The sequence below is a fragment of the Ursus americanus genome, chromosome 32 (genome assembly GCF_024610735.1).
Source record: "Ursus americanus isolate L20-20 chromosome 32, mUrsAme1.1.p, whole genome shotgun sequence".
Taxonomy (NCBI): Eukaryota; Metazoa; Chordata; class Mammalia; order Carnivora; family Ursidae; genus Ursus; species Ursus americanus.
This window is the reverse complement of record NC_142158.1, coordinates 31,543,191-31,686,970: the sequence shown is the minus strand read 5'-3', so window position 1 is coordinate 31,686,970 and position 143,780 is coordinate 31,543,191. Positions and strand designations below refer to the sequence as shown.

Sequence of the window (143,780 nt, the reverse complement as noted above, 5' to 3'; positions counted from 1 at the left end):
GTTTTGAAACCAGAGGAGGTACTCTCATGAATCTGCAACAGCCTTGCCAGCCACGGAATCCTTCTGTGCTATTCCCCGTAAGACTCCATAAAAAAATGGGGGGAGGTGTTGTGCATTTTTCTCTAAATTCATAAAAAGCCTCCAAAGTTTACTGGTCCTTGTATAAAATGCCACACTCACCGATGTTGCTCTCCCATTCCTTGAGTTAAAACGAGGCTGACGTCAACACCAGGAGAATGGAGCAGCCACAGCAACTGGCCACGGTTTCAAAGCATGCTCACAAGGTTATCCACGAACAGAGTATCAACCTATCCACAACAGCACAGCTTTTCTTCCACTGGCAGTGACAACACTGGCCTTTGCCAAGAAATACCACACCTTACTGCTCGTGGTACCTGCCCGGATGATGGCATGGACTGTATTTAGTATATACACCTCAGATGGGCAGGTGCCAGAGGTGTAAAAAGGAAAAAGCTGGACACATGGTTAGCATTTCTAGCTGTATAAATAGTTGCTCATCACATAGTTTCCTAGAAGAAAACAAGTTACCTCTAAAAAGACTGGACATCATTTTCCAATGTATGTATGATTTACACCTTTTACCATGTTTTTTTCCCCAAAGATTTTGAAGGAGTGTGCATGTGAGTGCGTGCGCGAGCACAGTAGGGGGAGGGGGAAGAGGGAGAGGGACAAGCAGACTTCCCACTAAGTGGGTAGCCTGATGCAGGACTGGATCCCAGGACCCTGAGATCATGAGCTGAGCCGAAGGCAGCCGCTTATCCAACTGAGCCACCCAGGCGCCCCATGAGTACATTTTATAATTACAGGCCCCAGAGCGCCCCTGGCTGGCTCAGTCAGTAGCGCATGAGACTGAACTCAGGGCTGAGTTCAAGCCCCCACACTGGGCATGGAGACCTACCTTAAAAATAGATTAAAAAAAAAAAAAAAGAGTGCCCAAATCCCGATAATCACTTATTGGCAATGAAATGGCATCTTCTGAGTGGGCTGAGAAAGCTGCAGTATAATGGAACATAAACCAAGGCCTTCTGGAGTCAAGGCTGGCCTGGGTCATGAATACACTACTTGTTTATAGTAGGATGAGTAATGTGTAAGGAACTTCTGCCCTAAGTGTTTATTCACCTCTCAAGTGGTTAAACTTAAGAAAAAGGCCCTGCACAAGGGCTGGCAGAGTGGTACTCAAAGACAAAACTTCCTTTCCTGACCATTCCAACTGTCTTCACTGATGCTTCCAGCACTCTAAACAGCATCTACTTTCAAAGCTTCTGTTCCTAGCCCTCTCCAAATGATCAGCGTTCATCTACTCCTTACTACTTACAAAGAGGGCAGCTTCTACTCCCAACCTCGCTCCTGGGAGCCACTTTAATGTCAGATGGACAGTTATATACACTGCCAACTGAAGTCCAAGCAGGGCTGCCAGTTTGGTCCATTTCGTGTCCCCATCAAACCCGACAGCTGGTATGCACGAGCCAGCCACTGGTGCCTTCTGATACTCCAGCTTCTTGGCATCCTGCCAGAACTAATGCCGAACAAATTATCCCACACCTGTTTTATTTGGTAGTACACCTGAAGGAAAGTCAAAAATCGTGACTGGAACCACTTCCGATTCGTGGTTGTAGAATCCTGTTTTGCCTCCAAACCCTTAGTGCGGCTACACATTCAATTGCTCTTGCCCTCCCGAATTCTCTTTTATGATTAAGGTACTCATTTCTTCACCTCGGATTCTTTATAGCCTTTAGTCCCCCTGACACCTTACCATCAGATGCTGCCAGCTAAGGGACTTTTCGAAGGACCCCCAACTAAAGAATTGCCACCTCACTCCAGATTCAAAAACCTTACTCTCAGGGGATGCAAGTCCTACAACCAACACCTCTTAAATTGTTCTACCCTATAATGGGTGAAACAAAGTAGTGTAGTTTAGACCTCAATGTCCCGACCTTGAACTCAGGTCAAATATGTTTTCTAGATACCAAGCTGGTGGTGTACATGCCCCTGAACCCCATCCCACTCTAAGTCCCTGTGTCATTGACTATCTTGTGAGAAAGGTGTTAACAAATGACATTAAAATTTCAATTTGTATTTTTTTGTAAAGCACTCTTGCTCAAACTTAATATGGATTTTTATCTAAACCATAAAGAAATTTTGGTGACAGAGAGCCAGATGCTTAAGCTTAAAAGAACTTAGGGGCACCTGGGCGGCTCAGTCAGTTAAGGGTTGCCTTTGGCCCAGGTCATGATCCCAGGGCCCTGGGCTCGGATCGGGCTCCCTGCTGCTCTCTTCCCCTCCCTCCTGCTCTCAAAATTTTTTGTGCCTGGGTGGTTTGGTCGGTTGAGTGTCTGCCTTCAGCTCAGGGCATGATCCCAGGGTCCCTGCATGGGGCTTCCTGCTCAGTGGGTAGCCTGCTTCCCCCTCTGCCCCTTCCTCTCCTTCTGCTCATGCACCCTTCTCTCAAATAAATCTTTGAAAAATAATTTAAAAAAGAATTTAGAAATCCTTTTGAGGGAGTTCTTTCAAGAACTTTTAGCTGTCCTTGGTTTTTTGTAATACTCATTTCCATTTCCTTTTCCAAATGAACAGTTAACACCAAGAAAAGGGAAGCAGTAAGCAACTTTCCCCCTTGGCTTAATTTGTAGTTTTGGGGCAGGTCAGTAAAAACCACCCCTAAAGGATGCTAACATGCCCCATATGAAACCTGAATGAAGTACACACCGAAACAAAGGTGCTATTTACAAGTGAACAGGACTTGAAAAGCAGGGTAATCAGGGACACCTGGCTGGCTCAGTGGGCAAAGCAGGCCACTAGGCTCCAGGTGGTGAGTTTGAGTCCCCATGTTGGGTGTAGAGATTACTTAAAAAATAAAAGCAGGCAAAGTCACCTACAGACGATTTTTCTGGAAAGCTCAACTTTGCTCTAAGAAAGTGAAATATTCTCCGTAAGGATCTCTCCAAATGACTTCGAAGTCACAATGTTTCCAAAAGTTTCACTTCCTCAAGACTAAGTACATTCATGTATGTCACAGAGACTAGAGTTAAATGAGGCTATACACACATGTGTATCATGTTAGTCTGGGAAACATTTTGGCTGTTGTCATGTGTTCTAAGTAACAAAAAAACCCTGTAATACTAAAGGAGTCTAAATACTGTTATCCTAAATTTCTGCAATGCCAATAAAGGAACCAAAATCGAGCAGTTATGAGGTTTATGAAAAGACAAATTTTCAATGACCTCTTCTCAATCTCCCAAGTGTGCTATACAGCTGAATTCTTTGACATATTCCAAAGAATCTTTAAGAAAATGGAGCATTTGTGTGGGCACAGAAAACTCAATTCGACACTATCATATTGTTTTGATAAAAATATACTCCAACCCAGTTTTTCTTCAGCTACTTTAATTATAAAAATCTTTCATGTTCTCAAAAAAAAAAAAAAAACCCAGAAGGCAACAGTCTAGTACAAAAATATACAACTGGAAGACATTACCACCGACTAGATCTGACAACTAAAAATCATGTTCAGGACTCCAAAAATAAAAGCAAATTAAAAGTACTAAACCAGTGGTCTTAATCAGGGATGTTTATCACCTAGACCTCTTTCGAACAACACAGCACTTAATTACACACACACACACACAAAAAAAAAAAAAAAGAAAAAGAAAAAAAAGAGCTACCAGGTCTGGAATTGGATGTTATTTTGAAAAACAACTTTGATAACACCATTCCTGATAAAGAACAACTGTACAAACATGAACCATATTAACTCTAATAAAAAGCAACCAGGACTTCCCATCCATATATGGGTGAGTCTAACTAAAACGTAAGATGCCATCTACTGATCACAACTATGTAAGGAACTATGAGAGTATATGAACAGTAGATAAGAGATATCTACATCTGATAAAATTAAAATTTCTCTGGCTAATTCATCTTCACCTTTCTGCTTAAGACATGACGGTCAGAAGTACCCCCCAATTAGGTGAGAACCACAGATAATTTTTCTGGAAAAGCATGAAAACCAACTATAATGCTTGTTTTCTTAAATCATCACCCAGTATTAAGTGACCTCTAGTGAACACCTGTAGTCATTACACTAGAGCTCAGTTTTTATGACTAACCTCTTTCAGTATTGTACTTAACTCAAAAGGATGCAGGGACAAAAGTGGCTAATGAAACTTACAATTTTAGAAATTACAGTAACCAGAACTTTTAATAGCCAGAAGCCGAATGTGCAGTGATTTTACCAGCTTCTATCTTCCATATATATATATACACACACACACATACACTCACACACACGTACTTTTTACAAGCCATAAAAAACTGTGTTGGGGCTTCTGAAGTGATTGCAAATTTGGACAAATGTCAGGATAACTCCCTGAGATCAACTTTATCTTAGATTCTGTATAAAGCCACATTATACCCATAACCTACTATCCTTTTTATAAAAACCCTTCCAACTTAAGACTCTCCAAGTTGTATACTGCCCAAAACACCCATATGAATGTCCATTTATAAAAGCGGAGTGATTATCGATATACTGTATTACTTCCACGACCTCTTAGCTATCTTTCCTTGTTCTGAACAAGAATAGTTTTAGGCTATGAGAAAATGCCAAAATTCAAGGCCCCAAAAGCCAGAATTCCCAGTACATCAATATTCAAAGGTCTTCTCTAAGGTTCATACTGAATCTGACAATTCTAACCTCGTGACACCAATGACTCTCCTCCTCCGCTGGTACCTGCATGAAAGGTTACTAAGGACCACTAGAAACTATTTGTTTAGGGCCTACATCTTAGAAAATCTTTATAGACTGAACTCAATGCAATGACTCATCTTTCATATCAAAGAAAGTACAGCATAATCCAAAACTACCTTTAAGTAGCACATTTAAGGAAACTAAGCCACAAGACTGTTGCAGTATGATTTAATCTAATTGCACAAAAATTTGAAATTACAACTCCTCTGGATTTCTAAGAGGAAGGTTATGCATGCCTCCATATTCAATTCTGCACTGTTACATTTGAACCATATAGCGAATTTTACATCATGATGGATCAATTTAGAATTTCCATGCAACACCTCAAATTATATAAAATGGAAGCAATTTTTAAAGCTTTGTGGGAAAGTCTCATGCTAATGAAAGTCTTTTTTAATGGGTCACTTTGGGTTATAATGTACCAGGTTGCTACACTTTAAATGTTGGTCACAGAGTATCATGGTCTTTGAACTGGCTCCTACTCCTAAAAAATGGTTAAGTACGAACAATCACGTAGGTGACAACCAAAAATTCCCCTTCAGCCTCAACTGTGCCTCAGAATTCTAAGATTTGTGTAACCAACTGATTTCCATGGGACATGAACTATGGTAATAGTGGGTTCGACTATTACACAATTATGCTAATATTTTATTAATTCAAAAGCACTTTACAAGAAAATATAAGTATGGCTTCCAATAGGAATGTTATACCTGGACTTGATACCAAGCTCACAGATTTTAGTTTTGCAAGGAAAAACAGGCTTTCAGGTTAAACAACAATTTGTAACCAAAACTTTAATCCCAAGGATTCTCACAAACATATTACAAATGACAGCATGAAAAAAAAAATCTTGCACAGTAACTCAAAGTTCAGCTCTACAATGTACCCTTAAACTGGCAGGACACTGGTATCTTGAATAGTTTCAAACTACCAAATGGAGAATGCTATGAGAGCTGTGTGTTCATATACAGCCATCACATAAAGAACTTATGACCTAAAGCATAAACTAGCTTAAAACTTCCAATTCTACACCAACTGGACACCCCTGCCCAGTATGAAGACTAGTTGGATTCCTTTTTTTTTTTTTTTAAACCTCTCATCTAGTTTAACAATGCAGCTTAATTTTTACCTGCTGGCTTGTGTTCACACCAGCTTTTAAAGACTGCTTCTTCCACTACAACTGCATACTATTATCCCAGCTATGGAAAGACTTTGTTCAATTCGCCAGTTTTGTTTTCATAATATTAAATGTCAAGCTTTAGCTGGGCAGGAGTCAGAGGTTTATTATCAGTCTATGTGGACTAAACTTCAAAGCAAATTCAATTTTGCTTAAGGGAACATTGTAAAGTAACAATTCTTGATATTACATGCCTCATATGATCCATTCAAATCATAAGAGAATTACATCTTTATGTGTCACTGTTCCAAGAGACGAACAAATGTGAACAGCTAAAACATCTTAAAAATGCACCAAGCTTATGAAGTCTCAAACAAAACTTGAATTTTCTGTACATACTCCTGTCAAATGAAGTTATTTCCTGTACACCACTCCTCTTGCAAACTGGTCTTCTATTTCCTTTCATTTGACCTAGATCGGCTAAAAAAAAAAAAAAAAAAGAACGAAAGTTACATACATAACTGACACAACTATATCAAAGGCTTTCATGGAAAATAAAAATAATCAAAATGGCTTAAGATGACCAATTCCTGTTTTTACTACATTGTTCATAAACAGTCCAAGTCATTAAAGATCTTACCTACGAGACCTAGAGAAGGATCGGGACGGCTTGTGGTTTCTCTCCCGAGACAGTGATCTCTCTCTCCTCCTATCTCTAGAAAGGGACCTAAAACCGCAGGAAGAAAAACAGGACCATTTAGATTTATACACAACAAACATCTGTAAGAAATCATCAAAAACTAAAAGTTGGTTCATTCCTGCAACACTGGCTCTACAGACCACTTGATTCACTACTGAAGCCGAAGTCTTTTACCATTAACCATGTCATTTAGAAAACAGCTTAAGAACAGAAATGCTGTCATTTCTGAGAATGCGGCCAAAAAAAAAAAAAAGTTATTTACCTGCTCCGGCTGCGGGAGAAGCTTCTCCGTCTTGGAGATCTAAAAGCAGAAACAGGAAAATTAGGCTAATTGTCAATTAGTATTTATGGCGTGAGGCATTTCCCAACTTTTCAATCTCACTGTTGGGCCCAGTGAATGTGCCGAAGAACTGGCACCCATCGTCCAAAAATAAATAAATAAATAAATAAAACCAAAAAAATTAAAAAAACAAACAGGAAAAAAAACAGAAAAGAAAAAAAGGCACAGAAGGATTAAGGAACCAAAAGCTCAAGTGAAAAGCAGATATTCCAACCATGGATTCACTTTAACAAAGAATGCTTCACAGCAGATCTGTCCAATGCAAAACTTCATGTCAAACTAACTTCACTACCCAAACACCACACCAAAATATAGTCCCACAAGTAGTTCCAAAAACAGTACCATAAACCAGTATTTGGAACCCATGCAAACCTGTAAGTCCACGACAAGACTTAGGTACCAGGTGGATAGTGTAACTTTGTGAAAACGCGCTAGGTGTAAATACTGATGCCATTAAGTGCTACATTAGAACTGCATTTGTGATCGTCACATTTAAGAGTGTGTTTAGGCTTATAAAAATTACCTTAGCTTGGCCCCCTTCACCCCCAAAATTTAAATTTGAAAACTGTTAGTAAAACCATTTAAAGGTGATAGGATTCAACAAATTTTTGCTAGAAAGGAAAGCTAAATCTGTTAGAGTTATTAAAATTTTTAGTTTGGCATCTCACACATGCAAATAAGTTTCAGTTGAAGGTCTAGTTACATTATGAGTTCCCTATCACCCTTAAAAGTTTTATTCAAGCAATATATATGTACGTTACCATTCAATTATGCACAGCCAGCCTTTGATCCAGAAAAAAGAATTACTTTAAGCCGCTTACTCCTTATTTTAACCAGCAGTAAACTGTATAAGCAGGAAAAACTTACTAGTTTTGGGTTTCAACAAGCTAGAAATGGTGAGGTGAGGCTGCCGGACTGACGGCCAGGAAGAATTTGCTGAAAAGGTTTTGCCAGATGTTGCGTTGGATTTAGTTGGTTGGCGAAGGGGGTGTTGTGGATTTTTCCTGCTTTTTTGTTAGCCGAAGGCTGCTGCTGTAGTTGTTGTGAAGACATTTGGTAAATAAACAGCTGAGCTGATTGGCCAGGAATGTGTGGGCGGTCGAGGTGGCTGCTGCCGATTTGGTTAAGGTTGGAGAGAAGGCTGAGAGAAAACAGCATGCTCGGGAACCAAAGGGCGGTGCAACCTGACGACTGGCCATGCCTGGGTCATGTGAAACGACACCAGCCAAGCTGAATGGGGCGCGCTGGTCACATGACGCTGAAAGGGCTAGTTGACTGGCTAATGCAGACTCAGAGGGTGGTGAGAAGAGACATGATGGTGACTCTGTAACGGGGTTCATTTTTATTAATAGATGGACCAAAAAGCACAAAAAAAAAATGAAAAACAAGCCATCAGTACAACCATCTATTTAGCTAACAAATACTCTTTATTATGATGGGCAACAGTGTGTTGTTTTGTTTTTCAAAATAGCAAAAGGGGCAAGATTTTGAACTCCTATCTCCTAGAAGGACTTCACTCACCTGTAGGAGGTAAATTCAGTCCTATAGAAACTATTTTGGAGGTTTGAGGAGATGTGGAGTTAGCATCCAGACAATACTGCCTGGTCCAAGAATGATGCCATTTTCAATTATAAAAAAACGGAAATCTCACCTATTTGGGTTTGAAGAACAGATGATTGGGATTACTTTTTTAGCCCCCTTTATTGGTCAGTGACTTAAGTTAGTTTCAGAATGATTTCTACTTTACCAGTTGTAACATTACAACAGCTGCCTGGTTGATAAATACTACAATCGTGCTAATAGTAGAAAACACATTTTTGTGAAGAGCTAGAGTTGAATGTAATGTTTGTCATTATGGAGTCAAGAAATGGAAAAAGGCCTAAATTGAAGTATAAGGGAAGACTTGGAAAGATGCAACTAGAAGATGAACTAGAAGATAGATCCAAGATAGAAGTTACTGACTACCAACATGAACAGTGACCTAAAGACAAAAGCCAACACTCAGCACAACTCACATACCCCGAACTACACCCAGCAAATGTTTCATAAAAACCTCCAATTCTTCAAAGCTTAAAACCCACCAACAAACTTTAAGAGAAATACCTGCTCCTATTAGCTACTCCATTACACCAATACCTCTAAACACGCTCTCAAGTACCTGCGGCGAGGTGGAGGACTCCTTCTCCGATAATCATCTCGAGGGCGACGGCCCCAAGACGGAGGTGGGCCACGATTTCGACTTCTCTTTTCACCATTCGAGAGTTCCACTCTTACTCGGCAGCCACATAGTGTTCTAAGAAGGGAAGAAACATTATTAAATTTAAAAGAGCCAAACTTTCTAAGAGATGTGTATAAAAGCAAAAAGAAAGCACTCCTACTTAGTTTCTTTGCAAAGTACACACCTGAATGCCTGTAGAATCCTTAATAGCAAAAAAGTTTTTCTAATAAACAAAATCAGCTTCCTTACATTTTAGTTCTTTGTTCGAGTCCAATCTAAATAACTGGGCTCAATGTTAATTTGTTAGCATTACAAGTGTGAAAACCCTGGATTCATTCTCTAAGATCTCGTTCATCTATACATCCTGGTGGGACTTTGAGATCCCAGCACTTACTGATCTTTCTGTATTTGCTAGTCTTTTTCCTCCCTCCACAACCCCTCCATGCAAAAGCAGTGAACTGAAGCATTTTGGCCATTTCATCTCGCCATCTCCCCATAATGGTCACACAACTAACACTTGGGAAACTGCAGCTGAGCATAGTTGTGAAAAAATAATCCCCCAGCTCTTCACTGTTCCACATCTGTTTAGATAAACCACCATTATTTTGGACAGTGATTGGGAAGAGGTGGGGGTCCTGGAAAACGGTTTCTATCATCTGCTTGGATAAATGACCTGACCTCTTATACAGCTTTACAGCCAACCCTCAGACCCCTTAACTTTTGAACCTTAAGGATTAACCATTTCCCTTGGTTTCATGAAATCCAATGGTTTTCAAAGACCAGGAAGGTGGGGGAGAAGGGCAGTACCTATTCCCTCTAAGACTCCGGTACCTGTTACTTATCAGCCAGTAAGAGCACACCGTAAACACAAAAGGAAATAGCTACATATTCCACCCTTCCTAAATATCACAAACACGTAAACGATACTGGAAAAGTTTTTTTTTTTAAAGATTTTATTTATTTGACAGAGACAGACAGCCAGTGAGAGAGAGAACACAAGCAGGGGGAGTGGGAGAGGAAGAAGCAGGCTCCTAGCGGAGGCGCCTGATGTGGGGCTCGATGCCAGAATGCCAGGATCACGCCCTGAGCCGAAGGCAGACGCTTACCGACTATGCTACCCAGGAGCCCCAAGATACTGGTATAGTAAGCCCGGTGTACCATCATCCAACTACAACAATTGTCAGTTTGTGGCCATTCTTATTTGAAGAGAGTATTTGATTTCCAATTGTTTCAGAAACAATTCAAAAGTGACACCACAGGTGACACTTCGTGGAAGGTTTAAATTAAAACGCTTTAATCACATTTTGGATGCAAAAATCCACCCACCGAGAACTGACCCACTGAACTTAATTCTCTTCACTGGCCACCTGAATTAAAAGAATCTTCCTGTGTATCTCCTGTAAAACTGTTCAGTCCTTTTTCACTGTGGAAAAGACTTATTATGTAAGTCTCTAACAACATTAACTTCAGATAGCCAAAAAGCCATCTAAAAGCCACATATTCTAGGAATTTTAAGTATTAAAAACACAAGCAACATATTTATCATCAGTATAAATTAGTCATTTAATTACCTCCCATCTAGCTCTCGGACAGCATCGGCTGCATCTCGGGGGTCTTCAAATTCAACAAAAGCAAAGCCGGGAGGGTTTCTAGCAACCCACACACTTCGGAGTGGTCCATAATAGCCAAAAGCTCGTTCCAATTCAGTCTTGTTACCATTGTTTCCAAGATTACCTACATAAACCTTACAGTCCAATGGACAGGAATCACGATGCATTTCTGTAACAAAAAGAATACCCCAAACATTAATTATGCAATAATCTACATAGTGACAGATCCTTAAGAGAGAATGCTGAAATTTTAACTAAAAACCAAACAAGCAACAACCCATTTCTCTCTCATCTGTACTGATAACCACCAGGAAGCCAGCACGAATTGCATTAAGAAAAAAACGCCTGTGAAAAACTGAGAGGGGTAAATGAACACTGAAAAGAGCATTTACTACAATCTCGGCACCAAATTAAAAACTATTATTACAATTAATCTCAAAAATAAAGCAGTTAGAAAAGTAGGATAACTTGCTCAGAAGCAAATCCTGGAGACACAAAACCTAAAATAAAGAATTAAAACAAGACGAAGCTAAGGCTGAGCCATTTGAAAAGTGGTAATATGCCCTCAGGCAAAAACTTAACCAGCTTCACTCAAGCAGCTAAGGATTAGGTTTTTTTTTAAAAAAAGAAATGCACACCACAGCAGCACTAGTCTCAATAGCCAAAATCAAAAGATAAATGGATAAGCAAAATGTATTATCCATACAACGGAATATTCAGAATGAGGTACTGATGAATGCTTCAAAGATGAATACTGAAAACATGCTATTACAGATGCCAGACACAAAAGTGCACATACTAAGATTCTATGTATATGAAATATCCAACAGGTAAACCCAGAGACTGGGGCTGAGGAAGAGGGCAGGGGAAATGGGGAAAAGTTGCTTAATAGGTATAGATCTCCATTGGGGATAAAAAAAAAATCTTTTGGAACTAAACAGGATGGTTGCACAGCGTTGGGAATGTACTGAATACACTGAACTGCACACTATAAAATGAAATTTATGTTAATTTCACCGGGGAGGAGGATTTCTTAGTGCACATTATTTACTGCCCTTCGGGGGCTAATATTTGATAAATCTTCAAAAAAAGTCACTTCTACAATGAAATCGAATCAGCTTGTAAACCAGTTTCAACTGCAAAGAGTAGCCAACCCAGTAACTCAACCTAAAGGGTTTCTCACGAACACCATGTTCTTCTCACTCTGGGCTTATCCAATTAAAAAAAACGAGTCCAGACACATCCGATTTGTATGACCCCACCCTGTACCCAGGAGTTCTGAGGCCAAATCATTGCCGGAGGTTGGTTTTTAAAAACTTGGCCGTAAACCGTTTCAGAGTAACTATCAACGGGAAGCTACTACAAGAACAATGCTACCCAAGGAAGATCCTTCGGTTTAAAAAAAAGTGGTGAGAGTGTAGAAAGTCAAAATTAGACGAAAATACAGGTGAGTACAGAAACCACGTAATAGGGATCAAAAGGTCCAATCTCGATTGGTGACGTGAGAAAAAATTCCCGAGTAGCTTCCAAAGAAAACGTGGTTGGGGGGGGGGAGGAAAAAGGCGCCATAAATTGAAAGGCCGCGGCCCGGAGTACAATTCGGTTAGCGGCTCCCCCCCTTCACCTCAACTTTCGGGTAATCCCGCTTCTCAATTCACCCCTACGCCCCGTGAAAAATTATGAACACCTCCACTTCGAGGCCCAGGTACATTCTCTGATGGGTCAAGAGCCCCCGCCACCGCCCCATGCTGAACGTCACAAAATGGCGGCGGCGTCTCTTTGTCTCAACCTCGCGCCGCCATTGGCCCTGGTCCCTCCGCGCTACAATTAAGTGCCATTTCCCACTAAACTCCCTTTAGTCGCCGGTCACTTACCGAGATCTGGGGTTAGAAAGCGGACGCTCAAATCCACACACCCTCGGATAGGTCTTCCCGCTTCCCGCTCCCCTCCCCGCCCGGCTCCCGCAGATGCTCTCGCTGACCTGGCGTCCACGAAATGGCGGACCACCGCCTTCTCCTCGCCCCTATTTATACGCCACACTGAAGTCACATGATTAGACGGGCTCGCCCAATGAGAGGCGGAGGAGGTCGTGACGTTGCGGCCGCAGACGCAACGAGAATCGCGGTTGCTGGGAGCGCGCTCTGGCGGTGCCGCTGGGACCGCGGAGACGTGCGCCGCTGAGCCCCGGTTGCCTCAGGCTTGGGGCTTCCTCGGGTGTTTACGCGTGGCCGACCTCCAAGTTACCCTCAGTCCCCTCTCCCTCGTCTCCGGATAGACTGGGGTTTCATAACACCACTGTCGTCATTCCCAAACACCGATTGAGCCGTTTGCTCCAAATAGGATTTAGATAGTAGATGAATTCATTAATTACTTCATCCTAGAGAACGGCTACACGGGAATTAAGACCATCACGTTTACAAACGTGCTTTAGAGTTTCTCCCAAGGTCACTGAGCTGTGTGTGACCAAGCTGCCACCAGAATGTGCCCGCCCACTTCCCACACTATGGAAAAGACAGATCCTGGAAAGTCGGCCCGACTCTGGCCGGTTTCCCGCCTCTCACCCAAACCGCAGCATTTGGCAGAGAAGGGTGGCGTCATGAGCCCGGACTCAAAATGTTTAATAGAAACTCAAAGGCAAATGAGACTGGTCAGGCCATATGGACGCTCACCTTTAGCAAATAACATCAAGAAGAACTTCCTGGAGAAGAATTAGTTTAAATACTGGGTCCCCAAACGAATGCCAAGAAGGGCACTTCTGGCCTTTCTCAGTGAAGCTAGGTTGCTGTGTTGACTTGAGGGTGGGGCTCGGGTCCTTAGACCACTCACATCTTCCTCTGTTTTCCACCTCGCCCTAGAAAAACAGAGCCACAAGAATAGCTAGCTACGGGGAGAGAAATACCTCAATCATGCTCGAAAAACGGTTAAGATCTCTCTCTCTGGAATAGTGAGTTAAGCTGGGAAGTTTGTCCGGTGTCCTGAAGCCTCTCTCCTACCCTCTTTCAGTCCTGTCAGACTTATTGCTAAAATTTACATCTCTCAAGAAAAAGAAAAATCATAATATGTTGTATTTTCAGTCACAAGGTGAAAGATATGCCATTATTTACTTACTGCTCCCAGATATTCTCTTTTGAAGCATTATCTGCTACTGTGACTCTAAAAGGTTTATCCGTAGTGGGGGGAAAATACAGAAATTTAATGGCTCTGAGCCTTCGTTTTCTCACTGTAAACTAGGAATTTCATACTGCCGGGCAAGAGGGGGAATGGGAACTACAGTGATTGCACCAGGACCTGTGCTGGCCTAAGCTGGGATGTTTCCCAGGTGAGGGAGGATTTTAGCAAACCGTTTCTCTTTCTCACTTTTCTTTCCTTCTCTATATGTTTTTCTTTTCTGGCTCACTTATATTGCCTTGATTTGATTCCCTTCCTCTGCGTAAACTTTCCTCCTCTTTTAAATTTTATTTTCTTCTGCCAAAGCAAAGGCTTTAAAGGCAGACAGTCCTGGATCTGAACTACCAAAGTCCCCCTACTTATACTAAAGTATCTTGAGAAGAACCCCTTAACCTGTCTCAGAATTATTTTCTTCTGTAAAATGGGATAATAATACCAGCCTTGCAGGGCTGTTACGGGTTGTCTCTTCCCACAGGAACTTCAGCTTTTGTCTGTTGTAGTCACTCCTTCATCCCTGGGGCCGAGAAACAAATCTAGGGCACAGCACATAAACATATTTGTTTTCTGTTTTTTTTTTAAGTATATATATATTTTTTAAGATTTTATTTATTATTTGACAGAGAGAGAGCACAAGCAGGGAGAGCAGCAGGCAGCGGGAGAGGGAGAAGCAGGCTCCCCAATGAGCAGGAAGCCTGATGCAGGGCTCGATGCCAGGACCCTAGGATTATGACCTGAGCTGAAGGCAGCTGCTTAACCGACTGAACCACCCGGGCGCCCCTAAACATGTTTGTTTAATTATTTAATGACTTAAAGAAAGTATGTACGTAAATCACCTGACAATCTCTATTCAAAAAATGCTCTTTTCAAAGAGTATCCTATTCTTTCCCACCATTTTCCTGTTTTTTTGGTTTATGTATGTAATACTCGTCCAGCACTCGTCTTTCCGTGGAGCCCTCTTAATCCCTCCAACTGTATTCCAGAGTACATTTTGAACCTCCTATGGCCATCCACACACACTTTCCATCTTCTGGGAACAGCATACAAAGTGAATTATCCATTTAAATTATGGATGATTTTAATGTTACTTTCAATTTATTCAACCACCAAACCACTCTTGAACCGCACGAAGCTTCAAAGGGCCATATCAGTATTTCTTGGTAGAGACAGGGAATGGGGATCCTATGTCGTAGTAAACGTCTCTTGATTTCCTCTGGGGAACTACCTTTCTCACCATTGACCATGATATTTATTGATTCAGGTGTGGTTGGGTTGATTAAATCATTCCAGTTCTTAGCACCCCTCCCCCACCCCAATTAGTTCAGGAATGGATGAGCAATCCAATCAGACCAGTCAGCTGCCAGTTCGCTAATTCTAACCCTGCTGCTAGCCTCACAGGCACAGAGCAGGTCAGAGAAGACCAGAAAACTGATTCAGGGCTGTGTTGTCCAATACAGCAAACACTGGACACACATAGCTATTTGAGTCCCAATTAACATGTGCTGTAAATGTAAAATACATGCTAGATTCCAAACAGTATATTAAAAAAAATGTAAAATATCTCATTTTTATATTGATGATATGTTGAAATGATAATTTTTTTGATGTATTGGGTTAAATAAATGATATTGTTAAAATTAACTTCATCTCTTTCTTTATACTTTTTAACCGTGCCTACCAGCACATTTAAAATTACACGTTTAGGGGAGCCTGGGTGGCTCAGTCAGTTGGACGTCTGCCTTCTGCTCAGGTCATGATCTGAGAGTCCTGGAATCAAGCCCCACACTGGGCTCCCTGCTCAGCAGGGAGTCGCTTTTCCCTCTCCTCTGCCCCTCCCCACTGCTCCTACACTCTCTCTCTCAAATAAATAAATAAAATCTTTTAAAATTTTTTTTAAAAATAATAAAATAAAATTACATGTTTGGCTCACATTTTATTTCTGTTGGACAGTGTTGATCTATAGAGACAAATGAAAAATAACCACACACAATTATGATTAATAGACATTTAAAAACTCAATCATCCTGGACAATTATTTGAAAATAGTGTTTTTGAAACATATCATTTTAAGCTTCCTTTTTAAGCTAATTGCTTTGATAGCTTTTCTATGCCTTTTTATATGATTCCCTGAAATAGTTTTTGGGATCATATTACATATTTAACATTCATTCATTCAAAAAGCATTTATTAGGTACCTTCTATTTTCCAAACACTGAGATGGATTTGGAGGAAAAAATAATAAGCCCAAACACAGCCTCAGCCTGCTGCCATTGTGGAGCTAAGTTCTAATATAGGGGGAATTAGAGAAAGAATGACACAAGCAGTTGTGAAATTATTTATGTGGAAAATGGTCCAGAGAAGGAAATGGTGCTTAAAGAATATATCATAGGAGGGCTGCCTCGATGGCTGAGTTGGTTAAGCTCCCAACTCTTGATTTCGGCTCAGGTCATAATCTCAGGATTGTGAGATGGAGGCTCACATCAGGCTCCGTGGTCAGTGTGGAGTGTGCCTGAGATTCTCTCTCTCCCTCCCCTTGTACTTCTCCCTCTGCTTGCTCTCTCCCTCTCTCAAATAAATAAATACATACAATCTCTTAAAAAGAAAAAAGAACATATCATAGGAGAAAAAAAGTATATATATCATAGGAGAGATTGGCCTGAGAAGGCTTTCCAAAGGAAGTTATGATTAAGCAAAAGCGGGAGGGCAAAATTTGTGAGAGGAGTGAGAGAATGTTCCTGGAAGAGGGTACAGAATGCATAAAGTTCCTGTAGTTAAGTTAGAGGAGTTAAAAAAAAACAACCCAGTATGGCTGCAGCACAAAGTGAGAAATAGATTTGAAATTTTGTTAATATGTAAAATGTTCATGTTATGCACGTATTTATTAATATATCAACAAGTACTTACCAAGTGCCTACTAAGTGCATGCAGAGAAGCAAAGTGAATTAGTTATGAATATTACGCAGCCATAAAAAAAGGATGAGTTCGTGCCATTTTTGACAACATGGTTGGACCAGGAGGGTGTTATGCTAAGTGAAATAAGTCAGACTGACAAAGTCAAATAGCATATGATTTCACTCATATGTGGAATTTTTAAAAAATTCCGAATGAACAAACAAAAAGCAAAATCAGACCTGTAAATACAGAGAATGGACTGGTGGTTGCCAGGAAGGGGGGTGGTGAGGAGCTGGGCAAAATGGGTGAAGGGGAGTGGGAGATACAGGTTTCGAATTATGGAATGAATAAGTCACGGGAATAAAAAGCACAGCATAAGGAATATAGTCAATGATATTGTAATAGCATATGTGGCAGATGATAGATAGCTACACTTGGGGTGAACATAACATAATGCATAAGCTTGTCCAATCCCTATGTTGTATACATGAAACTAATGTAACATTGTGCGTCAACTATACTCAAAAAAATTGTTTCGAAGGCGCCTAGGTGGCTCAGTCGGCTAAGTGTCTGCCTTCATTCAACTCAGGTCATGATCTCAGGGATCAAGCCCCACATTGGGCTCCCTGCTCAGTGGGGAATCTGCTTCTCCCTCTACCCCTCCCTCCTGATCGTGCTCTCTCTCTCGCTCTCTTTCTCTCTCAAATAAATAAATAAAATCTTTTTAAAATTTTTTTTGCAAAGATCAATCAGTCACATTCATTCAATCAAATTAATTGAGTACTTATGTTTCTCTGTGGTAGGCTGAGAGCTGCTGCTGTAATGCTATGTTAGAAATATGTGCACCAAAAAAAAAAAAAAGAAAAAGAAAAAAAAAGAAAAAGTATATGTACCCAGTAGACTTTCCCCTCCTCCACACAGAATATTCCAGGTGACAACTGGACATTTTATTTTCAAAATGGGGCAGGAATAATGATTGATTCTGGTGAGGTTTTTTTGTTTTTTCATTTTTTAAAGATTTTATTTATTTATTTGAGAGAGGGAGAAAGAGTCAGTATGAGCAAGGGAAAGGGCAGAGAGAGAGGGAGAAGCAGACTCCCTGCTGAGTAGGGAGCCTGATGCGGGGCTTGATCCCAGGACCCCAAGATCATGACCCGAGCCAAAAGCAGATGCCCAGCCGACTGAGCCACCCAGGCGCCCCTAATTCTGGTGTTTTGATTAAATTAAATTAATCGATCTCAAATTCTTGAATTCAGTTCTTTTTGTACTATTAAGCTAAACTTCCAATCATCGTTTTATTTTCTAAAAATCTAATGTTTCTTAATAAGATCAATAATTCCTACTGTCTTTAGATAAATCTTTAATAGAATCAGAAATTCGGGGTGTCTGGCTGGCTCAGTCAGTATAGCATGCAACTTTTGATGTCGGGGTTGTGAGTTCAAGCCCCACCTTGAGTGTAGAGATTACTTAAAAATAAAATCTTAAAAAAAAAAAAAGAAGGTAATGGAATAAAAAATTAATTAGAATTTCCCTAAGCAAACTTTACATGCTTGACTGATTAATTCCTTTAAATATATCCAGCAACGTTTGTACATTTAATACACTTAATTTTCTGAAACATTGCAAACGTCTCTCACAGCAGACCGAGAATTCTCGCAAGCAAGATCTCTGGTGTGCATGGATTGGAAGGCTTAATATCATTAAGATGGCAATACTACCGAAAGCAATTTATGGATTCCGTGTAATCCCTATCAAAATTTCAAAGGCCTTTTTTTGCAGAAATGGAAAGTCAATCCTCAAATTCATATGAATTCACGAGAGGCCCCAGTAAACAAAAATAATATTAAAAAATAAGAACAAATTTGGAGGACTCACACTTCCTAACTCCAGAACTTACTACAAAGTTATAGTACTCAATAGATTGTAGTATTAGCACAAAGATAGACAGATAGACCAATGGAATAGAATTGAGAGTCTGGAAATAAACCCATACATCTACGGGCAACTGATTTTTGAGCAAGGGCCAAGACTATTCGAAGAGGAAAGAATAGTCTCTTCAACAAATGATGTGACAACCAGGTATCCAAGCAAAAAAAAAAAATTGAAGTTGAAGTCTGATCTCATAGGGGCGCCTGGGTGGCACAGTCATTAAGTGTCTGCCTTCGGCTCAGGGCGTGATCCCGGCGTTATGGGATCGAGTCCCACATCCGGCTCCTCGGCTAGGAGCCTGCTTCTTTCTCTCTCACTCCCCCTGCTGTGTTCCCTGTCTCGCTGGCTGTCTCTCTGTCACATAAATAAATAAAATCTTTAAAAAAAAAATAAATAAAACCCTTGGAATTTCCTTACAACCACGTGATTAGAGCGTTGGGACTTTGAGCCGGCCCTACTGCTGGGGAGCGGGGATCGGGGCTGGCAATGAAGTCAATCCCGTAGCCAGTGGTTTAATCAGTTAAACTTATACAATCAAACTCCCGTTAAAAACCCCATGGAGCTTCCTGGTTGGTAAATATATCCATGTGCTTGAAGGGTGATGCTCTCTGATTCTATGCGAAAGCACAGCTCTGTGTTGGGGACCCTCCCAGTCCTTCCCCTTTGTGTCTCCCTATTTGGCTCTTCCTAACCTATATCCTTTTTTTTTTTTTTAAGGCATCTCCAGATGTGCCTGGGTGGTTCAGTTGGTTAAACATCTGCCTTTGGTTCCGGTCACAATCCCCGGGTCCTGGGATCAAGCCCTGTGTGGGGTTCCCTGTTCAATGGGAGGCCTGCTTCTCCCTCTCCTCCCACTTGTGCTTTCTGTCACTCTCTTTGTCTCTCTCTCTCAAATAAATAAATAAATAAATAAATAAATAAATAAATAAATAAAATCTTAAAAAAAAAAAATAGAGGTGCCTGGGTGGCTCAGTCAGTTAAGCATCTGGCTTCAGCTCAGGTCATGATTCCAGAGTCCTGGGATCAAGTCCCACATCAGGCCCCCTGGTCAGCGGGGAGCCTGCTTCTCCCTCTCCCTCTGCTGCTGTCTCTCTCTGTCTGTCAAATAATAAATAAAATCTTTAAATAAATAAATAAATAAATAAATAAATAAATAAATAAATATAAAAAATAAAAAGCATCTCCACATCCCACTTGGGGCTTGAACTCAGGACCCTAAGATCAAGAGTCACATGCTCTACCGACTAAGCCAGCTGGGCGCCCCATGACCTATATTCTTTAAAAAAAATGGACCTGCAAACATAATGGTTTATTGCATTTTATGAGTCATTCTTGTGAATTATCAAACTAGGGGGGTGTGGAAACCCCTACATTTGTAGCCACATGTTCAAGAGTGCATGTGGCCTGGAGACCTCCAGATGCTGAAGCTGGTGTCTGAAGCGGAAGCAGTCTTGTCAGGAACCATGCCCTTAAACCTCTAGTTTCTGATGCTAACTCTGGGCGGCTAATATCAAACTGAATTGGAGTACACCAGTTGGTGTTGCAACAGGTGGAATTAAAACGGAGTAATAGCCTACAGAGCAGAAGAAAATATTTTGCAAGGGTGCCTGGTGGCTCAGTCCGTGAAGCATCTGTCTTCGGCTCAGGTCATGATCCCAGGGTCCTGGGATGAAGCCCCGTGTTGGGCTCCCTGCTCAGCAGGATCCTGCTTCTCCCTCTGCCTCTCCCCCTGCTTGTGCTCTCTCTCTCTCTCTCTCTGTCAAATATTAAATAAATCTTTTAAAAAAATGGTAATAATAAAAAATGTCCAATAGCAGATGAAAAGATGCTCAACCTCATTCGTCATTAAGAAAATGCAAATCAAGATCACAATGAGGTATGACTCCACACCCGTTTGGATAGCTATAATGTTGTTTGAAAGGAAACTAACAGGGGCGCCTGGGTGGCACAGCGGTTGAGCGTCTGCCTTCGGCTCAGGGCGTGATCCCGGCGTTCTGGGATCGAGCCCCACATCAGGCTCCTCCGCTATGAGCCTGCTTCTTCCTCTCCCACTCCCCCTGCTTGTGTTCCCTCTCTCGCTGGCCGTCTCTATCTCTGTCGAATAACTAAGTAAAATCTTAAAAAAAAAAAAAAGAAAGGAAAATAACAAATATCGGTGAGGGTGTGGAGAAATTAGAACCCTCATACACAGCTGGTGGGAATTAAAATAGTACAGCTGCTATGGAAAAGTTTTGCCATTCTTCACAAAGTTGAACATAGAATTACCTTGTGACCTAGTAATTCCTTACTAGGTATAGACCCCGAAGAATTAAAGACTGGTCCTCAAGCAAGTCCATGCACATGTATAACCACACAACTGCCAACAGGTAGGAACAGCCCAATGTCCATCAATGAATAAACAAATCGTAGTATATACATACCATGAAATATGATTCAGCTACAAGAAGGGATAAAGTACTGGTATATTCTACAAAATGATAAGCCTTGAAAACACGCTGAGTGAGAGAAGCCAAGCACAAAAGGTCACTTATTGTATGATCCCATTGATATGAAATATTCAGAATGAGTAAATTCACAGTTAGAATGCAGATTGTGAATTGTCACGGACGAGTGGGGAGCAGATTTTTATTTTTAAGATTTTATTTGAGAAGGAGAATGAGAGAGAGAGAGAGAGAGAGAGAGAGAGTGGGAGCATGCGTGCACAAGCAGGGGAGAAGCAGAGGGAGAGGGAGAAGCAGACTCTCCTGCCGAGCAGGGACCTCCGCCTGGGGCCCTATCCCAGGACCCCGGGATCATGACCTGAGCTGAAGGCAGACCCTTAACGAACTGAGCCACCCAGACGCCCCGGGGAGCAGATTCTTAATGGGTGCCAGGGTTCCTTTTGGGATGATGAAGATGTTTTGGGGTATTCTAAACCTCTAAGCAACCCTTATAAATGTAATACAATAGACTGAGTATTTGTGTTCCCCCCCACCACCAAATTCATATGTTGAAACGCTAATCCCAATGTGATTGTATTTAGAGGTGGGCCTTTAGGAGGTGATTAGGTCACGAGCGTGGAGTCCTCATGAACGGGATCAATGCCCTTATAAGAAGAGCCTAGAGTACTATCTAACCATGTGAAGACACAGAGAGAAGCAAGCACACGTAGAGACATACAGACACCCAGAGAATCCGAAGACGGCACTCACTAGAACCAGACCATGCTGGCCGGCAGCCTGATCTTGGACTTCCAGCCTCCAGAACTGTGAGAGATCAATGTATGTTGTCTATAAACCCCCCAGTCTACAGTACTTTGTTAGAGAGGCCCATGCTAGGACCTGTAATAAGTCAAGTCCATAGAAAATACAAAATAAAAAAATCAAATAAATCAAATCTATGGATACGATACGTCAGAGTGTTGACTCTGGACCAGCATGTGGGATCTGAACCCTGACTAAATATTTGATGACATTAAGGAATTACAATTAATCTTTAAAGAATTATAACAATACTATGCTTATAATTTTAAAGTCCCTATCTTTTAAAGATACATGTGGAGATACACAGGTAAACTAAGCTGAGAATGGCTGGCTGAAGCTGAGTAATCGGTAACGGGTTCATTATACTCTCCTGTCTACTTTTGTTGTATGTTTGAAATTTTCCATAATGAGAAAAAAGGAGAGAAGCAGAAAGAGGAGAGCAGGAAGAAAAAGAGAGAGGAAATAATTATCCTGCTGCTGATGTCATAATAGTGTAGAATTTTATAGATTGCGGCACATTTGGGGCACCTGGGTGGCTCAGTTGGTTAAGTGTCTGACTTCAGCTCGGGCCATGATCCTGTCAGGGTCCTGGGATCAAGCCCCGAGTTGGGGTCCCCGTTCAGCAGGGAGTCTGCTTGTCCCTCTACCCCTTCCCCAACATGCGCTCTCTCTCTCTCTCTCAAATAGGTAAATAATAAAAAAAAACTTTGAAAAAAAATCTTTGGATTACAGCACATTTACATGCAGTCATTCAGGAGAGACAGGTGAGCTCCTCGCTTCTTTTTAAACTCTTTCCCTGCCAGCCACAAAGCCCTGCCTGCGTTGGGACCAAGGCCAACCTGACACGTAGAAGACAATAAATGTTCATGAGAAGTGAGTATGAAAGCTCTCATTCCCAGCCCTGACCACACTTGCCCAGAGGCTCTGCAGCGATCAGTCCCCTCAGGCTGGGCCTTAGAGCAAAGACAGACTGTAAGATAGGGACCCCCTAACAATAGTACCTCTTGCTCCTGGTCTCTTTCCAGCCTATCCCAGCAGGCCTTGATTGCTTCCAACTGCTTGCCACATATTTTAGAATTTAAATTATAAGTATACCTAGCTGAAGCTTTGTTCTCCAGACAAAAATCTGTAGCTTGCTTCATGAGTTTTTGTTTGCTTTTATTTTAAAGTTTAAGGAGCAGGGCCAGCAGGTGAGGGCCACAGTCGATAGTTCTATTCAAAGTTATACTTCCTCTCTCTCATTCACCATGCTGTGTCTGGGGAAAGTGAAGTCCTCTCAAAGGGTGCCGCAGAATCAAAAACTTTGGGAAACACTGAGTTTCAGGCTTTCAAACTTTCATTTTAAGTTGGTCCCCTGTTTCCAATAATCATCAGTTAAGGATCTGATTTCTCCTAGCCTGGGGTGTCACATGACCGCGGATGTACAGGAGTGAGCTGAGAGCGATTCGAGTAATTCCATTTTCCTGACAGTGCCTACCCACCAAATACCTTTCTCCACGTGTAGCAAACCCCCGTCCTCCACCCAACACATGTACTCATCTTTCACCTTGGTTTTCTTGGATTTGTCTGACTTACAAAATGTCATTGTACGCTTGAAACAAGTGGAAACTGGGATACAGAAGGGTTAAGTAACTTGCCTGAGGCCACACAGCTTGCAAGGGACGCAGCCGGGATTCAAACCTCAGATCTGGCTCTGGAAACTGATGATGGTCTGAGGAATGCAACGTAGCTATTCTCAGAAATCGTCGCCCTTTGGAAAGGCTGCCTTTGACATATCTGGGTGTGTGTGTTTGTTTTTTCAGCTCCAAGGAACAACATGTTACATGAACACATGTCCTTCCTTTTGCTGTGCCAGCCCCCTCTGGCAGCTCAGCTCCTGAGCCTCCTTTTCCTGCTACAGCTCCACCCTCTACCCCCACCCTCCCCGGGTGAACGTCAACGCCTGCCTCAGTGTATTGCCTTATTTGGTTCTCAGACCCACAAAGAAGTCTGGAAAAGGTTCCAGGCCTGAGTAAAAGGATTGCTTATGCAGCTAGGGAATGAGAAATCTTTATTTCACGGACCCTGGCTGGCGCTGTGGAAATCATAAATACAGGGAAATGAGTTTGTTCAAAAGCAACTACAAGGGGCGCCTGGGTGGCTCAGTCGTTAAGTGCCTGCCTTCGGCTCAGGTCATGATCCCAGGATCCTGGGATCGAGCCCCGCATCAGGCTCCCTGCTAGGGGGGAAGCCTGCTTCTCCCTCTCCCACTCCTCCTGCTTGTGTTCCCTCTCTCACTGCCTTTCTCTCTGTCAAATAAATAAATAAATAAATAAATAAATAAATAAATAAATACTTTAAAAAAAGAATTTGAGTATTAAAAAAAAAAGCAACTGCAAGAAGCAACTGAGAGGGCCAACAGAGGTGTTGAGATGTCACAGGTTGTAATGTGTGCTTAATTCTGTGCTTGGAGAGATTTGTCTTTTTTTTCAGTCCCCCATGGCTGTCTTTCTTTTTTCCCTTCTTTTCTGAGTTTCTAGGGCCTACATACCAATTTCTAGTTTATAGCCAAGGAAACTCACAAGTCTGAAAAGTGCAAAAACTTTGAGGTAGCTGGTACCGTAACTGTTGTCACAACTTAGCAATGCTTGCGTGTAACACTTAGCCTTTTCAACTGGGTTTAGAGAGTCTCTCTCTCTCCTTCTCTTTCTCCCACTCATTTTTTTTTTTTTAAGATTTCATTTTTGGGGCATCTGGGTGGCTCAGTCGGTTGGGCACCTGACTCTTGGTTTCTGCTTAGGTCATGATCTTGGGGTTGTAAGATCAAGTACCACGTTGGGCTCCATGCTCACTGGGGAGACTACTTGGGATTCTCTCTCTCTCCCTCTGCTCCTCCCCACCTCTCTTTCAAATAAATATTTTTTTAAAAGATTTTATTTATTTATTTGAGAGAGACAGAGTGCACGCACCCACACACAAGCAGGGGAAGGGCAGAGGGAGAAGCAGGCTCCCCTTTGAACAGGGAACCCAGACCCGGGCTCAATCCCAGGGCACTGAGGTCATGACCTGAGCCAAAGGCAGACACTTCACTGACTGCACTGGCCAAGCACCCTCCCACTCTCATTTAATCCTTGATATTTGCTGAAGTAGATGTTCTCATTATCTCCATTTTATGGATGAAAAAACTGAGGCACAAAAAGTTTTATCCCTTAACCAAGATCCCAGAGCTCAGAACTACCAGAGCCAGATTTGACCCCTGGGTCAGGTTACTAGCCACAGGCCCACTCTTCTTCTGAGCCCTCCACGTATCTGGAATCCTTATTCTACCTGACCCATCACAGATTGATTCCCTTCCTCCTGCATCTCTGTCTTCTCCCTCTCAGTTTTATAAGTTTCCAACTATCTGGCTCCTCCTTCTCATTGCCCACTAATGCAGGGAACCCTCATGGTTTTGTCTCAAGTCTCTGGGGGGCGCTCCAATCAGATGGGAGGCCACCAAATGTGGGGCATCAAAACTGGGTGGGGGCTGGCAGCAGCAGCATGTGCAATGGAAGAATTTGCCCAAGGCAGAACGAAAGAGATAGACGTTTATTGAATACTCTGCAAGGGAGCAGTGGGAAGGATGGCAAAGGAGAGACTGTGATGAGGCGGTGGTGGTGGTGGGGCCACAGTTATAGGACTAAGGGAGTATGGGGACAAATGGAATTTTCCCTTTTTTGGTAATCTTAGGAACTGTGCCTGGTTATAATTGGTCAGTTAGGGCCTATGGCTGATTCGAGGTGGGTCACCTAATGAGCCTATTTGCATTCAGCAGGTGGGCACTGTGGGTCCTTTTAACTTATTCAGGTTTCCAGTGCTCAGATTTGTTGACTACAAGTGGCCTCTATAGTCCCTTCTGTGCTCCCTGTATGTCTCTTTCCAGGAGGGAGCTTGTCTAGTTTCAGGACCTAAGTTCTTTGCTTTATCTTTGGTGGGGTGCTTATTCCTTCATGCTTAAAACATACATCCAAGGGCGCCTGGCTGGCTCAGCCGGTGGAGTATGTGACTCTTGATCTCGGGGTCTTGCGTTTGAGCCCCATACTGGGCATAAAGTTTACTTAGAAATAAAATAAAAATTTAAAAACCCCATACATCCAAATATTACACATGCTCTTATGTCCCCAACATTCTTCAGACCTCCAATTCACTCTTTCCATTCTATGCCCCACGTTTGAGTCTCACTGCTTCCAGGCTACTTTTTCTTTTTTTTTTTTTTTTTAAGATTTTATTTACTTATTCGAGAGAGAGAGCACATGCACGAATGGGGGTGGGGGAAGGGCAGAGGAAGAGGGAGAAGCAGACTCCCAGGGAGCCCAGGGCTCAATCCTAGGACCCCGAGATCATGACCCGAGCTGAAGTCAGAGGCTTATCCAACTGAACCACCCAGGCGCCCCAACTTCCAGGCTACTCTTGACTGACCGGGAGCCTCGTGACTTGCCTACTCCCTAGTCATTGTGTCTTTCCATTCCAAAAACAAGCTGCATACCTCTATATTTGGTCCCCTTTGCCTGGAATGCCCTAGCCAGGGTTTTTCAAATTTTTGATCCCAACAGCAAAAAACACATGGGATGACACAACCCAGTGCCTGCAAGTACATGACCCGAGGGTGGGCACATCTCCGCAGTGGTTAACAACAACCATGTTCCTGTTCAAGTTAGAATATAGATGCCAGGTCACACCGGTTAGAATTCCAGTCCAGTTTGTGTCCTCACCCAGGGGAGTTATTCAAAATATTTAACCCTAGTTCAGCTTAGACCCGAGCTAATCAAAGCAGTCAGGAGAGGGTGGCAAGAAAAGAGAGTAGGGCTCAAGGTGGGTGGGAGATAGTCACTAGGATAGGGATGGGGTTCTCAGAGTAGCAGCTATTTACCAACAAACAAAAGTATTTGAATTTTTTTTTTAAAGATAGAGAGCATGCAAACAAAGAGAGAGCAGGGGTGGTAGGAGCAGGGGGAGAAGGAGAGAGAGAATCTTAAGCAGGCCCCATGCTCAGCATGGAACCTAACTCAGGGGCTCCACCCAAAACCCTGAGATTGTGACCTGAGCCGAAATCGAGAGTCGGACGCTTAGCTGACTAAGCCATCCAGGCGCCCCAGAATTTGAATATTTTAACAACTGTTACCTCTGTTCTAGAGTCTTCCAGGTGAAAGTCAGTCCTGTCTACCCCCTTAACTTCTGTGTCTAAACCTGCTTTCAGATTCCTGGCTTTTCTGCTTCTCTCTACTTTGTGTCTCATCCTTGCTTGGAGAACAGCCCAGGAGGTCACTCCCTCATTAATTCTAATTTCTGAAAGAAAAGCAGTCTGCTCAGACGGAAGTCCATGGAGGGGGCTTTAATGGCAAAGGAATGCATTCCAGGCCTGTTGGGCCACAGCGTGCAGCTTAGGCGCCGCCGCACCAGCAGTTGCTGGGAAGCGCGGCACGGCAGGCTGGGAGACACTGGGTAATAAGGACCCTGCTGCAAAGAGGGCGTTAATGGCAGGGAGATGAAATGTTTCTCAATAGACTCTGACCACGTTGCTAGGAAGCAGGCACCCAGTACGGGCATACTGCGACAAATCTTCAAAGTACCTTGGCAACCGAGACCTTTAATTCTAGAAGCAAACTCGTATCAGGATTCTTGACTGTCGGCTGACACCGAGACCTTGAGCAACTTTTCAGTCTCAAGCTCTTTTGAGTCTCACGACCATATCTTTCATTTTACAAAATAGGACAGGAAGAATGACTGACCTGGATCAAAAAGGCATGTGAGGGTTAAAACAACTCTTTGTTTTGCAAATTGGCGACCAAAGGGAAAGCTTAAACATGTAAGCTCCGTTCTAGTGGGAACTATATTTAGGGTAACTACGTAACCTCAGTTGATGAGAGAAAGCTCTATTTTACCAAGAATACCAGCTAATCAATGTAGAAGTAATGTTAGGAATATAAAACCAGGGGTGCCTGGGTGGCTCAGTGGGTTAAGCATCTGCCTTTGGCTTAGGTCATTCCGGGATGGAGTTCTGCATGGGCTCCCTGCTACTTGGGGAGCCTGCTTCTCCCTCACCCTCTGCCCCTTCCCCCTGCTCATGCACGTGTGCTCTCGCTCTCTCTCTCAAATAAATAAATAAAATCTTAAAAAAAAAAAACGAAATAAAACCAGGGATACGTGGGTGGCTCAGTCGGTTAAGCGTCTGCCTTTAGCTCAGGTCATGATACCAGGGTCCTGGGACCCGAGCCCCATTTGAGCCCCCCAGGCTCCCTGCTCCTCGGGGAGTCTGCTCCTCCCTCTTCATCCCCCCCCCAGCTCATTCTCTCTCTCTCAAATAAATAAAATCTTAAAAAAAAGCAATATAAAATCAGCATTTTGCAAGCTCTAATAAAATTAATGCAAGCAAGGATTGTCAACTGGTGTTAAAATTGAGAACGCTGATCACACTAAATGTTAGCGGGGATATGGAGGAATTGGACTCTCGTACAGTGCTGGGGAGAATGTAAAATGTACAAACACTTTGGAAAAGAGTTTGGCAATTTTTTAAAAAGTTAAACAAATATCCGCCATATGACTCAGCCATTCCACTCCTAGGTATTTACCCAAGAGAAATGGAAGCGCATGTCCACACAAAGACTTCCACGTGAATGTTTGCAGGGGATTTCTTTGTAAGAGCCCCAAAAACTCTTTGAAGAAATTAAGGGTATGACTCATAGATCCCCTCAGCCATCTCAATAAAAGAAAAAAAATAAAGATAGGATAATCCAGAAAAGATAAGTGGAAAGATCTCTCGTCTACTGAAATGAATCCCCACGCCATTCACAGGACACCCACAAGGCTCTTGAGAAGTTGATACTCAGTAGAACAGCTTGGACTGAAAGGGACGGAGAAGATAAAATGAAAGAAGGCTGCCGGACCCCCAAAATTCTACAGACAGGAAGCAGGCTGATAAAACTACTCAGCTTTGAATATAATCCTTTCATGAAAAAGGGAGGCTGACTCAGGATGAAGCCTTAAACCCAGAAAACAGAGTTAAGGGTCATAAAGGATTATACCCAAAGCCTTGAAACCTGATGGGAGTTTACCTGACTGAATTTTGGAATTTCTTGGGACCAGTGATTCCTTTTCCCCTTCTTAGAATAGGAATGTCTATAACTCTTGGCCTATGCCAGTTCCACCATGGCTTTTTGGGAGCAGAAAACTTTCCAGTTTCACAGGTCTGCAGATGGAGAGGAATTTTGCCCCAGGTCTATATCCAGAGTCTCACCCATATCTAATTTAAGTGATTTCAATGATGAGATTTTAGACTGAGTTCATGCTCTAATCGGTTGAGATTTTGGGGATCTTGGAATGGGGTAAATATATTTGGCATATGAGATGGACATAAATCTTTGGGGATCACAGAGCAGGTCGTGGTAGGCAGAATAATGGTCCCCCAAAGATGTCCGCATCCTAATCCCGAGAACCTATGAATGTGTATGTTACATGGCAAAATGGAATTAAGGTGGGAGATGGCATTAAATTTACCAATCAGATGACCTTAACATAGGAGATTATCCTGGATTATCTGGGTGGGCCGTTTACACCCAAAAAATTCCTTAAAAGTGGAAGAGAGAAAGAGAGGACTATGAAGAAAGGTCAAAGAGATGGAATGTTACTGGCTTTTCAGATGAACAAAGGGGAACCACCTGCCAAGGAATGTGGGCAGCCTTTAGGAGCTGGAAAAGGCAGGCAAACGGATTCTCTGCTCAAGCTTCTACGTAGGAATGCGGTCCTGCTGAGACCTTGATTTAAACCGGATGAGGCCCGTGTTGAAACTTGAACCCACAGAACTGTAAGAAAATACATTTTGTGCTGTTTTAACCTACTAAGTTTGTGATAATTTTCATAGCAGCAATAGAAAATCAACACAGTACCCTTTAAAAATGTGCCTTTCATTGCATGTCAGTTATACCTAAATGAAGCTGTTAAAAATTGGGTGGTTGAGGGGCACCTGGGTGGCTCAGTCGGTTAAGTGTCTGCCTTCCGCTCAGGTCCTGAGCAGTTGGGCTCCCTGCTCAGCCGGGGGCCTGTTTCTCCCTCTCCCTGCTGCTCCCCCAGCTTGTACTCTCTCCTGCTCTCTCTCTGTCAAATAAATAAATAAAATCATAAAAAAACACAATTAAATGGTTGATAGAAAACTGAATGTACAAATAGGGTCAGTTAATACCCTATTGGTTCATTTTCAGTCTCGGATTGGAGGTGGAGTAGATGTGATCATATTGTGGGAGAATCCGACTGTCATTCCCTGGAGACTGGTGAATTTTAGCATCCGTAGTGGGTCTAGATACTAGGTGTCTTCTGATGATGTGATATGAATACACAACACTACTTAAAGTGTAGTCTAGCCAAAATGTTTATTTTTTAATTTTTTAAAAAGATTTTATTTGTTTATTTGACAGAGAGAGAGACAGCGAGAGAGGGAACACAGCAGGGGGAGCAGGAGAGGGAGAAGCCGATGCAGGGCTTGATCCCACGACCTAGGCATCATAACCTGAGTCGGAGGCAGATGCTTAATGACTGAGCCACCCAGGCGCCCCTAGGCAAAATGTCTAAATTGAGTCTCTCACATCTTTAGATACAACTTTTTTTTGTTGTTTTAAAGTAAGCTCTATGCCCTACGTGGGGCTTGAACTCAATGACCCTGAGATCAAGAGTCACATGCTCGACTGACTGAGCCCGCCAGGTGCCCCTAGATACAACTTTTAGCTTACAGTCAGTTCAAGGTGCAAGCTAAACACTGGCACAAGGAAGGAAAGAGAGAAATCAGAAAGTGGAATGTTCTGCAGGACACTTGGCCTGTTCTCTCTGAAAGTCAATGTCATGATGAAAGGAGAAGCCACTGAGGATCATAACAACCAGGTCATCGAGCAGTACTGCACCCATACGGGTTTCCACAGATTTGCTGAGGGGCGCCTGGGTGGCTCAGTCGGTTAAGCGGCTGCCTTCGTTGGGCTCAGGTCATGACCCCAGAGTCCTGGGATCAAGTCCCACATCAGGCTCCTCGCTCAGTGGGGAGTCTTTTCCCTCTGCCTGTTCCTCTCTCCCCAACTCCCCACCCTCTGTCTGTGCTCTCGTTCTCTCGCTCTCAAAAAAGAAAATTGCTGATAAGGACATTTTAGGGGAAGTTTGAATATAGTTTGGATATTAGATAAAATAAAAGTTTGCAAGAGTGAAGAGGAAGAGGTTGGTGACTGAAAAAAAGGTTACAGAATAATATGAAGGAGATAATTTTAGTTAATTAAAAACTGTGTATATAGAAAAAGATACAGATTGATTTTTACTCAGATCTTAACAGTGGTGATCTCTGATGATGGGATGATGCTAGTCTCTTATTTTTGCCTACTTGGATTTTTTAACTTTCTCCCCTGCACATGCAGAATTTTATACGAACAGAACATTGCTTGTAAAGGAATATTAGGATTACACGAGACAACAGGAAGTACAGATAAAGCATTAGGGCTATTAAACACACCTATGGCTACTTCGCTGGGTCCACCACTATGGTAGTAACTAACACGGCCTGAGTGTTCACAAAGTGCTCTGTGTACTTCTAATCGCTTTGCCTGTATTAATCCAGGGGACTCACAAAAACATTTACAGAGCAATGCAGCACTCTCATGCATATCTATTTCGGACTATATGCAATGGAAACAAAAGCTTTCAGAAAACAGTCACCTACCCTGACTGTGTGTAATGCGTTCTGTTATCTTCTCTTAAAATGTATTCTGATTTTACTTCATTAAAAAAAATGCTGGTTCACTTATTCAATTGATTTCATGATCCACTAATGGGTCTTGACCTGCAGTTTGAAAAACCCTTTTAGCTCTTCTAGTACACACAGGCATGCGTAAATTCCTATGCGGTAGGAACTATTTTTGTACCTATTTTTCAGAAGAGGAAATTCTGACACAGAGAGGTTAAGTAACTTGCCAAAGCACACACAGCTAAGGATGAAGTGGAAGAACCAGAATTCTAACCCAGGGAGTCAGTCCCAAAGCCTGCCCTTTGAACCACTCTCTCACATGCCTCTCATCCCACCAGACACATGGTGAGAAATGAGTATCTGCTGATACCTGTCTCCGATTCTCCAAACAAGTGATTCCTGTAGCATTTGAACAGAGTGCTCTGTTAAGGGTATTGGTGTATTCAAGGTGATGCGGATTTAGGGAGCCTATTTTCTGACTTTTGCACTTCATGATGAATGAGAGTTGTGTGTGAAGGGCATAGACCTCAAAGTCAGATAATTCTAGGTTCAGACACTGGCTCCGCGGCATGGACAGAACCAGATTTGGTGGGGACTGAAGCTTATACAATATTGAAAGCCCCTTTTAAGAAGAAGAGTAAAGCTTATGGATACAGAATTAGATGCAGGGTCTGGAAAGAGACCCATGGAAGAGAGGATACCTTCAGTTTCCTTAGTTTCATTAGTTTCCTGTTTAATTTGCCTCTGTCTGCCCCTCACTGGCCCTTTCTTTCATGTTCAGATCTCTGAGATAGGGTTAACAATGCTTGCCTCTTAATGGATGCCAGGGGATCTGCTGGAGGGCCTAGCACAATGTTTATTGAGTAGATATGCAATAAGGGATTCTTAACAATAATATAATGATGATGGTGGAAAAAACAGAATACTCCAATTAGAAGCCAGGTTCTAACCAGGGTTTTGAAATGAAAAACATGATGTGGAGACAAGTAGTTCGTCAGTTCATTTAAAGCCTCAGCTCTGCAACTTAACTCTCCCCAGAGTCCAATTATTTTGGTTTTTCCAAAGGGAAGTCTAAGTAAGAATAAAAAAACAGAGCATCTAAAAACAAAGGCAGATAGAGTATCCCGGGAGAAAGTCATCTGCCTGGGGCCCCTAAAGGCCAGCTTTGCACTGTGTGGATGTCAACAAGAAGAAAAGAGATTTAACCATTTTTAAGTCTTTCTCCATGAGCCAAAGAGAGGCAGATTTCAAGGTGCATTCTGGTGGGGAGGGAGAAGGCAGCTGCATAGACCCCATCCTGGCCCATGTCGAGTTTTAGCCACCTTCAGGCAGACACTTTGTACTTCTTGTGTTGCCGTGTCCTGAAGGATTATCACAAAGCAAGAGGCTTCTGGAGTTGGCTTCCTGCCCCATCGAGAACCAGAAGTATTGGAAGGAAAGCATGAGGTCACTTTGCCTTCGACTCGCATCTTATATTCTCCTTCTAGGGTTTGAGATTTAAAAAAAAAAAAAAAAGAGCTGTGTTAATACAGAAATATAATGGGACTCTTTCTCAAACATGTGGCTTCTCTTGGTTAGCTGTGGATTGTTTTGTTTGGGGTGATGGTGCTGTTTCATTGAGGTAATACACAGTAAATAGGGATATGTGGGAAGAGAAAGGTCAAGAGATGGTAGGAGGTAATTAGATTAATTAGATGATGAAAGGGAGATATGTGGGTGATTATTTCTTGCTAGCTACATTTAGGCACAAGTACATGTTTTATTTTCCTTAATATTTACAAATGACTCATACCCTCTGCAATTCAACCACCACAGAATCTTCACATTTTCCTCCAGAAATATCTCTCTAATGCTGAAGATGAAATGGCTCTTCTTTTTCTACTCTCTGGCAAAATGATTTTTTTTCTGCTGCCGTATCTGTTCATTGACTACAGACATCAGGCAGTTCTGGAGTCATCTATTATCTCCAAACCGGTATTTCTTTGGATTCTCAATATCCACAGTACTGCGTCAGGGGGCTCCTTTGGAATATCCACTGATGGCTTTTGTCCCCAGGATTTTCTTTTCTCCATGGCCTTTTTGCCCATTTGGTGAACTAAATCTTTGTCGTCTCAATTCAAGGCAGGGTGGACCCAGCTGAAAGAGGAGTCTTTTCCTGGGGCTTTGGAGCCAGGACCCTGTGGGAAACAGAAAAGACTCTTGAAAAGACAACACTCAAGGTTTGACCTCTAGGGCAGATCAGGGTCCCCCGACTGAGGAGATCGTGACTGGAGAACTCAGAAGCTTGTATATTCCTGGTGCTGTGCTGTGTTCCCCACTGGACCAGGCCTTCTGGGGTGGGAGTTAGGAACGAGGATGAGGGGAATGACCCGATAACAGTTCTGGTGGCTTCAGCGGTTGCTGTGAGGTGAAATTTCATACCGAGAGGCTGTGTGGCCACCATCAGGCCGCTCTCAGGGACTGCTGCTTTAATCATCTCCAGTGATCGCTTTGGACAAAGTCTGGGAAAACATAGGAAAAGCAATTGCAATGTATCAGGAGTGTGAAGGAGGACATTCAGATGCTTTTAAACTAGTATTCATGAGGACTGTGAGCCCTTGGTACATTTTGTCTGGACAGCACAGCTGGTGATAGACGGGAGCAGAAAGGCGCCCTCCCCAGTGTCTTGCCACGACAGCAGTCCCTGGATATTAGATACAGCTCAGGGGGAAAGCTGGGAGTGTAGAATGACCCTAACATGTCTCATTGCAATCTGTGATAATTGCTACTCAGGCAGAACACAGGGAACTGTGCAGAAAGGTCTGGGGGAAAAGGGAAGGGTGCCTTGAGCTGAGGGTGAGTTTGAGATAACGAGGCGTTTGTGAAGGTAGAACGCAAATTCAGCCCCTGGGCTGGTATTGACCTGGTGAGCCACCCAGGACCATCTGTGAAATGTTGTCAAAAGGAAAAGAGCAATGAAACAAGGAGAAGGGACTGGCCGGTGGTGGCAAATCCTGCAGAGAGGTCAAGCGACGTGAAAACCACTGGATTTAAAGAATAGAGAAGACATTGGTGTTGATGTCAGCAGATGGAGGGGGGAAAAGCAAAATTGCAGGAGGCTGAGACATGTGGGAGGTGTAGAACTAAAGAGGGTAAACAGAGACAACTCTTTCATGAAATTTGGCTGTGAAAGGAATGGTAAAGGGCTGCAGGTGGGAGCCAGATATGGGGTCAAAGGAAGAGGCTTTTAAGTTGGGGAGCCTTTGAATATGCATAAACATTGCTAGGAGGCAGCAAGAAGAGTGGGGAGGAGTGAGGGGAGAGAGGGTAGACATTCAGTAGCAAAGGACCCCTGAGGAACTAGAAGTGACATAAACCAAAGCCCCTGTAGGAAATTGGCCCAAGTAGGAGGAGAAAAGGTTGAGAGTGTAGGTATCTGTAGGTTTGGTGGCAGAAGGTGAGGGAGCTGTCTGATGGTCTCTGGGAAGTGGGAAGTGATAGGATGTGCTAACTGCGATGGGGTGGTGGGTGGGAAGGCTGGAAAAAATAAAGAATTAAAGAAGATGGAAAAGATTTGAAATATCTAGTAGAGTGGGTACAAATTCTAGATGCGCACAGAACACCTTGTTATTTCAGTCCTTCTATTCCTATCGTGAGCTCTCGTTCCTCTAGGTGGCAGACGCTTCCTCTCAGTCCATTCAAGAAGGGCTGACAGAGAGGCAGGTGGGTTCATGGGTCTGGAGCTTAGAGAAAGGATATGGGCTGAAACCATCAATCTGGGGTTCATCAGAACTGGGTTTGCCCAGGAGTCATTGACGTGGCTCAGGGAGAGAGAAGAGGAGAAAGAGCCAAACCTGGAAAAAGTTCAACATCTAAAGGCCCAGCAGAGGAAGAAGAATCAGCCGAGGAGATGCCGAGGTAGGAAGCAGAGCAGAACATCGTATCACAGAACGAAGGGAAGCAAATATAATAAGTAAGTGAAATAAGAGGTCAACTAGGATTAGGATTATAACATACCTGTGGGTGTCATGTCTTCTTTCTTTGGGTTGGGGCACAAAAAAAAGTGAGAAGATATATAGTAATCATAATGCCCACTCTATATTGAGTTCCCAGGGCCCAATTAAATTATTCAACCAAGTAATCAATCATATTCACCAGATCACACCACGTGCCAAACCGTGCTAAGGACAGTGTTTCCTCTCGTGCTCATCAGGGCTCCTCGACCATTCTCATGGTCACACGCTAAAAAAAAACAATAATATTTGGGGTGCCTGAGTGGCTCAGTTGGTTAAGCATCTGCCTTTGGCTTTGGCTTAGGTCATGGTCTTGGGGTCCTGGGAACCCCGCCCTGTTGGGCTCCGCGCTCAGTGGGTAGTCTGCTTCTCCTTCTCCCTCTTCCCCCCCCACCATGCTCTCTCCCCCCCAAATAGATCTTTTTTTCAAATATAAATTTTTTTTAAAGATTTTATTTATTTATTTGACAGAGAGAGAGACAGGCAGCGAGAGAGGGAACACAAGCAGGTGGAGAGGGAGAGGAAGAAGCAGGCTTCCAGCGGAGCAGGGAGCCCGATGCGGGGCTCGATCGCAGGACCTGGGATCATGACCTGAGCCGAAGGCAGATGCTTAACGACTGAGCCACCCAGGCGCCCCTCAAATATAAATTTTAAAAATAAGTAAGTATATAAATAAATAAACTTTAAAAAAAGATTTGTTTATTTGAGAGAGAGAGAGCGACAGCAGGAGGAGGGGCAGAGAGAGGGAGGGGAGAGAATCCTAAGCAGACTCTGCACTGAGCACAGAGCCCAATGCAGGGCTCAATCCCATGACCCCAAGATCACGACCTGAGCCGAAACAAGAGTCAGACGCATAACTGACTGAGCCACCCAGGTGCCCCTAAATAAATAAAAATCTTAAAAAGAAAAACAATATTTGTACATCTCTTGTGGTGAATGGATGATGGTAAAGGCTGTCTGGGTCCCATGGCTACCCTGAGGGCGGGAGGGGGCTGTTATCATCATCGCCTGCCTCTGATCAAGGTTTTCTTATTCTTTTTTTTTTTTAAGATTTTTTAATTTATTCATTTGAGAAAGAGAGCGAGCGAGCAAGAGCATGAGCAGGGGGGAGGGTCAGAGGGAGAGGGAGTAGACTCCCTACTGAGCAGGGTGCCCAATGTGGGGCTCGATCCCAGAACCCCAGGATCATGATCTGAGCTGAAGGCAGAAACCCAACCAACTGAGCCACCCAGGTGCCCCAAGGTTTTCTTGTTCTTAGAGTGAGTATGACAGTAGAGGAGTTTTATTGTTGTGAGGGCAGAGCTGGGAACCACCCAGGGTAAGAGCTGCCAGTGGTCATTAGGGGGGTTAGTCAGAGCTTTGGAGAATGAGGGAAGTTTCAAAACCTAAGTGCTTAAAAAAAAAAAGCTACGTTAGATTGTTCAGCTTTCAGTAATGAGGAAAGGGTGCGGAGAGAAAGTGGGGGAGAGGGAGGGACGAAAAGGGAGAGAGGGAGATAAGCTTATTCTAAAAATTAGGCAGAGGGAAAATCTTATTTTTTTTTTTTTTAAGATTTTGTTTAGGGGCGCCTGGGTGGCTCAGGTGGTTAAGCATCTGCCTTTGGCTCAGGTCATGATCCAAGGGTCCTGGGATCGAGTCCTACATCGGGCTCCCTGCTCAGCTGGGAGCCTGCTTCTCCCTCTGCCTGCCTCTTTCCCTGCTCGTGCTCTCTTTCTCTGACAAATAAATAAATAAAATCTAAAAAAAAAAAGGAGAGGAGATTTTATTTATTTGAGAGAGAGTAGCAAGTGCGAGAGAGAGAGAGCACGAGCAGAGGGAGAAGGAGAAGCAGACTTCCCGTTGAGCCAGGAGCCTGACTCGGGGCTCGATCTGAGGACCCTGGGATCATGACCTGAGCCGGAAGCAGACACTTAACCGACAGAGCCACCCAGGTGCCCTAGGAGAATCTTATTCTAAAAATTAGGAAGATTAAGCTTTGAGAGTCTTGAAGCAATCTGAGATTCAAGCTTAGGAGTTCGGAGGTGAAAACACTAGTGCGTTTCTGCTTGGCACGCGTCGGCCCGTAGGCCTGGATGCCTCCTCGGATTGCACTTCCCGCACAAAACGAAGCGCCCTGAATTTCGTTCCTACAACACAGGGCAGCTGAACAGAGGACTTCAGGGATGAAATCAGATTGCCGGGGGACTGATAGAGTTCACCATTGAAAAGAACCCCTTTTAGATTAATTCGTTTGGTGTGTCAGTCATTGGAACATTATACAACCCTTAAAAAGGAGGCAGTTTTATTTGTCCTGAGACGAAAGGATTTCCGAGATGTTTTCTTTCAGTGAAAAAGTACAAGGTGCAAAACAGTGTGTTTAGCATGCTGGGTCCAAAAAAGGATATATGTGGATATGTTTGCAGATGCAGCAACTATGGAAAGATACGCAAGACACGGACAACAGAGGTGACCCGCGGGGAGGAGAGCTTGGTGACCGGGGAGGAAGGTGGGGCACTTCCATTGTGCACTCTTTTGTATTTTGTAGCAAGCATAAGTATTATTTGTTTAATGAATAAAATATATGTAAATACATAGAAGAAGCCTCTGGTGAATCACTTTGCAAGGTTCGTTTGTAATACAAACAGCCACTCCCTCATTTGCTTTGGAAATGTTGACATTTGCGTCCCGGATTTTCTTAAAGCATGAAATACCGGAGTCTATAAACCACACCCCGAGTGTTCTAAATTTGAGGTCAACTGACAGAACCAGCCATGCAAGTGTGACTTTCCAAAAGGCCAAATATTATCAAGAGGGGCAGAGTGAGTAGCAGGGGGCTTAATGCATGCCCAGCATGTGAGAATGTCAGAGGGCGGGTGGAGGGAGTTCGTACAGTATCCTTTCTTTATAAACGGGGGAACTAAGGCCCGAATGGGAAGAGACTTGCCTAATTAAGAGATCATGCCATTTGTGTAAATAAGGAGAAAAATGACTCTCTATCCATATGTGCGTAAAGAACTCTGGAAGGAGGGGCACCTGTCTGGCTCAGTCCAAGGAGTGCGAGGCTCTTGATCTCGGGTTGCCCCACGTTGGGTGCAGAGATTACTAAAAATAAATAAATACATACATAAATGAGCAAACTTAAAAAAAAAAGAAAAACCTCTTTGGGGTGCCTGGGTGGCTCAGTGGTTGACATCTGACTCTTGATTTCACCTCAGGTCCTGATCTCAGGGTGGTGAGTTCGAGTCCCACATTGGGCTCCACACTCCAAATCCTATTTTAAAACTTTATAAGGAGAGGGACGCCTGGGTGGCTGAGTTGATTAGGCATCTGCCTTCAGCTCAGGTCATGATTCCAGGGTCCTGGGATCAAGCCCTGCATTGGGCTCCCTGCTCAGTGGGGAGCCTGCTTCTCCCTTTCCCTCTCCCCTCCCCCTGCTTGTGCTCTCTCTCTCTCTCTGTCAAATAAATAAATAAATATTTTTTTAAAAATAAAACTTTATAAGGAGAGATGGGCATGACATCTACATGACTTAAAATTCAGTTTTCAAGGAAGACATCATGAAGCTGTGGCCTCAGAGATAAATGAAGAATCTGGTGTTGAAACCGCAGGTCAGATCCTGCTGCTTCAAATGCCAGGGATTGTGACTGTCTGAATTATTTTATCACATTGAGGTTTGTTAGAGATCGTGGGGGCCATCAGCTGGCTTAGATCTCATTTTTGATAATAGGCAGATTTGTCAGAATTGTGCCATGACAGCCCACTGCTAGTCTGTGGACTCAATCATATGGGGAGGCACCAGAGAGCAGGAGAAAGATCAGTGGACAGGAAGTCAGGAAACCTGGCTCTAGCAGAACTTTGCAATTTAATGTACCCATGACTTTGGGCGACCTAATTCTTTTTTTTTAATAATAATTTTTTATTATGTTATGTTAGTCACCACACAGTATATCCTTAGTTTTTGATGTAATGTTCCATGCATTCATTATTTGCTTACCCTAATTCTTGTCCATAGGCCTGTTTCACATCTGTAAAATGGAAGGATTAGTTGAAGTGATCTCTAGGTTCCCTTTTAGCTTGGACGTTGGATTCCAAAACAGTTGTTAGCAATTTAGAACTAAAGGGAAATTGATGAGATCATAGTTCAAAGCCAGGAGATGGTAACAGGCTGTTGGATGTCCTTTTGCTCCTTTGATCAGAAGCTACACAAGAACTAGCAGGTGATCTTGGCCCTCTCTCCTATAACCACACACACACACACACACACACACACACACACACACACACACACACCATGGTGGTTAACTATCTAGTTCTGTGTTCCTCAGAGCACTAGTTTAGGGAAATGTTAACTAGTGATCCATGAAACATCTCAAATACATCTATAGAATCTTGTATAATAAATGTCCCCGATGGGGAGTCACAATGTTATTAAAGGTCCTGAGAAGGTCTGCCATAAAGAAACTCACATAATTGTACTTAACCCAGCATGTTTCAAACTTACGGATATAGAACATTTTGGTGTGTCTTCTCTGTTATGGAGCAAATGGGATTAACTCTATTTGGAACAAAAGGGATTCACACGCCTCCATTTTTAGGGAATGTATGATATCAGCCATCAGTGGGCAGGACAGTTCTGGGGCCTCTGCGAACATGGGAAGATTTAGTACATACCTAAGGGAGCCTGAGAGTCTTGACTCTCGCAGTTCTCCACTCCACCAATGAAAAGAACAGCTTTCAACAGTGGAAACCTCAGGAACTCCCTTGTTTTACAGGAAGGTTCCCATCTAAGCACAGTGAGGTCAGTGACATCTTACCCCTTTCACTTCTGGTTTTGATTTATTTTCCTTTGGGGATCGCTTCTTGGCCTTTTGGCTAAGAACACGTGTATTTTTTTCTTTGGGGAGCTTGTTTTCATCACTCTTTTTGTTCGGCAAGTATTGTTCTCTTTCTTTCCCTTCTCCATAGGTTTGTATAATTTCTTCCCTCCTAATATTTTCGCTACCAAATGGTAGGCGAGAAAAGTTTATGCACCGTTTGGTTACTGAACCTGCCATGCTTCGCATCCTTCGTTTTTGAGATTCTTCACCCTCAGTTCCCAGAGAAGCATTGACTCATCATGACACACACCCACATGCACAAGGGTGTGCACAGTCATTTGGGAAAAATTAATTTAAAATCTATTTCTTAAGACTTCTCAATTATTTTGGCCCCATCATTAAGCAGTTTAAAGAAAATAAAAATCTCTAAGCAGGCAAAATCATATGATCAAAGCTATTATTGTTTTAGGCTTAGGCATACTTGTAAGTCTGCATCCAAGAAACCATATGAAAAGCTACGTTTGCCTTTAGTGCTTTCTTTACTTTGAGGTTTTCAGGTTTGAAGCCTAAGCATTGGGATAAAAAAGATCAGACAGCTGTGGCAGGCCCAGTCAATTATACGAATGCTTCCTGCAGGACTGCAGCTGCGAATAAATTCTCTTTCTCCTGGCTATGCATGGTTATTGGCAGTTATCTCATAGTATATGCTGTGTGAGCTCTGCACTGTCCCTTCTGCTCTCCTAGGACCATGGGAAAGAAATGGAGATGAGAAGGCAGCTGGATGGGGCTGGAGGAGGTGCCCACTACTCTCCCAATATTTAAATATTACAGTAGATTTTTAAAGGGGAAGGCCTATGAAATTGAGTGGGAGGGGAACACTAATGAGAAAACAAAACTATGGTAAGAGAGAGATCACTTAGGAGGATGGTTAATTTCATGGGTCACCTTGGCTAGGCTATGGTGTTCAAACTGGTCAAACACTAGTCTAAATGTTGCTGTCAAAGTATATTTTAGTTACAATTAACACTTAATAATCCTTTGACTTTAAATTAAGCAGGTTACCTTCTATAAGGTAGGTGGGTCTCATCCAGTCCATTGAAGGCCTTACATGCAAAGGCTGAGGTATCCAAAGGAAGAAGCAATTATTTTTTTTTTTTAAGGATTTTATTTATTCGACAGAGATAGAGATAGCCAGCGAGAGAGGGAACACAAGCAGGGGGAGTGGGAGAGGAAGAAGCAGGCTCATAGCGGAAGAGCCTGATGTGGGGCTCGATCCCACAACACTGGGATCACGCCCTGTGCCGAAGGCAGACGCTTAACCGCTGTGCCACCCAGGCGCCCCGGAAGAAGCAATTCTGCCTCAAGATGACAACATAGAAATCCTGCCTGAGTTTCCAGCCTGCTGGCCTACCCTGTGGACTTCAGACTCAAGACTGCAACGGCAACTCTTGCCTGGATTTCCTGCCTGCCAGCCTGCCCTACTGATTTAGGACTTGCCGGCCCCCATAATCGTGTGAGCCAGTTCCTTAAAACAAATCTCTCTCTTTCTATCCTATTCCTTCTGTTACTCTGGAGAACCCTGACTTACACAGAGAGCTCCAGGAAGGATAACCCTAGAGAAAAAACTGGGGCTGATAGACTGTGAGTTTAACCAGAATCCGAGAAAAATATTTTCCAGTGTTGACAGAGAGCCTGCAGATAAATCAGTCATAGATATTTTATTGTATTAGTTTTTATTTTTTGAGAGAGAGAGAATGAGTACAAGGTGGGGAGACGGAAAGGGCAGAGGGAGGGAGAGAATCTTAAGCAGGCTCCATGCCAAGAGTGGAGCTGGAGGCGGGGTTTGATCTCAAGATCCTGAGAATCATGACCAGAGCCAAAATCAAGAGTTGAACACTTAACCGACTGAGCCACCCAGGCGACCCAGTGAAAGATATATTTTTTTTAAAGAATTTATTTATTTATTTATTTGACAGAGAGAGAGAGAGCACATAAGCAGGGGGAGCAGCAGAGGGAGAGAGAGAAGCAGACTCCCCACTGAGCAAGGAGCCTGATGCAGGGCCCTGATCCCAGGACCCCAGGATTATGACCTGAGCTGAAGGCAGACACTTAACCGACTGAGTTGCCCAGGTGCCCCTCAATATTTATATTTTAAAACAAAACTGCAAGGGAAAAAAACTGAGGCAATTATTAACTTCAGGGAAAACAAAAAGTGGTACAAAAAGGCAGAGTAATTATTCTGCCTTTTTTGGGTCAGTTACAAACACTGAATATTGATTTAAGGAAAACAGCTGTGGTGGAAGTTGTGTTGAGTTCCATCCTCACCTTCACTGAGGAAATTAAAAAATATCAAAGACTGAAAATTTCAGAAACAGCACTGTTATTTAGAAGCAAGGAGATAAATAGCAGGAAAAAACTACGTGTTGAAAACAGCTGCTTTTCTTTTCTTTTTTTTTTTTTTAAGATTTATTTATTTGAGAGAGAGAGAGAGGAGGCGGAGAAAGAGAGAATCTCAAACAGACTCTGTGCTGAGCTCAGTGTCCAACCTGAGATCATGACCTGAGCCCGAATCAAGAGCTGGATGCTCGGGGCGCCTGGGTAGCGCAGTCGTTAAGCGTCTACCTGGGCGTGATCCTGGAGTTCCAGAATCGAGTTCCAGGATTGAGTCCCACATTGGGCTCCTCCGCTGGGAGCCTGCTTCTTCCTCTCCCACTCCCCTGCTGTGTTCCCTCTCTCGCTGGCTGTCTCTCTGTCGCATAAATAAATAAAATCTTAAAAAAAAAAAAAAAGAGCTGGATGCTCAACCGACTGTGCCACCCGAAAGCAGCTACTCCTGCTGAGTGAATCTGATAGGAGTGATGGGGCGAGGAACTGCTGCTTATCATTACAAGTCTTGCAGATTGCTTTTCTTTTTTTCCCCAAGTCTGTATGTGTAGTACTTTGATAAAAATAAATTAAAAGTTATGTGGGTACCATGTGGAAAATTTGGAAAGTAAAGTAAAAAGAAGAAAATAGTCATTCCCAATTCTTCCACTCGGAGAAAGCAACAATGTACATTTTAGAGGAACAGGATTATTAGATGAATTTGAAATAAAATTGTCAGAGCTCGAGGTTTTCAAAATATCACTTCGGTGTAAATGAACAACTAAGAACAGTAGTGTGTGGGTAATATCATAGGTATCACTACATATAGCATAATCATACACTGTGTGATCCCCATTTGTTTGTATGTGTATTAGAAAGTAGTCTGAGGGGCGCCTGGGTGGCTCAGTTGTTAAGTGCCTGCCTTCGGCTCAAGACATGATCCCAGAGTCCTGGGATCGAGCCCTGCATCGGGCTCCTCTGCCGGGAGCCTGCTTCTTCCTCTCCCACTCCCCCTGCTTGTGTTCCCTCTCTCACTGGCTGTCTCTCTCTGTGTCAAATAAATAAATAAAATCTTAAAAAAAAAAAAAGGAAAGTAGTCTGAAAGGATACCCATGAAAATGTGACGTGGTAGGGACTAGGGCAGGCAAACAAGGTGCCTTGTGTACACAATGTAAGGAGGTGCTGTCAGGGTCATGCAGTGCATTTGCTGCACCTGATTAAGAGCCTCCTTCAATGTTGAGCCCAGGTGCCTCAGTTGCCTCACCTGAGTCTGGCCATGGTAGGGCCGCTGGATCACGGGCACTTTCCCCTTCTTATTTTGCACCTGGATATACGCTCAAGTTCCTTCCTACCCCAAATGTGGTACATGGACCACCCGCATTTGCATTGCCTGGGAGCTTATTTGAAATGCAGACTCTCAGCTCTGCCCAGACCTTCTAAGTTAGAATCTGTATTTTAATTGGATCCTAGGGGATTCGTGTGCATGTTCAAGTTGGGGCAACGCTGGACTAGCAGGCACCAAGGACAGTTCCTATCTTCTTACAGAAGGTATATTCAGAGGCAACTGATGTCATCACCCCCACTGGGTGAAGGTTAAGATGCCTGTTCTTTGGAGGACTGTGGTCTTTGACAAGAGGGTGAGCTTCAGCCAATGAAGCAATTGCAGGTCAGCCTGATGGACGGGAAACAGGTGATTTCCTTGGAACAAAGAACAATTTGGGGCAACTTTTATTTTAAAGATTTATTTATCTTTTTAGAGATAGAGAAAGAGTGGGCTTGCTCTCACTCAGGGTGGGGAGGGGCAAAGGGAAAGGAGAGAGAGAATCTCAAGCAGACTCCCGGCTGAGTGCAGAGCCTGAGGCACGGCTCCTCTCCTGATCCTGAGATCCTGACCTGAGATCCTGACCTGAGCTGAAATCAAGAGTCACTCAACCGACTGAGCCACCCAGGTGCCCCTGAGGCAACATTTAAAGAGAAGGAAAAGGTTAGTGGGTCTGAAACTGGGGAAAAGAGCAAGATAAAAGTGTTAATATTTGCAGCGCCTGGCTGGCTCACTTGGCAGAACATGCAACTCTTGATCTTGGGGTTGTAAGTTTGAACCCCCACTTTGAGTATAGAGCTTACTTAAAAAAAAAAAAAGGGTGGGGCACCTAGGTGGCTCAGTCATTTCAGTGTCTGCCTTCCGCTTGGGTCATGATTTCAGGGTCCTGGGATTGAGCTCCCTGCTCAGCAGGGAGTCTACTTCTCCCTCTCCTGCTCTCCCAGCTTGTGCTCTCTCTCTCTTTCTCTCTCCCTCTCTCTCAAATAAATAAATAAATAAATAAATAAATGAATAAATAATCTTAGGGAAAAAAGTGCTAATATTCCGACCAAGTAACTCAAGTCCCATGGAGATGAAGAATAACAGTATACCCAAAGGTTGTTGGTTTTCCAATAGTTTTTGAAGATTATCTGTTATAAAACTGAGAATCTTGGGGGTCCCTGGTTGGCTCAGTTGGTGTAGCATGCAACTCTTGATCTGGGGGTTGTAAGTTCGAGCCCCCACTTTGGATGTTGTGATTACTTAAAAATAAAATCTCAGGGGTGCCTGGGTGGCTCAGATGGTTAAGCCATCTGCCTTCAGCTCAGGTCATGATCTCAGGGTCCTGGGATGGAGTACTTGCTCAGTGGGGAGTCTGCTTCTCCCTCTCCCTCTGCCTCTCCCCCAGCTCATGCTGTCTCTCTGTATCTCTCTGTCTCAAATGAATAAAATCTTTAAAAAAAATCTTAAAAAAACCCACCAAAACAGAGGTCTCTTGCTGTAGCAACAGAAGTGGGTGCACCAGGCACAGGGCTCAAAGGGGAACTCCACGGATGGCTTTAAGAAAATGGCAGACAAGCCGGGCATGGGGGAAATCCCTAGCTTCCATAACGCCAAGCTGAAGAGAACAGAGACCAGAATACCCTGTTGACCCAAGAAACCATTGAGCAGAAGTGGAGTGAAATTTCCTAAGAACTTGGAGGATTCCCCACCCCCGTCATCTTCGAGAACACTCTAGTCATAATGTGGACGAAGAAAAGCCACCTGCAAGATGGACGCGAGAGAGCGACAAGCTGTACTGTGAATCCCGGGCACTCTGTGCCAATGCTACTGGCCTGTGGGTCTCTCAGGAGACCTCCAGTCAGACTGCCAAATTCTCCACTTTGCCCTGGGATAGTGCAGCAAATTATTTGTATGATTAATGAAAAGAACACATAGTTTGTGGCAAAAAAAGACACAAAAAAACCAAAACCAAAAAAAACCCCAAAAAACCCCCCACCAAACTAAGAATCTTGATTAGGTGAATTATACTGTAGTTATAATTATATGAGGACAGAGATAATACAGAATAGAAAATATAAAGGGATTGAGTCTGTTCAGTGTTCCCATTAATCAGAAGTCAATTAATAAGGGTCCTATATGGGTACCTGGATGGCTCAGTTGGAGGAGCATGTGACTCTTGATCTCGGGGTCTTGAGTTCAAGCCCCATGTTGGGTGTAGAGATTACTAAAGAAAATAAGTAAACTTAAAAAAAAAAAAGCATCCTGCAATATGCCATTCTCCATTTAGATTAAGAAGTTAGATTAAGGCGCGCCTGGGTAGCGCAGTCGTCAAGCGTCTGCCTTCGGCTCAGGGCGTGATCCCGGCGATCTGGGATTGAGCCCCACATCAGGCTCTTCCGCTGGGAGCCTGCTTCCTCCTCTCCCACTCCCCCTGCTAGTGTTCCCTCTCTTGCTGGCTGTCTCTCTGTCAAATTAAAAAAAAAAAGTTAGATTAAAAGAGAGGAGCAAAGTAATATATACTCCATGGTAGATAGTATTGGCTGGATCACCCAATATACACTTTCACTCCCCCTTTAAAAAAAAAAAGATTTATTTGTTTATTTGAGAGAGACAGAGAGAACAGAGAGATGGGGAGAAGCAGACTCTCTGCTGAGCAAGGAGCCCAATACGGGCCAGATTCCAGGACCCTGAAATAATGACCTGAGCCAAAGGCAGCCGACTGAGCCACTGAGGCGCCCCTCACTCCCTCTCTTTTTTGTCTGCCTCCAATACAGAATATAAAAAACGCTGAATACTTGCTCTCCCAGGAAGGGTGTGGCCATGTGGCACAACCGTGGCCCGAGACCTCTATGAAGGTCTCTAGAAGCTGTATGGAGCACCTACACTCTAACCAGAATGGATTCAGAGTGATCTTTCCAGGGTCTGGAGTAGGGTGAGGTGAGCAAGACACTTATCTTAGTATAAGATTTATGAGGGTGGCCAAAGCCTCAGTAATCGAAATAATATTTTAATGCCATGTTTAAAAAAATAAAAATTAATGCAAAAGATGCATGATGAACAAAATATCAGCATGTAGAATAAAGGAAGGATCCCACCACATCAGTAGTAGAGGGAGGCAAATAAGGCCCAGTCCCATGGGTTTAGGGTCAGATCACATTCGCTTCTGTGTCCAACTCACGGTTTGGGGTGGGTACGTGACTGGTGGCATTTAAGTTTTGTACCTACTTCTCGGCCATGAGGGAGCCTACAAGAGACGAGCAGCATATTCTGGCTGAGCTATTTTGAGGAAAACCTTAGTGTTTATCAGAGTTAGGGTACAGATAAATTAATACAGAACTATAGAGAACAGAGGATGAAATTTCTCTTGTGAAACTGGGAAGGCTCCAAGGAAAAGATAAGGTTTCAGCTGGGGAAAGGGGAAAGCAGAAAGAACATTGGGTTTGCAATCAGAAAATGGGACTCCCCTCTTTGCTGCTTGCTTTACTAGCTGTGACAATTCAGGCAAGTCACTTTGCTTCTCGAGAGTTTGTTACTTTATGTGTAAAAACTCATTCTACCAAAGACCTGCCAAAGACTTGTGAGGATGAACTGAGATGAAATGAGTGAATGGGGTTTCTAAACTGAAAAGCACTATGCAAACATCTTGCACTGTTATTAAGTCATTAAGGACGGGTAGGACTTTGACAAAAGGCATTGGGGGAGAAGGGCCTTTGGGCAGAGAGAATGAAGGGTGAAGTGGTTTTTGTATGAAGCGAGACAAAACGAAACTGGGGCTTTGAAGTCTAGGAAGATGAAAGCAGTTAAGGAAAGCCTAGGTTTCTAAGACCATTAAGGAAATAAAGCCCTGGACCCCAAGCTTGAAGGGTAAAACCAAGCTCTATAGTCTTACAATTACTCAAGAGTGAGGCACCAAACTAGCACAAAATACCCTAATGAATGACTTGCACATTTTGCTTCCCACATGGTCTTTTTGAAGGCAGGCAGCCATCGTCATATCTTACTCATCTTTGTTTCCAGGGGCCTGACACTTTCTGGTCAAGAGCACTGTGTTCCGTTCTCAAGGAAAGAGTGAGTGTCCAAAGGCTTGGGACCTCTTTACCCGAGGTGGTACAGACTAAGCCGTTGCCTAGCCTTGAAAAGCCGTTTCTTCTGTGCACACTGGGCTGCCCTCCTGATGGCCTAATGCTATGAGAGCTCTCCAGATCCCAAGTATGGTGTGTTAGTCCTCACTTTAAGGAAGAGTAAGATGGGACCCAGGGCTCTAGCCGACTTATTGCTACGACAATCAAAAATTAGGGGAAGGTGGGGGATGACGACTACACAAGTGATACGATTTAGAAGAACTGCAGATGAAGGCGAGCACGCCAAGCACACACCGATGCACAAATGAGGGCACGGCAAACTGGTTAAATCCGAGGAAGGTCTAAATCCAGTCAATTGCATTGGTCGAGTGAGTTGTTTTGTGCCAATGTCAATTTCCTGGTTTTGATAATGTAGTGTAGTTATGTAAGATGGTGAGGGAGGCTGGGCGGGTGATGGGTTCCCGGGACTTCCTTGTATTAAGTTTGCAGCTTTTGTGAGTCTATAATTATTTCCAAATAAAGCAAACACACAAAGAAACCAGAAAACAATGGGCACCTTCCCCCGAGCCCAGCCTAGCCCACCCAGAAACCGCGCCACACCTCACACTGCTGCCCTCCACACGGCCTCTCCTGCTCAGGTAAGGCGGGGAGAGTGGGTGCGGCGCGGCCGCGCACGCGCAGTCCTGAAATCCCCGCCGCGTCGCTGGGAGTCACGCTTGCGCAGTCTTGGCCCTTGGCCGCCGCGCCAGCCCCTCTACGCGGCGGGGGACTCGGCTGCCTTGGCCCCTTCGCGCTGCCGTCTTTTCCGGCAGTTGGAGAGCTTCCTGTTGTCCTTACCCGCACCCGCCCCTCGGCCCCTGCCTCAGAGACCCCAACCTCTCCTCTGGTTGGCAGGGTGCTGCCGCTGGGGCTTCGCCTGTCCGCCCGTCGAGAGAGATCACTGGCCCGGCCGGCGTCTGCGGCTGTCCGGGGCTCTTCCTCCCCGGGGCTCTGGTGAGTGTCTTGCTGCCGCTGTCTTCAGTCCATCCCAGGCTGTCCCCCTTATCGCCGCCCGACTCTTTTTGGGGGTTCTCCCTTCCCGCCGGCGCCCTCTTACCAGCCCTGTCCTGACGGCCCCTCGGCCGCTCTCCTCACCTTACTGACAGCCCCCTTCTCCCGGTTTTCGGAGCCTCCCCTGTCGGTCCTCGCCACATTGTCCCAGTCTCAGGCTCCCCACCCCGTTCTTTCTTTCTTTTTGTACACTTGGGGCGGGGAGCCAGGCTCTCTTCTCTTTTCCATGTTGCCAGCTTTGTCTGCTGGCCGAAGCCGCTCAAGTCTCCTCTGGGATCTCAGTCGTTACCAGCTTCCACCTCTTTTCTTTTTTCGGGGGTCTGAGAACCTAAGAGCTGTTGTGTGAGGCAGAGATGTGGAAAGCCCGTCTTGGGGTGTGGTTCCTTTGAGTCGTCCCCTTCCCCATGGTTAGTCTTAGGGTACTGGGCTTCAGATAATCTTAGAATCACAGGGAAATTGACGATTTTTTTTTTTTAAAGAAAAGAGTGGAAAAGGAAAGTCGGTAAGGACTTAGAGGAAAGTCTGTGTCAGAAAGTGTGCAGAAACAGCTCGTAGAGAGATCAGATCTCCCCGTTTGCACTTTGAATTGACTAAAAGACACAAAGAGAAACTTGTTGTTTTTGAAATGTACAGAGGAAGGTTGAAGTGAGGTAAACCTTGCGCTTCCTCCCTTTCAGCTCACCTTGGCTGCGATTTAAAATTAGCCAGGCAGTAGATGTCGTTTCCCTAAAAAAACAAACACCACGATAACAGGCTCCACTCATAAAAGGACCAGTACTCTATCCTCCAACTTTGTATAGAAAACCATTTCACCTTCTGGCTCTATCCCCATCATACATACGTATTCTCAACTCCTAGTAATGGTCAGGAAAGATGAGTGCTTTCTTAGCAAATCTTTTATAAGGTGCTTACTAAGTGGATAGCATTGTGCATAAGATGGGAGAAGGATGTTAAAAGTAGTGAAAGACAGATGCTCGCTTTCCCGTGGCTTACACTTCAGGAGGAGAAATTAATAAGATATGTGATTCTTAAGGAATCGTATCTATGTTCACTTGCCCAAATGAAAGATACTGGATTGTCAGTCACAAAGAAATAAAGAATTGGTGAGGGAAGGGGCATCCATAGAGATAACAGTACCATTGTAAAGTCAGTCAACCAAGGATAACCATCTAGGTTGAATAAAACAATGGTTTTCATTTGATCTACTTTTATGTTTGCAGTATGTACCCCTAACTTTTGAAGATCACATCCTTTTGTTAAATTTTTTTAAAACTTTTAAGAATTTCTTACCTGTCTATTCCCTAATTCTGCAGAGGTGGAGAATGAAACAAATAGGGAAGAGGCCTCCAGTGGCCTGTAGGTCAGTATCAAAAGTGTGAGGGAAAGCTCTGTCTTATAAAAAGTACTTGGTTGACCCAGTAAAGCTATAAATTGCTATAGGGCAGTAGTAATTGTATCTTTTGATGAAAGGTTATTAGAATAGGCTAATCATTTTATGAGTGGAGGAAGGGGAGGAGGAGGAGGTTTTGAAGAAAGGTCAAAGGGAAGGATAGTGCAACCTTGCCATTACATTAGAGACTGTATGTGAAGGTTGAAAATCGTTCTGCTAGAAAATTTGTTGGCCTGCTACATGAGTGTCTTTGAGTACACTTAATCTCCTGTGAATCTTCTTCTTTTTTTTTTTTTAAGATTTTATTTATTTATTTGACAGAGATAGAGACAGCCAGCGAGAGAGGGAAACAAGCAGGGGGAGTGGGAGAGGAAGAAGCAGGCTCATAGCGGAGGAGCCTGATGCGGGGCTCGATCCCATAACGCCGGGATCACGCCCTGAGCCGAAGGCAGACGCCCAACCGCTGTGCCACCCAGGCGCCCCTCCTGTGAATCTTCTTAAAAGTTTGAAAGCCATGCCAGTGACTTAAATGAGTAAAAACTTTCTCCACCCCAGTATTTATATACTTATCAGTGTAAATGTAATTTTGTTCTTTTGTTGACAACTAAAAAATCATTAACTTGCTCAATTTACATTTATTAACCACCTATTATATGAAAGGCACTGTTTGTCTTAGGTTTAAATACTTCAGTTGCATTTTTATGTTGAATAATTTTAGTTGTTAAAATGTAACCACATATATGTGTACATAAAAAGGTCTCTAGAAATGTTCAGACAAGGGAGGAGTACAAAGCACTCACTCCCTTGCTTCAGACTTGTTTTTAAATCTGGTTTGAAAATTTCTTCACTAGACTTAGAGTGCATGTGGTTTTCATTGTGGGTGGAGGGGGTACAGGCTGACAAATAAGGAACCACACCCAAGCTTCATAAACCAGAGGTCTTTAAACAATTCTACTGATATCCTAAAAATATTTGGGTTTGCTTCGGTATTAGCAGAAACTTCCCCATAAAAAATAACATTGTAACAAATAACATAGTCAGGTAGAGCTGAGTTCACTTTCTTGCATTTGTTATTACTGATAATTTTGGCACTTGATGAATAAAAATGTTTGAAGTAGAGCCTTGATTTTGAATCTCTTTGCTCTGAAAGTATTATCCTTTTAGGTGATTTTCCCCTGAATATCTTTTAATAAAATTGCTTAATGTTAAGCCTTTTGTCTTAGTAATAATAAGTGTTTGCACACTCCTTAATAGCTTCAGTCTATGAGATAGGTTAAAAAGCTGCTAAGTATTAAGGGGAGAACCTTAAGGAAACTTTCATAAAGTGTACTATCTTTGAAAATGGCCTTTGGCCCCTCCTGATTTTTACTCAGCTTTATACTGGGATGAAAGGACAGACTTAGAGGCAAGTCATGTTGGAGGAAGGCATGATAAGGATAAAATATTGAGCATTATTGCCGATGCTGGAGCAAGTCCAGATTGGTGAATGGTCCGGCCAAGTGCCACAGGATGGGCTGGCAAAAATATCTGGGGGAAAATGAGATTTAAATTTAGGAAAAAAATGTTCTATAAGCTATTTAAACCTTGTTGGTATCAGTTTTCTCATATGTAAAACGAGGAAGTTAGGGTCTTTTGTTTTTAAGAAATCTTCCATCACTAAACTTATGATTCAGGTTTTTTCTTTGTAACATTGTTTTTATCACGGTTTTTTGTTTTAACTTGTAAATCCAAATGGCATGCATTTATCAGATACCGTAAGACATGTCAGAGTACATAATACCTGTAGGTGAGCATCTTAGTTATAGTTTTTTTTTAAACTGTAGAAATGATATAAATTTAAAAGTTATTGGTAATTTGGGGGCACCTAGCTGGCTCAGTCAGTAGTAGAGCATGCAGCTCTTGAGGTTGTAAGTTTGAGCCCCACACTGGGTGGAGAGATTACTTAAAAATAAAATCTTCAGAAGTTGTTGGTAATTTAACAGTAATAGTACATGCTCATCGAAGGGAGTATGTAAAATGTGGAAAAGCCCAAACAAGAGTAAAATGATCTATTGCATTCTTACTGCCTAGAGTTATGCTGTTAGTAACATTTTGATAAATATTGCAAATAATTCTGTGCACATCTAGTAAAATTGAGATCATGGTATATATTCTGTTTTGTAACCTACTTCTGTTTAGGTTGAAAACATTTCCCCTGACATTAAACATTCAAACACATTTTAATTTGTTCATTATTTAATTATAGGACTTTTCATTATTTAATCCATTCTGTTGTTGGATATTCAAGTTTTGTCATTACGGTGCTACATTGAACCCCCTCTGTATGAATCCTTATGGGCCTTTGATTTCTCCAAGGTAGATTATTGGGTGTCAAAGAATTATACTGTGTCTGTATTATATATTCTTTTTTTTTTTTTAAGATTTTATTTATTTGAGAGAGAATGAGAGAGTGAGAGAAAGTGAGAACATGGGGGGGGAGGGTCAGAGGGAGAAGCAGACTCCCCGCTGAGCAGGGAGCCTGACATGGCCTAGATCCTGGGACTCCAGGATCATGACCTGAGCCGAAGGCAGATGCCCAACCAACTGAGCCACCCAGGCGCCCTGTATTATATATTCTTTTTTTTTTTTTTAAGATTTTTATTTATTTATTTGACAGAGACAGCCAGCGAGAGAGGGAACAGAAGCAGGGGGAGTGGGAGAGGAAGAAGCAGGCTCCCACCGATGAAGCCTGATGTGGGGCTCGATCCCAGAACACCGGGATCATGCCCTGAGCCGAAGGCAGACGCTTAACGACTGCGCCACTCAGGCGCCCCTGTATTATATATTCTTAATTTACATTTATGGTATTGTGATCTTGTTCTCTTCCTTTTTAAAATTATATGTTTGAAAGATATATTCATGTCAATTTTAGGTATAGCTAGATTTGTTTCTGACTGCTGCATGTTATTTCTTTACGTGCACCCACAGTAAGGAAATTACTGAATTGGCTTCAACTTCCTATAACACAAATGATGGCATAATAAACATCTCCTGTAATGCACAAGTTTGTGCATTTCTTAAGGGCCTGTGAGATAATTTCTTTAGGCCTTATACCTAGAGTTGGTATTTCTGGGATAATCATAGGACATTAATATATACTTACTTTCACCAGGTATTCTGTTTGTCTGGCTTTTGTTGTATATTTTATGCTTGTCCTCCAGAAAACTTGTACCAATTTTCTTTCCTACCAGTAGGTTAGGAGAGTGTATAATTGGTGGATTCTAACTCCAAAACTAATACCTCTTCTTTTTTTGTTTCTAGCAGCCATGGCAATGACAGGCTCAACACCTTGTTCCTCCATGAGTAATCACACAAAGGAAAGGGTGACCATGACCAAAGTGACACTGGAGAATTTTTACAGCAACCTTATCGCTCAACACGAAGAACGAGAAATGAGGTAAAGAACCGTGTTTGAGAAAATTGTGTCATGGTTTTGGCATTCATGTCTAATATCATAAGACATATTCATAATGTTGAAAGGAGATAAGAATAGCAGCAGCCATGTAATAGCCTATCTCATTACAATGGAAGGACAGTGTCATTGATTTCCAAAGCCCTTGCTATTAACCCACTTATTTCTACTACTAGTCAATAGCACAGGGGCGCCTGGCTGGCTCAGTTGGTAGATCACCCACATTGGGTGCAGAGGCTATTTAAAAATAAACTCTTAGGGAAAAAAATAACACAGAATTCCATAGTAGTATAAAAAATTAATTGGGCCAAATCCTTGGATTCATTGTTAAGGCAGTATGATGTAACAGAAAGAGCAGCCCTTACGGAATCAGATCTGGGTTTAGAATCCTGCCTTTATCATTTAGTATCTGTCTGAGGCTAGAATAAGTTTCTTACTCTTTTTGTGTATCAGTTCCCTCTCTGGAAAATGGGGATACTTGTCTTGCCGGATGGCTGTGGGGATTTTGTATATATTATATATATAACATATGTGAGTAACCACCATAGTGCTTTTCACATAGTAATCACTTAATCACTTGGAACCTGTTGTTATTGATCCAGTGTACACTATTCATGTAGTAACTCGTAATTAAAATTTTATTCCCAACATTTTATTATGACAATTATCAAAAGTGCAGAAAAGTTGGAGGATTAATATGCTGAATACCCTTATATACATCATCTGGATTCTGTAATCGTCATTCATTGTTGTATGATGTATTCATCTGTCCATCCCTCTGTCCATTTATTAAGCCATCTTAATTTTTTGCTGTGCTTCAAAGTATGTTGGAGATTTCTGTATGTTTTACTTCTGAATATTTCTGATTGTATGAAAAATGAGTTCAATACTTATATTTAAGAGAGTGTAAATTTTGCATATGGTAAAATGCATAATCTTCCTCTAAGTGTGTTTTTTTCTTTCTTTTAAGTAATCTCTACACTCGGTGTGGGGTTCCACACTGAGTGAAATGCAGTCTGAAGGGTACCGTGCAATGAGTTTTGACATATGTGTATATATACCTGTAGAACTTAAACTCTTCTCAAGACATAGAACATTACCATCATCCCAGAAACTTCTTTGATTCCTGGAGATGTTCCTTCAAACCCAGGCAACCACTGTTGTAATTTTTTTTATGTCGTAGATTAGTCTTGCCTATTCCATACAAATGGAGCATGTAAACGTTTTCATATAGTAAGTACTCATTTGAGTAGGGCATCTTTCACTCAGCCTAATGTTTTCAAGGTTCATCCATGTTGCTGTTGTATCAATAGTTTGTTCCTTTACATTGCGGAGCACCGTTCTGCTTTCTGACTACACCTCTGTTTTTACATTCTTCTGTTGATAAACATCTGGGCTTTTTTCAGTTTGGGGCTATTTTGAGTAAGTTTCTATGAACATTTGTGTACAGATCTTTTTGTGAACATTTGTTTTCAATTCTTGGGTAAATATTTAGGAGTGGAATTGCTGGATCATAAATATACGTAAGTATACGTTTAGTTTCATAAGAAACTGCTAGACCTTTTTCCAGAATATTATCAATATTTTGTGAGAGTTCCAGTTGCTTTACATTTTTGCTAACAAAATGTCTCCGTGTCAGCCTTTTTTTTTTTTTTTTTAAGATTTTATTTATTTGAGAGAGAGAGAGAGAGAGAGCGAGGGAGGAGCAGAGGGAGAGGGAGGGGAAAGAATCTCTGGCAGACTCTGTGCTGAGCGCAGAGCCCAACACAGGGCTCGATCTCACAACCCTGAGATCATGACCTGAGCCGAAATCAGGAGTTGGAGGCTTAACCATTTGAGCCTGAGTCACCCAGGTGCCCCTCCTGTTCATTTTCTTTATAGTGTCTTTAGATGAGCAGAAGTTTTAAATTAAAAAAAAAAAAAAAAAGAAGTTTTAAATTTAGATGAAATCTAATTTGGCATTTTTTTTTTCTTTTATAGTAAAACTTTGCTGTCCCCAAGTCATAAAGATATTCTTCTTTTTTTTTTTTTTTTTAAGATTTTTATTTATTTATTTGACATAGAGACAGCCAGCGAGAGAGGGAACACAAGCAGGGGGAGTGGGAGAGGAAGAAGCAGGCTCATAGCGGAGGAGCCTGATGTGGGGCTCGATCCCAGAACGCTGGGATCACGCCCTGAGCCAAAGGCAGACGCTTAACGACTGTGCTACCCAGGCGCCCCATAAAGATATTCTTCTATATCTTCTTCGGGAAGTTTTATAATTTAGTTTTTACATTTAGTTCTGTGATCCATCTTGAATTAATAAGTGTATGAGATGGGAGTTGAGATTTATTTTTTTTCCTTATGGATATCCAGTTGTTTTAGCACCCTTTGTTATAGACATTTCCTTTTCCCCATTAGATTCTTGGCATTTTTGTCAAAAATCAAATACCATGCAGTGTGTGTGTATTTCTGGGTTTTCTTTTCTTCTTTCTTTCTTTTTTCTTTTTTTAAAGATTTTATTTTTAGGTAATCTCCACACCCAATGTGGGGCTCGAACCTACCACCCCTAGATCAAGAGTCACATGCTCTACCGACTAAACCAACCAGGTGCTCCAGTTTCTGGGTTTTCTATTCTCTTTCATTGATCTGTTTGTCCCTATGCCAGTATCACACTGACTTCTTTACTGTAGTATTGTTGTAAGTTTTGAAGTCATCTAGTTAGTGTAAGTCTTCAGTTTCATTGTTTTGTTTTGTTCCCCCCCGCCAAGATTATTTTGGATATTCTAGGTTCTTTGCATTTTTATATACATTTTATTTTATTTATTTATTTATTTATTTATTTTTAAAGATTTTGTTTATTTATTTTGACAGAGAGAGACAGCGAGAGAGGGAACACAAGCAGGGTGAGCAGGGAGGGAGAGGCAGGCTTTCCGCTGAGCAGGGCACCTGATGTGGGGCTCGATCCCAGGACCCTGGGACCACAACCCGAGCCGAAGGCAGACGCTTAACGACTGAGTCACTCAGGCGCCCCTTATATAAATTTTAGAATGAGCTTTTTAATTTCTAGAGGAAAGCTTGATGGAATTTTGATTATAATTGTATCGAATCTGTAGATCAGTTTGGGGGAGAATTGACATCTCAGCAGTATTGAATCTCTGATGCATGGACATGCTATGTCTCTCCATTCTCTTCGGTCTTTAATTTTTCTCGGCAGTGTTTTGTAGTGTTCAGTGTGGGGGTCTTACATGTTACTTTGTTCTTCTGTTACTAGTATTTTGGGGTTTTTTTTGATGCTGTTTTAAGTGGATATTTAAAATTGTTTCCTTATTGTTTGCTTCTAGCATATGGAAATATAACTGAATTTTGTATATTGACCTTATATCCTGCAATTTGCTAATTTATTTATTCTACTAGCTTTTTGTAGATTCCTTAGGATTTTCTGTGTAAACAATCACATCATATTCAAATAGAGAATTTTACTTCTTCTTTTCCAATCTATACACCTTTTCTTTTTTTTTCTTGCCTTATTGGATTGGCTGGGATAGCAGGAACAATGTTGAATATAAGTGGTGAGAGTAGACAGCTTCGTTTTCTTCCTGATTTAAGGGTGAAAGCACTCACTGTTTCACTGTTTGTTGTGATGTTACCTGTGGGTTTTTCAAGGATGCCCTTTGTAGGTTGAGGAGGTTGTATTTCTAGTTGGCTGAGAGTTTTTAACTAGAGTGGGTGTTGAATTTTGTTAAATAATTTTTCTGCATCTTCTACATCATTGTTTATTCTTTTAATATGATGAATTACATGGACTGATTTTTTGCATGTTAAACTAACCTTGCATTCCTGGGGTAAAACCCTCTTGATGGTAATGTATTATTCTTTTTGTATGTTGCTAGATTTGATATGCTAATATTTTGATAAGGGCTTTTGCAAGCACATGCTTCATGAGGGTGTAAATCATGATTAGACAAAATTGCAGATCTGTATGTGGAAATGCAAAATAGTTTATAGCTGGTGGCTTCTTGCTGCTGCTCATTGAAACAGGCAAGTGCCCTATGTTAGGACGATGGGGAATTCAAAGGTACATTTGCACAGTATATCTTGAGGCATGCTGTTGGAGACAGCTAGTTCTTTTTAATACAACCACTCTATCGAAATAGAGTTTCTGGTGTTGTAGTTACAAAACAAATACTATGAGTTCTGATTAAGTTACTAATTTTATTTATTTAAATATTTATTTATTTTTATGTTAGAAAGAGCACGTGTGTGAGCAGGGAGGGGGCAGAGAGAGAGGGCAAGAATCAGACTCTGCTTATTAGCATGGAGTCTGATGTGGGGCTTGATCTCAAGTATCTGAGATCATGACCTGAGTCGAAACCAAAGGTCAGACTCTTAACCAACTGAGCCACCCAGGCACCATGATTTATTTTTTTATTTTAAAAAGATTTTATTTATTTATTTGAGAGAGAGCAAGCAAGCATTCGAGCGAGCAGAAGGGAGAGGGAGAGGGAGAAATAATCTGAAGCAGATTCCGCACTGAGCACAGAGCCCGATGAGGGCTCAGTCCCATGACCGTGAGATCATGACCTGAGCTGAAACCCAGAGTTGGATGCTCAACTGACTGAACCTTGTTTTATTTAATAATAGTTGGTTTTTAATCCTATTGGCTCTGCCTTATGGTTCATTATTAATACATATCACATTCTCTAGGAACAGTATGACGTATGGTTTTGTTTATGTTATTAATAAGTATTACATTGTGGGGGTGCCTGGGTGGCTTGGTTGGTTAAGCATATGACTTTGGCTTAGGTAATGATCTCAGTCATCGGACTTTGGCTTAGGTAATGATCTCAGTCATCGGACTGAGCCCTATGTGGGACTCTGCAATCAGCTGGGAGTCGGCTTGTCCCTCTCTCTCTGTCTCTCCCCCCTGCTCATGCTCTTTCTCTCAAACAAATAAATAAAATCTTTATTTTTTTAAAAGATTTATTTATTTACTAATTTGCCAGAGAGAGCACGTGAGCACAAGCAGGGGGAGCAGCAGGCAGAGGGAGAAGTAGGCTCCCCGCTGAGCAAGGAGCCCAATGAGGGACTCATCCTATGACCCTGGGACTATGACCTGAGCTGAAGGCAGATGCCTGACGACTGAGCCACCCAGGTGTCCCAATAAATAAAATCTTTAAAAAAAAAATAAGTGTTACATTGTGATTTACACTAAAATTACACCCAAAAATGAGTTGAAATCAGTGCCTTTTTTGTTTTGGATTCTTAAGATGGAAACACCTTCCAAAAGCATTGGTGGTTTTGCTTTTCTTAAAGACCAAATTAATCAAAAGACAGTTGTAAGAAGAGAATGTTAAACATTTAAGAGGATTCGAATGTTTGTTTTTGGTAATTTTTGTTGTTATCAAATCATCATTTATCATTTAAAAAAAAAAGCAGTAGGGGTGCCTGGGTGGCTGGGTTGGTTAAGCGTCTGCCTTGGGCTCAGGTCATGATTCCAGAGTCCTAGAATCTCGAGTCCTGATTCGGGCTTCCTGATCATCTGGGGAGTCTGCTTCTCCCTCTCCCTCTGCCCCTCCCCCTGCTTGTGCTTGCTCACTCGCTCTCTGTCAAATAAATAAATAAAATCTTAAAAAAAAAAGCAGTAGATACTTTGAAGGTTTCAGATATTTCCTTGTTAATCTTTTTCATTTAGTGCCTTTTTTTGGGTGCCTTTTTTTTTTTTTTTTGAATATGAGTTGATACTTTGTTTTGGGTTTGTTGATACGAGTTGATAAGACTATTTTAGGTTTTATTATTTCTAGAAAATTTAAAAATTAAAAAAGGAAAACAGTGATTGGCAGAAGTTACTACCACAGTAGTAAGTAAACGACAATTAGAACTGTCGGGGGGCGCGTGGGGGCGCGTAGGCGCACGTGGGCGGCTCCGTCGGTTAAGCGTCTGCTTTTGGCTCAGGTCAGGATCCCAGGGTCCTGGGATGGAGCCCCGCATCGGCCTCTCTGCTCAGTGGGGAGCCTGCTTCTCCCTCTCCCTGCCACTCTGCCTATTTCTGCGTGTGTGCTCTGCCAAAAAAATAAATGAAATCTAAAAAAAAAAAAAAAAAAAAAAAAAAAGAACTGTTAGATGAGGCACCTGGGTGGCTCAGTTAAGTGTCTGACTCTTGATTTCAGCTCAGGTCTTGATCTCAGGATTCTGAGTTCGAGCCCCTCATTGGGCTCCACTACTTAAAAACAAAAACAAAAAACCCAAACCCGTCAGAAATGGATTTTCAGGCTTTTTCATGTTATGGGTGGAAATGTTATAGAACCTTGATAAATAGAGTTTAAATAATATGAGACAATCAATGATAAAGAAACATTTTATTATGAGTAATACTATCACTAGTATGTGATGAGTGGTTTGAAGTAAGTGTTGGGCTAGTGAATTGTGAGATCAGGTTGTAATAAAATTTCGTTGTATATGTCTTGTCTGGATGCCTTTAAAATCTCTGTATTTCTTCCCCATGTAGGCACTGCACCTTTTGCATTGCTCCATTTACAGTAGAGCACTAGGTTGTTGAAACAACGTACCTAACGACAGGGAAGATGAAACCAAAGCCTAGGGGTAGAAGAAAGAATAAAAATCATTTAGGAATGGTTTTCTGTATAGAAGTAGAATATGAGGACATTGGGTGGATTTAGAAACAGTGCACAGGTTCTACTGATCGATTTAAAAACAGTTGAAGCCTTGAGCCTCGTGTCTGATGGCCTCCTGTTAATGCCACTGGTAGGCTATAGTGAACCCCTCAGGAGTGCAAGTTCATCTTTGTTTAATCTTTGTTTTGCCTCAGATGGTAAAGTTATCTAGGAACAGCAATTCGCGTTCAGTTCTCTCTCTTATGTGATCCTAGGTACCCCGTAAATATTGATGATTGCCTAGTTATTCATACAAAAAATAATTTATAGCAGCCTGAAATCAAAACTTAGGAGGCCGACATTTTTTTTCTCATAAAATATTCTGTGTTGGTTCTGTTCTTCATGAAAACTATTTTGGTGGATGAATTAAAGCCACAAAAATCCAATTTCATAGGAAGTAATGGTATGCTTCCCTCCCCTCCTGCCCCCAAATCAAATAAGAACTTTCCTACATTTTACCCTTTGAAAACCAGCACTGTCTGCTACTCCTTTTAGGCATTCTTACCTCGGTTTTCCTGTTTCTGTGTTTGGTCTGATCTGATACTGAGCTGCAATATGTGATTATTATTAGTGAGCAAATGTTAGTTTTATTTAAGTCCCAGAGATGAGTAAGTCTTGACCTTTGAATGTTATTCACTGACTAGCCGTCTCAGTCAAACCAAAGTAATTTGTTGAGATTTTTTTTTTAAAGAGAGCAGTGGGGAGGGGCAAAGGAAGAGGAACAAGGGGACTCAGCTCCAGCCACGGAGCTGACCCGGGGCATGATCTCACGACCTTGAGATCATGACCTGAGCCAAAACCAACAGTCAGACACTTAACTGACTGTGCCACCCAGGCATCTCAATTTGTTGAGATTTTTAAAAAACCTGTGTAAAATTCATTTTTAGGGTATTTCTTGAGAATTTTCTCAATTTTGGTCATGGAAATAACAGCTAGTGCTTATTTCTGTACTATTTTTCCTGGTTTTAAATGTCTCATCAACAGAAATGAGAAGTACTGGCTAGTCAGCTCTTGCACAATGGACTAGCCCTTTTCTCCCATCCGTGCAACCTCTGAATCAAGCTGTGCTGTGAGGTGAACTTAAATTAAGATTAGCAAAGGGGGCTAATTACACATAGTCAGGAATGTGTCTGCACGGTGTTACACACTCTGATTTTCTTTTTCCCCCCATTTGGCAACGTGCATTTTATAAAGTTGCTGTGTACAAAGCACTATTCTTAGTGGAGAAGGAGGATTCAGATATGGGCCCTGCCTTCCAAAGATCTTATTGTGTTCTATGAGAAGTGGGCTCACAGGCAAATAAATAGAGCTCGTGGAAGGCCGTGATGGGGTGAGGTTGGGTGCAGCCTCTAAGTGTGAAAGTGGCCAGTCTCTGTCCCTGGCTTCTGCTCTGGAACATTGGGGTTGAGTGCAAGAATGGCTTCACCAAAGGCTGGAGTGTTAGCTAAACTGGGTCTTCGATCAGAGACATACCAGTGGAGGGGCCTGCTTTTCTTTTTCATTATGAACACTTTTAAACACACACACAGAAAGACAATACAGTGAACGCCCATATATTCCTCAGATTCAGTAATTATCAAGATTTTGTTAAATTTGTTCCATTTTATTTTTTCTTGCTGTTGTGTTTTAAAGCAAATTTCAGACATCTGTCATTTCAATCCTACGTACTTCAGTATACGTCTCTAAAAATATGGCCATTTAATTGTATAATTGTAATGCCACCATGAATCTAACAAAGTTAACAGTAATTTCTTGGTATCATCTCACTGAGGATGTCACTTGTAAGCCTCATTTTAGGCTATGCTTGCCATTTTGGGTGTCTTTAAGGTCTTCATTGGCTTGGACCCAATAAATCATTACCGTGGATAATTCTGCATGATAGGGTTTTTCTGGATACTTTTTCTAATGAAAGAATCTGATTGTGTTCACGGAGTTGGTTCTGATAACTTTACTCTCAGGTAGGTACAGAAACCGATTTGATTACACTTGCAGTCAGGCTATGAAAAACTTTTTAGTTTGAATTGAGGTTTAAAATATTGTCAGAAGCAGCCATCTCTGGGACACACATTGTATGACAGCACATTGGACTTCTTAGCCCTGGTGTGGTCATTCAAAAAAAATATAGTCAGAAAATGTGATGGTGTTTGATATTTGAGGCATGAAAAGTGCTGACCATGGTTGAGTTATAGTTCTTGCCAGGATGTTATCTTTGATTCTTTTTATTCTTCTCTACTTCAGCTAGTTAACATACACTCCTGAAAGTACCAACAGTATGGCCTTATCCCTCCAATAAACATGCAAAGATGCGTATCACAGAATATTCTGGGAACCCAGAGAAGTAGGCAGACTGGAAGCCACATAAGGCCTTTGTTTTTCCCTCAGGGTCAGAGTAGAGCTTTTCACCTTCTGAGAGCTTAGACACAACTTGTTATATATCACCTGATCCTGTGGATTTGTAATGTGATTTCTAACACGATATTAATTTTAACTAATTACTATTGTAATAAGTATTTATTGACCCAAATAAAACCCATTATCTTACTGAGGTCCTTTCTCTGTGTTTCCTATCTTGTTTAGTGGCATCATTATCCTCCCACACAAGCAAGTCTAAGATTTTTCCTTTGACTCCTACTGCCAGTTAGTCATCTTTGTCGTACCTCTGTTCACTTCGTTCTGGGTTTCCAGCCCTTGTTCCAGATCTGGACTCCAGATCTGAATCATTATGAGAGCTTTAGTTTGCCTCAGTCTTTGTCAGTTACTTTCCCTGCCAGTCCATCAGCTCCTTACTGCTGGCTGTCATTTTATTTTTATTTTATTTTTTTATTTTTAAAAGATTTTATTTATTTATTTGACACAGAGAGAGGGAGAGAGAAAGCACAAGCAGGGGGAACGGCAGGCAGGGGAGAAACAGGCTCATTCCTGAGCAAGGAGCCCGATGTGGGACCTGATCCCAGGACCCAGGATCATCACCTCAGCCTAAGGCAGCGGCTTAACCAACCGAGCCACCCGGGCACCCTGGCTGTCATTTTAAAATAGAAACCTCATCACATCACTCCTTCACACACAAGCCCCTGGCGCTCTTAGTTGTCTGCAGACTAAGAGCCAGCCCTTTTAGTGTGCATTTGAAGTGCTACAAGCCTCCGCACGTTAGACTACAAGCTGTTGCCTCCTGTACTCTCTTTCTTTCTTTCTTTCTTTTTTTTTTTTTAGATGTATTTATTTATTTTAGAGAGAGACGGAGTGCGTAGTGGGGAGAGTCAGAAGGAGAGGGAGAGCAAGTCTTAAACAGACTCTGCCCAGCGCAGAGCCTGGCTAGGGGTTTGATCCCCTGACTGAGATCATGACCCCAGCCGAAAACAAGAGTTGTGCCCTCAACTGACTGCAGCACCCAGGCGTCCTGTATTCCCTACTTTGATTCTTCCCTGTCCTGCTCATTGCCTGTTACCTGAGATGCTGATAAGGGATAGAGATCCCAGCCAATGTGCTTTCATTCATTCTGAATAAATGCAGGTTGTGTGGAATTGGCTTTAAGGAAATTTTTCTTCTTTTAATTTTATCAAATCAGTGTGAGACTGTAGGTCAAAAACGTTCTCGGATGTGCAGTTTCTAAGGTTTAATACTGCAGGGATTTAGAGTCTTAAGTTCTAATAGTGCTGACAGCCGCCTGTTTTGATCACTCCTGCCTCTCTCCTTGAATCTCTAAATTCTGTCTTTACTGTTGTTTATTGCTCTTTGCTTGTGGCAGGGAGGAGGAGGAAGATGTAAAAAAGGAAGTAGATTTCAGTGAGGGAGAGAGACACCCTGATAGAAGAGGTTATCAAACACCAGCTGTTTGTGGTTTGCTAAGGAGGAAATACTTTAAAAAAGAGAGAGAACTTCTCATTTTGAAATAGGATTCTTTGTTGCATTAACACCTTATACAGTTTTTGTCAAAATGCAGAACTAACAAAGGGTGGGAATCTTTTCACTTAGTAACTAATTTTTTAAAAAGATGTATTTATTTTTGAGAGAGAGCACGTGCGTGCACGAGTGATGGGGAGGGGGGAAGGGGGAGATGGAGAGGGGGAGAGAGAATCCTCAAGCCGACTCCACGCTGAGCGCAGAGCCTGACCTGGGGCTCCATCTCACAACCCTGAGATCATGACCTGAGCTGAAACCAAGAGTCAGTCGTCCAACTGACTGCACCACCCAGGCACCCCTATAATTTGTTGTTTTAATGAGGCATTTTGAGATTTACCTGTTTTTACCCTTAGAAAATACTGTGTTTATATAGACTTTTCAGAAAGGTATTCAATTGTTATTTTAAATATCTTTGTTTATTTTTAGACAAAAGAAGTTAGAAAAAGTGATGGAAGAAGAAGGCCTAAAAGATGAAGAGGTAATTCATATTGGGAAATTTTTCCTTGAACAGAGCATGGCAAATCTTGTCCAACAAGTTGTTAGCCTTGGTACATAGGGTGCTTGGCTTAGTAACAGAGGAACTTACGAGGGCTGGTATACTTCTGGATTTAGGTATTCATGCAAAGGGAGAAATTCATTACTAGGTGCTAGGAGAGGAAGATTTATCTAGGCACAGTTGTAATAAATTAACTAGATTTAGAATTCCAAGAAAAGAAAGAGATGAGATCACATTAAAATTTACAAAAGCAAATTATAGCATACTTAGGGAGATCACAGCAGAGTCTCTATAGAAGTGGAGCAGATTTCTGAGACCATCATCAAGGCAAATCTCTCTTCAAACCAGCCCTTCCCCCAATGCCTGCAGACGTGGTAGGAGAAAATAGAGTTAAGAAACTGTGCAAGGAACTGAAATGACAGTGGAAATGCCTTCAAAAATAGGAATGAATCATAGAATCCAGGAAAATGGTGAAAAATACTGAAAACTTGTAGGCAATATAGAGCATAAAATGAACCCCAGTGTGTAAAAAAAAACAAACAAACACCAAACCCAGAGGGAAATTAAGAAAAACCCACACCCTTTTATTTTATATACCAGAGTTGAAAGGAAAATATTGATTGTTATTCTTTCTTCATTAGAAAAGTTAGGATAGTTGATTGCCGAAGTAGATTGGTCAGAGTCCTCAGAGGAGGCAGCCATCTGTTCATCATGGTTTGGTTATTGTGTCCAAAGGCTGGGGAGGAGAGACGCGATCTCTTTAGGGTTCAGAAGGTTGTGCTTAGTCTGGTGTGGTCCTGCTTTCCAGTCACAAGCGAGACTGCCGTGGATCTGCGGTTTCAGCTCCTCCCCTTCCCACCTCTCTCCCCCTTTAACCATTAGAAGCGACTGAGGAGATCAGCGCATGCTCGGAAGGAAACAGAGTTTCTCCGTTTGAAGAGAACAAGACTTGGATTGGAAGATTTTGAGTCCTTAAAAGTAATAGGCAGAGGAGCATTCGGTGAGGTAAAAAACCACAGCTACGTATCAGATATAAAAACAGCACAGATCTTTGCAGCTGCTGACATACCCTGAGCCCATGATCGTTGATAGAACTGAAATATGGGGCAGGTGGGTCAGGCGTGCCAGCCCCACCTTGTAACTGCTCGCTCTGTCCTTTATTTCCCCTCCACTGTCCCAGATCTCTGGTTGTTCTTCCGTTTTTCCAGAGATGATGTTGATGCTCTAAGTATTGATCTAAGGGGACAGTTAAAAGGTACAGGGAAATCAGTATTTATTATTTACTGAGTGCTGCTCTCCTAGACTCGTGACACTAACTCATTTAATGGATAATGAAATTAAGACTCAGAGGGGCTATATAATGTTCCACTGTCACACAGCCAATGAGCAGCAGTATCAGATGTTGGGCCCAGGAGTTCCTAATTTTTTTTTTTTTTTAAGTTTGTAATCAGCCGGGGCTCATCACGACACGTGCACTCCGTAATCCCCATCACCTATTTCGCCCATCCCCCCACCCACCTCCCCTATGGTAACCATCAGATTGTTCTCTATAGTTAAGAGTCTGTTTCTTGGTTTGTCTCTCTCTCTTTTTCCCCCTTTGCCTGTTTGTTTCTTAAAGGAGTTCCTGGACTTAAAGCTCTTGCTTTTCTCAGCATCACACTGCCTCTCCAGGAGCAAACTAACAGCATATCTCCACCCTTTATTTCTTCCCACCAGATTGCTGTTGTTCGAAATGATGGCCCCAGGAGACAGAATTTATAGAAATGGGTTATACAGGTAGTGAGAGAGAGTTGAAAGCATTTGCAGCTTTGTCCCACCTGGTCCTGTAGATACATCCTGCTCGGTCACAAGGGCAGTCATTTGGGGAGGGTTTGAATGAGCCCGTGCCAGGTCATCTTCATTAATGGAATACACCCAAAGAGAACGACTTACTGATGCAATAGTTTCATTAACTTTGTATAAAAGGAGCAGCATATGATTAAAAACATACCCAGGGGAAATGTGAGTACGTACTTAGAAGCACAGGTGAAAGATTAAATTGATCCCTCAGTGTTCAGAATCCCTGTTGGTTTGTGGAGAGAGGGAAAGGTACGGTAACCACCTCTAAAAGGGCTTTCTGATTGATGAGGAAGGGACGTGGGACTCAGGAAAAACATGAAGAAAGGTGCAGAGAGAAGGAAGCATACATATCTGGGGGCGGGGGGAGGATGTACAGGGACTTGCCAAGAAGTTTATCTTTGGGTTTGCAGACCATTAGTTTTCTTTTCATCGTAAAGTTATCTGTTCTTTCTAAAAACATTGGAAGATAAAAAAAGAGAAAGGAAAACGCATAAAACCCCATTTCCCTAATTATACATTTTAGGTTTTTTTTTTTTTCTTTCTAGACATTTTTCCTACGCATGAGCTTTTGCTATTGTTTCAGACATTGTAGTCATCGCTTCCTTAGGGTTTCTGAGCTGACTGGATGACATGTGCCGCGGGTGTAATGAGTTCTTAAGTACTAAAGTGAGGGTTTTAAATTAGATTGATTTGTTCAGCTAGGGAGCCAAAGCTGTTCAGATGTGGAGATGTTTGAGAATGTTTCCAGGGCTGGCTTCACGGTGTATAATAAATATATCCATTTTGGAACATTAAAAAGCACTTTTTTCTGCTTGGTTATTGCTGGTTGCTTATATTAATATTGTAATACTTTTTCAGTCTGAATTATTTCCTGTAACACATGAAAGCACTAGCTTGACATTGTGAACTTTTGACTTGGCATTTCTTTTACGACTTTTAGGTGCGGCTTGTTCAGAAGAAAGATACAGGGCATGTGTATGCAATGAAAATACTCCGTAAAGCAGATATGCTTGAAAAAGAGCAGGTAAACCACAATTGTAGCAGTGATTTTAGTCAGCTTATAAATTTTTTTGTCACATAAAACTGTTCTTTTTGTTTATTTGAAATGTATTTTCTTATTACAGTTTCCTGTAGCACTGTCATATATGCATATACATGTAATATTACTTTTCTTTTCCCAACAAAGAAGCAGTCACATATATATTAAAAGGACAAATAATGCCTTATGCTGTGTGGTCTTTTAAAAGTGGAAAACCTATTAGCATCTGCTGTTTGTGTCTTCAAGTTGATCACAAGCTGTGCTTGTCACAAAGAGCCTGTTCTTGAGGTCACACTTGCTGTGGCAGCGTGTTCCTACTGAATGCTGAGAGAAATTGTATATGTATACCTTGGAACTGAGACTTAGAAACTTGAATTTGGAATTTGCAATCTAAAATGTGTCCTTATGTGCTTCATTCTGTACACTCAACCAAAGTTTGGTCTTCTGCGTAACTCGTTATTATCCAAGAGAGCAGTCTTCTTTCTGAATGAATTTGAAAAAATCTAATGCAAACGGCAGAAGCAGTGCAAATTCTCTTTTAAGGATTAAGAACGCTTTCTAAAATCCAAACCTACTTTGCATATAGATTTATAAGATGCAGAAGTACTTTATGCAAAATAAAATTTTAAATATTGGGCAGTATATTAAAAGCAAGAATGCTGCCTTTCTGTTAATCTAATTTCATTCAGTGGTTTGCTTAAGAACAGTAGTGGGTGATACCTGCATATGTCCTGTAATCAGATGCTCCAGGAGGGCAAAGAGAGCCCCTGTGGCAAGGAGAGCTCTGAGTACAGAGTGCAAGAGCAAGGATGGAGACCGGCCCACACCCAGTCCCTTCTGCCTCTTGAGAGGAGACATAATCGCTGAGGGTTTTCTGCCCTCCTTTTAAGTGCCAGTCACAATTTGGAGTTTTTATTTTCTCTTCAATTCTCATGTGCTACCCGTAAGCTTAGACTTGTAGGAATTTTGGTTCAGAGTATCAAATACCCTGGCACTGAACCTTCAGGCACCATAGCTTATGCTAATACCAACCTCGCTCAATGCTCAACAGCCCTATTTTATGTATTATCTAAAAATTAGTGTGTGGTATGGGTGTAGGCACTGAAAGAGTTTCAGTTAGTCTTGAAAAGGGACATGTTAAACTGTATTGATTAGTCAGTATATTTTGTATTTCATAAGTAAGTTTTATTTTTACAAGAACTATTTCCTGTAGTTTTAACCAAGGCTGAAAACATTCCTTTATCAAATAATTAGTGTTCAGAATCTCATTGTAGAAAGAAGCGTGCGAGACGACTTTCACTTACTGACCCTTCATAGCACGTGCCAGTTGCCCAGTGTGGTCACTGAGGACGATTCAAACACAGGGTGTAAACACGGTTTTTTGAATATTGTACCTTCTTCAAAATCATTTTCTAAAATTCTCCTACATGAGAATAGAGGGACTTTCTTTGAGAATTAGGATTTTTTTTTTTTTAAGATTTTATTTACTTATTTGACAGAGATAGAGACAGCCAGCGAGAGAGGGAACACAAACAGGGGGAGTGGGAGAGGAAGAAGCAGGCTCATAGCGGAGGAGCCTGATGTGGGGCTCGATCCCATCATGCCGGGATAACGCCCTGAGCCGAAGGCAGATGCTTAACCGCTGTGCCACCCAGGCGCCCCGAAAATTAGGATTTTAAACAGTGCATTAACTGAATTGTTAGCTCACCTTGCTGCTGGACTCTGCTCCCTGGGTTTGATCTCAGTGTGGTCCAGTTAAAGTTTCTGGCCACGCACGCTGCCTGGGTTGGGCGTCTTGAAGCGTAGTCTGTGCTAGGGTGTGAGAGGAAGCGGACCGGTGCAGACCCATCACTTTTCGGTAGGGCTGACAGAGTTTGGATTCAGAGCCTAATTTTTTGTAGGTAGAGGTGTCTTATCCATAGGAGAAGTTTTTTGTTTGCTTTTACTAAACTGAACAGGAATTAAAGCTATTTACTGAGAGTTCAGGTTGTTATTCTGATCCATAGGGTGGAAATTTTGCTCTTCGGAAAATAAATTTTAAAGGATAAGAGACCAGCGTTTAGCTAGTTTCTTCATGTGTCTCTTACATTGCAAAAGGACAACCACCAATGGTGATGCCAGTATCGTATTAGGATGGGACAAAAAACGGACTTTTATCTCTGCTTTTCTAGTGCTCAGGAGACAACTAGCATGTCATTCCCCACCCCATTAGATATGTGTAGAGCCGGGAAGGGGAGCCTGTGATGTGAGTTGCACCTCTGGTTCTTCCCTCCCTGACCCTATATTTGCCTGACCCCACTCCTAGATCTTGAGGTTCCCGGCTGCTGTTCAGTGCTAGGACAGAAGGGCAAGGTGTGCACAGGTGGCCTATAGCTTTCCCCTTGACAAGCAGAGAACGTGGCAGTCACCGTTCTGTCCTCCAGGGTGACTGACGAGTGGTAGTCGTAGTGCCTCCCCATTTCTTTGGCTCCCTGCAGCAAGTAGAGGCTTTCTCCACAGCCAGGAGAGGAGAGGCAGGTGGAGATTGACTCGCGCAGTCTTCCTGTCTGCTAATGCCCAGGGCCTGGCCCCAGCTGCAGTCGAGCGGGTGGCATGAGTGTTTCCCAAAATCTTTGCTTCTGTATGAAAGCTGAGGGAAAGCATCTGCCCTTACTCAGCTTCTTCATGATTTCCTAACATTGTCCCTTACCACCCTTCTCTTCCATTTTCCCACCCTCGTACCCTAAGTAGAGATGTACAAAACGGAAATTTTCTGCGACATCGAAGCTATTTAAAAAGTTCCCAAACAATTTTAGTAGAGCCTTGAAACCGAAATCTGTAGACTCAAGTGCCGTGAGGCCTGCGGGAAGAATGAGGCAGGTTGCATGTAAGACGGGAGAGGGGTGGGAGCTGCGTCCAGCTGGAAGAGCAAGTGCCTGACTTTGCTGAAGACATTCCAGTAAAACAAGCAAGCGTATAGAACGTCGTAGCAAACAAAACAACAACCATGGGCCGAGTTTGCCGCAGAAGTGCCAGTTCGTGAGCCTTGGTACACCTTCACCTCTGAACGTAGAGTAGAACTCAAGCCCCACAGTGTATGTTAAGAACAAAACCTCTATTCAAGGATTGGACTGGGTCTTAATAAACATAGACCTGATTAAACCCAGCTTTGCATCTGGTGACACTTATGTAAGGGGGGGATGGGATGTGATAACATGCAGCAGTGTTTTGATTACTATTACATGTTCAAGGTAAATAAGGTAAATTTGATAATAAAACATTATTTTAATGAATTCTGCTAGTTCTCCCAAACCTTTGGCAACTTGGTCTCTTTAGCTAGATAGTTTATAAGAGCAGAAAACTGGAAATATCAGAAATTTGAATCAGTAACTTTTCTTAGGTGTTCTTACATTTCAGTTCAGTAAGAACTGAGCGCTTACTCTGTGCACAGCAGTGAACTGAGTGCTGTGGAATAGTATTCTGGAACTGCCCACCAGGGCACTGTCATTGCAGATACCCCCGCAGGCCTGAGGTGGGACTTGTTTAAGAGGGGGCTCATCTTGGGGACTTAATTTTTGTCATAAAAGGTTATTGGAACAATGGTAGTTTTAATTAATCAGGTTTAATTTATAGCACTGCGAAAGTTGCCGTTTGCATTACAGCCGTTCATTGTGTTATTTTTTTAAGCCTTTCATCACTCAGGTGTATGACTGAATACCTTCAAGTCAAATGTTGTCCGTTTTGAGTTCATACGTTTGCCTGAGCAGAAGTTAGATCTTTTGCATCACAATTTAATACTCGAACAGTATTGAAATTGTTTAAACAAATATGCAGTCGAATGAAGCAGAGCAAGGCTTGTCATTAATCAAATGCGTGTACCTCCAGGTCGGCCACATTCGTGCGGAGCGCGACATTCTAGTGGAGGCAGACAGTTTGTGGGTTGTGAAAATGTTCTATAGTTTTCAGGATAAGCTAAACCTCTACCTAATCATGGAGTTCCTGCCTGGAGGTAATTACTTGACGATGAAAGGTCATTTTTCCTTTTTGTTCTGTGGTTTCTCTCTCACGTCAATTAACCCTCCTTCCTACTTTTAATCGTGCTCACAGAGTTGCTTTCTGTATCTTTTTTAGGTCTATAAAGGAGGTCAGTAACCTGTCTTGTGCTGGGGTGCCTTTCTACAATTCTTAGTGCCATTAAAGTAACCTTCTCATTCATTCTCATGACTTCAGATGGACATTTCTTTCTTTTCTTTTTCTTTTTCAATGTATAGGAATAAAATAGGGACTCTGCCTGCTCTCCTGTCAATGGGAATCATGTATAATCAGTTACCCCAGTGACCAAATTGAAGCTATTACATTCTTTGCTTCAACTTTTTTGTTTCTTTTTCTGTAACTTATATTAATAAGGAGTGACTTTCTCATTACCTGTATTAGTAGCCAGAAACAGTTTCTCATTTCTGAGATTTCAAGTTTTACATTCAGCATGTGTATGTCCTAAGACTGCTCCAAAGTAAACCCATGAGAGAACATACCATCTGTTCTGGGGAACACAGTCTGTGTGCCAGGGAGCAGATGAGCTGTGAGCAAACTGGTGGGGAAAAAAGAAAACTTTTTCTCTTTTTGGTTCTGTAGCAAAACAAATACAACTGTGGCATAATATTTTGATCCTGTGATAACCTTTATTTAGATCTAGGGTCATCAGTTGTTCATTAATAATTAATGAACTATTGACGAAAGTTAGGAAAGAGTCTGTGTGGTAGAACGAGGAGCAACTTTTGAACATTTAGATGCCATCAGAACCAGCTCGGTCCCCAGCCCCTTGACACGTGTCTCCTCAAGCCTCACATGCGCCATCTTCCATAGCTCCTCATGGCTCCTGACCCTGCCCTTTGCACCCGGTGGAGCTGGCCTGCAGAGCCATAGACCATCTGCCCTGAGCTCTCTGATCATCTGGGCAAACTCGCACAGGTGAGGCCGCTGGCTCCTCTCCTGGGCCACAGCGCTGAGGCCACACAGCTACCCTAGAGCTGGCCTGAGTGCACCGCTCCACGTCTCCGGTGTGCCTCCAGACTGAATACGTAGCTGCCGAGAGTGATTCGGGAATCCTGTTTTTCAAGTCTTGGGTCAAGAAAAGAGAGCATTTTAATAAATGGTTTGATTTTTGCCTCAGCGTAAAATATCCCCTTTTTTCCAAGAATACAAAAAATTCCCCCAAAGTTATAAATGAAATCTAGAAAGCAGCATGATGCTCTGTTAAAATCAGAGGCTTCTTTCTCTTTTCCCTGTTTTCTGACCATAAATGGCTTTATATGGAATCTAAACTGAATCTTTCCTGTTTCTCTTAGCTTTAAACTACTTATACATACTTTCTTTGCTTTGCTTTTGTCTAACCACTGAGTTAGGATCAGAGTCTTTTTTTTTTTTTCCGCCATTTTATGTTGCTGTTATTAAGCTGAAATAATTAAATTTTGACTTTGCGGAGAACTAGGGAGTTTACCTTTTAACTGCTAGACTACTGATACTGTGTTGTAAAAGTTGCATAAAGCATATCGGTGTATATTGAACTAAATAAAACACTGGAGAAAAAACTCCACTGATCTTGGGAGGTGTTCCCTTTGCACTTTGGGGAGGCAGCCGTTACATACCCCAGTAGACAGCATTTTCACTTCCTTTTTAACTTTTGTTGACTTACACTCTGCTACCTAAATCCCACCTTTTTATTTGTTTACGTTCAAGTGTTTTGTTAAGTAGAGACTGGAGACCTTGTTTTCAGCCTCTTCATATATTTAGTTTTTGTTTGGCGTTTCGGCCTCTATCTATTAACAGTGGCAATGTAACCTGTGTGGAAATGCCAGTTGGTTCTGGGTACAGAGAAGTGTGCAGGCAAAGTGAAAAGTAAAGTAATTTTTTCCCCCAGTCCAAATAATTACCCTAAGCAAATTGTGTGTGTGTGTCTGTGTGTGTGTGTGTGTGTGTGTGTGTGTGTGTGTGAGAGAGAAAGAGAGAGGGAGGGAGGGAGGGAGGGAGAGAACTTTCCTTTTGCTTTCCAAAGTACAGTGGAAATCACTGCTCAGTGGTCAGCATCAGATTCGGTTAAAAGCATTTTGCTCTCTGTGGCTGTGAATTTTACCTTTAAGTGTTAGAGACTACTTCCCAATTCCACCTATATTGGCAGTGTGGGGTCAGTTTCTGGAACACAAAAGAGCCTGTTTAGCACTGCCTTATGTAGGCAGATAGGGAAGAACTATCTGAAAACTGGCACTTACTCATGTATTGTTGTGTGTGTGTGTGTGTGTGTGTGTGTGTGTGTGTGTGTGTGTGTGTGGTGGCTTGTGTCTTCTTGTTTCCAGGGGACATGATGACCCTATTAATGAAAAAAGATACCCTGACGGAAGAGGAGACTCAGTTTTATATAGCAGAAACAGTGTTAGCCATAGACTCCATTCACCAGCTTGGATTCATCCACAGAGACATCAAGCCAGACAACCTTCTCCTGGACAGCAAGGTACTGTGCTAGGGGAGTGGCATGCCCGTGTGTGTTTCCTCACCTGGGCAGTCTCCGCTTTCACACCTGCGCCACTTGTGATAATCATGGTAAGGGAGCTGGGAACTGCCTTGTATATTTCTCTCTCTCTCTCTCTTTTTTTTTTACCGGTAAGTTTGCTGTTACTTCCCTTTTCTGAAAGGAGTATGATTCTATAATTCGATCGAACAGCCTTCTTAATAATGGACATTTTTGAAAATGATTAAGAAGAAAATTGATTTAGAAGCTTATTTTATAATAAAGCCAAAGATAGTCATCTTTTCCTAGCATGTAATTAACTCTACTAATGCTTTACCTGTTGGGAACCCCTCTGTTGGGCAACCTTATTAGTTGAGGAACCCAGCCAAGAACCAGGAAGTTAGGCAAACAAAAACAACAACAGTCTATCCCAAAGTTCAGGTTCCAGCTCATTTGCCCTCTGCTTAAAGAAGAGTCCTACTCAACCTCTGTACTGGCCTCTTTGTATTTTTCTTTAGATATGCAAATGAGTTCACTTGCTTGGTTCTTAAACTCATAGCAAATGAGAAGAGAATGCCTGTGCTGCTAGATTGCTGGCTGCTCCTTGGCAAGTTTCCCCACTGTCCAGACCTCATGTATCTATAAAGTGAATATATTGATCCAGAGAAGCTCCAGAGTCCCTTCCAGCTCTAAAATTTTTAGGATGTTATGCTCTGTTACACAGAATTGTTGTCTGGACTGAATTTTTCTTTTACGTAGGACAGTCAATTTAATTCTTAGGATATTTTTCTTTCTTGCCATTCTTTTTTAAAGTTGTATTTATTTAATCTCTATACCCAGTGTGGGGTTCGAACTCACAGCCCTGAGATCAAGCATGCTCCACTGCCTGAGTCAGCTAGGCACCCCTCTTGCTGTCTTTTGATAATTTTCTTGTGATCTTTGAAAAACCTGAACTTTTGGTATACTTTTTTTCTTCTTTCTTTCTTTCTTTCTTTCTTTCTTTCTTTCTTTCTTTCCTTCCTTCCTTCCTTCCTTCCTTCCTTCCTTCCTTCCTTCCTTTTTTTTTGGTATACTTTCTTTAAAAAACTTAGATAAAGTTTCAAGGTGGCAGGAGATTTACCAAATAATTTCTTCTGGTTAGTAGCTTTTTTCTTCATCATAAGAATAATGTGTATACATAGTAGAAAATTCGAACAGTACGAAGAGTTATAAAGAAGAAAAATACCTATAATCTCATCATTCAAAGATAGCTACTATTTTGGTACAATAGCTTCAGTACCTTTACTGCTTGTGTCTATAATTTATATATAGTTAATATCCTAAAAGTAGCTTGGTATTCTGCTTTTAAAATGTTAGTGTATATAAAATTATTCTTCTATGTCATTCTGTTCAGATATATTTTTAATAGTGCGCTGGCCCTACTTCATGTGGTTGGGTTCAGATGCCCTGGTCCTGGGCCCCGGGTATCTTAGCAGGCTTAGTTGCACCCTGTAGTCTCTGTGGAGGTCCAGCAAACATACTGAAAGCCAAGGACTTGGGGCCTCAATGTAGCTGAGGAGGAGTGCGGAACCCCTTTAGGTGCACATTTGCTCTCTACAGGATGCTAGCCCAGACTTGTAGAAAAATGTTCCCACGAGCAGGCTTATGTAGGTGTTCAGCCATACAGATTCTAGAAGTGCAGCTGCAGAAGTTCTGAGTTCCTGCTGCGTACGTAGAGTAGCCACAGAATTCCCTGAAAATGTAGCCTTGACTAGCACTTGCTTCACATACTGCTTTTTAAGACACGTTCCTTTCTTAGAGGTATCCAGGTAAAATGTAGTTTTGAGAACTAGTAGTTAAACTGTTCCTTGACTTGTGCAACAGGTTATTTGCAAATCTGAAAAAAAAAATGATACCAGGTTAGCAAGCTCAAACCTGTCTTCGTTTGGCAGTTTACTTTGTTGTGCGTGCGTGTGTACACACACACACACACCCACACACACAGAGATATGGCCAAACCGAATGGGATTTCTTCAGAACAAAACAATATAAAACCTGATCCATCTGAGCAGGGCTTCTGTAGCCTCCTTGTATCCTGAGAAGTTGGTATGTTAAGGCATAAGGATGTCCTGAAGGAAGGTGTACCACAGATGTTGAAGTCACTGGGGCTTAAACCTTGGCCACACCACTTCCAATCGTGAGACCTTGAGCAGTGTAGATCCCTGAGCATCAAGATTCCCTGCCCTGTTTTTGGCTTTACTTCCTTATCTACCTGAAATTTCACCACCCCAAGAACACCTGCCTCTTCCTCAGGACCTGTTACGTGCCAGGCACTAGGTTAGGAGCCTTCCATGCATTAATTCTCATCATTCCTGCCAGGAAGATACCATTATTTCCGTTTTCCAGGTGAGATCAGGGGGTTGGAGAGAGTAGGTAATCCTGGTCTGGAGAAAAGGAATATAGGTTGATTTCTGGCATTGGTTCTGCCATTTCACCAGCAAGCTACTTAACGAGTCTGAGTCATTGACGGTGGCGTAAGAGTTATAAATGAGATGGCATGTTTAAAGCATGGGGCCTGGCTCAGAGAAGTTGTGAGTTTTCCTTGAAGAGAATGATAAAGCCAGACACTTATGATTAAAATACAGTATAGTAACATTTGTCAGGAACTATGCAATAACATTAATTCTCTGTCTTTGGAATAATTTATTCCTTGGACTGTATCATAATGAAACAATTCAAGAGGAGAAGTTACATGAACAACGATTTGTTCATTTACTCATTATTTAACTAACAATCATTTATTTACACCATCCTCTGTACCATGCGTGGTTAGGGTTGGGAACAGAGACTCTATCACAGGGGTCCTTAGAATCCACATTACATGAGAGTGAAAAATCAGAAATGGAGTAAGCATCCAGAATTAGGAGGGTGGTTAGGTAAATAATGATGTACTAAGTCATTTGAATTTTTTTTTTAAGATTTTATTTATTTATTTGAGAGGGAAAGAGAGAGAGAGAGAACGTGTGTGAGCGCAAGAGCAGGAGAGGGAGAAGAAGACTTCCTGCCGAGCAGGGAGCCCGACGCAGGGCTCAATCCCAGAACACTGGGATCATGACCGGGGCCGAAGGCAGCTCCTAAGTCATTCGAATATTATGTAGACATTAAAAATGGTGATTTTGAAAACCATGTAGAAACACAGAGGAATATTTGAGTGAGTTTAAGAAGTAGTGAAAGAGGGGCGCCTGGGTGTTCAGTTGGTTAAGAGTCTGACTCTTGATCTCAGCTCAGGTCTTGATCAGGGAGTCTTGAGCACAAGGCCCACATTGAGCTCCACGCTGGTATGGAGTCTACTTAAAAAAAGGGGCGGGGGAGTCTGGGTGGCTCAGTCAGTTAAGCGTCTACCTTTGGCTCAAGTCACGATCCCAGGGTCCTGGAATTGAGCCCCGTGTCAGGCTCTCTGCTCAGCCGGGAGTCTGCTTCTCCCTCTCCCCCTCTGTCTGTCACTCTGCTTGCTTGTGCTCTCTCTCTATCTCTGTCAAATAAATAAATAAAATCTTTTTTTTTTTTTTTTTTAAAGAAGTGGTAAAAGTATCTTTAGATGCCATGGAGGGTTCAGCTGTGTTGGCAAGTTTATGTGTGGGCGAAAAGATAATATATAAAAATTGAAATTCTTTTATTAGTAGTATTTAGTATAATAGGATCTTTTAAAATTTTATTTTTTATTTATTTTTCCCTATACAAAAAAAGCATACTTTGTAGTGGAGCTGTAATGGATCTGCTAAGGAGCTGGAGGATATAACGTCTGTTCCACGTTCCTGAGTGTTCATCCGTACCTTGTTTCTTCTTCCCCTTAGGGCCATGTGAAGCTTTCTGACTTTGGCCTTTGCACAGGATTGAAAAAAGCACATAGGACAGAATTTTATAGGAATCTGAACCACAGCCTCCCCAGTGATTTCAGTAAGTGTAAACAGTGGTGTTAGCCATTTTATCCCTTTCCTGGGCCTAGAAGAGCTGTTCCCCTGGTAACTAATATATGCAGGACGGATTAGAAGATTTTCACAGCATGAGTCTAGAGAATGAAAATATCTTCCCAGGTGTGCCTGTGGTTTTTATTGTATGATGAGGCAAGATGAGTGCTACCAAATATATTAAGGCAGATGTTGAAAAGAACCTTCTTTGGAGCTCTGCTGAGAAGGTTACTGGGGATGAATAGAGGGCAGGCAAGCAAAAGCAGAGGAAAAAGTCCTGGGACCAACTCCAGATTAGCTTTATCCTGGGTGCTTCTTTCTGTCATGGCAGAAGGAAATTGATCTTTATAAGTGTTGTTTTCACCCCCGCACTGTTAAACCGTTGAAACTATGTAGTCAATTACAGTTCATCCTGGAGAAGCTTATGCCAAAAATGTATTCTAAATGCAGAAGTCTCTGAATATGTAGCAGTTATTACTCTTGGAAACTCGATGGTAATTTTGAGAAATTATCAGTGTCTTAGGTCCACTTTGGGACCTTTGCTGCTGCTGAAACTGTATTTCCCGTAATTCTGATGAAGGCCCGTATCCTCTCTGGCCGCATGACCCACGTGACTGTGTGCTTCTTTGAGCTGATGCCTCCGTGCCTTTGATTTGGGTTTACAGACTTGCTGGCAGTGTGTAGGGTCACTGCTGCTGGGTCTAGAGTTACATACGTACGTACTGATGTGTGGTCTCGTGTCTAGAGTTAGTGATGTGTGGGTGGAAAGGCAAGACTTGAAGGTCCCGTGTGGCTTGAACCAGAGCCTTCAAAAGCAGTAAACATCCCTGTCTGAACTTTGATGAGGACTTTTTCTCTCTGCTTTTAGCTTTCCAGAACATGAATTCCAAAAGGAAAGCAGAGACCTGGAAAAGAAATAGACGTCAGCTAGTAAGTAATATCTGTGGCTTCCTAAATGCTACAAACTGAGTATGAATAAATTTTAAAAATAAGTACATAAATTTGCATTCAGTAAATGTTTACAGCATATCTATTCCTTGCTTTTAAGATTACCTTAATAGAACACTGTCACACTGCCGGTGACACCAAAGGTAATCTTTTTAATGGAGGACTTCATTCCGACCCTTTACATTGGTGACAGCCCCTTTCCTTCCTGTTCCACCTGTTCCCTATTTTTATGGTGTTGTAAAGGGGATATATTTAAACTAGAGGTTTCTCAAGATAAAACTAATTTACAGATGCCTACCCAGAGCTTTAAGGCAGTGGTTCTCAAACTTCTAAAATTTTGATTCACTTAGGCAAGTCAAGACTTCAGTTCACCTGCCCCACCCTTTCCTACTTTGTGGTGGAAAGGAGAACTTAGTGATAAAAATTGGAGAGGAATTTAAGGAAAGTGTTTTTAACTTTATACGTATTTAAGTACACATAAAATTATACCTTACAAGCTTAAAAATAAGTAACATTACTGCATTTACCTTGATGATCTATTGGAAGTTATTTAAATAGTACAAATTCACCAGCAAAATATTGCTGTCCAGGCAGACTTTCATTCTGATTCATTGGTTTATATCTGAAGTATAATCTGTACGTCGCAGTGTCTAGTTATTGGAAAATTATAGACCAGAGATAATAGAAATGTGTATCACCACGTCCTTAGGCTTTGCCAGAAACCTCTAGTGGATGAAATGAATGATGGTAAGGCTAAGCTAACGGTTGTAGAAAGCAAGAACCTCGGCCGTGGGCAGCAGTGGCTAATTCGGAAGGATGGTCGTGCAGGTGTATCTCTTCTGCTTGGCAGCCTGTTCAGTGGCAACTTGGCGGGTTTGCCAAGTACTGTATTTCAGTCAGACTTCTTCGTAAAATACTGAATTAGAGTTCTCTGTAGTATCTTTAATAACTTGGTTAGTAGGTCACTGGTAAGTAGCTGTGCGTCCTAGTGAGAATGGATGCCTCTAAGGTTGTTTCAGAAGCATCAAAAGAAAGGCTTGCAGTTTTTAAGGCCCACGGGTGGGCCTCAGGCCAGACCGTACTTTGAGTATAATGATTTTGTTGTTCAGCCGGGGCCCTGGGGGAGGCATTATCTTAAACCAAACACTTCTGGGGATGTCATAGCTGAAATCCGTCTTTGATATCTTTTCCTGACATTAACTTGGGGATACTTAAGGTTGGTATAGTCAGTCACATCAGAGTCTCCTTTCCGTAGGGACTCTGATACTCTTTCAGTGTCTGAACTCTGTATGTGGTTGAAAAACTGTTTACAGAGCTTGCTGAGGGTTAGGAAGTGGCAGGCACGAATTGGGTCAGATGCTTCTGTTGCGTCTCTCCGTTGAGCAGTTGACCTTAACCTTGGCTGCACATTAGAATCACCTGGAGGGCTTCGGAACCTACTGATGCCTGGGTCCTACTCCCGGAGACAGATTCAGTTGGTTTGGGGTATATAATCTGGGTCTGATTTTTTGAAAGCACTCTGGGTGATTTTACTGCACAGCGAAGGTTGAGACCCTCCACTGAAGAGACTGTTTCTCAAACCATAGCTCCTGCGTTGTTGGGACTGACACTTACCTGTGTTTCGGAAGCTAACGAAAGGTAGAGAATGTTCTGATTTAAAAAAAATATTTTTAAAGCAAGCCAAGAGTTAACCTTTGGCCACAGTGCTAATATATTTATTTTTGTTTTTTTAAGTAATTTCTGTACCCATAAGTATGGGGCTCGGACTCACAACCCCGAGATCAAGAGTTGCATGCTCTACTGACTGAGCCAGCCAGGCGCCCCACTCTCTGGTTTTATAATAGGAATTTTTTAACAAGTGAGATTTACTTAACATTCAGCTTTGCTGGAATAAATCTAGTTTCTAAATTGAAGGGTTTCTGTAGTTTCTTAATCTTTGTAATTAGAATGACAATAATTCTTGGGGAGAGCGCAGTCTCAGACTTTAAAGCTTTAAAAACAGCAGCTGGCATGTGTATTATTTAATACATGTATTTAAAAGAAAACAGTATACAATTCTATATGGAAAAAATGAATTCCTACCTTACAGTATACAGAAAAATAAGTTGTAGATGGAAAATAAAACTTTAAAATTTTGGAAGAAAGTATCAGGTGGTATATTCATGATCTTGGAGTAAGGATTTTTTAAAAATATTAAGATACAGAAGTACAAATCATAAAGGAAAACTTGATCTTACTTTAAAGGAAAAAAAACCCTTCTATATATCAAAAGACATAAACAAATGAAAAGATAAGCCACATGGTCCCACTACTTTGGAATTCTGTTACAGTTCACATGCATACCCTACAACCCAGCACGTCTACCCCTAGTCATACGGTCTGGAAAAAATGTGCACTTGTGAACCAGGAGCCATGTATAAGAATGTTGATTGTATTTTTGTAATAGCAAGAACTGGAAATAACCCCATGTCCCATTGACAGGAAAATGGTTACCTTATGGGGTAGAATATTTTACAGCAGTGGAAGTGATTGAACTACAGCTACATACATGGGACATAATGGATCAATTTTAGGAACAAAACATTGAGAAGAAAAATCAAACAGCAGAAGACTGCATGTAGAATGATACCATTTTTACAAAGTCCCAAAATAAAGCTAAGATCTCTATTTAGACACAGACATAAGGCAAAATTAATTTTTCTTTTCAAAAGCAGAGGAATGATAAATAAAATTGAACCATAGGGGTTAGGAGAGGGGGAAGGATGGAAGGGAGAGGAGTGCACGTTTAGCTCTAATGACATTGGTAATGATTCATTCCTTCAGTTGAACTCATGGTTATTCATTTTTATTATTCTTCATTATTTGATAATTGCACATTTTTTGGTATATAACATGTATTACATCACTTAAAAACCATAATAAAAATGATAATCCTCACACTGGGAGCAGTTATTTCCAATATGTAAAACTATAAAGGATTATGTCCCGAATCGGGATTAATGCCCTGGATTCATAGAGAAGTCCTACGAATCAATAAGAAAACAGACAATGCAACTAAAAAGCAAACGGGCAAAGGATCTGAACGGGGATTCAGAGAAAAAAGAGCTGACTGGCTAATCAGTAAACGAACACGCGCTCAGCCTTACGAGCGATAGAGCACATGTAAGTTAGAGCAGCGAGGTCCCATTTCACATTCATCAGATTGGCAAAAGCTAAAAAGTCTGACAGAGCCAAGGGTCGGTGAGATATGGAACAGCAGGAGCTCATCCCCACTGGGGGAGTTGAAATAGGCATAAGCGTTTTGGAGGACACTTGGAAGATGTCTAGTTAAGTTGAAGATGTTCATAAGGCAAGACCCGGGGGTACTCCCTCTGGCGTATCCGTTAGAGAAATTCTTGCTCTCGTGCCCGGGAGGTGTCACAGGTATGTTTATTCAGGTGTTGTCGTAGACATTGGAAGCAACAGAAGAATGGGTAAAAATGAACATTGTGACGTTTGTGAAATGGAGTGTGTGTACAGCAGTGAAATGGGTGAGCCAGAGCTACCTGGATAAATCGCAACATCATGTCGAGTCAGCACAAGTTGTCGCATTGGAGACTAATGAAGTACCGAGTGAAGCGCTTTATTAAAAGTTGAAATACTCAGGAAGTAATATTATGTCATTTATGCAAATCTTCATACAAGCGTAGCACAGCAACTTCAGGGTGGTTTTGACTTCACTGGGGAAGGGGGAGGGGCTGTCTGGGTTTAATTGTTTCTATAGTTTTGTGTCTTTCAAAAAAACAGTTGATCTGAGACTAATATGGCAGATGATTAACGTTTCTTTAATGTGGGCAATAGGACATGTGTGTTGTTTTATCTATTTTTTTCTGTATGTTTGCAGTATTCCATAATAAACATTTTCAAAAGACAACACAGATGTTATTTTTTATCTTAGAAGTTCTATACTATCAAAAATGCTTAGATTAGAGGCTTCTATGTGGTAAACCCCCAAATGCTGAGCACATGGGAAGGCTTTGAGTGTCGTATTGTAGTCCTGGTATATGAGAGTAGATTACTTGAATTTAGAAAATATCCCTCTGAGAATTGTTTACATAAATGAGTACGTTTGGGAAATAGACTTAAATCTCTAACCTATAGGATATGACTAGCTTGTAATAGTAAAGCTTCCCTGTATGATTTTCCCAAATCAAGGAATATTTATGATAGAAAGAGGGATGATTTAGACAAGGCATTTCATTTTCAAACTGGGCTCTGCCACTTAATTAGTTCTGAGCCTGTGAACAAAGCTGTTTTGGGCGTCAGATTTTTTAATCTGCTTAATATAAGTCCTTAAAGTCCTTTGCTAGGTCGTGTCAGGACGAACTGGGCTCAGAAGCATCTAAGAAGTATGGAGCCTGGCACTCACTGCGTGCTCAGTAAGTTACGGTACTAGTCGTTAGGATGATACCTTTGTCCTGAGCGACCATGGGCGTTGGCTGTATCTCGGAAGGTCTCCCGCCTCCCGAAGCTTCATCGTTCGCTGTGGAAGCGCTCTGGCAGAGCAGGCCTGCCGTTAGCTACGGGGCCATCCTGCCCAGTTACTTTTGGGTAGCCGTAGGCGGTGCTGGAACCTTTGGTCTCTAGCACAGGCCTCTGGGCACCCTCCTGCCTGCGGGCGCCCCTGATGTGTGGTCCGTGTTTCAGGCCTTCTCCACAGTAGGCACTCCCGACTACATCGCTCCCGAGGTGTTCATGCAGACCGGGTACAACAAGCTCTGTGACTGGTGGTCGCTTGGGGTCATCATGTATGAGATGCTGATCGGTAAGTTGCACGCTCTCGGAGGACTTTTCCGTGCCGCCAGAAGGAGTCCCGTATTGCTAGCGGACTGTCTGAGCTGCGGCTGAGCTAAGCACTTTCCCTCTTGACTTTCCATGGGAAGTTTCCTAGGTAGAAAGCTCGTGGCCGGCAAGTAGCCAGCTCTGCGGTCCGGCTTCCTGGCATCCTGGGGTGCTGTGCGGATCATTTCTCCTGTTCTCCCTTTTTCATCCTCTCCTAGCAGCTCTTTCAGTGTCTGGCATTTCTTCAACATTCATTATATGCAGAGTAATGGACGTTGCCTCGCATACTCTTTACTTTCTTGCTGTCCCCTTCGTCTCTCTAAGCCTTCAGCGCATGGAACTCGCTGATCTCTCTCCCTCTTACTCGGATGGTGTGTCTGTGCATTTAGGGGACACTGTGTTGGGGGGGTGGCCGCATGCCGGAGAGCACTCGGAGACGACGTATGTCCATGGCCGTACTGAGTGCGTGCGTCTGTGGGTGGCTAGTGTGGCTCCTGGCTGCACTGTCTTCGGGAACATCGGTTGGACGCCTGTGGAGGCGGATGTGGTCTGTGTGGAGGGCACGCGGAGTAATATGGTCTGACAGTATTTATTCCCTTGTCTGTAGTTCTCAAAAAGAGGCATGGTGGTCACCTTTAACACCTGTGCTTTTTTCTTATTCAACTTGTTTGCACTGTACCCACGTAAGGATAGTCCTAGAACAGAGTCCTTTCTCAGTGATGTTGTTTCATCCTTTCGTTTCTTCTTTGGGCACAGTGATTTCCACGTGTGTGACGCTGTGTATGTCCTCCTTTCTATTCCCAGCTTCAGCTGTTGGCTGCTTCCCTTGTGGTACCGGAAGCACAAATTCACTTTGGGCTTAGGAGTTTGGGGGGAAAAAGAAAAATTAGTTTAGATGTTTTCTGGAATGAGTGGAAGTCACAGAGGAGGTTATGGAGGGTTAAAGATGTATAGATTCGTATTAAGGAGAATGTTCTCAGTCAGATTCAAAGTTCTGGGGTGTAAAAGCTCCGAAGTCCCCTTTTTATTACAGGCTACCCACCTTTCTGTTCTGAGACCCCTCAAGAGACATATAAGAAGGTGATGAACTGGAAAGAAACTTTGACTTTTCCTCCAGAAGTTCCTATCTCTGAGAAAGCCAAGGATCTAATTTTGAGGTATTAGTCAGAGAACATCTCCCCCACCTCCCACCCAGGTTTTTTGACATGAGTGAATTCATTTTTTTTTAAACTTTAATTATTACCTGGGTCTGTCCCCTGCTTTCTTCCATTTCTCTCTGTAAAAAAAGGGGGGGGGGCGGAGATTATTCCTTCTCTTTCTCCAAGGAGACTACTTGAGGTATGCTGAAAGGCCTCTGTCTTTTCCAGATTCTGCTGTGAGTGGGAACATAGAATTGGAGCCCCTGGAGTTGAGGAAATCAAAAGTAACTCTTTTTTTGAAGGCGTTGACTGGGAACATATCAGGTATATCCATATACACACTTTCAGGATTATTTCAGAAAGGCTGTATTTTGCTTAATACTAATTTAGAAGCGCCATTATTTGGCAAGCCAGGTAAGGAAGAGGGCTTCTTAGAAATTCAGGGTCTTCTCTTGTTTACCGTTCGTGGTGAGGATTGGGAGTTAGGGCTTCCCGTCAGCCCTGTGCCAGGAGGTATGGTGAAGCCAGCAGCGACTTCCTAAGTGAAGTGACGTGTGGCTTCTGCGGGGAAGGGAACACCTAAGCAGCGTGTGCGCCTTGCTCTTACCGGGGCCGCACCAGCTTCTGCAGTGCTGGGGCCAGGGCTCTGCTGGCCACAGGGAGCTAGAGTGGGAAGGAAGGAGTGGTAGAAGGAGGGGCGTGGGGAGGGAGAGCGGAGCTGGCCACGGTGGGGGCCGCGGGGGCTGCGGAGTGCGGCCAGTGGCAGCCCTTCTTACTCGGCATTCGGCCGTGGCCAGACAGACGGGCAAGACGTTGTCCGCTCTTCCATAGTGTTCCGATTTGCGTATTCCCAGTTTTACCTTTGGCTCCTTTTTGCGGTTACCTTTAGCCCGCTCTTCGTTCGCACCTCTGGTGGAAGGGCAGAGCCCAGGCGAGGGGGCGCCCGGAGGGTCGGTTACCCTTCGTACAGACAGGCAGCCCCGAGGGCCGTGCATTAACTTCGGGTTTTAACTTTTCTCATTATTTTTGTCTTTCTTCCCAGCTACAGATCATTGTTAGTTCTGTTTTCGCGTTTTGTTTGGATGTGGCCAGGTGGCGTGGTTGCTCAGTGTCAGAAGCTTTTCAGAGAAAGTCACTGCTGCCTGCCAGTGGACAGTCTCCCCGTGTCAGGCCAGGGGCTTTGCGGAGACAGACGTAATCAGCCGTGATCCCCGTGACTACTAACCGTAGTAATTTCTGGCATGTCTGTTCTTGGCAGAGAGAGACCTGCTGCAATATCTATTGAAATCAAAAGCATTGATGATACCTCAAACTTCGATGAGTTTCCAGAATCTGATATTCTTAAGCCAACAGGTAACATCACCAACAGTGCCTCCTGCTGCATTAGAAGCGCGTTATTTCCCCCGGTCTGGGGGTCGTGTTTACGGGTCAGCTAGAGGGGTTTTAGTGCTTCGGGCTCTTTGTAAGTGTTTTCCCAGTGCTAGTGCTGGGGAGCAGTGGGGAGCAGTGGGGAGCAGTGACGCCCTGTCGAGTGGAGAATGAACACCAAACTCCCGTGTTTAGCGGCTGAACGGGGTGGGGAAATCACAAAGGTTTGTTCTTTTGTTTGTATTTATTAAATTAAAGGTTAGGTAACCTGAACTGACAGAAATGGGGAAATAAAACTTTAAAAATATTTGTGAAAAATAGGAGGTTCAAAGAACATAGACAAGCAAATGTAGAAGATTCGCAGAGTGATAAACAGTTTCTCCCAAATAGAGACTGTGCCCGTCCTCTTCGGAGTGGCCTTCCTCGGTTCGGGGTGGCCCCTCGGGTAGGCAGTGAATCAGCTCTCACATGTGTCTCTTTCCCAGTGGCTACAAGTAACCACCCCGAGACCGACTACAAGAACAAAGACTGGGTCTTCATCAATTACACGTACAAGCGCTTCGAGGGCCTGACGGCTCGGGGGGCGATACCTTCCTACATGAAAGCGGCCAAATAGTCCCCTTGAATCAGAGCGCGCGGTGGAGCAGAGTTCTTGGTACAACATCCCGGTTTTCCTCTCACACACTCTTTCGAAAGCGTTTCCAAGAGGTTTCTGGAACCCGCCAGTGTGTCACGGCCAACTCTCCTGGAGTGTGACAGCAAGTGGATTGTCTTCCATGACGCACCGGGAACCTGGAGAGCAGAGACAGCCACTTCTACCACGGCGGCCGGAAACAGCTGTACTGCTTCTTTAGAAGCCTCGTGAGCCAATTTGATAGAGGTTTTAAAAAACGTGTTCTCCTGAGTTCATCAGAATGAAGGAGGAAAAAACCAGCCATCATCAAGCATTACTGAGGTTGTAACGCAGACTTATTGACTATCAGCCAATTTCTGTGACTTTGTGACAGACGTGCTTCCCGCCAAGCCCGCCAAGTATTTCCTTTTCCTTTCCCGCTAAAGGCTCCCCAGTACTAAGGAAATAAAGCAATAACGAAAGCCTCAGCCGCCAGCATCGTGGCTGAAGGAGGTGCTCGGCGCCCCTGTGCGCGGGGGGCGATGTGGTTCCTCCCCACGCCTCGGCCCCCGAGGGCTCCTGATCCTCCATCCGCGGTGCACTTTATTTATGGTGCTGGGATAAAGACCCTCCGTCCTCCATGGCCTCCCCCTGCCCGTCGCAGACACTCATGCTGCTCTTCTGAGTGTCGATGGGGGACGACGGGCGTGATCGGTTGTTGCTCTCAGAAGACCCAAGCCCCCGGGCTTCGCCAGGGCGTCCCAGATCCCGCGGGAAACCCTTCCCGCGTCTTCACGGCTGTATCCGAAATCCCGACGACGGACGTTGTCGCGGGCCGGCGGTAGCCGCGAGGGCTGCGGGCAGGAACTCGGTCCGCTCCTGGGACACAGCAGGGAGCGTGCAGGCCGAGGGGCAGGCCCGGAACCCTCATGGCTAAGGTGCTGCTCCTGCTCTGGCTCCAGAACCTTCTTGGCAGCGGAGGAAGCGGCCCAGGAGAAAGTGCAGAGCCAGCCACAGATCCCCGTGAAGCTCCCTGCTCAGCCCGGGGAGCAGCTGTGTTTCGTCTCCTCTCTCGGTCTCGTATTTGTCCTCTCCAGTTTAGCCATTTTGCCTTGGAATCACGATTACAGATTTTTCCTTTGCAGATGCCTTCCTGGGGGGTGCTCCTCCCCACCCTAAAGGGTAGCCTGCAGCCTGGGCTGACCGGGCCCCGCTGCTGTGGCGCTCTCCTGAGAGACCCTCGGAATTCTAGCACAAAGTGCCTTTTCTTTCACAGCTGCCACCACCTTAAGAGGAATTTTGCTGCGTCAGAAAAATGTGGAGGCTCCATATTAATGCATTATTGTAAAATGTTTGCTCACTCTGAAAGCATCGTTTGCACCTGTGTGGTGATTTTGCCTGTTGCCAAGTGTCATGGCCAAGCCCCCCTGGGAGTCCGCTTTCTGCCGGTCTTGAGGTTCGGATCAGCTCGAAAGGATGTCCCGGCTTAGCCATTCCCAAAAGAAAAATGGGATATCAGAGTTACAGTAGTAAATGAAACTGCTTCGGGTTTTAATGTCTTTAGAGGAAGAAAAAAAAGATTAGGGAAGTATTAACTTTGGACGAAGGTAATGTTTGCCCCTTAATCTTTCACTCATGGTCTGCAGTGCAGAGGCAGTATATGAGATTCTTTGTGTAACTTCGTAGTCGCGTTGTATTACCAAATAGTTGAGGCTCTGACCCCCAGGTGTTTTGCAAGTGTGTGTGGTAAGCACGGTAAAGAGAAGTTCACAGGAGTGGTGGTTCTCTGTGGGGGGAGTGGCAGGGGATGATTTGTTTTAGGGGAAAATGCCCACATTTTAAACTTCTGAATAAACCGTGTGAAAACATTGTGAATCTGCTGTGTTTGAAAGCAAACGTGGGGGCGCCTGGGTGGCTCGGTCGGTTAAGCGTCTGCCTTCAGCTCAGGTCATGATCTCAGGGTCCTCGGATCAAGCCTCATGCATGTCGGGCTCCCTGCTCAGCGGGGAGCTTGCTTCTCCCTCTCCCTCTGCTCCTGCCCCCGCCCCCCCGCTTATGCTCTCTCTGCCTCTCAGATAAATAAAATCTTAAAAAAAAAAAAAAAAAAGCAAATGTGGCTGGTAACTGAAAGGGGCCAGAGTGTCGGTGGCTTCTTTTAACCCTTTCGTCTGCAGACCATTGGAACACTTCATCACCATGTTTAGGCAACATGCTTTTCTGTCGCGGAGACTGGGGCCTGCTTTTTTCCCTGAGAATGAGTCTTCGGAGTTCGTTTGTATAAAGAGACCATCTTCTGTTGGCCCCGTGATGTGTTCTTCCCACCCGGCCCAGGGTTGTGGGGCTTTGGGCCTCCCCCTGCAGCAAGGCCAAGGGGACATCTGCTGACAAGTGCTGTCAGTTGGTGGACATTTGTACAGCTGTTTACCCAGCCTGCGGTCGACCAGGAAGCTCACAGGCTCCTGGGCTGGGTCTCCTGCCGAGTCCGCTGGGTCCTCCAGAGCAGGAGTCCTGTGGGGTGCCCTCATTGGCCCCTTCTCTGGGTTAGGGAAAGGAGCCTCAGGAAGAGGCAAGAGGAGCGAAGGCCATCCGGGATCAGAAGTGCAGGCAGGAGGAAGCTGAATGCAGCCAGAATGTGTGTTGTCTTTGCAAAACTTAAGGGTTTCAAGAGACATGTTGGGAACCATTGGCTTGGTGTCGGTCCTCTTCACACACAGTTCTGCTTCCTCCTCTCCTGGGGGAGTTAGGGAACAGGACTTGGACCGTACTGCATACTGAAGTGAGACTGAATGCTGATGTCCTCCAGTCTCCTCTTGATTGAAGGGTGCATCAGGATTTTCTTCGGTACCTGTTTCTTTTTCTTTTTTAATTTTTTCTAAGTAGGCTCCACATCCAACATGGGGCTTGAACTCAACCCTGAGATCAGGCGTGTTACATTCTACCGACTGAGCCAGCCAGGCGCCCCGCAGTACCTGTTTCTTTTTAGATTTACTTTCAAAAGTAAGCTACGGACGAGTTCCTTCGGGATTAATACTCAGGCTGAATAGCAGGCTGTAATTTCAAAGCTCACCCGTGTGGCATAATGGGAATCCTCTACCACCAAATGCTAATACTTCTTCTCTGAATTGGTTCCTTGGAAGGCGTATTGGGGTTTCACTCTCTCCTGTTTGTCTCTCCTGGGCCTCTGTGTGTAACCCCACATGGTATTTTTTCTGGAACTCAAAGGATTCAGCGAATGGTATTTTCCTTTGCTAGGTAGTACACATTTCCCAGGAATGATCTATGAAAGCCAACACGGACATAAAAACCACCGCCATGATGCTTTTGCAGGCGTACTTTCAGCCCAAATCACACAGAAGCATCCATCATATACAGAGCCCGGTACTGGGCACTCGGGGTGCACTGGGGAGCCTCCCGCAGTCCTGAACTGCAGGGAAGCTGGAGAATTCCCGCCAAGTGGCTCACCAGCACGCAGCACGAGCTGCCAAGTTCGTACGCTGTAACAGTACTGGTAAGCGGGCCTGGAGGAGTTAGGGAAGCTGAGGGAAGCTTCCCGGAGACGTTTCTTAGTTGCAGTGACTCGCAGAGGCCATACAGCCCGGCGTTTTGGAGGCTGGTCGGTTTGGTCTTGTGCTGCGGCCGAGGCGTGGGGTTGTTGCTTTGGGAGGAACACTCTGCGGTCGCCTTTGTTACTTCATTTCCCTCTCCCACGTCACGTCAGTAATTTCTGTCCCTTGTGTGAAACATGTATTCGTTATCCCAGGTATAAATCTCACTAGTACTCGTTTGTGTCGCATTCCTCTGGTCACGGGTGACCTGACTGCCATGGCCACTGGCTTCCCTTCAGCCCTCATCGTTTTCGTTTTTTAAAGATTTTATTTATTTGAGAGAGAGAAGAGAGAGCAGGGGGAGGAAGAGGGGCAGAGGCAGAGGGAGAAGCAGGGAGCCCCGCCGAGGAGCTCGATCCCAAAACCCTGGGATCATGACCTGAGCCAAGGGCAGACGCTGAACCGATTGAGCCACCCAGGCGCCCCCTTTCAGCCCTCATCTTGAGCGACCTGCACGCATACTGCTGACTTAAAAAAAAAACCCCAAAAAACTCTATTCTCACCTGACTTCCTTCTTAGTGGCTCCCTTGCCACCACTTACATGCTCGTGATCATCTGAGCAATGCCTTTGCCCTTTTTACTCATGCGATCTCCCCAACACCGTGGCTTTACCGTTTTTGTGGTGAGGTCCCCAAAGTGACCCAACTTCCCAGCTCCATCCCCGGAACTCTAGATCCCGTAGAGCCAGGTGCCTGCTAGACACCGCCATCTGGAAGGCCTCGTTCAGGCTCAAACTAAGACCGTCCAGACGGAGCTCCTCTTGCTTGCCACTGCCTTTTTGACTTCGTCTATGCAGCTGTCCAGCCGGAAACTTCTTACGCAGCCCCCATCGGTAAACACGCACAACTCCGGGCCATCCAGCCTACCAGTGCCTTTGTTTCTTGCTACATCTATTGCAGTGACCCCTTAGCTGACCTCTTTGTCCCTGGTCCTGTTTCAAGTCCGCTACCCTCCCCGCTGCCGAAGAAATTCTTTGAAGTCTGATCATGTCATTCTCCTGCATAAAACCCTATAGGGCTCCCAATAGTTTATATAAATGAGACCAAACACCTTTGTCTGAGGTGGAAGGGTCCTTCCCTACTCTGGCTTCATCTCTGCATCACCCCATCTTCCCTGCTAGTCATTTCACCTTTGCATCTTGGCTCATACAGAGTTGGCCATCCCTACATATTCGTGGATCCAAAACTAGTATTCATTCTTCACAACTTCACTCATATAGCACTTCTAGAATCCTCTTGTGAACTCTCATGGTCAAAACTGGCTCCTCCATCCTTTTGGGTTTCCTGAGTGACCTGGACTGTTCATAGCTCTGTTTTCTCCACAAAAACCCCTTGGAGAGGAACTGTGTCCTGGTCATGGTGTCCGTGTGGTCATGCAGTGCTTGGCACAGAATATACTCGGCAGGCCATGTCTTCAGAGCGTGTCCTTACTCTGTGCTGATACAGGCAGGCCTGCTGGGGAGGTGCTGGCTTTAGCGCCCCTTGGAGTTGGCTCGCCGGCAAGGGGCAGGCTAAGTGAGCTGAGGGAACTCAGGAGGCACCTGACTACACTTGGGCCAAGTCACAGGGACCAAAGGAGAAGCCAGAAGCTTTACAGCAGTGTTTCCAAGGGACCCGCTTTTCATTCCTGCCCTGGTCCTCACTTGTTGTAAACCAGAACATAAAAGTCTGTGAGTCCTCTTACCTTCCAAATTTATATTTGGCTTTGTGGGGTCCTACTTGGTTGGATTTGAGGATTCAGGAGGTCTAGAGTGTAAATTAGCCAGGAACTCAGGAAGGCAGACTATTAGGGTTCTGGAACCTGTGAGTTATAGACAGTAGGGTGGGACAGGCACCCCCCAGGCTCCAAGTGAGGCTGTGGCCCCGCAGGAAAGGAAGAGGCTCTGTTCTGGGCAGTCAAGGTGCTGCTACTTTGGGTCCCTTTTAACATCTTGACTTCCAGTTTTATTTTCTGCTAAAAAAACAATATGGACACAAATGATAATATTTTATTATAGAAAAAGCATCCCAAATAAAGGATTTCGTAAACACTGTAGGTGAACAGGTGCAACTTTAAAAGTAAATACAAAGCAAAGAGGCAAAATCTCCAAGCATTTTGCCTTGAAGAGAAAATGCAATGTTCTCCTGCAGAGGCGATCTCACGCAGAGCACGAATGTGGCTCCGTCTCCCCCTGGTGAAGCATCAGGTTTGCTTTCTGAACTCGTCTGCCCATTTTAACAATTTCAAAATAATGGCAAGAAGTGGCATTGAACAAAATACTACAACCCCTTGATTCTTAACTTTCTATTGACACTTGATTAAAAAAAGACTCCATATCACACTTTGACAATTTGAGTGAAAAGCCTGTGATTGTTTTCTGCAAATATAGCCATCCTTCCTGGGCTTATCCCACAGTGTTTTCATAGAGCTGTACACATTAGATGACATACTGGTTTCCTGGAATTTGGCTTACAGTAATCTTGGCTGTTACATATTACGCAGTGAATGTACTTTCTAGCTTCCTTACCATTTTTGCTGTCATCTTTTCACTACTTTTCCTCCGCTTTGGAGAAACCATGAAGCCATCTCATCAGACACATGTCAGCACTCTGCCCGCTCTCCAGCTCAGTGCCAAATGTTCCCCAGTCAACGATACAGGACAGTGACGCATTTACAAATTCAGAGCCCACATCTCAAATTCAGGCTCCTCTTGGCTCGCCGAGCGACCTCTGAGTAAGACAGCCTGAGCGAAATGATTTGATGACGACGCTTCTGTGTACACAGCCTGGCTTACTTATTTAGGCACTTAGAAGGAAAACCCCACCAAACCTGAGTTCCACCTTTAGAAGTATCTCTTGCCCAGCTGGCCAGTAACGGACTCGGAAGGGAATGACTGCAAGCCAGCCCTTGTCCCTGTGGGGACTGAGTGGTCCTGCCATCATGGAATGTCCTGGCCCCGGGAACAGAGCAGCTATGGCTAAGGGGAGCTACTAAATTTACAGCGATGCTGAGCTCCAGGCTGGGAGGGTGGTGGGTGCAGAAGAACCTCCCTCTTCACCCGAAGGGACCCGTGGGCCCCACTTTTCCCTGTATCACCACCATCTAGCGACACTGGCAGATTTACCTGGGCGGGTTTCTAGCTCACTCATCCCACGGGTTGGGGCCAAAAGCACATTAACCCAATTTGGGGCCAGGGGGGACCTACTTCTCGAACGCCTGAGGAAATAAATCATTCACGCAGAACAGAGCGCTAAGTACACGCCACACTTTCACACCTGGCTTTGACCTAAGCAACGACTACTTGGTTTTGGAGTGTCCGCTGCGGCATGTTCACGCTTAAATGTTAATACGAAGACGGAGAAGACGAGTTACACTTATCAGACTACACGGTTCATTCAGATTTCCTTTGTGACGGCACGGAAGGAAGTCAACTGAGAAGCGGAAAGGAAGCACCATTAAACGATTATCTGGGCGGGTATGAAGGAAATACTGGCAGGGTTGGAGCCAAACCTGACCTCAAATAGGAGTCAGGGAGTTTCACAGACATAGAAGTACCCTCTGGCTACAAAAAACCCTCGCCCTAAACTTTAGCCCTTACCATCAGCCTTACAAGTTGGAGGCCAGTGGTAGAAGAACTCTCTAGGCGGGACACGGCTCAGTTCAACCCTTCACTACTATTCTGAGTAATCTGAACGGAGCACTGATGTTCCTCACATGCAGAGAACACACTTCTCAAGAACATTCTTGTTCTCCAAGCCTGGAAAGAGCAGCTTTCGACACCCATCAGACTCCACCTTTGGAGGCCTATGACTAGGGCAGTCAAAATGGAATCACCTAGCTTGCCCTATGGTATCTTCTGGGAATGGAATTTAAGAAAACTAGTCATGTTACCTTAAAGAACTTGAAGGAAACTATGTACCTCTTTGAAATCTCTGATGAGTAAAGGCTCTGGGTAGGTGATTAGAAGGCCAACCTTTACCATAAAATGGGAAATTATCCCCGGACACTTAACATCTGGCTCTAGACTCTAAATCTAGCTCTGCTGTTAACAGCCATGAGGACACGAGGGAAAATGGTACTGGGGGGAGTGACCTGGGTCGTCACACACCGCATATTACTAACACAGAGCCGACAGATCAAACAGAATTACTAGGCCTAACTCCCCTTCAATGCCTCTGTCCTTTGGGGACGACAGCAGTACGGTTTCCTAACCCAGTGTGAGCAGTGTGCTAGGCTGCTTCAAAAACAAAAATCCTGATATTCAAAAAAAATTCCATAGTATGAAAAGTATATACAAAGTCAAGTCCTGAACTGGGACAAAGCCTGAGCAGGTGGTGTTTCCCCTCCCAGCTTCACCCCAAATGCCCCCTTCTCCAGAGCTCTTAGAAGTCTTTCTATTGAGAAACAGCACTCGTGAGAAATTCCTGCCCATCTCTTGAAAGCCTCTCAGCCGTATCATCTCAGGTTCCCAGCCACACTCACAGCGACGAGCTGCCCAGGGTGAAGACCTATGGCTTCACTGCAGACTCCGAGCCAGGATGATGAGAGTGGCCGGATCTGGAAGGTTCTTCTACTACTTGAGTTCTGAATTTCATTCCAAATAATTTCCTTAGACTCAAAGACCTTAAACCTAAAAAGGTTTCATAAACATTGTTACACTATTATCAGACTTCTGTCAAAGAATCTGTGTGGTTTTGAACTATTCATTGCATTAATGAAAAACAAAACTAAATTTAAACTCTTAAGAAATCTTTTGTAAGTTCTGATGAGAGCCTCGTTCTTCCCCGATGCAGGTCTGGGCACAGAGGCCACGAGGAATGGCACTTCACTGACCCCTAATGAGAATCCCATTAGCGCCTGCTTATGGAAGCTAGAGCCTGTCTCTTTTTAATTTGGTCCCTTTGCTGCTAAGTAATTTGCCTGGTATAAAACAAACAAGCCAAGAACAGAGCATAGAGGGTGAGAGGACTGCTTTGATAAATATGAGGCAGCAGGAGGCTCGACTTCCTTTCCTGCTTTTTGCAGTTACGTAAAGACTCTGTAAACGGCACCAGACCCCAATTTTTCAAGTTAGCAGGGCTGCTGCAGAGCTGGGAGCTTATTTACCGGTGAGTGCTTTCCATCCCCCGCCGGAGACACACACTTCTCAGTAATGAAAAGGACAAATGGTAATTGTGGGAGAAAGGGAAAGGATGGAGAAGCAGGTCTCCTACTCAGGGGGAGACAAACCATGGGGAGGACTGGCTGTGGGCATCCCAGACAGAGAAGGGCTCCGAAGACGCATGGGTCCACAGCTGGCCCTAATCCTGAAAGTCATTAGATGCCATCTGAGAAAGTGGGGCGTTCAGCCGGTCAAGTTCATCCACCTGGGGCGGGTGGTGCATTAGTGTCTCCTGGTCCTCTAAGACATCTTCTCCAGCAGCTACCAGATTAGTGAGCGATTTGCTTCGGACGCACTGGAAATCCACATGGCGACTCTTCCCTTCTTCCTTTTCCCAGGACATCTGGATAAAGGGGCGCTGCACATAGTTATAGATTACTTCAGACCGGCCACCGGGTCTTCTCTTAATTTTTTCTTTACAGGTAGGGTAACCTAAAACATAGAAGAAGGCCATTCTCATGACTCCAGGAAATTGCCCACTCTAGATTCCACACTTTCTCTTCTCTAACCACATTAATTTCCTCCAAGATTCAAAGGCTGTGCATGAAAACTACGGGGGAAATGACCTCTGACCTTGCCCTGCCACTCCCAACCACCTACCCCTGCACTTTCCACCTATCCAGGTTAGTAGGTCTTGTCCCTGGAAGGGAAGTAACAAAAATTCTATCTCCTCTAATGGCAGAGTGAGGACAGCCTCTCAGTAATTTCAGAAGCCTGTACTTACTGGCAACAATGCCACAGAACAGAAATCCTGCTAGGCCACGGTGAACTCCAGTCTCTAATTCTAGTGCTTAGAGAGCAGATTGTAGGAGAAGTGGTTAAGAAAGCGGATAATGTGTAGCTTAAAGAAAAAACAGGGAAGTTGCCTGAAATACCTGAAAGGCTATCACATGGAAATGGGAGAAATCTTACTTGAGAGGCTAGAACTAGAAGGAAGACTGGAGAGAGAGGAAGTTATGTACTAGATACATGAAGAATGTTCTAATGACAGTACAGTCTGATGGGCTGCTCTGGGAAATGGAATAATCCTTATCACCCTGTTCCTGGGGTTTCCACTGACAAAGAAGGGACACAGAGGAAAGAGGTTTAATAGACCTCAAAAATCTCTTCCCACCTGAAATTCCAACCTAAGTCAGACACAATGAAGATCTGATGGGTTCTGCAGGCAAGACTGAGACAGCAAGAATAGCAAAACACAAGAGTCAAAGACTCATGGAGGGGAGATCAGGATGGCTTCAGCATTCTCGAAGAATCAATGTCTAAGACCCTTCTATGGAGACCACAGGTTGGGAGCCATTTGCTTAAGATCATTTCAAACCATTCTATCAATACACACAGACATTCCTCAAAGGTATACGTAGTGGAATAAATTCAAAATTTGAGTCTCCAAGCTTTAGTTTTCAGAAGGACCCTTCCAGATCCCAAAAAGATCCTCACCAAGATTGTTGGTGGAATGGCTCTCCCATTCGGTAAGCCCACGGGCCCTGCTCCATTTACCCCCTGGTGTCCTTAGCCCTCACTGTTCTTTATCCCCAAGCAGCACATCGGAACTTATTCCTGCAGCTGCTTTAAAGCATTTACGACTGGAAATAAAATGAAAAGGAAATGTAAGGGTAAACAAGAACAAAACCAGGAATCCTTCACACAGGTAGGAATGTAGGTTTCATGTGTGCCTATTCTCCAGGTCCTCTGGAAGCCGGGTTTTAAGGACACAGCTGTGCCCACAGATACAACCTCCTCCATGAGCCATGCGAGCTGAGTACTAACTGTGCTATTTGTTACCTTCAATTCCAATGCGAATATTTTTCAGGCCTCGCTCCTTTAACACTGTTTTAGCGACATCACGATTCTCAATATATTTGAAGAATCTATAGAGCTTGGAGCTATAAAGAACTGGAAAAAGAAAAACGGAGTTAGTCATGGTGTAAAGACTACTAGAAGAGGAGGGAGATGAGCTAACAAAATCAGACTAATGAAAGGTATACCTGAGCCTGACGCCAAAAAAACCAAACAAACCCAGTCGGATCACAGATTAAATGCTAATAGATCAAACATAAGAAAGAAACCACATGAGAAATTTTTATAGTCTCAAGGTGGGGAAGACTTTTCTGGGTACAACATAAAACCCAGAAGCCGTAACATAAAAATCAATACATTCAACTACCTAAAAATACAACATCTCTGCTTAGCCAAAACCACTGTAACAAAGCTAAAAAACCCAAAAGTCAACTGGAAAAAATACCTGCAATTCATATTACAAAAGGCTAATTTCCTTAATATATATAGGGAGAGTAGTCACAAATAGCCTTCACAAATCACTAAGTCAAAGACAATCCAATTCTGTGATGGGCAAAAGGCACAAATAAAGTCACAGAAAAGGAAATTAAAAGGCTCTTAAAAATTAAAAAGATGGTGAGTGTTGATCATGAAATTAGAAATGCAAATTAAAACATAAATGCGATGGTATTTTTTACCTATCAGTGTGACAAAGATAAAAGTTTAGTAAAACACTGTTCTGGTGAGGGTGTGGGAAACAAAGCTGTCATATATGGTTTTGTGAGTGTAACACGGAGGAGAATTTGGCAACATTATCAAGATGATAAAGGAACAAAGCTTTGGCACAGAAATTCCATTTCTGGGAATATTATTCTACAGACACATGTGTGCAAAGACTCTGGGTGGTTTTGGTTATTTACTGCAGCATCATTTATAATTTAGAGTTTAAGTGTCCAAACCAGAGCTCGATAAATCAGTCACAGCGCAGTCACGCACTGGAATACTATACAGCCGTTAAAAAGACCGCGGAGGCTTTTTATGTAAGACATGGTGTTGAACACTCTGTAGAATATGGAAACATTTGGAAAAAAGGAAAAACCACGGACCTAACTGCTTCTGTATGTGCACTGAATACATCTGAAGGATATAAAAGAAACTCCTTGAGGAGGAAAACCAGGTGGATGAGGCAGGGGTGGGATCAAGACTTTTCAATGTATATCCATCCTTTTGGACTTTTTGAATTGTTACCAATTCAAAAGGATTTAAAAATGAAACCAGTAGAGAGAAGAGTGACACCACCATTTAATGGCTTCAAGATGGCCTCCGTATCGCCACGGTATCCGACACCAGCAGCGGCAGTGGGAGGTCCAATGTTACACACTCAGCGTAAACCCGAGTCCTGCATCGCTACAGGGCACGGATTATCCGGGTGAGTGTGCTCCTTGCCAGCTCAACAGCGATATTCACGTTGCTTCCACGATCTCGCTACTACTCTGGGCAGCACGTTCCTTGAGGAAAACATCTACACCATGCAGGGGGCTCCTACTTTGGGAATATTCCTCCCCCATGGGAGGGGGGTGGTCTTCATCCCAGTCCACAGAATCCTCATCCGTCAGCACAACGATGTGGCACTCTCGCTCCCCTTTCTTGGCACAGCCCACCATGATGGGCAAGATCAGCTCCTCGAGGTAGTGGTCAAACTGCTTGTGAGCACCGTCGTTAGACAGCTCATGCAGTAAAGCACCTGCGGAGAGAAGCTGCAGGTGAACATCCTCTCTGCCCGAATGCAGATATGACTGCGGTGAGAAAGGCTACGAGGCGATGGCTGTTACCACTGAGGAGTTCCAGAGGGGCGGCCCATTAAAGCCAGAAAACGGTTTCTCGCTCCAAGGCGCTAATTAAGTGGGTATGTTCACATTTTACCACTCTTTAACTTCCTCGTTTTTATTATTTATTCTATTAGCGAGAGGGAGGGAGGAGTGGAGGGTACAGAGGGAGAGAGCGAGAATCCCAAGCAGGTTCCACGCCCACTGTGGAGCCGACGTGGGGCTCGATCTCACAACCCTGAGATCATGGCCTGAGCAGAAACCAAGTCAGACACTTAACCAACTGAGCCACCCAGGCGCTCCCCGCATGTTTAATAATCCCTGAGCATTTTGACCAACTGAGGTTTTGTTAGCTGATACGATGCCAAACCACACACATTGATTCTACAAGAGAAAGAACCATCACTTGTAGTACCTCTTCTGAAGATGCCCTGGACCCCAATTTCATGGAGTTACGGCACCACAGAAGAGGGGTCGTCTGAAGTTTGAGGACACCAAGGGACTTGCTCTAAGTGTGTGCTAGACCCGGTAGAGAAACCACAGGTCTAGAGAACTTCATGGAATATGCAGGGAAATGTATCATAAACCTCGAAGAATAAGTTTTTAAATTAATTTCAGGAAGCCTAGGTGATAATAAGAGAATGGCATTTGTAGTCAGTCAGCTCTAATCCCAGCTTTAATGCTTAGAGCTTTGAACGAGTTAATTTCTCAGTCTTCTCATTTGTTAAATGGGGTTATCACCAGACTTGCAGGGCTCACTGTTGTAAGAAGTAAGCAAATTCACATCTAGAAAGCACTTAGTAAACATGAAGTTAATGATAAAAATAATTCTAAGAAGAACCCAGCCAATTTATGCTGTTTAACTCTATGAGGGAAGGCTCACTAATGTCCAAGAATCAGTATCCTTATGTATTAGTGGAGTCACCAAGGTCCCAAGAGGGGACGGAATTAGCTCGGTGGCTCACTGGACAAGCTAGACTCAGAAGCCACCACGTGTTCTCCATGGTTTGCTCCACTCCCTCACAGAGCTGTGAAGCAGGAGAGGGAACAGGTGAGTAAAGGATTTTCAACCCACGCCTGAAAGTCTGTTTAGTGATAAGAATATCAGCCGACTGCAAGCAGACTCAAAGTTCAGCTGCTTAAATGCAGCTGGGAGCTGCTGCTGTACTCACTCAGATCTTGACATCGGATAGTGTTGAAGTCAAAGTTAATGCAGAGATAATCGCATGTATCTCTAAGGTCTGGAATAGAGATGCCATCAGGACAATTGATGATACCAGTTTTGTAATAATCCTATAAATGGATTAAAAAGAAGAGATGTAGGCAAAGAACCAAGATGAAAAATGACCTCTTCAACCCCCTACCCATTCCTGGTTCTGTTAAAATGGTAGGTTACTAGAACCATCACCAAGTTGGCCGACTTGTCAGCTGGCAAGGTGGCTCCTGGCTCTCCTGGCGTGCTTGACCACAACTTGACAGTGGACTGAGCTCACATAAACGAGAAGTACTTCAAAGTTACAGGGAGAGAAAATACAGGGAAAGGGAACTGGAACTAGAGACCCTAAAGTCAGTAACAATTTGATGGCACTCTCGAGGCTTCTGCCTCTGCCTGCCCCTGGGGAAGGGGGTGCAACGAAAAGGCTCCTACCCACCAGCACTGTTCGAAATACGGTCGCACTGATCCCTTCCGCAATCTCATACTCTCCCTTCTCGTTGGGCCGAGTGAAGTTGTACTCTCTTCCTGGTCCGAACATTCTGAAAGACATCAGGCAACAATGTTAACCTTCTCCAGTCCAGCCAGATTCTTCACATGAGGACCGCTCCCCTCTTCACCTCATTCTGGAAGACTCCATCCTATGTTCTCACAGTATAAATTAAAAACACAGTAGTGGGACCCAACCCCTATGAAGAAGCTCCCTCCAGACAGAAAAGGTGGTAGCAGTGGCTTGCAGCGTTTGAGTGCAAGGAGAAATGAAGCAGCAAGTCCTCAACGGCCACCTGTGTAAGCTTCTGTGACAGCAAATGACGCAGCACCTGCAGAGCTGGCCCTTGGAAAATCCCTGGCGTGTGTGAGGGTTGAGGGCTGCCTCTCATGCCCTCCCCCCTGCCCAGGGATATGCCAGCAGCTCAGGAAGACCGTGCATCTCCTGCTCCTGACCCTGCCTGGTCCCTTCCCTCCTCCGTGAACATTACTTATCTAGCACGCCAGTCCTCAGCGGTTCCGAGTTTGCTTTTCAACATCTAATGTGACAGACGCATCTGTACTGGTGGGTGCAGATGTTATGCTCTCCCTTTCCTGGCACGTTCTAATGCTGGAGCTCTGGGGAAAATGCCCTTCTTCAGTCCAAGGAGTAACTCTAATGACAGGAACTCTGGGTCAAGCAGACAGGGATGGGAGGTACTAGGCTTATCAGTGGTTTGATATGGTTTAGAGAGGCAAGCCTGCTCTGTGCATGAACTCAGAGGTCAGGAGGCCACAGGGAGATCTCCCTTTTTCTTACTCATCTTTTCCCATCCTTCCTTCCTCCCTCTCAGATCCCCTCTGGTAAAACTGGCTCCTCGACTTCCACCACTCCGGATGCACGTCTGAGCTACGGAATGGGAAACCAGGGTGAGGGACAGGGCAGGTAGTCAGGATCTTTGGCCAGCCTGATTTAAGTTCCCAATGGCACCTCACTGCCATTTCCTTCCTTAACCTGCTGGGAAGCCCTGCTGTTCAAGGTTACAACTGTTATCCTCCACCCTAAATTGGCTGCTTTTCAAAGGTCTGAAAAAGACTCCAAATCACATACTTTCCAAACCACTAACACCACACATAAGAAATCCATCCTGATAAAAGTGTCTTCAAAGAATGCTGACATTTTTCTGGAACAGTCTGGTTAAAGTCTAGCCAAGACAATTATGAATCAAAATAGTGAACAACATGCCATGTAATGCACCCCCCCGGCCCCAACTATCATCAGCAAGACCCAAGCTCAGAGTTATTTATCTGGTAGTGGTGTGGATTAACATTAATCCATTCACGATCTCTCAGCCTGTCCCCTTGTGACTAGTGGCCCACATTTTTAAGCTCGCTACCTAGGCTTACCAACACTGTACATAACATCAGGACAGTGCAAACCTAAGTAACCCTCAGAACTGATAACCTCAGCTGACTCAGCTGAGGAACCACCTAGATAAAGAATCAGACTCTCTCATCATGGGACAACTCATTCTTAGATTCAAAGAAAGGGGGTCACCCAAGGATTAATCTATCACCCAGAAAATGCTTGCCTTTCTTCTCATGATCACTACTGTCAGAGGCAATCTACCTCAAAGAGCCAGCCAGCACTGAGGGAACACTGTTTTTTTTGGGGGGGGGGCAGTGGTGGTGACACCAAGACCGAAGACAGGAAGTCAAGTCTGATAAAATGTAGGGCCATCTGGAAAATGTTCTAATGTTCTAGTTTAGTCTTACTTCAGATGTTTGAGAAATAGGTTCGGTTCTGGTTAAAAATGGTTCATCACGAATCTGCATATGTATATTCAAATATAAATATATTTGAATAGCTGAATTCCATTTGGCCTATAATTCAACAAATGAGTGTGGTCCAGTCTGATTTCTAAATCAGTTCAAATTAGTTCAAAATCCAGAGTGAGGTCAGATCTTTAAATAAGATCTACTTCCAAGTAGAAGAAAATCCTCAAAAGCCAAATGTGTGTATATACACACACACATTATTATTATTATTATTATTATTACTCTTCTCCCAATTTGCTCTTCCTCATGTAGGTCTATGGCTGGGCCAGAAGGAGAACCTTCTAACCCCCAGCCCCGGCTCCAAGAACACTTTCTGGCCAGTGCTCCTCCTTGGCAGGCTCTTTCCACTTCCTAAACCCTAACCCTAAAATGCTGGAGGCAGGAGATGGGGAGAGGAGGGTAAGAGTGTGGTCTCAATGAAGCAGCACAGAGAGTGGAACATGAAGAAAAGAGAGAGCAGTCATGAAACAATACAGATATAAAGACTCAGTTTTGGAAAACTTGAACAGTGATGGAGGCATCAGAAAATCACAGCACGACACCCACTGCCAAGCAGAGTGGGCGACGGACGGCAGGCGAAAGGCTTTTCCATAAAACGGCTTTGCTGGTGTGTCATGTGGAACACGTGTCTAAATCTATTTTGGATTAAAAGACAAAAACAAAAAAACAAAAAAAACCACAACTCAGATCTCCTCTTAACCCTGTCTTTGACCTGTGGACCTCAGACAAGATCATTTTTGTGAGGGTGTACAAATTACGGATAAGAGAAATGAGGTATGTGACTCCTGCTTTAGGGGGAGTTTAGAGAGGAACAGGGAAGGATAGTCAGCAGATTATTTTCCATAGTTCTGATTGCACTCCCTTTTGTGGGGGCCCGTCTTACTGTAGTGGCTTTGCAAACAGTACATCCCCCAAATCATCAACAAATATAAGGCTGTTTACAAGCTTGCCCTCCCTGTCTCACAAAGGTATGAAGGCAGAAAAATAAGTAACGCAGGGGTTCTTTTCCTCACGTCCAGTGCAAGATAAACAGCAGATATTTCTATTCATAGAGAACAGAGTGAACCTGGAAGGAAATTATCATCAATTACCTTCCCAACATGGTATCCGGATGAGCAGTGAAAATTTGTGGATTCACAACAAAACGTGTGCCATCTACAAGAAGTGTCACTTTCTCTGGCGCCTGGGAATGAACGTTACTGCCAAAGCCCACAGTGCTGTTTCCAAATCGTTCTGGAGCCATAAAGGGTTCATGGTTCCGTTTATTCCCATTTTGGAAGCAGGAGCCTTTGATGTCTTCGGGAAGTGGCATTATGTGAGGGAACTGAAGATTTGCCGGCTGAGAGGCATAGTCAAGTGAAAGGTCTAAAAGATCATACAAACAAACCAAAGTAACTTGACAGCAAAAAGGCTTGGGGGGAAAATAAACCTCATCTCTTTAAAAAACAACAAGACAACCCCCAAACTTTTAGTAGGTGTTCGTAGGCCAAAAACTCTTGCCTTGAACAAGTAAAGGAAAAATAAGTTAGAGACTCATGTTGGATCACCCTGAGCTTTTTTCCAGGTTTGTATGTTGGGGCGGAGAGAAAGAAGGCAATAATGCCCACACTTTAAAATGATTTAAAATTTTAAAAGTAAATTATGTGCATGGCTTAAAAAAATTCAAACACTAGAGGATTTCTGTGGACAACCAGCAAGGCCCTGCCAGACTCCATGGCCTCCCCTGGTCTTGTTCCACAGAGGCCATCACTTTTTACTTCTGTTTCCACTTGTAGCTCTAAATAATACTCTTGTAGTTCCTGTGTTTTATTTAAGGAACCTGCTACCTCTGGGTGCAGAAACTATTCCTTTTCCACGTCCTTCCAAAAATTTCTAAATGTTTCTAAATTTTATTTCCCAGAAGGGATGACAGTCTCTAATTGTCTAATGCATTACTTTTCCTAGAAATTCACATGAAAATGCATTTTCACTATGCACTGGAAAATCCTAACCTCACCAGCACCAATTTTTGAAGAGGCTGTGCAAGTGGCCTTGGGTTAGGATTCCTTCACGGAAACTGTTTTTGTCTCACAGTATCACCAAGGAGCTGTTTTCTTTAAGCAATTTATTTTCTAAACTTTGTTTATTTCTATAAAATGAGAACTGTGTTCACTCCACCTCCCTCACAGGATTCTTCTATCAACTGAAATAAAGTATGTGAGAGCACTTCAAAGTGCGCTAATACCGTATCAGGCAAAAAAGGCTTGGAACTAAACATCTGAAATCTGGATGTAACGCAGAAGACAACTGGGGGAAAATATTTATAAAAGTATTATCATAGGATTCTTTTAAATTGGCAGTTCTCCTAAAATATTTTAATGTAAAAGAGTCTTTTATGAAATATTTCAAACATACCAAAGTTAACACAATACGCGTATCCCATCACCTAGATTTGATAAGCTTAACTTTTCTGCATTTTCTTCAAATCTTTTTTTGAAAAAAGTAAAAGGTTATAGATACAACTGACTATCTGACTCCCAACCCTCACGTATTTTAAGTCTGTATAATTCGTGAACATGATTACTGCTGATCGCTCATGGGAAATGAGCCTGCTTTGGGGCCCTTAGATAACCAAATAAATTGTGGGCTAGAGTACACTCACTTTTCTTCCCCATTTGCTTCTAGAGAAAAGGAAACTAAAATCTAGACCAAACACCCATTGAGGGTTCACATCCTACAGCTTTTGACAAGTTTTCAGTGTGGCCCTGTTTTCTGCACAAGAGCTAAGCTTCCACACAATCCACAGGCAGGCTTCTAGCAAGGACACTTTCATCACCAAGACGGGCTTTCGCATTCAAGGTGCCGTCCTAAAAAATGAAAGTAGGTACCTACACCACAAATTCAGGATGCTTGATCCCCACCCTCCCCCAACAATGAAGCAATTCTGGTGGGCTGATTCCTGAAGGGTGCCTCAAGCCCACCCGGCGTATGTGAGCGAGCAGGAAGGGGGACTCAGTGCATGAACTCTCCCTCGTGGCACATCCAGGATGGCCGGCACGCCCTGCTCCTCTGCCAGCGGATGCATCTAGAATAGCACAGCCTAGTCAGAGAGACACAGGTCCAAATGGCAGCCGCCCGCCTCCTAGCGGTGTGGGCCTGAGCAGTTCTGTAAGCTTCCGAAGCTTCCTTTCCTCATCTGCACAAGGAGGACGGCTCTAAGCAGGGATCAGCACACTTTCTGTAAAGGGCCAGAAAGTTCTGTAGGTCACAGTCTCTGCCACTGTAGCAGGAAAGCACTCAATGCCCATATGTAAACAAATGGGCATGATGGCTGCATTTTAAAACTTTATTTACAAAAACAGGCAGTGATTTGGATTTGGTCACAGTTTGCCATCCTTTATCTAAAAACACGTATGTAAAGTTCCTAGCACAGTGGGCGCTCAATAAACAGTAACTGCTGTTATTAGTGTTGCCGCTACGGTTAGAAAAGCCCACACATCCACTAAGTCCAAAGTCTCCTCCCAGCCTCGTGAAGTAAGAAGAATATTAACATCCCTGTTTTCCAGATTAGGAGAGCAGGGCTCAGAAAGATTAAGGAGCTCATCCACGCTTATAGATGATAAGGAGCAGAGCTAGAATCTGAATCTGTCTTCTGACTCCAGATGCAGGACTATTTTTCTCACACCGTTAATGCCGAGTTAGAAGCGCGGGACTGACTGGGTCGGGGCGGTCCTGTGGCGGTCAGCCTTAGGTAACTATGCTGGGGAGCTAGCTGTGCTGGGGAGCTAACTGTGCTGGGGAGCTAACTGTGCTGTGCTGGGGAGCTAGCTGTGCTGGGGAGCTAACTGCTGGGGAGCTAACTGTGCTGTGCTGGGGAGCTAGCTGTGCTGGGGGAGCTAACTGTGCTGGGGGAGCTAGCTGTGCTGGGGAGCTAGCTGTGCTGGGGAGCTAACTGTGCTGGGGAGCTAGCTGTGCTGGGGAGCTAGCTGTGCTGGGGGAGCTAGCTGTGCTGGGGGAGCTAGCTGTGCTGGGGAGCTAACTGTGCTGGGGAGCTAACTGTGCTGTGCTGGGGAGCTAACTGTGCTGTGCTGGGGAGCTAGCTGTGCTGGGGAGCTAGCTGTGCTGGGGGAGCTAACTGTGCTGGGGGAGCTAGCTGTGCTGGGGAGCTAGCTGTGCTGGGGAGCTAGCTGTGCTGGGGAGCTAACTGTGCTGGGGAGCTAGGTGTGCTGGGGAGCTAGGTGTGCTGGGGAGCTAGCTGTGCTGGGGGAGCTAGCTGTGCTGGGGGAGCTAGCTGTGCTGGGGAGCTGTGCTGGGGAGCTAGGTGTGCTGGGGAGCTAGGTGTGCTGGGGAGCTAGGTGTGCTGGGGGAGCTAGGTGTGCTGGGGGAGCTAGGTGTGCTGGGGGAGCTAGGTGTGCTGGGGAGCTAGGTGTGCTGGGGAGCTAGGTGTGCTGGGGAGCTAGCTGTGCTGGGGGAGCTAGCTGTGCTGGGGAGCTAGCTGTGCTGGGGAGCTGTACTGGGGAGCTAGCTGTGAGAGGGAGCTAAGCCAATCAGCTGCAGGGGTTATTTATGCTTTTGGGTAGCACAGATGCTCACGGGTCAAAAAGCCCTCCGAATCAAGGCAAGATCTAACCATCGTACCATCGCTCCTGGGACCCAGGGGGTAAGTGAGACTCTGAAGAGCAGATGCAGCCAGACTATTTGTTTCTCTCTCTTGGGCCGCAGCCGCGGGGTCCTCGCTTAGGCAGCTCGCCTCCTGCCGCAGTACCCTGTCGCTCTCGCTGCTGCGGGGAACGTTCATCCTCGGGTTCCGTGTCCTGAACTGTCTTTGGACCAGAAAAATAGCCTGGAAGACAGGAATGTGCAGGATTTAGAAGGCTCTCCAGACAGGTTTCCAAGGACTCCCAAGGCATGAAAGCCGAGCTGTGAAGCCGAGCTTCAGAGATGGCTCACGTTCTTGTTCGGAGAAGAAATGACATCTTAAACATTTCTGTGATTTTATACGGGGAGGAACTGGGCTTAAATGATCCTTACCAAATCACTAACAATGTAAGAATTTTGATCAACTTGTTATTTGAGAGTAATTTTAAGCTGTATTCAAAACCAGACATCAAATACACAATTTCGGTCACACTCATGCTCAGTTCTCTAAGTTAAATGGTAGTGCAACAATTTGGTGGTGTTTAGATCACAGACACAAAAGAGGGGAAGAATCCAATATCTGCCCATATGTTAGAAATAATCGAAACACATGTGTTCCCACAACAATTAAGCACTAGGAAACAAAAACTATCAGCAACCAGAATGCTCACGCAAGAGTTGAAACAAGAAGTCACCAGCACTAAAAAGAACCAAAACAACCAACCAGAAAATTTGACTTACAGTGCTCAAGTTCCTCTTCATAAGTTCTCTTTCACCATCTGAAATGCTCAACCCCTAGCCCCCACCCCAAAATTACACGAAGATGTCACTGGCTACACGTAAGGAGTTACCGCCTTGTGCCAGGCATTTGCTCACCAGGGCACAATGGGGAGGGGGGGCTGTGTGAGAAGCTTCACAACTGTTTTCCAGATAATCACGCCCTGCAGCCCTTCCATCCTTGGGGGATGCCCACCTATCTGAAGTATTCCTGAAGTTCACCCTACTCACCAGCACTTTCAGTTTCTACCGTCCTGAGTTCCACTTGGTATTCTGGTGGAAGAATCACCTTCTGTCACCACTAATTTTAATGCAAATGAATTGCGTGCTGACACCACTTCAGGAAGATATTAGGTTACCAAGGGCAGGAACACGTAGCACATAGAGGTTAAAACAGATCCCTAGCGACTGGTAAAGTCAAATAGAACCACCAATGCCCTCAAGTTTGATTCAGAAGATGTCAAAATCAGGTCTACAGAACAGGATTAAAAAAAGATCCACGGAACTGGAAAGAGCTTATTGCCAACCCTGGGAAGACCAAAAGGGGGGCTGCTTCCTTAAGCTTAACTGGTTCTGAACGACAATGTTCCACTTAACCTACAGATCCGGCTTCTCAACTCCTCACTAGGATTAATGCTTAGTGGCACACACTAAGAAATCACCTAATGCAACATTTCCCGAAGTCTTCTATGAATTAATTTCTCTATCATCCTAGAATGACAGAACTTTGAAACCTAAAAAGTTAACTGACACCAAATTCTTCAACACACACCAGCACAGCCAATTTAAACATAATACCACTCCCCTTCCAGGACGAGGCTTTCATTCAACGTTGAGTGTTATTTTTACTGCCTACCATGGTTCAATTCTGCAACCATTCCCCAGATGAATCGTGGTCCTCGGAACAGATCTAAGGAAAAAGAAAAAGAAAAAAAGAAAAGAAAGAGCAAAGTACTTCAATAGTCTTTATTGCTACAAAACTATCTTTGGCCAAAACGCAGTCCTAAAGTCATAGCAACACACGATTACAGAAACCAAAGGATCACGCTGCCCCTGTGCACCGAATAGTAGCTAAAAGGCTGCTTCAGAAAAGGCCGAGCAGTCAGAAATATATTAACGATGGAGCTCAGACTACATGGCCATTAAGCAAAGAAAACTTAACATCCAGCAAGCAGCTCGAGCTCACTTCCACACAGTATGTGCAAGCATTTTTATAAACTCTAAAGAGCCACATAAATATATTTTTTATTTCACAGGCCTCCCACAAAGGCTCATATTTTGTTAAGTCATGATTTTGCAGACCTGGAATAGCAAAACCACTTAGCATCATAATCTCCCATCTTGGAAAACGTACACACAATCTTTGATAGTGGAATTATCTCCACATATTTCTTGTACCTAAAAACAGACACACCAGTTTCTCCCAAGAACATAATCACCTTGAGCAGTAATCCAAAATAACCTCTAGTTAACCATAAATCTATGTATTTTCTTCTTACTTGCAATTTCCTCTAATCAATTATTTCTGAAGAAAACAAGATAATTACAAGGATCACTGTGCCACTAAGTTCAGTATCTTGCCACTGAACTACTCAGATTTTAAAAATCTAGTTGTAATGGGGTTGGGGGCAAACACCCCTAACATGAACCTATTTCAAAAGCATAACGCTTTCAGACTGTTGATGGTACAGTACAAGGGCTATGATCTTTTACTTATTCTTTTAAAAAGATTTTATTTATTCATTTGAGACAGAGTATGAGCAGGGGGAGAGGGAGAAGCAGACCTCTTGCTGAGTCGGGAGCTCAACACGGGACTGGATCCCAGGACCCCGAGAAGGGTATGATCTTTTAAAAGGCAATATCTTTTTTTTTTTTTGCTTCAGAGTAGGCTGGGTGGTGAAGATGAGGTAGGATGCCACAGAATTTGGTAAATCAGTCTACCCTTCATCTATACTCCATAATTAGATTTAGAAAGTAGTTACACCTTTGCCAAACCTTCATTCCAAACAAACCCCAGTCTTTTCAGTCTGTTCTTCTGTGAAAACCACTACATTTCTTTGACTGTTTTAATCACCTATCATTGACTTTGATCTAGTTCCATTATGCTTTCTTATTTATGCACAGTGATGAGAACCCTGCTAATGTTTTCTATTAAAGTTGAACAGGTTTTCAGTTTTGCTTCACATATATTCTCTGATAATACCCAGGATTTCTGGGAATAGATTATAAAAGGGTAATAGTGGGGGTGGGGAGAGACAACAGAGATGAAAGATATAATCTAAAATGTCCGCATGAGGGGCACCTCGGTGGCTCAGTCAGCTAAGCATCTGTCTTCGGCTTGGGTCATGATCCCAGGGTCGTGGGATCGAGCCCTGCATGGGGCTCCCTTCTCCATGGGGAGCCTGCTTCTCCCTCTCCCTCTGTCTGCTGTTCCCCCTGCTTGTGTGCTATCAAATAAATAAAATCTTAAAAATAAATAATAAATAAACTGTCTATATAATCACCTTCTAAGATATTAACTGATAGCAAAGAGGCTGCTATTTTCAGAATGTACTCCAAGTACATGTATTTTTAAACCAACTCTACTGAAGCTTTTCTGTCATGGTTCTACTCACTCCCTTCGCATGTGACCCTAATGTTCCAATTTCGGAAGAGATTGAGTTTTCTGATTGTTTGAGGCCTTCTCTTTTTCCTTTTCCCAGATTATTTCTAAAAATATAAATTATTTCCACTGGGTTCTTCCTTCACACGTACTTCCTCAAACTCTGGCAGACTGGTGAGACATGAATCACTTCTCGGAGATCTCTTGCCACATTTCTCCCCAAGTATCACCTTGCATTATGGCTCTACCTTTTATAACCATGGCCCTGTGCAGGTTCCTAAGTCTCTCTGTCTCAACTTTCTCACTTGTCAGAAAGCAAAAAACCTTAACCACACAGGGTCGATAACAAGGACTAAACGAGATAATAGACATTTAAAGTACTTAGTCCGAAGCTTGGCAGGTAACATTCAATAAATGTTGATTATTGTTTTACTCCCAAATGAAGGGGTCTACAAAGAAATTTTACCGACCTAATCTTATTTGGTACTGAAACAACTCCAGGAGAGATACTTTAATTGTCCTCATCAAATCGGGGGTGGGGGGTGGGGAATCAAGCTTTAGAGAGGTTAGCAGCTTGCCCCAAATCATAACTCTAGCTAAGAGGCAAAGGTAGATACCAGATTTAGGTCCCTGGACTCCCATATTCTTTCCATCTAATCACACTGTTTCCCCCAAACCATCCTGCCTTTCATCCATTACTGACTTTAGAAGCTATTCCTTCGATGTTTGTCACAAATGAAAGAGAAGGCCAGGAGCGTCCAGGGTCATTGCTGCTGTTCTTAGCACGTAGGATTTAATGGTAGTAATATAAGAATCCTGTGATAGAATGGTTATAATCCTCCATAAAATAGCATTATTAGTATTTTCCTGCTTATAAAAAGCAACATGTACTCACTGAAAAAACTTCAGTCATTACAGAAAGATAAAAATATTTTAAAAATCAACAGAGCTGGGGCACCTGGTGGCTCAGTCAAGTGTCACTCTTGATTTCGGCTCAGGTCATGATCTCAGGGTTGTGGGACTGAGCCACGTGTCAGGCTCTTCACTCAGTGGGGAGTTTTCTGGAGATTCTTTCTCTCTCCCTCTGCCTGCCACTCTCACTAAAATAAATAAAATCTTAAAAAAAAAAAATCAACAAAGCTGTGGTGAATCTTTGCGCATGTTATCTTTGGGCATCTCCCCAGTATATCCTTGGACTAAACTCCAAGAAGTAAAACTGATATGGAAAAAGGTAAATGATTTTCAAGTTTTGATAGGTACCGCCAGATTGCCCTCTATAAATATACCAATTTAAAGTCTTTCCAGCAGAGTGGAGCATCCATTTTCCAGAACTCTTGCTAACAGTGTTCCAGTTTTCTTCATCTTTGCTAATCTGATAAGTGAAATGTGATAGCTCATTCTAATGTGGTAAATTAACAAGTCATTTTCATCATTTTTTCACCAAAAATTTTACCTTTGAGAGCCTTAAAAGTTTTGGGTGGGTGGGGAAAAACCACCATGCTGGGTAGGTATTAGGTAATAGTGATTTATTCATATCAAGTTTGTCAGGCTTGACTAGAATCACTGGGTGTTTCCCAGGACTGCTCTCATCTCCCTGGAAGTCTGTGAGAGAACGAGGTATGATTACCAGACCACCCACTAGACTGAAGCAAAGCAGGTTCTGGCTTCGGCTTTGTTCTTAACTAGCCATGTCACCAAAACACTCCTTAAGCTTCAGTATTTTCATCCATAAAAAGAGAAGAGGATGTCTGCCATTACCAAGTTAGACAAACCTTTCTCAAACAGGATGCAGGCAAAGCTCTCAAAACTCATGAGGCACCATACAAAAGGCAAGAGATAACGTTGGGAGATCTGTCAATCTCCCTTATACAACGGCTCAGTATTTATTTAGCTCTCTAAGCCCATCATGCTCACCTTCTACTTTTGAATATACTTATGTTCTGACTATTGTCCAGTTCTGATTTCAGCCACCTTTGTCATTTTGATTCGGTGAGACAATACCCTGTACTGTTTTTGGAAATCTACAAATTATTTTTGGCCTCAGTTGCCTAACTTTTCATTTGCACCTGATGGTCTGTGTCTTTCCATCCCCCTCCCCAACCAGGAAAACACCGCATCTTCCTCTTCTATTGCCAAGCTGTTTTTTCTTTAGCTCTTTTACTCCTGTAGAACTTCAAAAAAAAAAAAGAAAGAAAGAAAGAAAGATCCCACACTCATGCAGTGCAGGTTTATTGCTCTTGACAGAAAATACTGAGAAGACAAAAATCACCCATAATTCCTTTTCCAGACTTTCCTAAGCATAAATAAATATATTTTTTATTTTTACAATTCGAAATTCTGCTGTAAATATTATGCTGTATTTCTCAACATACCATGATTTTGCCTGTATGTCAACAATTACACTCATATCATTTTCAATGGTACATAATATTCCATTATATGGTTATACCAAATTTTGTGTTTTAGTGTCTTTTTTTTTTTAATTGAATCTTTACCCCATACAGAATTTGGTTTGTATACAGCACAAAGTATGGATCTACCACAATTCAAATGGTTAACCAATTAGCTGCCTTAATATATTCTGAAGAGTCCATTTTTTCCCATACTGATTTGAGATGTCACCTTTATGAAATACTAACATATAATAAATGCTTGATCTGGTTTTTACACTCTGTTCCACCGATTCGCCTATTTCTGTGCCGATGTCATGTATAATTTCAACTTAACAATCTTGCCATCATTTTTCTATGTCCCTTAGCTGGAAGTTCTAAAATGGTATTTTTAAGTTGTCATCAGGGAAATTTTTTCTTCTAATTTTTAAAATTATGTCTTAACTTATTTATATTTTTTCTGCAATGAGTAACATGTTTTATTAGTTTAGAATTACTGTGATAAGAGTCCTAGAACATTACATTTAATGGACAGCAGCTGTACACAGATTCCTTGTACCAGTCTGTTACCCAGAATGTAGCTGTTTGTTTTTAAAGATGTTATTTTTTAAGCAATATCTACACCCAACGTGGGGCGTGAACTCACAACCCTGAGATCAAGAGTTGTGTGCTCCACTGACCGAGCCAGACAGGCGCCATTTGTTCCAACTTTTATTATAGGAAGTAAAAATTCACTTTAGCTGAGAAGATTACTCCCATAACTCATTCCAATGAAATAGTAAAAAATGTGTGGATAATTGAAAACTATTAATACTAAAGCAATTTTGCTGTTTATTGTTGAGACAGTGTTTAATCAAATTTTTAATTCCAAAGTAAAACTTAAGTTTACTTCAGCTATTTTAACACATATAAATACATATGCACTAAAGATAGATTATGCTGTCTAGGTTAATATTGCAGCTACACCAGAAGACTTCTTTTGTGCAGAAAAAGAACTCATGATACTGTACTTCTTGAATACTGGTCAAGGTTTATACACATGCCCTTCTTACATACTCTCCCTATGAGCCTAAGCAATTAATCCCTAAAAAAGATCAACCCCTCTCCCCTGTTTTATCTTTTGTTTCTATTTCTTTTCAAAGAACTGATGCTATAAAATGTTTTCCCATTTACCATACCATTTCTGAACAAAGTCTCAAATTAAGGGAAACTATATATACCCGTACCCTATGCCACCGCCCATATTTGCCAGCAAGTGCTCTGAAACCTTCCACCACTTATTTGCTATGTGAATCTGCGCACGTGACTAAGTTCTCTGAGACTCAAGTTTCTCATCTGTAAATTGATAATATCTATTTAGACAAGCTATTTTAGGGATCACAAATACTTTAGATCAAGCACAATCTCTGGCATATGGTAAACACTGAGAAAATTGTTAGCTGTTACTATTCATATATTCAAACCTAGCTGCAAGCTTATTAAAAATCATATTCAAAAATATTTTTTTTTTAAGATTTTATTTATTTATTCGACAGAGAGAGACAGCCAGCGAGAGAGGGAACACAAGCAGGGGGAGTGGGAGAGGAAGAAGCAGGCTCATAGCGGAAGAGCCTGATGTGGGACTCGATCCCATAACGCCGGGATCACGCCCTGAGCCGAAGGCAGACGATTAACCGCTGTGCCACCCAGGCGCCCCAGTGCACAGATTCTTTTCTTTCTTTAAAGTAGGCTCCACGCCCAGGGTGGGGCTCGAACTCACCACCCAAGATCAAGAGTCGCATGCTCTACTGACTGAGCCAGCCAGGCGCCCCCAAAAATATTTTTTAATCCCTGCTTGTTTCTTTCTTGCATTATTACCTACCTACATCATCCCTCATCTCAATTCCAATACCAACAACCCTCTATTTATCTCTGTATAGCTATATTTTTTTATATTAAGAATAACTACTGGATTTTGAACATGTCAATTTGAAGAGGTAATAAAATTCAATGATGATACCACTGTTAACTCTTAATTTCAAACATTTACTGTTAACAGACTTGTTATTTCTTTAAACCAAACCTGTAATTTTAGAACTAAAAACCACACAGCTTTCTTTTTTTGAAAGTAGACTCCATACCCAATGCGGGGCTTGAACTAATGACCCTGAGATCAAGAGTTTCGTATTCTACCGAGTGAGACAGGCGCCCCAAAACTACACAGCTTTCTGATAAATCTTTTGTATTAACTAAACACTTTATCCGCTAGGTTTCTTTCTTTTTTTCCTTTTTTTTTTTTTTAAGATTTTATTTATTTGAGACAGAGAGAAAGAGCGAGAGCGAGCACACACAAGCGGTGGGCAGGGGAGGGGGGCGCAAAGGGAGAGGGAGAAGCAGACTCCTCGCGGAGCAGGGAGCCCAATGCTGAGCTCGATCCCAGGACCTTGAGATCATGACTCGAGCCCAAGACAGACATCCAACCCACTGAGCAACCCAGGTACCCCTAGGTTTCTTTTTTAATCTCTCAAAATTTAGAGAGGTTTCTGATAATCTCTTCAGCTTATCAACGAATCAGTCAACATATACAGTCAGCATGTAATTTACCAAACACCTACCGTGTGGGACACATATAACACCGTGTGCCAGCAATGAGGGACACAAAGGATTGAGCAACAACTTCAGGGCTGATCCTAAGCTCCCACGCTGGTTAGATGAGGATATGTGAAAAAGATCAACAAACTAATATATACAGAATAAATGGTTCTAAAACTAAATTCTCAGGCCTATCCTCCCATAGTATGTTGCCATAGGCTTACGGTGCGGTCCAGGAGTTTGTAATTTTTTTTTAAAAAGTCAACTCCTCAGGCAGCTCCCATGTGCTATTTAAGTTTGGGGATCATAAGAGAAACATAAAAGTCATAAAAGTTCATATGAGTAAATCATTTCTAACTAGTGTGGTTGGGAAAAGGAAGTCTTCATCAGACAAAATCTGTGCTGGGCTCTGAAGATAAGATTTTTTGCCCCAATTTTTCATTTTGAAACTTCTCAAATCTCCAGGAAAATGGAAAAATCATTACCATCAGTACACTCATATATACCCCTCAGACTTAACCAATGATCATCCTGTCTCATTTGTGCGCGCTTACACTTCCTCCCCCTCCCCATACATTTTCCAAATCACCTGAGATGCAGACAGGCACACTTCCTGTCCCTAATACTTGAGTATGCTTAAGTCTAAGAATTATGACGTTCTTCTACAAAACACAACAGTACCATTTTCATCTAAGAAAATGAACAATTCTATAATCTCAACATATAATCCATAATCAAATTTAATAATTTGGCCTCATATTTTCTTTTATAGCCTCTTTTTTTGGGATCCCTAATCCAATCAAGGCCATTCCTTGCATTTGGTTTTTCTGAATCTTTTAATATCACATAGTCCCTCCCCCCATTTTTTAAAAAAATTATTTATTTTAGAGAGAGAGAGTACAGATAGGGAAAGGGAGAGAAGCAGGAACCCTGTGCAAGGTGGGGGGCTTGATCTCACGACTGCACGACCCTGAGATCACAACCTGAGTCAAAATGAAGAGTTGGAAGCTTAAATGACTAAGCCACCCAGGCACCCCTGAAATTGACATTTTAAAAAAGTCTAGGGCAATTCCAATATCCTGGATCTGACTATTTCCATATAAGTAAGAAATTTTCTTGTGTCTAAACAAGAATACAACATAGATGGCAGTTGTATCCTTCCAAACACCATCACGTTAGAGGCACATAACGCCAGGTTACCCCACTACAGGGGTAAGTTTGATCACTAAATGGTGACTCTAGATCTCTCTTCATTGTAGAGAGAGATGCAATACCCTATCTCCCAATAACCTTCCACCCAGTGGTTTTAGCAATCTACTGACGATTCTTGCCTGAATTAGTTATTACATCTGGGACTGCAAAATGATGGCTTTCTAATTGTGTTATTCGTCCTACATCTGCTGTATAGCAGTCTCTCATGAAGTAGAATTATTTCTTCACCCTTCCCTTATTTCTCCTAAGTATCATTATGAACTCAAAGATTTATTTCAATCTAGTATAATAATCCATTACCATTAATTTTTAAATTGTCCCCAATTTTTGGTTCAAACTGCCGCAAATATGGCTGGTGGGGTTCTCTTCAAGCCATCGTCTGTGTCATTTTAACACAATTCTGTTTGCTTTTGAGGCTACTGTCTGGCAAAAGATTTCTCTAAGCTCACTTTTTACCATCTCTGCCCTAGACCTGGAATCAGCCTCTTGTCCGTGGAGTCTTTTTTCTTTTCAGTAGTGCATTTATAAATCAGGATCTGATTCATTAGCTGTCCTTATAGCTACTGGGGTGTCATTGCTTCTAGGCCATTTCAGTAGACAAAGTTGGGGACTTTTTTTTTTTTTTAACAACTATGAGTTTACTGCTATTTTCAACTCAAATTCAACACTATAGTTTTTCCTTAAATTAGTATATCTTTTCCCTCACAATGAAAATCGTGGTTCATAAACTAGTTTCAAAATTATAATATCAATATTATTACGAACAATGAAAATATACTAAATTTTAAGTGTCTATTGGGGCAGTTCTTTTTGTCCTTAAAGTCCATCCCACTAGGGACATACTATCAGTATGCTATGTTCAATTTCTTTTTTCTCTGTATGTCTGTAGATTAGATTCATTTCTCTTTATATTTAATGTGTAAAACCTTTACATGGTTCAAAAGTTCAGGTGTTATGGGGCGCTTAGATGGTTCAGTCAGTTGAGTGTCCGACTCTTAATTTCGGCTCAGGTCCTAGTCTCAGGGTTGTGAGACGGAGCCCCGTGTCAGGCTCCATGCTCAGCGGGGAGTCTGCTTGGGATTCTGTCTCCCTCTCCCTCTGCCCCCCAACCCCAGCATAAACGGATGAATCTTTAAAAAGAAAAAAAGGAACGCTCAGAGAAGTGTCTTTCCCTTCCCTTTTCCCTCCAATCTTTCCCCATCTATTCCCTACAGATAACCAGTTTTATTAATTTCTGTTTATCCTTCATGTTCCTCTTTGAAGAAATAAGCATAAAATGTGCACATATGTATAAATTCATAATTCCTCTTTTTTCTTATACAAAAGATGGACCACTATATCCAATTATGTCTTTTGCTATTTTTACTTAACAATACAACCTGGAATTCACTTCAAAGGAATGATTAAAAACCATCCTCATTCTTTTTATTACTATGTAATACTCCACTCTGTAGATATTAATATGTGGAACTTTGATAGAGAAAAGAGGAAAAGGCATGCCAGACAGTGTAGATGGCATATAACAGGCAGGAAAGTAAGAGTGAACAAGGCTTTATCACTATATAAAAGGGGGGTGGGGTGGGAGACCAATCAGGCTAGAGTAAAGGGTTAATGCAAAAGGATGGGAGAACTCAGGGTCACGATCATATCATACCACTCCAGGGAACCCCATGTATACCATCACCTAAGGAACTGCACAATCCACAACCTAGATGACTATACGTCATCTATACGCCTTGGGGGAAGATATAAAAGTTGAAAAACAAGATGGAGCCAGCTTATGGAGGCCTTGAATTACAAAGTAAAACAAAATGTTTGAAGGTGAATGCTTTAAGATAAATATAGCCACAGATGGACTGGAAGTTAAAAGAAGCGACTATTGGAATTGTCCCATTGTTAAGTAATAGGATCTCAATAGGTTAATGGCAAGAAGGATAGTACTTAAGACATTGTCCTGCCTATGTTCAAAGAGCTTGCAATCTAGTTGTCGAGAAAACTCTACACACAGGAGTTATATAATACAGAAAAGTGGTATTTTGGAACAAGAGACCTTAGTGATTATATTATCCAGTGGTTCTCAAGTTTAGTTGACAATCAGAATCACCCAAAAGAACTTGTTAAAAACATATTCTTGGGCTCCATTCCCCAGAGATTCTGATTCAGTAAGTTTGGGCGAGGATCTAAGAATGAATTTTTAACAAGCTCCTGAGGTGATCCTGTACCCTGGGTATGTTTGGGAACAAATGATTCAGTGAAACTTTTCATTTCATGGATGAGAGACTGAATCACAGCAAAATTCTTTTTGAAGAATATTCTTGGAGACTTATAATCTTGGGGTAGAGAGGCCTTTTAAATCAGGACCAAAAACCCAAAGCTAAAAGAGAAAAGACAGATTTGACTACAACCCTGCCACCCCCCCAAAAAAACAAAAGTAAAAACCTCTGTATGGCAAGGAATCCTATAAAAATAGATTTGAAAAAGTGTATTTGCAAAAGACTACACAAGAGTTGTTGTCACAGTATTTAACGGGGGCTTATGAAGATGCATGAAACTAACCTCAGAGAAAAACGGGCAAAGGATGGAAAAAGAGACATACCCAAAAGAGGGTTGGTGGAACTATATTAATAGCCTACAAAATAGAATTTAAGGCAAAAAACTACACAAGTTGGGGAAGGCATAAAATTCAAAGATGCTGGCAGAACCACTTGTATTCCTCATTTCTTCTACCTTGGAAGAAAGCCACAATAAGCGAAGAGATGCAGGAGAGAAGAGGACATTCCAATTCCACAGAAAGGCTGGAGCTCTGATTCCACTTCCCTTTTCTTTCCTTCTCCCCTATGAATTGCTGAGGCCAGGCTAAGAGGCTGGTAGATAAAAGCACAATGACAGTAGTGATCATAATTGCTTGGATATATTTTCCTGTCTTTTCTACTTGACATCCCCAATTTACTGTCCCCGGTACCTTTTGGTCAATATAATGTATATCCAAGAACAGGTTTTGTGCGCAAAGAGACTATATTATAATTACTTCAATTTAAGTTAAGACTTAAGACCCTGTGTTCAATTTATAATTAAGATTGCCCTTACTGAGTTTCTTTTACAAATTTATCAGTCAAATCAATCAAAAAACTACTATACTAGAAACAAAAAGATTTAAACAATATAGTAAAAACGTTTATACTTACCACCCACTTTAAAATATAAAACATGATAATATATTGAATCCTCTATAACCACTATCCTAAGTTTGGTATTTCCATCAAATATTTCAAACTGTATCTACAATCTTCATATATTCTCTTTTCTTGTTTTAGCACTGCAACTGCCTACCAAGCAAACCTTTAAGTAATGAAAACACTCTGGTAAATCTAAAAAGTTAAACTGACGAATCTAGTGTATCTCGAGAAGTTCTTCAATACTGCCACTCTCAAACAGCAAAGCTGTCTTCCGTCCTTAAACTAGTAATCAAATCTAAAACCCAATTACTCAGGAACACCTGCTACATTAGAATCACGAATGAATCAGCTGAGATTGTTCAATACGTCATATTGCTATAAACCCTACATCTTAAGTACAGATGGCCACAAACTTTATTCACGCGTATTATAAGCCACATATGGTTCTAAGTACTTTATAAATGTTATTTATTTTTAAAAGATTTTATTTATTTGAGAGAGAGAGCACGCATGAGAGAGGGAGCGCAGGTGGGGGGAAGGGCAGAGGCAGGCTCCCCACTGAGAAGGGAGCCCAAGCGACGGACTTGATCCCAGGACTTGATCCCAGGACTCGGGGATCATGACCTGAGCCAAAGGCACATGCTTAACCAACTGAGCCAGCCGGGCACCCCATAAATGTTATTTAATAGTCAAAAAACTTTATGAAGTAGGTGCCATTATTACCCTCATTTGATAGGTGAGGAAACAGAGGGAGAAAGAGGTTAAGGAAAGTTCCCACAGTCACACAGCTAATAAGTAGTGGAGCCAGGTTTTGAACCCAGGTTTCTGGCTTCACTGTCTTTGGTTATGATCATGTTGTGTTACCTTTCCTTATAGGTCTGATTTACTTCCCAATTTCTACCTAAGTTGCACAGGTTTGGAGATATAATTCCAAGCCCAAGATCTGGGGCCTGGGCATACAACCTCTCTGTGACAACAATGGGCATACATAGCACCTTTTCTGTTTAAATAGCTGCTATGAGAGGACTTCTAAATCAACTAACCCCACTTGGGGATTGACTTTACAGCGTGAATTCCCAGAGTTCAAAGATCTTACCTAATTCTGCTTTAACTTTCAACTTTATTACCTAAAAACTGAATAGATGAAATTCTATAATTTCCACACAGGTGTTTCTATCTTTTGATTGGATTTAATTAGTTACAGTCACACTGGTGACACCTTTAAGCTAAGAACAATCCAAGGCACGTAATAGACCAGGCAAAGCTTAGGATTCCTAAGAAAAAGGCAGTCAACATATTATACAATCTCCAGGGTGAAGTTCCTAATGTCCGGGACACGCTTCTGCTTGTTAAAAACCTAAGATCCTTTAAAGGAAGAGATAAACAATTAAAGATTACTTTGGCAAACTTCCAGGAAATATCCAAGGGACACACTATTAGCAGTATCTTAAAAGGAACAGTGCCAGGCAGTGCAATTAAAAAATTAAAAAATGTATTAGTCAACAGAGCAGCCCATTTTATAGGAAAATGCTAAGTGAATATATAGGAAGAAAGATCTGAAGGTCTTAGAGGACAGATCCATGGATCAGTACTGTAGCTATAAAACATGTTGAAAAATCTGGAGACAACCCAAAAATCACTGTCAGAAGATGGTTCAAGGACCAGTACCAACACTGTTAAAAGTTTTCACTGAATTCTTAGCAGAAATGAAGACAATGCAATATACACATACACAGACAAATCACTCCAGTTCAAAGACACTGGGCATTGGCTGAGACATCATCAATCTAATAACAAACAGGTTTGTAGGAAAAAGAAGTACTAGCATATTAGATATATACGTGATTTTAAGATATATCATGATTTCAAAAATATTAAAATGTGAACTGAAGAATTATAGTTATATGTTAGTGTAATGCTTTCTTGGGTAGGACAGTCCTTTGTACCTAAATTATACCTTTAAATTTTTTGATATTAAATGTCTTTTATGAAATAATGATGACAGAAAATGATGGCCAGATTTTTTTTTTTTTTAATGTATGAAGATACTGGCAACCTTATGATGGGCTCCCAATTTCCTCCCCCACATTTTACCAATCATGAATCTCAAAAAATCTGGATCCCAAAAACCTTCTACCTAGGACTACAAAAACCCTTCTACCAGTTTAGTCCAGCCTACCTAAAAATATCCAAAAATAAAGAGTCTCTTGCTTTGCTCAATCACTGAACAGCAATCCTTGGGGAAAAATTTTTCTTCTTTTTGAGTTGAGCTGAAGTAGTGCCTTCCTCCCCACACCCACCATGACTTCCATGCTTGGTTTTAGTCCTATCACCTGGAATCCTTCGGAAACATGGGTAAAACAGAAAAACAACTGCTTGAAGGCATCAGACAACTAACTAAAGTAGCCAAGACTTGAAAACTGGAGAGAAGCTATGATGGTCAGTTTTATATGTAAACTTGCTTAAGCTACAGTCAATCAAAACGCTAATCTAGATATTACTATGTAAGTATGTGGTGGAGGTGATTAAAAGTCTATAGTCACTTTAATTAAGAAAGGTTATTTTAAATAATCTAAGTGAGCCTGAACCAGTCAATTGAAAGGTTTAAGAGCAGAACTAAGGTTTCTCCGAGAAAGAAGAAACTCCTGTGGACTGCAGTTTCAACTCTTGTCCAGAGTTCCAACCTACCCTTCCTGACGGTCTAGCCCAGTCCCCACAGTTCTATAAGCCAACTCCCTGGGATAAATATCTTAACACATATACAGGTGCGTGTGTGTGTGTTTATAGATAGAGGATATATATTATTGTAATATATATATACACACAGAACCATAATCTGTAATTAAAACCTTTCCATGAAGAAAACTCCAGGACCAAATGGCCTGACTAGCAAATTCTTCCCTATATTTAAGGAAGAGAATACATCAATCTTATACAAACTTCCTGAAAATAGAAAAAGGAGGAATATTTCCCAATTCATTTTCTGAGGTTATTTTCTCTCATAAACATAAAAATCCTAAGCATTATTAAAAAAAACAAATCCAGATACATTATGAGGAAGGTTTGCTTAACATTCTAAAAATCAATTAATATAATTCACATTAAAAGACTAAAAAGAAATAGGTTTTAGATTAATAACTAAAATAGCATGAAACAGTATTGATTAGGTTTTAAAAAGGCAGGTTGAAATAAATATATTCATGGAAAAAAGACTGAAAATATTATTCTCCCTTCCTTGTAGGCTCATAATGTTTTGTTTTATCTATTTGAGAGAGAGAGCACAAGAGGGGGGAGGGTCAGGGAGAGAAGCAGACTTTAAGCCTTTTCTAAGAAAAAAATATTCTGGGATGGAGGGTCCTGGGATTGAGGTCCATACTGGGCTCCTTGCTTGCCAAGGAGCCTGCTTCTCCCTCTGCCTGCCTCTCCCCCTGCTTGTGTGCTCCCACTCGCGCGCTCTCTGTCACTCTCTCTCTGACAAATAAACAAAATCTTTTTTTAAAGATATTTATTTATTTATTTATTTATTTATTTATTTATTTATTTGACACAGAGAGAGAGCCAGCGAGAGAGGGAACACAAGCAGGGGGAGTAGGAGAGGAAGAAGCAGGCTCCCAGCGGAGGAGCCCGATGTGGGACTCGATCCCAGAGCACCGGGATCACGCCCTGAGCCGAAGGCAGACGCCCAATGACTGCGCCACCCAGGCGCCCCTGACAAATAAACAAAATCTTAAAAAGAGAGAGAGAGAGAAAGAAAGAAAGAAAAAATTCTAACATTTTCTTGAAGAGTTCCCTGCTTTTAGATACATTTTCCTTTTTTTTTTTTTTTCTATTTTAAAAGTAATTAACACTTTCGTTTTAGAGACTTTGGAATATTCAACAAAATACAATTTAAAAAACACATATTATGGGGTGCCTGGGTGGTTCAGTCAGTTAAGCGTCTGCCTCCTGGGACCATGACCTGAGCCAAAGGCAGACACTTAACTGAGCCACCCAGGCATCCCAGAATATTTTTTTTTCTTAGAAAAGGCGTAAAACAGTTTAAGAAAAAATTTTTAAAGTTTTAAAAATATATTACTACATAAGAGATTTTAAAATTCTTCCATTTTTAAAGTTTTAAAAATATATTACTACATAAGAGATTTTAAAATTCTTCCATTTAGATGAAAAAAGAAATATGCTTACCAAATTAGGAATTTATTAGGTTAAATATATGGAATAGTTTCTCAAGCAGATTCTTGCTTTAAATCCAAATGCAATGGATTAATGCAGAGGCATGATGTGTTTCTTAGGGTACCTGACAGCAAGCATGGTTCTAAGTAACAGGTGGAAGGTAGGATAGGGAGGTAAGCACAGAGATAAAGGATGCCGCTTGAGCCCCAGGGCACAGGGCATTCAACAATAAGAGCAATGAACATTCAGACTACCTGGCATATAATTCCCAAAACAAAACAAAACAAAAAATCCCCTAAACAAATTGTTAGGAGCTGAACTGTGTTCCCCTCAACATTTGTATGTTGAAGTCCCAACTCCTAAATCCTCAGGATGGGACTGTTTGGAAATAAGGACTTTAAAGAGGTCATTAAGGTTAAATGAAGTCTAGGGTGGGCCCTAATCCAATAGGACTTTTAAGAATAGGGAATGAGGGCAGAGACACAGGAAGGAGTCATTTACAAAGCAAGAAGCCTCATAAGAAACCAATGCTGCCCACATCTTCGTCTCAGACCTCCAGCCTCCAGAATTGTAGGAAAGTAAATTTCTGTTGGTTAAACCAGTCTGTGATACTTTTTAATGGCAGCCCTAGCAAACTAATATACAGATACAACTGCAAAAATTAAATTTCAGACTCTGCCACCAAAAAAGAGATTTAGGACAAACACATGGAAGGAATCTTATATGGTTTTGGGTATAGACCGTGATCTTCCTATAGAAAATGTAAATCACTAGCTGTTTTAAGGAAATCAAACTTTTAATAATCTTGTCAATAATTTACTGCAACTTTCCCCCTCTAATTTTAATAACTGTATATGCTGTACGAATATAAAATACTATTTAAACTTCATCCCTATTTGTTACTTCATCTGATCCTTACAACCTTCTCTATGAAACAAATAGAAACCAAACCCCTCTGGTCCCAGTCACAGATCTTTGCAATATACCCCAGTATTTTCCCAAATTTTTGTAAGGCTCTGCCTGTTTTTGTAAGAACAGAGATAAAGTTTCTATCTATATTTATCATACAGCCTTAGTATTTTCACAGTAGGAAGGACAGTCTGAATTTAAAGAAAAGACTATCTTGAAATATTAAGAAAAAAAAAAAAAAGGCCAACATTTCCTGAGAATTTACTGTGTCAGGCACAGTTCTAAGCACTTTACATGAATTAACTTGATCCTAATAACCCTCTGAGGTAGGTAACTATGACATATTCTGCTTCAGAGACATAGAAATTGATGGGTACTTTATCCAAGTTAGTAAATATAGGAGCTAGGATTTGAACCCAGAAAGACTGGCCTCAATGCCAACATTCTGAACTACCACCCAATGAAGTATAATGAGGGCACTATTGAGCATAAATCTTAACGGCTTTGGAGGCAGGCAGGTTTAAGTTTGAACAGTGCTCTGCTACTTCTTAGGGGTATGATTTGGGGCAAACTTAAGCTCTTTGTACCTTAGATCCCTCAGCTCTATAATGGAGATAAATAAGACAATGGATGTAAAAGCATTTACTACAGTGTCTGGCACATAATAATGTCTAATTATTAAGTCCTTACCCTTCTAATTCTACTTTCATGAATATACAAGGAGAACCCAACAATGTTTAATTTCAGGACCCCAAGCAAAAATATCAAAAAGTTCTCTTGGGACTCCAGGGTGGCTCAGTTGGTTAAGTGTCCAACTCTTGGTTTTGGTTCAGGTCATGATCTCAAGGTCGTGAGATTGAGCTCTGCATCGGATTCTGCACTGGGCATAGAACCTACTTGGGATTCTCTCTCTTCCTCTCCTTTTGCCCCTCCCCCGTGTGTGTATGTGTGTGTGCACTCGTCCTCTCTCTCTCCCCCTCTCAAAAGAAAAAAATATACCAAACTTTTTTCATCCATACTCCTTTCCTTCTACGTTCCAGAAACGTGTATGCTATCTCATTAATCTCATTTCCCCTAAGAAAATATATTAAATCAGATTGGTAGTTAGATCAGTTTTATATTCTGTCTCCCACAGAATACCTAATAACTTCGTTAAGGACAAGTATAGTTATGCAACAACTTCAAAACATTCTGGACATTGCTCAAACATCTAATATTTAATAAAAATTCACCAATGTACTTATCTTAACCTTTACGGAATTTTAAAAAAAATATTAAGTTTGTAATGCCTCTTGGGATTACAAGGTAACTATCTGTTTGCTCTTATTTGAACTTTTACTACTTATTTCAAGCTTCAGAGTCCCTATTTTAGTACTCCCACTCTTCATGATTTATATGGTTACATCACATTCTCCTTCAAAATCCATTTTTCCAGAAAATACTGCTTCTGTAGTCATGTAGAAGTCTTTTCATTTTCTTCGCCTACTTCTAACTGAATTTCTTTCAACCTTTTCCATTTTTGAAGCATTTTTCTTGAGAAGATTTAGCGGGAAGAACACTGGGCTAGGAGCCAGGGGTCCTCACCTCTGCCATCTCATCTCTCAGATTCTTTATCTGAAAGATGAGAGGACTGCACTAGATAAATTTGTAATAGGCTTCCTTATATCTCTAAGCTTCATATTTCCACGATTCTGGGTCTTCCCACTAGAAGTCATTCAGCATTCCAACAACTTCCCTAAACTTTTCACTCCAGTTAGCCAAGGAGGGGCAGACATGTTCAGTTTCAGGGGCAGGGGGAAGACACAATAATCAGGAAGTCTGGGGCTATAGAAGGTAAGACATGACATTTGTGAACCAATCAGAAAAAGATTAAGAAGAGATAGGAGACAAAAAAGGTGTCAAAAACAAAGAAGTCAAACAGCCTAACTCTAACCTCACCCCTACATAACTATTTAAGAGGAACTAAGAAATAGAAAAAGCTTTTAGCAGCAGAGGTTACTCAGCCCTCATTTCCGTCTCAAGGGAGAGATGCAACTATGTACCATCTTTGCACTGTTGTTGCTAAAGTGGCCCCCTACAGGCTTTGCACAAAATAGGCATTACTGGGGTATTCGGCGACTGAATTACAGTTCAGCTTAACTGAAAGCTCTCACAAATGCTACCAGTACTACTAGGTACCAAGAAATCTGAGGACTCAGGTCCATGGAAATTACATGGCATTGGCTGCCCTGGTTCTAAGGGGAAGACGGAGACTGAACTAACTGGGATGAGAAGATGTGGCCTGATGGCACTGCTTAAATTCTGAAGATACTGGAAGCAGCCCGCAGAAGGAAAAAGTACAGATTAATAGGCATGAGCTATCTCTAACCCACCAAGGCAATATCAGAATATGTATGAAAGTCATTTCCCACCCTGGTGTCAGAGTCCAAGAAAGAACTAGCTTAAGTTTCCCTCTGGAGAGGCCAGCTTCTTGGCTTATGACTGGCTGGAGGAGAAGGGAGAGTAAATCAACAAAGGGATGAGGGAGTTGGGCAGTTCTGGATTCTCAGACCAGCTCTATCGTGGTGTTTCTCAGAGTGTGGTACAACAGACCAAAAAGAGGGTGCCTGCTGAAAACGCAGTTTCAGGGACCCATCAGAGATCTCTACAATCAAATTTCTGGAGTGGTACTGGCATTTTTACTTACATTTGAGAACTACTCTCCCAGAATGGGGGTGGGGAGTGGGGATGGGGGTGGGGTAGGGATAGGAATCGAGGTGAGTTTCTTTTGACTCTGGATTCATTACATTTGACACCACTTTGTTTTGGGGACCATTAAAAAAAACCCTCACTTTCTCAGGTAACAGCTGCAGCTAGCTGTCTAACAGTTCACAGGGGCACAATGAAAGGGCCTGGAAAATGCATTTTTATGAACGGGTTCAACAGTTCCTCCACGGCCTTGTTTACCGTATTTGTTTGTTCACTGGTTTCTTGTTTAAAAATAAACCGGTCAGGGGCGCGCCTGGGTAGCGCAGTCGTTAAGCGTCTGCCTTCGGCTCAGGGCGTGATCCCGGGGATCCCAGATCGAGTCCCACATCCGGCTCCTCCCCTGGGAGCCTGCTTCTTCCTCTCCCACTCCCCTGCTGTGTTCCCTCTCTCGCTGTCACATAAATAAATAAAATCTTTAAAAAATAAACAAATAAACCGGTCCAACGCAGGAATTTTCAGAAAGAATCACAAACTCCAAAATAGAAGACTTTTTTTTTTTTTTGATAGTGCAGAACTAGGCTTGTAAACCTGAAGTCACTGTCTGCTATAAAAAGTAGGGTTTCACTTAAAAGAAAAGAAGATCCCCGGTTAAGGCTCTGCTCAGCTCTTCTGCACTCAGAGCTACTAATGAAAGTCAGTAATTTGTGGGTGGCAGAGAAGAAAAGACTCTGAAGCAGGCGTGGGGAGCGAGCAAGACGCACTCTCCACTCCAGACATAGTTTGACAAGAAGTCCGACCAACTACCTGATTTTTAATGAGTTCCATTAACTGCCAGGAAATAAACGCGTCTGCAAATGCGTTATCAAGAAACACCCCGGGGTCAGCGTCGTTTCTCTGCTGGCGGGATGAAAACACCCCAGGCCTGCAGAAAACAGTCAAGTTACACTTTAGCTGTCCCCGCAACTGCGCTTACGATTTCCATATAAGGTGACACCCCCTCTCCCGGATTCTAAGACTTTATCCTCAGCACGAAAACGCGCGGCCGAAACCCACTTGCGGACATTTTTCCTCGCGATGATTTTAGTCCCGCGGCCTTTCAGCTGGGGTCCGACACGGAGGGCGTCCGCCCGAGCGGCGGCCTGAGGAGACGCCCCCCCGCGCCCCCCGACACAAAGGCAAAGCCCAGGCCCTGCCCGCCCCCACACTCGCCCTACCGGGTGCCGAGCCACCACTTACCTGACGTTCCCCGCCGCGCTCTCGCGCTCCGGACCCGAACCCGCCCGGGAGGCGCGCGCACAAGGCGCCGCCAGAAGCCGCCGCCGGGACCCGACGTGCCGCAACGGCGCGCGCCCCCCGGCCTGGCCGGCGCGGCCACGCGGCTGAGTCACCCTGCTCTTCACGTTAAGAGTCCCCTCGGCGCGCGGGGCACGCCGGGAAGGCCGGACTCCGGGCCCGCCGCCTAGGGCGGCCGCTGATAGGTGCCCTTGTTCTTTCCCGACACGCCCACCCGTCCGAAGAGGACGCTCTCGCACCTGCGCTGCTGAGGCGGCTTCGATTTTTGCGCTGCGGATGCCCCCTTTCAATTATTAAAGGTATAAAACGGAAAGTTAGTAGTTACCAGAGTTGGAAAGTAATCTCGCCCTGCCCCAGGACAGCTAATGCTTAAAGAAGATTGTGGAGCCTCGATCTCTCCACGCATTCGGGGAAGGGGGTAGGGAGTAAGAATACCGGAGTTCCTTAAACAAGTTTTGCTTGGAAGCCCGTCCTGGGTATGCAGTCTGACCAAAGAAGGAAAAAAAAAAAAAACCAAAAAAAACCCCACCACATTTTTCTCAAATTTTGAATTAATGAAACCACATGGTATATATAGCAAACAAAGTTGAATTACAAATTTTAAATCAACCGGAAGCAAATTATTGGAAAATTGGTTGTGTTACACGAGTAAAATATTTAAGCACTCAAAAAACATCAATGTATGGTCCATGTCCTATAAAACAAAACGAGTGCTGGAAACATGAAGGAAATAGTATCAGTCCTCATTGTCCTGATTTCAAGTGGCTTTTGTATTTTTAAAAGTTATAAAGTTATACTTATTATGCAAACAGTTCTATTTTAAAATTGTTGAAAACTAGGGGCACAATGGGTTAAGCGTGTGACTGGGTTTTGGCTCAGGTTGTGATCTCAGGGTCGTGGGGTAGAGCACGAGTAGGGCTCCCACGAAGGGGAGCCTACTTGTCTTCCCTCTACACCTCCCTCCCCTTCTCATAAATAAAAATAAAATCTTTAAAAAAAAATAAAATTGTTAACAAAAGTCTCTAGAAACTAATTTGAGGCCAAAGATGAGGATTAGAGTTGAAGTGGAAGGAATATGAGGAAATTGTTTGACTCATTCTAATAGGTTGCAAATGGTTGCTGGGTACTTGTATAGCAAAACTGCATTATCAGGGTCAACAACTTTAATTTTAAAAATTAAAGCTAGGGGTGCCTGGGTGGCTCAGTCGGTTAAGCCGCTGCCTTGAGCTCGAGTCATGATCCCAGGACCTGTTGGAGCCCGGCATCATCCGGCTCCCTGCTCACTAGGGAGCCGGGAGCCCGGCATCATCCGGCTCCCTGCTCACTAGGGAGCCTCTCTCTTATGCTCTCTCTCTTTCTCCCTCTCTCAAATAAATAAATAAATAAATAAATAAATAAATAAAAACCCTGAACCTATACATTTTTTCGTTACAATTTGACATTCCAGGTCTTTGAGGATCTTAGGATCTAAACTACAATCAAAGTAACCTAGAGGATTATTCCAACTAACGCCTTTATTTCCATTTCTATAATGTACAATGTTATGCCTGAGGGCAGAAAAGAAGGAAAAGAAGAAAACCTTTTTGATATTCCTGCAGGATAGTTCTTGAAGCAAATTCTTCCTTTCTGGAAAGTTTTCTCTCTGCAGATTTGTAACACAAAAATCTGGCACAAATATCAGACAATCAGGCTAATGATTGTATCTTTTAGTTAATAGTTAAGACTAAACTGTTCTATTTTTGTCTCTACTTTCATGTAATGAATAGCATATCAGATCTAACACTTTTTTGGGGTAGACACCAAGGAGATGAACTATGAGAAATGTATATTCACAGAAAGCACTGGTATATGCTGATTTTTATCATTCATTTGTAAGTTAATGCGTCTTCAAACCCGAATCTCTCAGATGCACTTGTATCTGAAGCTGAAATACTTTCTAATGTCAAATTGGCTGACCTGGAATTTTCCATTGCCATAATGGCTAATTCAAAAGGTAATACAGTTCATCCGATTAGCTGTGTTAAGTCTCCTTGAATATGCTATCTACTACCAGCAAATATTACAAAGCATCTTTTCCAATATTTGACGTCACTTAAACTTCTCAACAACACTGGGGATAGATTTTATTACTCAGATTTACAAATGAGGAAAACAAGACATAAACAAGTTAAGTATCTAAGGTCATTAAACTACAGAGTGATGCTGGTGGGGTGAGAACCTGGATCATCTGACCCCCAAATTCTTGCTCAGCATCTGCTGAGCATATGTCAGTTCTCCCTAATTGCTTCTAGGTGAACTCCTGAGCGCTTCCAGGAGGCACCTTAAACGCCTTCAGCTGTCAACACCAAACAATTTACGGTCAACCCCATCTTAGAATGAAAATATTTTTAAAGTAATAGCTGGTATCAGTTATTGTATAAGAAACTATCCTTTCTACATTATATGTAGTAAATGTAAAAACAATGCGAAAATCCCAAGATTTCTGAACTCTCAAAGTAATTATATTTGCATTTTTAAAACCTGAATGATTTAGGTTATATGATTTCTAGATCACTGTAGACATATAAAATGAGACTTTTTGAAAGAATAATCACTTTCATTTGGAAGTCCAAAATTGTGCTCAAATATAGATGTAAATAACTATTTAATTTCTGACTCTCTAGAGGGGGAGTGGAACACTGCAAAATAGATTCACAGAATCCTTTTTCCTTTACTCTCTCTCTTTTTTTTTTAAAGATTTTATTTATTTATTCAACAGAGATAGAGACAGCCAGCGAGAGAAGGAACACAAGCAGGGGGAGTAGGAGAGGAAGAAGCAGGCTCCTAGCAGAGGAGCCTGATGTGGGCCTCGATCCTATACCGCCGAGATCATGCCCTGAGCCAAAGGCGCCCTGAGCCAAAGGCAGACACTTAACCACTGTGCCACCCAGGCGCCCCCCTTTTTCCTTTACTCTTATCAGTTCACCTTTGTTAACAATCTCCATGAAAGTCACAAAAGCTGATGACCAGCTGGAAACAAAGACTGGATCTTGAAAACATAATCAACCAGAGGATCACGAATTTTAAGTTTCTAGTGGCTGGAATTTGTTACTGGATCTTTATTAGTATATATCTGCTTTACATACGCCTTCAGTGAGCCTTTTAGTCTCATTTATAATGTCTCGGGGCGCCTGGGTGGCACAGCGGTTAAGCGTCTGCCTTCGGCTCAGGGCGTGGTCCCGGCGTTATGGGATCGAGCCCCACATCAGGCTCCTCCGTATGAGCCTGCTTCTTCCTCTCCCACTCCCCCCGCTTGTGTTCCCTCTCTTGCTGGCTGTCTCTACCTCTGTCAAATAAATAAATAAAATCTTTAAAAAAAAAATGTCTCATCTGCAAATTCAACAAACACGTAGCACAATCCAAAGGTATAGGACCCCAAGAGAATTATGTAGATAATGATTGCAGGATCTCTCCTCTAAAGGAACTACGAAAGGTTAAGTTTGGTTATTTTGGTAACCAAATAAGAGATAAGGGGAAGTGAATCTAGATAAAGTATTCCACTATTAAGTAAAAGAGAAATGATAGAATAGCCCAGTTTTGAAACTCCCTGTGAATTAATAGATACAGGCATTATGCCTCAGCAGCTCCTAAGATCATAAAAAGAGAGAGAGCTGGACATTATGTACCTCCTGGGGGAAGACCGCACCACCACTTAAAACGCTGCCAAAGAGATCGAACCTAAATCCGACACAGACTTGAGATCCAGCGGCCAGTTTGTTAAATATGTTGGACCGTACCATGATCATGCAATCTGCAAAGTCCTGACTAGGAAACTGTACAAGTCAAAGGGCCTCTGTTCTTCCGGAGATAAACCATAAAGTTGAAAAAAAAAAAAAAGACTTAAAAGATATAAAAAAAAAGTTTAAGTGTCTTGTATATGTTCGGGGAAAGACTATACTGTTTGGGGTGAACATTTGGGTGGAGACACCATTAAAAAAAAAGGATGTGAAGGTGATAGTATAAAGGTTAGGATCATGGTCACTTACAAGATGGTGGTGGCAGGGAATGATTGAGAAGGGACACTGAACTTGGAAGGAGCTTCTGGGGCGCCTGGGTGGCACAGTGGTTAAGCGTCTGCCTTCAGCTCAGGGCGTGATCCCGGCGTTATGGGATCGAGCCCCACATCAGGTTCCTCTGCTGGGAGCCTGTTTCTTCCTCTCCCACTCCCCCTGCTTGTGTTCCCTCTCTCGCTGGCTGTCTCTCTCTCTGTCGAATAAATAAAATCTTTAACAACAACAACAAAAAACAACAACAAAAAACTTGGAAGGAGCTTCTAAGGGGAGGTAGCAAAGTTCTGTTTCTTGGCCTGGTGATGGTTAGTTACAAGAATGTTTGCCTTAGAATAATTTATTAAGGCAAATATATACTTTATAGTGTCTTCAGTGTCTGTGTTTTATTTTATGATAAAAAGATTAAAACAAAAAAGGTTGGAGGGACAGGCTCATCCTACCCAAGAGCTGAAATATATTTTCTTCACACCTAGCTATTTGCCAATGTATCCATTTGGTTTCTTTGAACAATATTAAGGTTAAAATATCTTTTAAAAAGACATGCTTTAAAGAAAACCCAAATCCTTTGAAAGATAGTCCACATTGTAATACAGTTTTAAATTTTATTTAGATAGTTGTCTTTTTTTAGAAGGTAGTGGACAAGTAGGTAGTGTTAAGAGAAAGGGTGAATGGAATGATAAAAGCTAAGGAACAATTTCTCGTAACGTAATGGTTAAATTCCAGTAATGGTCAGGAGAGTAATCTATAACATTACCCATTGCGATTTTGCCAAGGGCAGGAGCTGCCTCCCTCGCCCACCTACATGTGGGGACAGTTCATCTCAGAATTCTAGGACTTTTTAGAAGGACATGGAATCCTCAGCTTGAGATTCAAGAATCAAACAAACCTCTGTAAATAGAAGTCCTGCGGGGAGTCAGAATGGAGGAGTCAGAAATGTAGAAATGAAGCCCTGGGGCTTCAGCAGAGGCTGGGTGTAAACTGATAATATGTTTATCTCTCACTACTCCTGTTACAGTTTACAAACAGACTCTGACCTTCCAAGTCCCATGCACCAGCTCTGTCGACACACATTGCCTCTGTTTATGAACACAGAAGTCTCATTCTTGAACCCAATACTGAGAACGCTGGGATTTTTTTTTTTTTTAAACTTCATACGAGTTTTAAATGAACTGCATCTGAAAAAGAAAACAAATAGGCCCCAAAATATATGTTCTTCAAAGTAGGGTTTGAACCAGTAAGCTTTAGGCTTGCGAAATAGACTCCTGTTACCCACTGGGCCACCATAGAAAACGAAGAGATTCTTTTACCTTGCTCAAATCATACCTCCTCCTTTCCCCAAACGTTCAGTAACTTATTTAAGGCAGAATCTGTTTACCAAAGCATGTGTCCTGGCCCCTTACCTCCACTCTTCGGGAAAACTTTTTAATGAAAAACGAACAGGGACGCCTGGGTGGTTCGGTCAGTTAAGCGTCTGCCTTCGGCTCAGGTCGTGATCCCGGGGTCCTGGGACTGAGCCCCTTGTCTGGCTCACTGCTCACCGGGGAGCCTGCTTCTCCCTCTCCCTGCTGGTGCTCCCTCTCTCAAATAAATAAATAAAATCTTAAAAAAAAAAGAGAGAAGAAAAACGAAAAGATAGTAAGATAAATAATAGGAACTAGGTAGATTCGGAAAGGTTTCTTCTGCTTGTTAACCAAGACCCAAAGTGTTCTTGTTTATATGGAGTTATGACACCCACTGGAAGCATGTCAGTGTTTGTGAATGTACAAAGTACAGGAAAAAGGAAGTACAAAACATGAAGTGATATCAGATTCATAAGGCAGTATGATGTAGTGAAAGAGAACATTGGAAGAAGAGCCAGATGACCTCAGTTTGAGACCATTCCACCAGTTACTGGCTGAGCTAGCCAAGCATAAACTTGGGTTTCCTAATTTGTAACATGATAACTGACCTACCTTTGCCTTGAGGTTGTTTTGAGGAAGAAAACATAGTCAAAATGTATGTGAAAGTATATAATCTCAAAACACTAGAGCAATTCAAGGTACTATTAGTATTAATGGTGTTTTTTTACTTAAAACAAATTTTTATTGAAGTATTTACTCTTAATGTCAGATACACACATCCCATCCAAACCTATACTATCTTTAAAAGAAACACCCAAAGACTTCTTTGTAAGATAAAGTTGTCTTCGTTAATGTCAACCATAAATTGTTGATGTATCAAAATATACTGCTTTCCTTAAAATTATGCTGTTTGAATGAAAATAAAGCATGTTATAATGACAAAATAGTTTCAGTATTTTCTCTTTTTATCCATAATCATTGGTAACAATCTAGTTACTTTTTTTTTTTTTTAAGATTTTATTTATTTATGTGACAGAGAGACAGCCAGCGAGAGAGGGAACACAGCAGGGGGAGTGGGAGAGGAAGAAGCAGGCTCATAGCAGAGGAGCCCGATGTGGGACTCGATCCCGGTACGCCGGGATCACACCCTGAGCCGAAGGCAGACGCTTTAACGACTGCGCTACCCAGGCGCCCCGTACAATCTAGTTACTTTTAAAGAGATTTTAACATCTTTTTTTAATTAAAAAAAATTTTTTTAAGATTATTTATTTATTTATTTGACAGAGAGAGAGGCAGCGAGAGAGGGAACACAAGCAGGGGGAGCGGGAGAGGAAGAAGCAGGCTCCGAGTGGAGGAGCCTGATGTGGGGCTCGATCCCAGAATGCCGGGATCACGCCCTGAGCCGAAGGCATATGCCTAATGACAGAGCCACCCAGGTGCCCCTAATTTAAAATTTTTATTTTAAATATAGTGTATTATTAGTTTCAGGGGTAGAATTTAGTGATTCATCAGTTGCATATAACACCCAGTGCTCATTATATCAAGTGCTCTCCTTAATGCCCATCACCCAGTTACCCCATCCCACCCACCCACCTCCTCTTAACATCTTTTCTTAAGAAGACATTTGGTTCTCTATCTGATGTGTGCTTTCTGGTGCAGCTTTTTAATGGTGCAGTAAGTCATTGCCCTCATAGATTCTTAATGGTTGCCATTTGTGCGCACGCGCGCGCGCACACACACACACACACACACACACACACACTCCTGGCTAAAGGAATTATAGGAAATTACTAACTCAGTCCTTCCTTAGCCACTCTTTGATTTTTTTTTTTTTAACGTAAGCCCAAAGTAGGGCTTGAACTCACAACCCTGAGATCAAGGTCACATGCTGTACCGACTGAGGGGGCCCCCACCCACTCTTTTTTTTTTTTTTTTTTTTTTTTTTATTAATAATGATTTTTTATTATATTATGTTAGTCACCATACAGTACATCCCCGGTTTTCGATGTAAGGCTCGATGCCCACCCACTCTTTTTTAATCACATGATAGCAACATACGAACAAGGTTGAAGAGAGCAATTTCAGAAATTTTGTCTTGGGAATACTACTCAGCCATCAAAAAAGAAAAGAAATCTTGCCATTTGCAATGATGTGGATGGAACTAGATAAAGGACATTATGCTAAGCAAAATAAGTCAATCAGAAAAAGACAATTATCATATGATCTCACTCGTATGTGGAATTTAAGAAATAAAACAGAGGATCATAGGGGAAGAGAGAAAAAAAACAAGACGAAATCAGAGAGGGAGACAAACCATAAGAGGCTCTTAAGCATAGGAAACAAACTGAAGGTTGCTGGAGGGGATGTGGGTAGGGGGCTAGGGTGACTGGATGATGGACATTAAGGAGGGCAAGTGATGTAATGAGAGCTGGGTTTTTTTTTTTTTTTTAAGGTTTTATTTATTTTTTTGATGAGAGAGACAGAGAGCACAAGCAGGGGGAGTGGCGGGCAAAGGGAGAAGCAGTCTGCCCGCTGAGCAGGGAGCCCTGATGCAGGGCTCCATGCCAGGACCCTGGGATCAGGACCTGAGCCATCCAGGCGCCCAGCACTGGGTATTGTATAAGACTGATGAACCACTGACCTTTACCTCTGAAACCAATAATACATTATATGTTAATTAATTGAATCTCAATAAAAATTAAAACAAAAAGAAAAGAAAGTTTGTTTTCTTGCTTCCGGTTTCTGAAGCACTTAACACTTAAGTTTGGTTAGCAGTTTGGGGCATTCTCTCTTGACCTTTATTGTAAATGCTAGTAGGCCCTAAGATGCTGAAAACGAGTAAATGGTCAGGCCTTGGAGTAGAGATCATATACAAGTATCCCTTGATTTTTGAAAGTTCAAGTTATACTACCTTGCTTTTACAAAAGACCTACTTTAGTAACTTTTTGCCAAGTGAAAGAAACCTGAAGAGGATTTCCTTTTTTTATAAGAAGAAAGGCAAAAAGCAAAAATAGCATTGAGCGTTTGTTTTGCAGCAAGCCGTTACAGAGGCAGCGCACACCTGAGCACAAGTTTCTTCCCTCCCCAGAGCTATGCTCAGTATCTCAGCATCAAGGTGTCATGGCTTTAAACTGTGTCTGTGAGCACCTGTGCTTTATTTTGTGCTTCTGTTAGCAAGATGTGTCCTTAAGAGACGTTATTTGCTTGGGTCTGGGAATGCTCAAAATTTTTTCCACATAAATTACTGATGATTTCTTCTTCTTCTTTTTTTAATAATAATTTTTTATTATGTTATGTTAGTCACCATGCAGTACATCCTTAGTTTTTGATGTAATGTTCCATGATTCATTGTTTGCGTATAACACCCAATGCTCCATGCAATACGTGCCCTCCTTAATACCCATCACCGGCCTATCCCAATCCCCCACCCCCTGGTTTCTTCTTCTTTATGCCATTTTGGGTTATGGAAGTTTTCATAGGACGCTCTACTTTCAGGTAGTAGGGGAAACCTGTATTTAGAAATTGACTTTGAGAAGAAGTCAGATGTGAGATGGCTGATCAGGGACTAAGGAGATCAGGCATCTGGTACCAACCTGGTCACCTGTGGGTCGGTCATTAGCTCTATGTCTCATTTATTTTTATATAAAAGTTAGGAGTTTTAGGGGCGCCTGGGTGGCTCAGTTAGTTAAGCATCTGTCTTCGGCTCAGGTCATGATCCCAGGGTCCTGGGATCGAGCCCCACATCAGGCTCCCTGCTCAGCAGGGAGTCTGCTTCTCTCTCTCCCTCTGACCCTCCCCTCCAATCATTCTCTCTCTCTCTCCCCCTCTCAAATTAATAAATAAATCTTTTTTAAAAAAATAAAAGTTAGGAGTTTTAGATCAAATGCTAGCCGCCATTTATTGACCACGTTCTAACAGGGGAGTGTTAAAAGATAAACTGAGGCACATTAAAAATTTTTAAAGTTTACAGCCATAAAAAAAAGAATGGAATCTTGCCATTTGCAACAAGTGGATGGACCTAGAGAGTGTTATGCCAAGTGAAGTAAGTCAGCGACAAATACTGTATGATTTCACTCATACGTGGACTGTAAGAAACAAAACAAATGAGCAGACGAAACAAAACAGAAGCTGACTCATAGATACAAAGAACGAACTGGAGGCTGCCAGAGGGGAGGACGGAACACATGAAATTGCGGAAGGGGATGAAGAAGTACAATCTTCCGGTTATAAAATAGATCAGATGTGGGGATATATCGTAGAGGGTAGGGAATATAGTCAATAATATTATAACAACTTTGTATGGTGACAGATGGTAACTAGAGTTACTGTGGTAACCATTTCGTAATGTCTATAAATATTGAATCACTGTGTTGTACACTGGAAACTAATACAATATTGTATGTCAATTAGTCTTAAATAAATATACATAAGTTAAAAAATTAAGAATTTATTTTCTAGCAGACGGAGGAGCTCTGAGGAGTTGTAAAAATGAAAGACTTATAGGCAGAAGGGAGCGGGAGCAAGGAAGTTATTACTAGGCAAAAAACCAGGTTGGATGTTCCAAAGTTACTTTCCTTTAGTGGGTTTCGGAGGGTCTATTAGGCAGATTACCTCACTAGTGCTGATCAGTGATTCCTGATTGACTGGTTTAGGATTCCATTCCTGAGAGAGCCAAACCTATAATGAAGTCTCCATTTGGTGACGTGGGGCTTAGCATAAGCAATTCCATTTTGGGCCTGTTGTCTTGTTTTTTACCAGTAGGCAGATAGTAGCTCTAATTCTCCTAGCAGCCTGGCAAGAAAGGGTTTATTAGTCCCATGTTACATATATAGAAATCAAGGCTCAAAGAGACGAAGTTATTTCAGGTCACATTAGGTGAACTCCATGGCACCATTTTAGCTTTGAAATTCTAGGATTACTGAGAAAAATCCCGCCCCTTGGGTTTCATGTTTTCCTTTTAAAAATTTCATTGTTTGGGATTCAGTCATGAAATGTCACATCTGGACAGGGCCTTAGAAATCATCAGGGTCAGGTTTTTCAATTGTTAAGAAGGAATCTAAGGTCCAAAGAGCCTGAGTGATCAATCCATGGTTGTAATTTATTTTCTCTTCCAAGTTTGCCTGTAATGCTCATTGTAACCTGATTCTACTGGGTAGAAGTATATATAGGGAAGTGTGTCAGGAGGTGGAATTTGGCCTGGGCTCCAAAAGGTTCTTAAAGATGACCTTGGTTATGTGAATAAATATTGTCTGCCCGAATAAGCAGAAGTTCCAGGACCTGAAGGTCACTGGAGGACAGTCCTTTTCTTTGGAAAGGTATAAATTGAGGTAGTGAAACTTTCACTAGAATCACTGACCACCGAAAAGTCAAGAAAGAATTACACATAATTAAAAAGCAATTTAATTTAGCTGTTAATATGTCATCAAAATAATCCTTTAAAAATTAAGTGCAAGTATAGATCTATTTTTACATTTAAAAATTATTCAAACACGAAAAACAGGATAAATTTCTGTAAAGAAGGAACTTTCAATAGACATTGTAAGTCATTATTTATTATGGGTATAGTTAAGAGGTAGGGTTCCCATGGAAGGAGGAGAGAAGAAAGGAAGGGGGAGGCAATACTAAATTAAAGAGAAAAAAGGGAAGAAAAAAGAAAAGGAGAGAAACGTGGGAAGAAAAATTAGAGCTAAAGAGAAGGAAAAAAAAAAGAATGACTAAGAACAATTAGGGAAGGGGGCGCCTTGGTGGCTCAGTCAGTGAAGCATCCGACTCAATTTCGGCTCAGGTAATGACCTCAGGGTCCTGAGATCCAGCCTCGACTCAGCCAGGGAGTCTGCTGGGATTCTCTCTCTCCCTCTGCCCCTCCCCCCACCCTGCCGGCGCGCGCACACACACTCTCTCAACAACAACAAAAAAGATTATAAAATGCTGGGACAATTTAGAGAATAAATGATTTTAAAAAAGAGTCAGGGAAGGAGAAGGAGGAGTCAGAGAGGGAGAGAGAAACTGGAAGTAGAGAAAAGGAGGAAGCTGGTCTTAGAAGGGAGAGAAAGGCTAAAAACGAAGAAGACTCGCCCAGGAGAAGCGGTAAGAGGGTTTCTTTTTTCATCAACAAATGTTTATTGCCTACTGTGTGCACTCTAATAAATTCATGTCCTAGGAGAAATAAATACGTATCACTCTACTGCAAGAAGAGTTAATGACTTCATTTTTTTAGTAACCTTTTCATCTTCTGAGTATGAAAAGTAATCTGCTCATTTAGAAAATTTGGAAAGTAGGGAGTGGAATAAAGAATCTCTAATTCCCTTTCTTTGGGAACAGGGAGGGGGAAGGATCCCTAATTCTAGCTATTGACATTTTGCTGGCTTGTGTTTTGCATTCTTTCTGGTGCTCGGTTTGGGGGGCAGCAGCGACCCAGGGAAAACTCTTCTCCTGGAGATGGCAAGAAGTGCAAAGGGGCCAAGAGAGACACACTAGACCCCTGCAGGTCCACGTCGGAGCTGGCACACTGTCATTACTGTCCCAGTTTCATGAAGCCATTGAAGCAAAACGGGGCCAATAATCATATAGATCTAATTTGATATTGTATAAAAAGTAGAACTTCCTAAGTACGATATAAATTTACATTTGTACTTTCACCTCTTCTGGGGCAATGCGAGGACCTTAGAACACGTTGAAAGTCACTTTTTAAAACAATTATGTTGTCGCACCTCGTCTTCTATCCTGGAATGACACGTATGGTTAATAGGAACTATGTACAAATCCAATTAAAAAAAATCTATATAATGTCCTTCACATAGAGGAGAATGAAAGGAAAGTAATTTACAAGAGCAGTTCCTTAAAATAATATATATTTCAGTACACTACTCAGGCATAATACAGGAGAAGACTCGGGTAGTCATCTGGTTGCACCTACACGTAGAATCACTGGGAATGTGACAGCCACAAATACAGTCTGATACGTTAATGTAGGAACCCAATCAGCGTGTGTGGTGTTGTAGTCTCCAATCTGATTTTCCGATATAGTAAATAAATTTTGTAAAGTTCAGAAAAGCAATAACAATAAAACGATGTTTCTCTTGATTTCTCTGAATTTATGCTGTAATGGATTCTTAGAAAATCCAGGGTCTATAAAACCCATGTAAAAAAAACCTTTGGATTTATACGTGAAACAGACTTAAGTTCTTTTTTTTTCTTTAAGATTGTATTTATGTATTTGTCAGAGAGAGAGAGAGAGAGCACAAGCAGGGGGAGGAAGAAGTAGGCTCCCTCCTGAGCAAGGAGCCTGATGCAGAACTTGATCCCAGGATCCTGGGTTCATGCCCTGAGCCAAAGGCAGACACTTAACGACTGAGCCACCCAGGCGCCCCTGTCATCCTGTTTTCTAATCAATCAGTTCTACCTCTTCAGTCTTCTCAAATCAACTGTCCTTCTTCAGTCTTCTCAAATGTATCCACTTCTCTCCATCTCCACTGCTACCACCCTAACGGATCACTGAAATATATCGTTTCTTGCCTGCTTGCAAACCCCCTCCATTCTGTAGCCAGAGTGGTCTTTTAAAACAGAAATCTGGTCCTGCCACTCTCTTATTTAAATCCCTCAAATAGTGTCTCACTTATTTTATTTATTTATTTATTTATTTTCGAGAGAGAGTGTGAGCAGGGGAAGGGCAGGGGGAGAGGGAGAGAGACCCTCAAGCAGGCTCCATGTCCAGCATAGAGCCCCACACGGGGCTTAATCTCACAACCCTGAGATCATGATCTGAGCCAAAGTCAAGAGTTGGACGCTTAACCGACTGAGCCACCTAGGTGCTCCATCTCACTTCTTTTAGGATAAAATCTAAAACCCTTAGCAGGGAATATAAAGCACTGCATGATTCTTTTCTTTTGGGGGCTTCTTACCCATTATGCTTCAATCACACTGGCTTTCTTTTGCTTTGCTTCTTTTTTTAAAATTATTTTTTATTTTTTAAAATTAATCCAGGCACATAATTTAGAAACCAATCACTGCTAACTAATTTATTACAAAAATCTTTTTCCTCCCCCCAAATCCCTGCTTTCATCACCATTGGCTTACTTCTTTCTTTTGATGAACGCTTCCCTTCTCTGTGTTTTTCTCTCTTCCACCCCTGCAATTCCTATTATTCAGATACTGTACTTTCTAGATCCTCTAGTCTTATCTTTTCTTCTTTTGTCAATATGTTTGACTTTTCATAACTTCAAGGATGGTTTTCAACCATATAAAAGTACTATTCAGAAATTAATCTCCCTAAGCTGTTAAAAGAAGAATAAAAAGAGAATTATCATTTCAGCTAATACATTTTATCACTGTAGTTAAAAGGCTAGTAAATTTTAGCCGTTGATTGAATAGAGGCTATTGCCACTTAACTAAATATAAATCTTTTCAAATCACACACATTTAAAATACTTTCTTTCTTTTTTACATACCTTAATTGTCTGACCGATAAGGCTTTTCAAGTACTTGTGCATGTACTGTAAGCCCAATGAACTTATAAATATGAATGATTGTTAGTTCCGTCATATGCCAAATTCTCTTGGATATCCCAAATATAGGTTTGATTTCACTTGGCCTTTATACACCCAAACTGTTCCACTAAAACTAAGGAAGATTTCAGTTATATCGTTAACTAATTTTCAGTCTGATTAGGACTTAGGATAGCTACCTCACTTGATTGGATTCAGCCAATTTGTTGACCGCTTCATTCTGTTTTGAATG

The 143,780-nt window shown here is 42.5% G+C and overlaps 3 protein-coding genes and 1 pseudogene across 12 annotated transcripts; 2 read left to right on the top strand and 2 right to left on the bottom strand.

Annotated features, from left to right (window-relative positions):
- Window positions 1-5,395: 5,395 nt before the first annotated feature.
- Window positions 5,396-12,752, bottom strand: SRSF3 (serine and arginine rich splicing factor 3). The gene is made up of 6 exons (XM_045777819.2): window positions 12,628-12,752; window positions 10,715-10,922; window positions 9,084-9,218; window positions 6,848-6,886; window positions 6,526-6,612; window positions 5,396-6,365 (listed from the first exon to the last, which is right to left on the bottom strand). The coding sequence occupies exons 2-6, from the start codon at window positions 10,918-10,920 to the stop codon at window positions 6,338-6,340; spliced, it is 495 nt and encodes a 164-aa protein (XP_045633775.1). The 5' UTR covers window positions 10,921-10,922; window positions 12,628-12,752; the 3' UTR covers window positions 5,396-6,337.
- Window positions 12,753-45,730: 32,978 nt separating this feature from the next.
- LOC123779560 (thymosin beta-10 pseudogene) lies at window positions 45,731-45,855 on the top strand (annotated as a pseudogene).
- A 3,112-nt stretch (window positions 45,856-48,967) lies between these two features.
- STK38 (serine/threonine kinase 38) lies at window positions 48,968-89,258 on the top strand. 4 transcript variants are annotated; one of them, XM_045777811.2, is made up of 14 exons: window positions 48,968-49,241; window positions 53,992-54,124; window positions 65,119-65,170; window positions 66,071-66,193; window positions 67,968-68,051; window positions 71,931-72,054; window positions 74,396-74,550; window positions 78,381-78,483; window positions 79,363-79,424; window positions 84,129-84,246; window positions 85,297-85,420; window positions 85,631-85,726; window positions 86,661-86,755; window positions 87,256-89,258. In XM_045777811.2, exons 2-14 carry the CDS (start codon window positions 53,994-53,996, stop codon window positions 87,384-87,386), a joined length of 1,398 nt encoding a protein of 465 aa, XP_045633767.1. In that variant the 5' UTR covers window positions 48,968-49,241; window positions 53,992-53,993; the 3' UTR covers window positions 87,387-89,258. The 4 variants fall into 4 exon arrangements, with proteins under 4 accessions (XP_045633767.1, XP_045633768.1, XP_045633769.1 ...); XM_045777812.2 differs by having other exon boundaries at window positions 53,989-54,124; XM_045777813.2 differs by lacking the exon at window positions 85,297-85,420.
- Window positions 89,259-92,959: 3,701 nt separating this feature from the next.
- Window positions 92,960-129,764, bottom strand: KCTD20 (potassium channel tetramerization domain containing 20). 7 transcript variants are annotated; one of them, XM_087858182.1, is made up of 10 exons: window positions 129,599-129,760; window positions 120,147-120,283; window positions 109,501-109,554; window positions 107,868-108,072; window positions 104,342-104,615; window positions 101,383-101,485; window positions 100,903-101,023; window positions 99,451-99,648; window positions 97,911-98,021; window positions 92,960-96,560 (listed from the first exon to the last, which is right to left on the bottom strand). In XM_087858182.1, the coding sequence occupies exons 3-10, from the start codon at window positions 109,501-109,503 to the stop codon at window positions 96,268-96,270; spliced, it is 1,308 nt and encodes a 435-aa protein (XP_087714308.1). In that variant the 5' UTR covers window positions 109,504-109,554; window positions 120,147-120,283; window positions 129,599-129,760; the 3' UTR covers window positions 92,960-96,267. The 7 variants fall into 7 exon arrangements, with proteins under 7 accessions (XP_087714308.1, XP_045633763.1, XP_045633761.1 ...); XM_045777807.2 differs by lacking the exon at window positions 109,501-109,554; XM_045777805.2 differs by lacking the exon at window positions 120,147-120,283.
- Between the last annotated feature and the right edge of the window lie 14,016 nt (window positions 129,765-143,780).

Excerpts from the sequence above, each read along its gene's own strand:
- SRSF3 (XM_045777819.2), bottom strand. The coding sequence starts at position 10,920 with ATGCATCGTGATTCCTGTCCATTGGACTGTAAGGTTTATGTAGGTAAT. Across the intron at positions 6,887-9,083 it reads AGTCCTCCACCTCGCCGCAG|ATCTCCAAGACGGAGAAGCT; the intron begins GTACTTGAGAGC and ends TTCTGCTTTTAG. Across the intron at positions 6,366-6,525 it reads TCCTTCTCTAGGTCTCGTAG|CCGATCTAGGTCAAATGAAA; the intron begins GTAAGATCTTTA and ends TTTTTTTTTTAG.
- STK38 (XM_045777811.2), top strand. The coding sequence starts at position 53,994 with ATGGCAATGACAGGCTCAACACCTTGTTCCTCCATGAGTAATCACACA. Across the intron at positions 78,484-79,362 it reads CAGCCTCCCCAGTGATTTCA|CTTTCCAGAACATGAATTCC; the intron begins GTAAGTGTAAAC and ends CTCTGCTTTTAG. Across the intron at positions 84,247-85,296 it reads CATGTATGAGATGCTGATCG|GCTACCCACCTTTCTGTTCT; the intron begins GTAAGTTGCACG and ends TTTTTATTACAG.
- KCTD20 (XM_087858182.1), bottom strand. Across the intron at positions 101,024-101,382 it reads CCGTATTTCGAACAGTGCTG|GATTATTACAAAACTGGTAT; the intron begins GTGGGTAGGAGC and ends ATCCATTTATAG. Across the intron at positions 98,022-99,450 it reads GGGGGAGGAATATTCCCAAA|TTCTTTATAGCTCCAAGCTC; the intron begins GTAGGAGCCCCC and ends TTCTTTTTCCAG.